The following is a 142,797-nucleotide window of genomic DNA, read 5'->3' on the forward strand; positions in this document are numbered from 1 at the left end:
TATGAGATCTTCCCCAAGGGTGCTCATTCCCATATAACGCCATCCACATCCTATCAATCTTCTGATGTGGGATCTTTGCTTTATCATGGAAACCCCAACACTAAGGGCCCGTTTGGATACCTCCCATTTTGTATTTGGATTTGGAATTGAGTTTTGAATACAAATTGAATAGATCTGGCAGCTCATGTTTTTTTTTTTTTTTTATTAGTAAGCGGGGTTAGGCAGACCCCAAGACCAGAGAACAGAGATGAAAAGATATTAAAATCTATAATAGAGGGTTCGTTCTTCATCCTCTTTGACATAGTCATTTAGAGGATGAGGGAGGGACACCCCTTGAATACAAGAACCTTTTATAGGGCAATCAGCGTTTGAAAGAAAATCTGCAAGTCGATTTGCTTCCTTCTAGATGTGGGTCACCTTCCAAGAATCGAATTTAGAGAGAGTGTTTTTCAGATGAGCTAATGATGGTCTTCTCTTCCACGGGCATGGGAATGAGCCTTTGATTACATTCACTACCAAAAGAGAGTATGATTCAATCCAAAGATGATCAATATTAAGGGAGGAGGCTAGGGAGGCTCCATGACATATCGCTTCAACTCCAATTCCTGGATGGTCATTTCAATCTTGTCCTGAGAATACATGGCTAGAACTGAACTATCAGAGGTACGCAAAAGACCCCCAATGAAAGCTGATGAGCTCACCAAAGATGCATCACAATTCAGCTTGACACATCCAGGTTCTGGGTGGACCCATTTACAGCTTTTGGCAAGTTTCTGGGACCTGGACAGGGGCAAATCGAAGGCCTTCGAAAATGCCAGATCTCTGCTACTATTGTGGCTATCTAGTCTAAGGAAGATACATCTGCTTCTGATAGTGTGGATGATATTACTCAGTATCACTTTCTTGTGTAAATTATCTACTCCATGTATCCTGCTCCATGTATCATGTTGATTCTTTCCAGCCAAATGAGATAGATTGAGGAAGTAAATGCTATACGGATAGCGGTAGGCAGTTGATTTGAACCAGGAAAAGTAGTTCTCATCCATTCATCTTCCTCTAGAAGCTTCCCTTTTGGTTTCCTTCTAATATTGAATCGTCATAGCATAGATCTACAGATCCAGGCTGAATACGAACACTGGAAAATAAATGATCTATACTTTCAAATTCGGCTGAGCACAATGGACATCTGGTATCACTATTTTGGCCAAGGAAGGTTAGCCTATCCCTAGTGCTGAGTTTTTGGTGAAGGGCTAACCAAGCCGTGAAGCTGAATTTGGGGATGTATCCTTTAAACCAGACGGAGGAAGCCCATGTTGTTTTTGGATGGTGCTCTCTGATGCCATTCCAAGCACTTTTCAGTGAGAAAGACCCATTAGTAGTATCATTCCATATTGCTTCATCTTCAGCACTTGAGATAATCAGTGCCTTCTCAAGGATCAGGTTGATGGAGGGAAGCCTTTGTAGCAGGATTGGGTCCCATATTCCTTCCCGAAGTACTTGATGGACCGAAGTTTAAGGGCGAATTGCATTTAAATATTCTCCATCAGGAGAATACTGATCTACAATAGGCCCATCCGGGTGCCATGGCTGAGTCCAGAAGTCAGTACCCTTTCCTTCTTCGATGATATAGCAGATGGACTTCTTTGCTTCTTCTCGGTAATTGAATATTGTTCTAGCTCCCCATGACGTTTTACTAGGCTTTTTTATGATCTAAAAGTTCTTCTTCCTTACATATTTGTGAAGAAACCAAGAGACCTAGAGGGGGTTCTTCTTCTTGATTATGTTCCAAATCTGCTTCATGTCAGCGGCCTTATTTAGGTCATTTAGCTTTTGTAAACCTAAACCTCCTTCGGCCTTTTGGGTGCAAATTTTATCCCAAGCAATAGGGTGAAAGGATTTCTGAAGAGATGGGCCTGCCTAAATGAAATCTTTGAAAAAAATTTCTATTTTGTCCAAAATGCCAGCAGGAAGGTGAAAAGAACCTACCCAGTAAGGGTGAAAAGAATTTAGAATGGACTTGGTGAGTTCCACCCTTCCAGCCTTTGACAGTAGTCTGTAGGAGCAAGAGGCAATTCTCTTATGGATATGAGTGGAGCACAATCTGCTGCTGAGAGCCTTGATATTATGAGAGGCCTAAATATTTGATGGGAAGGCTTCCTTGAGGAATGCTAAGAGTGTCTTTGATGGTCCCCTTACATCTGGAATCCCCTTCAAAGAAGAAAACCTCACTCTTGTTTAAATTTACTTCCATATCTGAGCACTGCATGAACCGGTTGAAGCAATCTTTGATACCCTTTGCCGAGCCCATAGAAGCTTCAGCAAATAAAAGGACAAGAAAAAGCAGATGAGTGATGGATAGGCTTCCTTTAGAGAAGGGAGTGATAATCTGGTTCAAGGAGGCAGCTTCATCAATAATGATTGATAGCATTTCCACACAAACACAAAATAAAAGAGGGGACAAGGGGTCCCCTCGCCTGATGTCGTTTGTAGAATTAAAAAACCCAAAGGGAGATCCATTCAGAAGAACCGAAAAAGAAGCAGTTGTAGTGCATTGCTCGATCCACCTACACCATGTTTGGTTGCAACCTATCTTTCTCATGAACTGGATAAGAGCTTGGTGATTGACATTATCAAAATCTTTTTTGATATCCATTTTAAGGCACATGACCGGGGTTTTTGATTTGAGATGAAAATTGTGAACCAGATCCTGAGCTAGGAGAAGGTTGTCTTGAATGGCTCGGTTCTTTATAAATGCTGATTGATGAGGGCTAATGATATCATCCATTACTCCTTTGAGCCTCGAAGCAAGAATCTTCGTGATAATTTTGTAAAGGTAGCTGGAGAGGGATATTGGGCGGAACATATCTGGTGAGGAAGCTTCATGGGACTTTGGAATTAAGGAGATGAATGTTGAATTCATACCATACGGAATTTTCCCACTGCTGAAAAAATAAGAGATAGCTTCAGATATTTCATTTCCTATCAGGTACCAAAAAGCCTTGTAAAAATTTCCGTTAAAACCATCAGGCCAAGGGGCCTTGCTGCCATCTGTGCAACGAATGTTCTCTTCAATTTCTTCCCCAGTGACATGCCAAGATAGATTTGTAGCTTGAGCTGATGTACGGATTTTTTTCAGATTAGGAGTGATGGGATCAGAATCTATTCTCTGCTTGTTTAGGAGGTTTTCATAATATTGAATTAAGGTGGTTTTGATATTATTCGAATTTGTGGAAATGGTACCTTCAGAATTGGCCAGAGCATGGATGCCATTATAATTTCTTCTTGATTTCATGGGTGAATGGAGAATGATGAATAATGGATTTTTTTTTACATTTTAAAGCCCAAGCTTTTTCCACCACTTCGTACAAAGAGAGGTCGTCTAGCCACATATCATGAAATTCGAAAGGTTTGCTTCCATGAACATTTGCTTCCAAGGATTGAATGATGATGGGGCAATGATCAGATAACCCCGAATTTTTAAAATTTGCTAATGAGTGGGGGTAACTGCATAACCATTCTTCATTATCCAAAGCACGATCTAACTTCCCGAGCTTCAGATTTTCTGGGAAGATTTATTTGACCAGGAAAAGGTGTGCCCCAAGGCCTTAAGATCCGAGAGATAGCAATCATAAATACATGAATTGAATTCTCTGATGTCTTCTTGAATCAGGCCGACCCCTCCATATTTTTCATCACAGAATTTGACAATATTAAAGTCACCCACTACCAGCCATGGTTTATTGATTGAGGGGGCGATAGTTCTAAGGTCATCCCAGAAAAGCCTTCTATCAATTCCGGAGTTCTTTGCATAAACGATGGTGATGGAGATCATGATGCCTGAATGAGTGTATTCGATGTCTCCATGAATATGCTGAAGGGAATCATTATGAACTATGAAATTTATCAGAGATGAATTCCACATAATCCATATGCGACCTCTATCAGTATGATGGTAATTTGCATACCTTGACCAACCTTTTGCAATTTCAGATGAGTATTCGTCAAAAATATCTTCAGAGGCTTTGGTTTCCAAGAGGCAGATGAATGGGAGTTTTCATCAATCATAAGACTTTTAATATCCTCTCTTCTTCTCTTTGAACAGATTTCTCTTACATTCCAGCATCCTACCTTAATCATTGGGAATGGCTGATGTTTGGGGGGCATTATGAGATACAAACAGCGGAGTCCTGCGCTTCAGTGATACTGACTTTCAGTTTCTGATCTTCAGCAGGAGTTCTTTGGGAGACAGAGAGGGAAGGGGGGTACTTCCTAGTGGAGGGGAAAGGTTGAGAAGCAAAGAGGGTGAAGGAAACTACCAGAGCTGTGGATTCCCAATTTCTCATTTCCACAACAAATTTAGAAATCTGATTTTTTTTACTGTCAGCTGTTGAATTAGAAATCCAAGAATTTGATCCAATCCAAATTACAATGCAAAAAGGGCTGCAAATGTGAGAAATCCAAATCAAAATCTTCTCGGCATCCAAACGGACCCTAATGGTATTAAGAGAATCTCCCTCGACTATTAGCCTGTACTAATAGAAAATTAAATTTCACTAACCTTGGATGCTTACAAAGAGAATCCATTGGTGCTTTTATAGAGCACTTTGATAATAAACATAGAAATAAATCAAGACAACTATGGAAAGAGATAACACTAGAATATTCTAATCTAACCTAATCAAATCTACTTTCCTAATCTCTCTTGCTTGCCTCTTCTAATCCACTTGGCTAATTTATCTAGTTGCTTCATTTAGCCAACTTACCCAATCTACCTCCAAGATGATCCAACGGTGAGATCTTAACCCAATCAAACCACTGGATCCCACATATTCTAACATGCCCCCCTCAAACGTATATGGATTGAAAATCGATATACGTTTGAAAATAATGAAAAAATTCCCAATACAATAGAATTCCCCAAATTACAAATGTAATCAAAATCAACCGATTTGATGCACACTTCTAGAAGTCGATGACGAAATCCTTTGTTGAAGACTGATGTTGCTGCCAATGATCATTGACGATGGTTGCCGAAGAAGATGTTGCTTGAGTTTTTGTCACGAAGAGGGCTTAAAAGCCAATAGATCATAGCCTCGATAGGGCTAGATAATACTCAAGCCTTGATGGGTGAGTAAATATGGGTCACTATGGACCAATGCAGGAATGGGCAAAAATTGGGTCACTATGGACCAATGCCAGAATTGGCAAGAAATGGGTCGCAATGGACCGATGCCGGAATGGGCAAGGATTGGCTCACAATGGACCAATGCCGGAATGGGCAAGAAATAGCCTCGTGGGCGAGAAAGGGCCACGATGGGCAAGAAATAATGGGTCTACAAGTACCGATCCTCTTGGAATTTGACTCTCAGGCACGAACCTCAAATAATTGAGGCCCCTCAACTGAGTAGAGAAATCAATTTCAGGCATTTGAGGTACCTTAACTGAAATAGGACAAGGAAAAGGGATGGAGAAGAAAAAAAGAAGAAGCGACAACAAACGACTACTGTAATGACGGTAACAACACAAAACTTTGAAAAAGTCGAGAAAAGTAGTGTGCACATATCAAATATGGGGGTAAGCATTTTTCAACAAGGATGAATGTAAGATGATTTGAAGGAAAGCTATGGGCATCTAATCTCCAAAAGAGAAACACTCAGGAATTTGGAATGAATAGTGGTGCCTTTAACAATGTTGGGATGAGTGTTTTGAAAAGGACAAAAGAATGCATTTGGTAAGAGGGTGGTGTCGAATGGGAAGATGAGAGAGATTTTCTCTCAAATCAGCAAAATAAGACTTGTCATAAGGCTTGGAAAGGGGGGGAATGCTTTGACTCGGATGGATATTGATGATTTTACGGACTACCTTTTATTGCTTACAATTTCTCTTCACTGTGCATAGAAACTGAGAAGGCCATGTGGCATGCAAGAAATTACAGATGGCTTTAGGACAAAAATTGCAGCCCACATGTGTTAAAGCCAAGAAGAAATTCTAGACAGAGCACTAAGAAGGAGTCGTGCAACAGCGGGTGCAAGTAGATTTTGCAAGTAGACGTTTAAAAAAATGGCGCAACTATGGCCGGATCGTATTTGCAGCGAATAGGAAGGAGAGTTAGTGGCCGGGTGAACGGTAAGATCGCCATTCGCCGGAAAGCGGAAGTGCTTGTTTTGTGGTCAGTGCCGGATCAATGGCTTTTATACCATAATAGAAAATTAAATTTCACTAACCTTGGATGCTTACAAAGAGAATCCATTGGTGTTTTTATAGAGCACTTTCACAATAAACATAGAAATAAATCAAGACAACTATGGAAAGAGATAACACTAGAATATTCTACTCTAACCTAATCAAATCTACTTTCCTAATCTCTCTTGCTTGCCTCTTCTAATCCACTTGGCTAATTTATGTAGTTGCTTCATTTAGCCAATCTACCCAATCTACCTCCAAGATGATCCAACGGTGAGATCTTAACCCAATCCAGCCGTTGGATCCCACATATTCTAACATGTACAAAGTACTAACATCGAGGATCCCGATACCCAAAAGCATTGCTACCCACAACTTGATTGGAATCTGTGACCCCAATGGTGCCAGAGAAAGCCCCTTTCAATTAACTATCAATCATTATGTTATTAACTTAGGCTCTGTTCACTTGTTTTCCCAGGAAAGGAAAAGAAAATGTTTCCCGAGAATCTGACGTGGTGTTAGGAAAAGAAATCCAGGGAATCTGTGCAGGAAAAGGTTTTCCTGGACTGTTCACTTGCACAGGAAAATGTTTCCAGGGAAACTGCTTGCCCTTCTTTTTGCACTAGTTTCCCAAGGAAATGAAATCCGTGTGTTTTTGGTCGGAAATGAAATCCCAAAAGGGGGGGGGGGAATGGGTTTTTCCATGTCATTTTTTGACTTATTGCAGAAATTCCACATGTGTAATTCTATTTTCACTGGAAAGCAAGTGACCACCAGAATTCTGTCTTGTTGGCTTCTCAAGGAAAAAATAGGCTGTTTTTCCGGGATTTGCTTTCCAGGGAACGCAAGTGAACAGAGCCTTAAGGCTAAACTAAAACATCCATATAGGATACTTCAGATGCACTGATTACCCATATACCTTTTATTGATCACTTAATCAATGGGTAAATTCAGTAATTTCACACTTAATATTACTCTTAAATTCAAACCGTTGATCTAAGATCTATGGTTGCATACCTAAGGTCTTATAAAGAGCTCCCAAAACAACTTTGCACAATTCCTTTTGGGAGATGATATTTTCACTTCCCCTGCATTACTTGGACGCTCCCCTTATAACTTGATTTGATGTCAAAAAGTGCCCACTTTCCTCGTCAAATCAAGTTATAAGGGGAGCGTGCAAGTAAGCAGAGGGAGTGAAAATACCATCGCCCTTTCTTTAGACAAAAAAAAAATGAAAAGAGGAATAATATGAAAGATAGAAAGGTTAGGGGGATACTTGGCAAAGGGGGAAAAATGAAAGGTTAGGTTTCCTCTCCAAGTTAGTATGGCAAAAGTGTAGTAAATTCCGACCCAATGTCTCTTGGGTTTGAGATGACACCCTGTGCAGAATTACATAGATTGTTCAATCCTCATCATTTGAAGGGAGGACTTGTGATTGTTTTACAAGGGCAAATGTCTGGACCTCACACTTTGCCATGCTTAAGTGGGGAGAAAAAAAAGGAAAGATCCTTTTCCCTTGGGAGTTGGGGAAGATTTGAAAGGAAATAACTGTACTAAACTCTAACCTCTATGAGTTCCACCTATTAAACCCATTCTTGTTATAAGCCTCTAGACACACAATCCACACCCAGGATGACAAGGGCACAACGGCCAAGAATTGCATAAGGGTCAAAGACCCATGTTTTAAGGGTTGAAATAAAGGTAAAAACAATTACAATAAGGCAAAAAGGAAAAAAGGTTCTCGTGAACCGTGTCCCTTATTTGCAGGGTATTCAATTACACTTCTCTACCTTTTTACAAGAAGACAACTTTCTCACTTTCTCCCTTCTATCCAGTCTCTACTTAAAACCCAAACCCCACTTCTCCAACAAAATCTAGAGCCCTCAAATATCTGTTTTTTCATTGAGGATTGCTTACAACTCTCTTTTTTTCTTCTGTTTGTAGATAAACCCAACTAAAGACAGAGCTGATCTCTTGTGAGAAACCATGCAATTCCAACTCTCCATACAAATGGGGTTACCAAAGCTAACAATCTTGTGCCTTCTCTTACTCATAGTGTCTGCAAAGGAGAACCCCACCACCATCAACAATGGCCAAGCAAAGCACTATTCTCCCGTGTTAGGACTCAAAGGTAGACAACTTCTTCATTACCCTTTTGAAGGTTTCTTCTCTAGTAAAAGGAGTGTTCCTAACACTTCAGACCCTCTTCATAATCGCTAACCCTTTAATCAATGGGTTTGTTTCTTCTTTTTTGGGGAGAAAAGGGTAGGAGCTACTTTTATGTGGTTGTATGATGGATTTTCAGGGAGAAAGTAGATACTTTTCTTCCTTTTGGGTCTTATTATTCCTTTATGCTCTGTTTTTTCTTCTCCTCGTGAATTGCGTCCTTGGTTTGAAACTTTGGTGCTTGTATCTATTTTCAGTAGTTTTTACTGTAAGGTAGTAAGATGTGCATAGAAGCTGTCCTTATATCATCATTTCTTTTGTCGGGTTTCTTTGTAGGTTCTTTTATCACTTCTTTATTTTGTTTAGGAAAAATTGCCAATGGGTGACATCCAAATACGAGAATTGCCAATGGGGTCATACTTTTAAAAAAATTGTTAAAGAGGGTTGATAGCCCCTTTTTGAGAGTTTGATAACCCCTTTTAGAGACTTGATAACCCCCTTTCGTCCGTCTCTGACAATTTTTCAAATGTGTGTACCCCGTTGGCAATTCTCGTAGTTCTTACGAGGGGTGCAACTTGGGTCGGGTAGGGTAAACTCTAAACCGTCAACCCAAACCCGACCCGACTCTCAACTTGAACGCTAACTTGACCCAACCAGAAAAATTAATGTCTCAACTTGAACCCAACTCGATTTCCCAATTCGGGGCTGACCCAATTATGTATAGTGATATCTTTCCCTTTTTATGTTCTAAAAAAACAAAACAGAAAAAATGGTTTTTTTCTAAATGTCGGGTTTTGATGCGGGCCGGGTCAAATCAACACCTCAATCCGAACCCGTATTGACTTGGATTCAACTTCCTCAGCTTGAACCCAACCTGACTCAAACACAACCCAACTCGTGATTTGTTCAGGTTGAGCCCGACAGATTTGGGTTTAACCTTTCCATTTGAGGAGGGAGGGATTGAGCCTCTAGTTCAAGCTGCGATTACCTCCTCATTAAGAATTTGGCAAGCCCTGGAAAGCTCATTTTCTATGGAAAAAATTTACCTCAAAATCCAAAAAGCCCTACCAATTTTAAGATTGATTTGGAAAGAGATATTAGTAAAAACACTCGGAAAGTCTAATGTTCTCTATTTTATACAAATGTAATACAAAGATACATTACATTTGTGTTCAGCCATTTACAAGAAAGAAAAGAAACCCTCCACCCCTAATAAAAGGGGTGACCTTATTAAAACAAGGGGAGTGCCAATATCAATTTCCACTCCCTCATTGCCTGGCAATCAAAGGCAAATCGACATCCTCACACCACTCTATACACCGTGTTTCACCATAACAAGTCTTAAATTGGTTTGGCCAATAGCTCAACCAAACCTTCCCTCCCAACTTCCACTTCAAAACCCTACCTTCCATCTCCTTCCCCACTCTCCATCTTACCCACTCTCCATACTCATCCCCAGCAAAAACTACACCCCCCTTCTTGCTAAAAGCCCTCCATGCCCCCGAATACCTCTTCTGAAACCCTATCTTGTTATCTTGAGCCCCCCATTTTGATACCTCCGCCCCACTCCCATTATCGCACAACACCCAGTCCATCACCGCCGTGTTCCCTTCCGCCTCCTGCTCCCACCTCCAATTCCTCACCTTCGCCCTCCCCCCACTCCTCGCGGTTGCCTTCACCGTTGGAAATTTTGAATCCCCGAAACTTCCCTTCACAACCTTCGTCGTCTCCACCTCCCTCTCCGGGTTCTCTGTCGACCGCCCCAAGCTCAGACTCGACACTATTCCCGACCCATATGGTCCCACCCAGACCTGTACCTGTTGATGTATAAATGATTAAATAACAACATCTCTAATCGCTTAAGCTTTTGGAGTAATTGGTTGTTTCACGTGGTATTAGAACTATTGCCTCATGTTGAGTTTCGGGTTCAAAACCTAATAACTATTGATATTAAAAATCCATGTGCATGGCCAACCAAAAAGCTGAAGAAAGAAGGGCCACAGGAGAGGAGGAGTATTAAAGTAAAAATGATTAAAGGGATTTTTGCAAAAGAAGTCTTCTACTTTGTTTGATTTGCAAAAAGGAGTCTTATAGTTTGACAATTTGCAAAGGCATATGATATCAACAGCAATGTTTTTAATTAAGATGCACGAAGCATCTTGTTGTTTAGTATTTAAAGGGCTTCTACAGTTCTCAAAAAGCTCTTACAAGCCCTTTAAATACTGAATGGCAAGAGGCTTCCGTGCATCTTATTAAAAGATTGTAGCACTGAATTCATTTTCCTTTGCACATAGAGTAATCACATTTGTGTGAATTTTGCAAATCAAGCCATGCCATCAATTTATGACCAAAATAACTCATAAGAAGACCAAAATGTCCTTATTGTGAAATGACAAAAAATTACCTCGTACAAATTACAAGATCAAAATACAGATGACAATCAATGATATGTTTTGAATCAAGGGTGAAATATCATTTCAATATATACTAGCATGCTTTGTCCATGTTCTGCATGGGTGTAAAAATGGCCCAGCAATTGAAACACGAGGTGGGGCAAAGTGGTTTGCCCCACCCATTGGTTTGAATTGAGTTGGTGGGTCCCTATCAAAACATGTTTTTTTGGGGGTAGGGAAGCTGGGATCGAGCCCGCGACCTCAGGGTTGAGAAATAAAGTCTCAACCATTGAGCTATAGGCATAACCCTACATCAAAACATATTACGGAGCATCACATGTATCTTGGACTTTAATTTTGATGAGTCTACTTGCAAATTGTCAAAGTAGAAGATAGTTTTTTTGTAAATAAAGAAAATTAGAAGACTTCTTTTGCAAAAACCCATTAAATAACGAGAAATACGAGATGGAAGGCGGTGATCGAAACCATTCATTTGTTTGGCCCTGATGTAGATAGGGTGTGCCCGAAAATCTTCTCCATACGATGATCCTAACCCTTCGATTTGTGGAGTTTTAAAATGGACAGCAAAATATAAAAGCCTCCACGGATTGGAGGACTAGGATCATCCTCTAGAGAAGATTTTTTGGACACACCTTATCTCTAAAACCCATTAAAAAATTTTCACATTACCCTTGACGGAAAATGCGTCTCCTCGGCATACTCTCCGGCACCGGCACCGGCCTCCTCTCCGGTCAATCCCAACCGAGTTACGTGGAGGCGTATATTGTCGACACGTGCACCCACATGGATAAAACCCTCGTGTAAAGAAACTGAATATTCAAGCTGGATAACGGTTTCTAGTTGCTGGTGCCCCAGGGCGTATCTTAGCACGGACTCCTTCGCCTCTAAAAACCCATAAACAGGGTCTTTCTGTTGCTGACTCGTACCGGTCCGAGTCATGGCTTGGACCGGGGCATAGCCCTTTAAGACCAAAAGGCCATGAGATTCTTTGGCATAAGAGAATACTAAATGTTGGTTTTGGGCTCGAGTAGATAAGGGTTGAATTCCACTAATATCTTTGAAAATAAGCCACTTTGCTAACATATACCCAATGGTGCGCATGAAATAAAGTTCCCCATCTGGGCCGAGTGAACTCAGGAATGATTTCATGACTCGGTTGCTTGAGAAGATTGACTCGTCTAGGTTTGGAGCTAGTGTTTGGAAATAGAGAGAGCCGAACTCGGTTGGCGAGTCGCAGACGCAGAGTAAGAATAGGCGGGAGAGCAAGACGAGGTGGAAGAGGTGGGAGATTGAGTCATCCGAGTCAACCGAGTTGAGGGTCAGAGAGACGACTTTCATGTCTAGATTTAATGGGATTGGTGCTCGTGAGTCAATGGTGGGGGAGCGAGTTATGAGTTCTCGGACGAGTTGGAGGAGGAGAGTGAGTTGGAGGAAGTGTTTTTGGGAAGAAATAGGACATGGGTCTGAAACCCATAAGGTTTTATGAGTATTGTTTGAAAGGTCTAAGGAGCCAAGGAGAGATATAGAGAAGGTGACTAGAGCTTCAGTGTTAGAGCCATATGTTCTCTCAGCTATGAAAAGTATGGATTTTGTAGTGTTGTCTTGGTTGTTTTTCGAGCTAGCGAGTTGGAGGACGAGTTGAGAGTCTGACTCGGGCCAGTTGTTGGGACTAGGAAGATTGTTTATCCATGACCAGACGTCCATGGCCAACTGAGATCACTGGTTTCTTGATTGAATTATAATTTTGGATTTTTTTTCTTCTACGTTTTTTTAAGGAGGAAATGAGTGATGGGCGAGTGGCCAACTTGGAGAGAGGCGTAGCCACTAAGGGGAAGGGTGGCCATGAGTGGGCCTCGTCTTAACCTTGGTTTAATGTATTTAATGAAAGAAGACTTGGTGGAGCTACAAGTTTGCATGGATCTCCACCCTTCCACGTTCATAATGTGATCGTGGGCTTATAAAATTGGTGGGGCCCATCTTGATGATTTCTTGTGGCCATGAAATCTGATCCAATGCTGCTATACTTTGTTGGAAAAAACTGAGGGTACTGTTGTTGATAGAATACAGAAACTTGTTGCTTGAAGGCGTGATATCACTTTCCTTAAGACAAGATTCGCCCCCACTAGTAGTGTGCAAAGGGGATCCGCGAATTGCCTCCAAGATACAATGAAGCCTAGTAGGGAAGTCCTACTAATGTTTGATGACGCGTAGCACTAGCGGAATCAAACCCGAAATGCCCTTCAGAAATTTCAAGCCTTAGAGAAATTCCTAGATACTGTTTCTGCAGAAAAACAGTATCTAGAAGAGTAAACAAAAGAAGAACAGTATGTAGAAATACTTGGGGATTTTGTAGGAGTGTAGAAGATAGTGTAAAGTCTGTCAGAATTGCCAATTCATTTTTCAATATTGAAATGACTGAATTCTGCACATTTTGTAGACCACATGGTGTCTTTTCAGTGTGAAAAACACCTCTACAGGGCACCTTTCCAGAATGTTTGAAATCTGACCGTTAGATCGCACCCATTGACATTGAACGGTCCTGATCGATCCTAGATGTGACTGTTGGTTTGAGTAAAACCTCTCTCCAACCCAGTCATCGTTAGATCAATCATCTATGGTGTGGATCGCACCCCTTGGCACTTGACCGTTGGGGGAAGGGACACAACCCATTTGATCACACTCTTTGACCGTTGGGGGAAGGGATACAACCCATTTGATCACACTCTTTGACCGTTGGAGTTATGGGCCCGTTGGGCCGACCATTAGGCCCGAACCGAACCATTCGGCTTGATGGGCCTACGAACCATTTGACCCACCCATCCGACCGGTCCACCTTCATCTTGATCCAACGGTGCAGATCAAATCTGAAAAAATTAAAGGCTCCAATCGCTCCTCGCGTACGTGCAAAGTGCAAAATGCAAAGTGCGCCTAAAAAAGCGCCACTATGCGCCCTATAGTCCATTGCCCACGCCGCGCGCGCGTGCGTTGCACCGTCCCGCGGGTCCAACCATGGGTTCAACCCAATGTGCAATTAAGAAGTATTAGAAAAGTGTAGTGCTTTATAAGCCTTTCTCTTTCCTTTCTCTCATCCGGTACGTGACTATCTTTTCAACTACACTTCTACATCCTTTAGTAAAAGCAAATCTTTTCAAGAAAACATTTTCTTTTTCCCAAACGCTTTTGATAAAATATTTTCCAAAATACTAAAACATGCAAAATACATGATTTTGAAAATCCAAAATCACCAACATACTTATCATCTGATAAGAAGTGTATGGAACGTTCTACAATGCTAACGACCATGGCATCCAAAAAAAAAGGGTCAGCCCAGTGCATGAGGCTCCCACCATTGCTGGGTCTGGAAAGAATTAGATGTATGCAGCCTTACTCCTGCTTTGCAAAGAGCCTGTATCCGTGGCTCAAACCCATGACCACCAGGTCACAATAGATAAACCTTACTGTTGCGCCAAGGCTCGCCATGGCGTCAAAAACATGATTAAAAAAGTCATTAGTCTCTTCCAAAAAGACACTTATCGATCCCCACTTCTGCCTAATGATCCATTGGTTCAAATGACGGCCATAATTCCACCTATTGCGTTTGAGAACACGTTGATCTAGTCTCGTGTAGAGTTTTGCCAAGAAAAGCTAAATCGCTGATTTTTATAGTCCTTTATCTTATGCGTGGGTGCCGTTAGCTTCTTTATTAGACCCAGCAAACGGGTAACCCGTGCTGGTATGGGCAAGGAATATCGGCACGGGTACGGGTAGCCTTTCATGAACCCGTACCTCACCCGGGTGGGTTGGGTATACCCGCGGGTAACCCGCCGAATTTAAATTTATATTTTCAACTTATTATTTTTTTTTCAACAAAAGCTCTCACGGACCGTGGGAAGATGTAGAAAGAAGTGTAGAGAGTGTAGAACATAGAGAGCTGCCACCATGTTGATAGAACAACAAACAACAATCATCATAATGATAATGCCACCCAAACTTCGTTTACAGGTATGAGGAAAACAAAAACCCATTTCGTATATTGCGTTTTCTTTTGATTTCTTTGCTTTTTCTGGGTCTAATTTGCTTTCGGGGAAGAACCCATTTGCCATTTTGATGGGTTTTGTTTATTTGGTGTTTGTTATGTAAAAGAGGGGGGAAGGGTATTTTTTGTTTATTTATTTGGTTTTTGTTTTTGTTTTGCAGGTTTTAAATACACAAACGATCAGATTAGGAAGATGGAAGAATCGATTCAGGTTCGGTTTTGGTAGATCTGATAGTTTGGTTTTGGGGATTTTGTTAGTTTGTTTTTTCCTTTGTTTTCCTTATGATGGTATTTTTTGGGGATTTAGCCATTTAGGTTTTAAGTTTTAACCAACTTCAAGTTTTACGGTACCCATGGGTCAACCCGCTACGGGTCATCAATTTTACAACCCGTAAGGGCCGGGTAAAAATAGAAAACGGGTTCTAATTTGTGACCCGGACCCTGCAATACCCGGACGGGCCGGGTAGACCCGCGGGTCCGGGTCACTTTTTGCCGGGTCTATTCTTTATGATAAAGTGTGAAGCACATCTCTACATTTTGTGCAACTATTGAATGGGTCATATCTGCTTGTAGCAGAAGTGGTTAGTGGGTGCGTTGTCATGTGTTAGTGGTTTAGTATTTGATTTGTAATGGGCATAAAAAAGAGTGGAAACTAACTCACATATTTGTAAGTTATTGTATTTGCTTTCTTTTTTAGCCAATAGTAAAAGTTCTCTCTGTTTGTTCTCTTTCTGTAGCAGAATACTACAAAATTTCTAACATTTTCTGGCATCAAAGCACGGTTTGGTTGAAGCTGGGCGTGTCGCTTTGTGGAGGTTGCTTGTTGTAGCAAAGTTCTTTGGGTGAGTTTCCCTTGCACAAAAACTGTTTGATAAAAGTTTTGTATGAGTTCCAATCATGTCAAATGATAAGAATACCCTCAATCTCTCTCAATCCTTGATTCCTATCTTTAGTGGAGAAAATTATGAGTTTTGGAGTATTAAAATGAAGACCCTTTTTATTACACAAGAATTATGGGAATTGGTTGAGAATGGTTCTGTAGTAACCGCGACAGATGTGAGGGAGCTTCGTAAAAAGGATGCGAAAAAGCTTTGCTTGTTTTGCAACAAGCTGTAGTGGACTCTATATTTTCCACAGATTGCCAGTGCCACAAGTTCAAAACAAGCTTGGACCATCTTGAGGCAAGAGTTTTATGGGGATTCCAGGGTAACTGAGGTAGAATTGTAAACACTCCGTAGAGAATTTGAAACAATTTTTATGAAAGCTAGTGAGTCCGTTCATGATTTCTCTTGTAGAATTTCTATTATCATAAATCAGATCAAAACTTTTGGAGAGAATGTCTTAGATCAGAAAGAAAGTTATAGAGAGTTTTAAGAAGCCTTCCAAATAAATTTGATCATGTTATTACAGCTATTGAAGAGTCTAAAGACTTATCAGTTTTTTCTCTTAATGGACTTATGTGTTCTCTTTTGGCACATGAAGAGAGAATGAACAGGTCGACGTAAAAGAATCTTGAGCATGCTTTTCAATCCAAAGTGGAGATTTTGAGCAAAGAAAAAAAAAGGGTGAAGGCTCTTCTGGTCAAAGGCAAGTAGAAAGAGGCCGAGGTAGAAGTCGCTATGGTAGAAGGGTTTACCGTGGTCGAGGAAGGACTAATATGGGACATCGAAGGCATGAGAATGGTGACAAAAGCAACTAAAGGCCGAACGACAGAGGGAAGCAATGATATTTTTGCAAGAACTATGGGCACATCGAAGCAAATTAATGGGAAAAAACAAAGCAACAAGCCAACTTTGCTGAAGAAAAGCAAGAGGAAGGTAGTTTGTTTCTTACTTATTTGAATCCTATTATAAGTAAGACTGATGTTTGGTTCTTAGATATTGGATGTAGCAACCATATGATTGGACATAAGGATATTTTTCGCACTATTGACAAGTCAATTCAATTGCAAGTTCGGCTTGGTGATGGCAGGTCACTAGAATGAAGGTAAAGGGACCATTGCAGTTAAGACTAAGTCAATTATTGAAAGAATAATCCATGATGTTTACTTTCTTCCTGGTTTGGCACATAACTTGCTTAGTGTGGGTCAGTTGATACAAAAATGATAATTGGTTTTTTTCATGATGATGTGTGTGAAAGTAAAAGTAGAAAATCTAAAAAGTCTATCATTAAGATCAAAATGGCTGAAAACAAAATGTTCCCTCTTGAGCTGTCATGTTTGGATGATTGTGCATTGGTTGCTAGCGTTAATAATTATATGGTGGAAGGTCATGCATGCACGTGCAGCCCCCAAAAGGGGTTATCAAGTACGTAAACAGGGATTAGACTTGATAACCCTGTTGAGAACTTGATATCCCTAGGTGAGATTTGATAACCCTGTTTGTGTTAGAGTTGTTAAATCATGTTTAGACCTGTTAACCAGTTGATAACCCCATTTTCGAGCCCCCTTTATAAATTTTCAAAAGAGTGTCCCTCGTTGGCAATTCTTTTATTTTGGTGTCCCCCATTGGCAATTTTTCCTTTATATATTTATCCACAAGGTGAGTCTTACATACATATGCTGCTGGGATATATTGTTGATGAGAGAGAGAGAGATCAAACATAATTAATGTTTTATATATGGGCGATGATATTTTCACTCCCCTTGCATTACGCGCACGCTTCCTTATAGCGTGATTTGCCGTGAAAATTGAGCAACTTCAACGCTTTTTTACGTCAAATTACGTTACAAGGGGAGCGTGCATGTAACGCAGGGGGAATGAAAATATCATCTCCCTTTATATATTTATCAGTAGAGGTGAGTCTTACTTATAATTCAGTTTTTCCAAAAGTAATGTATCCCATATATCTGGTACTCGAACTTCTAATAGAGGGAGAGCATATGTATAATTCCTTACAAATACAGAACATAGGCCCTAACTAATGAACCAAAAGTGTAAGAATCATAGAGAAAATAGATAAAACTCAAAGTCGACTTAGAACATCGAACATTGCTACTGTTGGCCGGTATATGGCCTCCAAGGGCTCAGCTTTGGGCATAGTAAGACAATCATAAAGACAAGATAGAACTCAAAGTCGATTAAGAACATCGAGCATTGCTACTCTCGGCCTGTACATGGTCTCCAAGGGCTCAGCTTTGGGCATAGTCACACCCAAATCTTCCTTCATATCCACCTCCTCTTCTCCAACCCTAGTCCACTCAAAGCATTGAACCAGAGTCCCCACCGCTAAGGCCACCATTCGCGTAGCCAATGCAGACCCCGGACATGACCTCCTTCCGCGCCCAAATGGCATCCAAGTAAACCCTTCTCGTTCTACATCTACACTCTCGAACCTCTCCGGCTTGAATTTTTCGGCCTCCGGCCATAGCTTAGGGTCTCTATGGATAGCCCATATGTTGGCCATCAGCATTGTGCCACGTGGCACATCGAAACCTTCGACAGTGCACTCGTCGGCCGACTCGTGTGGTATCAGAAGTGGGCCTGCGGGATAAAGTCGAAGAGACTCATTAATGCAATTTTGGAGGTATTTAAGATTGGGAAGATCTGACTCATCGATCATTCGGCCTTGTCCAACGTGGGTGTCTAGTTCATCTCTCAATTTATCCAATACATCTGGATGGTTAAGCAAAAGCGACATTGCCCATTCCATGCTCACCGCCGAAGCGTCTGTTCCCCCAACTTGGAGCGCCTGATAACAAGCCATTATAATGCTATAATTTCGTATGTTCTTCTATTCGAACTTTTGGTGCAGATTTAAAAACTCAACTTGAAAGTATGCTAATTCCACTCAACTCTAACCCCCTGTTTGGATACGTGGATTTCAGAATCCAGGTTTTGGTTTGAAAGCAATGTAAAATTCTGGATTTTACAATGGAAGTAAGTTGCAGATGAGATGAAGGGTTTAAGTAAGAAATCCAGGGTTTAGAAATCTCTCCCCCATCCCAACATTTCAAAAACCTAGGAAAAAAAAGGGGCGATCTACTCTCACTCGAAGAAAAAAAGGGTGAGAAATCAGAAAACGACGGACAGTCTCGTCTCGTCTTCCATCCACAATTTTAAGGAAATCCAAGATTCTAAAATCCGTGTATCCAAACGGCCACTAATTGATCACTACAGCCCTGTCGGATTGAAGGAAAAGCTTGGATTGAACATTATCTCCAAGTGAATTTTTTGGGAAGTCCTCGTGTTGCACCGCTGCCTCTTTTTGTCCAATTTGTTAGAGTAAAAAATTGAAAAATATTTCTACATTCTCTTACTAGCACATAGAAACAGATTACTTGTACCAAACCTATTCAATTTTTACTAGGTACCTTCAATTTATGATAACATCCTTCTGTATTAATCATAAACATATCATTTCTCCCTAATTTGTGGAAAGAAAATTTTCTATCATAAATATTTTCTATCATAAATATTTTCTATCATAGGACTACAGAAGTGGCTTTTGATGAAAATTTTTCCATGGTACTTTAGTTTATCATCAGGTGATGGGTGACAGGCATGGACCTATACGGGAAGGAGGGTGGGAGAGCGAGGGAATTCAAAGGCATGAGTGGAAGAGGGTGAGATGACCCTACAGTAAATGAGGGTGGGGACAAATAATTGTGATGATAGAGGGTCAGATCGCCTTGCACGTCGCGGTGGGGTCCACGCCACTGTTTTTGGTCATTTCAACTCTTGTCTTGACCTTTCACTAGGTGGAACTCGGCCGGGTTGAGTAGGGTTGGCCTCCCTAACCCAACCCAAGGAAGCATTACCTCAACCCTACCCTGTCCCGGACCCTGTTGAGGACAATCACCCCTAACCAAACCTGATGGGGTCCGAACTCAGCACTGATGGGTCCGAACTCAGCACTGATGAGGTCCGAACTCAGCAACCAATTGGCTGTTGACACGTGGCCCTCACAGGGACCGCTGGAAAGCCAACACCTGTCCCTGCTAGGTGTGACACCTGGACCAATCAGGGACTTCCACCTACCCTTCTTAGGTATGAGACCTGGTCCATACAGAGGCCACCACCTGTCCTGGACAGGTGGCTTAGAACTACCACCTGTCCTAGACAGGTGGCTCAGAATCACTATAAATAGCCTTCACTTGTGCTAAGGTGAGGGATCTGGAAATCAAAACCCTAAGCTTTTGCTCTGACATTGCTCTGCACTCCTGCTCATACTGACTTGAGTGTCGAAGCGCCCGTCCGGAGCACCACTCCGGGTTGGTCCTCTGACCCTTTGTCTTCTTGTCTGTGCCCTTGTACAGCGCAGAACTCTATCAGCCCTTCAGGCCCAGATCAGCCCTTCCGGCCCTACCATAACCTGTTACCAATTTTAGAAATAACAGATTTGGCGCCATCCGTGGGACCCCGCAACAAAAAACTGTTCGGAACCTCACTTAAGCAATGGTAGGAAAAAACGGAAAGCATGTGCCAACCTCCCGGACGACCCGGGCTACAGCCCCCCGCGAAGGAAGAAGCGAGCGATTGGCCTCGCAGATAGAGGTCGGGGCGCCAGGGGAGCACAGTCCGACTCGCTCGGACCGTTCAGACCCTACCCCGACCCCGAGGGAGATGCAGACCCTTTTCCAAGAAATGACTGCTGTGATTGCGCAGTTCAGGAATCCGGCCACCGCACTCCAGCAGCACCCAGCTGAAGCCTCTCAACCCGCCCAGGGGAGGGGAAGCTCCCGCAGAGAGCACACGCCTCCCCCCCGGGAGCAGACTCGTCACTCTACAAGACGAGATCACCTCTCCCGGGACAAGCATGTGCGCCCCGAGCCTCGCCTACATCACCGGTCACGATCTCCCTCCGTACAAAGGCATGACAGCAAGAGAGACGCCACGCACGGAGAGGGATCGCGGCACTGGCGAAGGAGTTCGGCCAGTCAGTCCGGATCGGCCATGAGCCCGCCAGCAAGGAGAGAGAGGCCCGTCCACCGGGCTGAGGAAAGAGAGGACCCGGTGTTGCGAAGGATCCAGCAGATCGACCACCGGATCGAAGAGCTCGCCAGAGAGCAGGGCCGGCCTGCCTCCCGGATCTTCACAAGTACTCAACCATTTTCGGACAGAGTGCTCAGCGCGGAGGCCCCCGCGGGCTGGAAGATGCCGCAGATTTCGCAGTATGACGGGACCACCGACCCCGTGGACCACTTGGAAACTTTCAGGACCACAATGCTCCTCCACAGGGCGTCGGATGGATTCCTTTGCCGGGCATTCCCCACCACGTTAACCGGAGCAGCGCGGGACTGGTACTCGCGGCTTAAGCCCAGGTCCGTGGACAATTTTGATGATTTTGGGGATGACCTGGCCCGCCATTTCATGAGCAGCAGAAGACCCAGGAAGACGACGGCTTCGCTGATGGCCCTCAGACAGGGAGATGATGAGGCCTTGAAAGTGTTCGTTGGTCGCTTTAATAGGGAAGCTCTTCAGGTTCCCAACCTGGATCCCTCCGCGGCCACGAATGCCCTTCTGGCCGGCGCCCGATCTAATGACTTCAAACGAGCAGTGGCCCGGCGCAATCCGCAGTCCCTCGCAGACCTGATGGCCGGGGCGGAGGAGTACATCTCGGTGGAGGAAACTCTCGCCGCCCTGGACTCTGCTAGCAAGAGAAGGCCTGAGGAGAAGAACCCTACCAAGCAGCGTAGGGATGATAAATCTCAGAAGAAGGAGAGAAGCCCCCACCCGAGAGAGCATTACACGCGGCTGACCGCGTCCAGAGCACGTATCCTGGCAGCCATTCGGGAAGAGGATTTCATCCGGTGGCCGGAGAGGCAGACCTCGTCGGCGAAAAGAAACATGTCCCAGTACTGCAGGTTCCACAAGGACCACGGTCACGACACCAATGCGTGCCTTCATTTGAAGGAGGAGATCGAGCAGCTGATCAGCAGAGGGTACCTCAGAAGGTACTTAAAAAATGATGACAACAGAAGAGAGCGCAAGGACAAGCCGAGGCCCAGAGGCAGAAGCCCCCAGGGCGCTCAACCTCTGGGCGACCTCAACCTCATGGTGTTATTGGTACCATTTCAGGAGGGCCGACCGCAGGAGGAACCTCTTCATCAGCCCGCAGGACTTATGCCCGGCAGGTCAACGCCGTCTATACCTGCAGCAATAAGGCCAGGCTAGAGAACGTGATATCCTTTTCAGATGCAGATCTCGACGGCCTGATCCTCCCGCATGATGATGCCCTGGTCATCACCATGCTGGTGGCGAACTTGGAAATGAAGAAGATCTTGGTTGACAACGGGAGCTCCGCAGACATCCTCTATTATCACGCCTTCGAGCGGATGCTGATCGGAACTGACCGTCTGAAGCCGGCCAACTCTGATCTGTTCGGGTTCTCTGGAGAAGTTGTCAAAGTTGAAGGGCAGATCGAGCTTCCAGTTCTTATCGGGGAGCCGCCCTGCCAGTCCTTCGCCATGGTGAACTTCTTGGTGGTAAGGACAAAGTCGGCCTACAATGCGATCCTGGGACGCCCCGGCCAGAATCTCCACCGAGCTGTTCCCTCCGCCTATCATCAGAAGATGAAGTTTACTACACCAGGAGGTATAGGGAAAATCAGAGGGGATCAGCCACAGTCGAGGCGGTGCTATGCAGCGCCACTGAAAGGGAAGAATGCGTCCGAGTCTCTGCCAATCGAACTGTTTGATCTAAGGGATGAAGCCCAGATCCCTTTCTACAGCGATGACGACCAGAGGCTTGTCCGGATCGGCTCTGCCTTGTCAGAGGCCGCGCAGCAGGATCTTGTTGAGTTCCTCAGAGCCAATGCTTGAAGGCCTGTAAAGAATCTCTGTAATGAAATTTCAAAAAGAAATAAAGTGGAGTTGTCACTAAACTGTGTCCCTCACTTTTGAGTCACTAATATATGCCAGCTCCTCCAATCAAACTCTAAGTGTTTGCAGACTTAGCTCTCAGCCTAAGTGTTTGCAGACTTAGAGAGCGGCAGTTGTGCACTCCGGCGCGTCCAATTTGGTGTGGAGATTAGTTCCAACCGTGGACCTGCCCTAGTGGAAAACCACCTCAAAGACTCTAAGTGTTTGCAGACTTAGCTCTCAGCCTAAGTGTTTGCAGACTTAGAGAGCGGTAGTGGTGCACTCCGGCGCGTCCAATTTGGTGTGGAGATCAATTCCAACCGTGGACCTGCCTTAGTGGAAAACCACCTCAAAGACTCTAAGTGTTTGCAGACTTAGCTCTCAGCCTAAGTGTTTGCAGACTTAGAGAGCGGCAGTGGTGCACTCCGGCGCGTCCAATTTGGTGTGGAGATCAGTTCCAACCGTGGACCTGCCCTAGTGGAAAACCACCTCAAAGACTCTAAGTGTTTGCAGACTTAGCTCTCAGCCTAAGTGTTTGCAGACTTAGAGAGCGGTAGTGGTGCACTCCGGCGCGTCCAATTTGGTGTGGAGATAAGTTCCAACCGTGGACCTGCCCTAGTGGAAAACCACCTCAAAGACTCTAAGTGTTTGCAGACTTAGCTCTCAGCCTAAGTGTTTGCAGACTTAGAGAGCGGCAGTGGTGCACTCCGGCACGTCCAATTTGGTGTGGAGATCAGTTCCAACCACATGGACCCGCCCTAGTGGAAAACCACCTCAAAGACCTGTCCGGCCTGGCCGTCCAACGTCTTCGCCGAAGCCGGACAGGATATGGAGCAATCGCTAGACGCCAAAAGACCTGCCAGACCTGGTCGTCCACAACCTAAGCCGGACAGGATATGGCGCAATCACTAGACGCCAAAAGACCTGCCCGGCCTGGCCGTCCACAGCCGAAGCCGGACAGGATATGGCGCAGTGGTGCACTCCGGCACGTCCGCAATGGCTTGGAGACCAGTTCCGGCCAAGGACACCCAGTGAAAAACCACCTTATAAAGCCCAAGTTCTGAAGACTTGGATCCAAGCAGTGGTTCACTCCGGTCCGTCCCGAAATGGCTTGGAACCCAATTCCGGCCAGGGACCACCCGTGGAAAACCACCTGAAATCCGAGTTCAGAAAAATGGGATCCTGCATTGGTGGTTCACCTCGGTTGGCCTCTAAATGGCTGTGAGCCAACTCCCGGCCAGGAGAGTACGGGGGCAAAAAACCACCCACAATGAAATCCAAGTTCTTAAACTGGGGTTAAGGAGCCGCTTGGTTCACTCCGGTCCAATGCTATGGCCGGACAGGATATTTTTCCTGGTCATCTCGGACCGACCAGAAAATGAGGTCATCTCAGGCCGACCAGAAAATGAGGTCATCTCAGGCCGACCAGAAACTGAGGTCATCACAGGCCGACCAGAAAATGAGGTCATCTTAGGCCGACCAGAAACTGAGGTCATCACAGGCCGACCAGAAAATGAGGTCATCTCAGGCCGACCAGAAAATCTGGTCATCTGTAAAAGACAAAAGACCTGTCCGGCCTGGCCGTCCAACGTCTTCGCCGAAGCCGGACTGGATATGGCGCAACCGCTACGCGAAGACAAAAGACCTGCCCGGCCTAGCCGCCCAGAAGGCTTAGCCGGACAGGATATGACGCGTTCGCCAGAAGACAAAAGACCTGTCCGGCCTGGCCGTCCAACGTCTTCGCCGAAGCCGGACAGGATATGGCGCAACCGCTACGCGACAAAAGACCTGCCCGGCCTAGCCGCCCAGAAGGCTTACCCGGACAGGATATAACGCGTTCGCTAGAAGACAAAAGATCTGTCCGGCCTGGCCGTCCAACGACTTAGCCGAAGCCGAACAGGATATGGCGCAACCGCTACGCGACAAAAGACCTGCCCGGCCTAGCCGCCCAGAAGGCTTACCCGGACAGGATATGACGCGTTCGCTAGAAGACAAAAGATATGTCCGGCCTGGCCGTCCAACGCCTTAGCCGAAGCCGAACAGGATATGGCGCGACCGCTACGCGACAAAAGACCTGCCCGGCCTAGCCGCCCAGAAGGCTTAGCCGGACAGGATATGACGCGTTCGCTAGAAGACAAAATTCTGCCCGGCAGAGCCGCCCAGAAGGGCTCGGACGGACAGATCTCCAGTGCAACTTCTGCACGGCCGAGCCGCCCAGAAGGCTTAGACGGACAGACCTCCAGTGCAAATTCTGCCCGGCCTAGCCGCCCAGAAGGCTTAGCCGAAGCCGGACAGGATACGGCGCACTCACTAGGCCACAGAGGACCTGACCTGCCTAGCCGCCCCGTCCAGGAGATCTGCCCGGACACGACGCCCAGGAAGTTTGGCCGGCCAGACTTCTGGTTCAAATTTCGGTCGAACTGGATTGCACAGGGGCTCCTGCCCGGCCGTGCTCCTTCAGACCAGGCCGCCCAGAGGCCCCTGGCCACCACGGTTTTTTTTCTGGCCCATGCCTGAGGCCGGCCTCAGCTGCCCAGAGGCCTCAAGGCCGGCCAGACGCTGCTTTAACCCTCTTTTTGCTTCCCCTAGCCGTTGTCAAGACTCGGAGAACCAGGGGGCAACTGATGGGGTCCGAACTCAGCACTGATGGGTCTGAACTCAGCACTGATGAGGTCCGAACTCAGCAACCAATTGGCTGTTGACACGTGGCCCTCACAGGGACCGCTGGAAAGCCAACACCTGTCCCTGCTAGGTGTGACACCTGGACCAATCAGGGACTTCCACCTACCCTTCCTAGGTATGAGACCTGGTCCATACAGAGGCCACCACCTGTCCTGGACAGGTGGCTTAGAACTACCACCTGTCCTAGACCTGTCCTAGACAGGTGGCTCAGAATCACTATAAATAGCCTTCACTTGTGCTAAGGTGAGGGATCTGAAAATCAAAACCCTAAGCTTTTGCTCTGACATTGCTCTGCACTCCTGCTCATACTGACTTGAGTGTCGAAGCGCCCGTCCGGAGCACCACTCCGGGTTGGTCCTCTGACCCTTTGTCTTCTTGTCTGTGCCCTTGTGCAGCGCAGGACTCCATCAGCCCTTCAGGCCCAGATCAGCCCTTCAGGCCCAGATCAGCCATTCAGGTACAGATCAGCCCTTCAGGCCCAGATCAGCCCTTCAGGCCCAGATCAGCCCTTCAAGCCCAGATCAGCCCTTCCGGCCCTACCATAACCTGTTACCAATTTTAGACCTAACAAAACCCAACCCAACCAGCCTTTAAATTTCTCGACCCTAATCCAATTCGTTTAGGGAGATGATATATCAGCACCCTCTATAGGATAATTTGCACTCCTTTACCATGAATTGACATCAAAAAGCATAAAAAAAGGAGGTTATGTTGTATACTTTTAATGCTTTTCTTTACGTCAATTCACTTTAAAGGGGTGCGGATTATCCTACAGCGGGTGCGTGCGACTTTATCATCTCCCTTTGTTTACCCCACTAGAAAAAGAGCAAAAAAGAAGAAAAAAACGGAAATTGGGTTCGGGTTGGTTCACAATAAAATAGGGGGGCAATTATCCAGTTCAGGTTGGGTCGAGTTACCCAAGCCACAACACTAACTCAACCCGAACCTGGGTGAAATCGGGTTAAACCCATGGGTACGGCGATACGGGTCGGGCCCAACCCAGGTTGCACCCCTAACAAAGTATTTAGGAACTGTGAGAACTAACGAAAGAGCTTGAAAGGAATTTGGAAATTCAAATAAAAGGAGGCCAGGGAGAAGGGAGTTTTTACCACTACAAGCCCTTTGATGATTTCGTCAGTGCAGTAATCGGGCTCCGATTGTTGCAAAGAAAGCAAAACATCGATCATCGTCTTCTTCCTTCCCTCTCCTTCCTCCTTATCCGCCATCAATCTCCGACGTTCATCAACCAAACCCTGTAAAAACACATCCCTTTCCTTATTCAACTTCACCATCCTCTTCTCCACACCCTGCAAATCCACCCACTTAAAAATCGGAAAATAATCCCCCAAATTTGAAGCCCCATTCAATGCCAAAGTCTCCATAATTATCCCCTTAAACCTCCTCGCCTCTTCCCAATCCACAGCCACACCCTCCCCAAAATACCTCTTCCCCGCAATCATCCCCATCATCATGTTGAATGTCAATCCAGTAAACTTCGATTTCATCTCGACCTTTCAATATGAAAAGACATTTGAGTATATTGGTAAGTAATTTGTTTTTCTATATTAAAAGGAATTGAGCCTCTAGCTCGGCTCAATGATCAAAGGCTTTGTTACTCAACCTTGAGGCCGGAGGTTCAATTCCAACTTAGGTACTAAAAATAAATAAATAATAAATATCAATTCATATTGACCTTTCAATATGAAAAGACATGAGTATATTGGTAAGTAATTTGATTTTCTATATTAAAAGGGATTGAGCCTCTAGCTTCATGGTCAAAGGCTCTGTTCTTCAACCTCGAGGCCGGAGGTTCAATTCCAACTTAGGTAAATAAATAAGTAAAATCTCGACCTATCAATGTCGAATGACATTGGATATATTGGTAAGTAATTTATGTAGGGTGCTGATACCCCCCCTCCCCCCTAACGTTAAACGCTAGGATTTAACGTATATGTCACTTTCCCACCATTTGACCTCTCTCTCTCTCTCTCCACACACACACACACACATCATGAACATTTGGTGGGCCCAACAGAAACCGTTGGTGGAATGGCGGGCCCATCTTTGAACAACGTAGGCCCCGCCCATACCACACCATAGGATAATCCAAACCGTTCATTTGATGGGCCATAAAGTTAAATAGGTTGCGTCCCAAAATATCATTTCCATAGGCTGATCCTATCCATCCGATCTAAATAGAAACTACATCTTATGCAACCTCTATAGATTGTAGGGTTGTGATCATCCTATGGAAATGAATTTTGGGGCACAACCTATTTACATTGTGGCCCATCAAATGAATGGTTTGGATCATTCTATGGAGTTTGTCGTAAAGTAACATTAAGGCCCGTCCACAACATAGGACGATACAAGCCGTCCATGGTTTGGATAATCCTATGGAGTTGGTCGTATATTAACATTAAGGCCCAATCGTAGGCCCCACTAATATTTTTCAAATTGAAGCATACCGTCCACAACATAGGATGATCGAAGCCGTCCATGGTTTGGATCATCCTATGGTGTGGTTCGTGCCAATTTAGGCCCCACCCATATTTTTGAAAATGAAGTGTACCGTCCAGACCATAGGATGATCTGAGCCCTCTATGGGCCAGCCGTCCGCGCGCGCGCCGGGAGGTAACTATCTCTTATTTTGTATCTTATTTGATCCAATTCGAAGCCCCTAGGATGAAAAGAGGTTATTTTGAGGTCCTTACACTCGCTATGCCTATAGACTGGGTATTCACCTTATCAATTATCAAATCAATGATGGGTTCCGTTTGGCACATAAATTGGTGCTCGAACCCGACGACCAAACTTTTAAAAATATCGAAAAATTTAACCGGAATTTGGCGAAATTCCCACATATTTCAATTTGGTGGCCGAAACCCAAATTTTAAACCTACCCAAAAAAACAAAAAAAATCTATACCTTTCGAAATTGGGTCCAATCGGAGTTTGATTTAAACAGTTGCAGGACAAGATGTCGGATCTCACCGGCGCGGAGGCCGGAGAAGAGATTGATGCGTTGGGTGGAGAATATCTCGAGGGAGGCGATACGGCGGAGATTGCGCCAGTGTGGGCCATATTGGGCCCACGCGAGGGTGGTGTGGTTGTTACCTAGGTGTTTTCCGGGGAGTAGTTTCGGGCGATTGGCGAAGATAATGTCATTTTTGGTGAAGCATTCTTCGGCGGCAGAAGCCGAGGAGACGACGAGGACGGGGCGGAACCCGAATCGGAGGTAGAGGACGGGACCGTATCGGACGGAGAGATTGGTTAGGGTTCGATGTAGGGGTTTTTTTAGGAGGTGGAGATGACCTATTAGGGGGCGAGATGGAGGGGAAGGGGGTGGATTTTTTGGGAGGTTTAGTTTTGGGAATATGAGTTTGAAGAGGAAGAAGAGAAGGGGGAGGGTGGCTGTGGCTAAAATGATGTGGGAGATTTCCATCTGTGTTTTTTTTTGGAGAGGATTTTGAGAATGGGAGAGGAAGGAGAGGGGTTAAAAATGGGGTTTTTGGTTGTGAGGTTTCCCATATTTTTTCTTCAAGTCAAACTGGGTCTTTCTGTCGTTGATATCGACACACCCCTGCTGTCTTTTGTCTTTCAAGTGTATTTTATGTGTCTACTTTTAGACTTTTGACTTCTCAGGCGAGAAAGAGGAGGAAGAAGATGATAGAAAAGGGGGAAGAAAGAAAGGTCTAATAAAGAAAGAAACGTCTTTCAAGTGTGAATTTGCAATATGGCTCTCTGGGTCCCACGTTGACGGGTAGGAACTACGGCATTGTGGGTCCCACGCTAAATTGATCATAGCCACACATTTCATTGGTCTCCTTCGTATGTCTTTCTAAACCAAACGTAACGTCTGACTGAAGACTTAGAAAAGTCTAACATCTAGAAGATCGTCACCATGGTTGAATGCTAGGGTTGCAACCCGACTAAACCGTCCATTAGATGGACTGTATAGGTTGATCCTAACCCCTCCAATCTATAGAGGGTTAGGAGGGTTAGGATCAACCCTCTAATATTCAGTCCCTCTATAGATCGGATGGTTAGGATCAACCTATGGAAATGACTTTTGGGGAACAAGCTACTCAGGGTGTGGGCCATCTAATGGATGGTTTGGATCATCCTATGGTGCAGGCCATATGGAACTTTTTAATAAAGTGAAGAGTGCGATCATCAAAATATAACTTTTCCTTTTTGTTTTCTAATCTTAAAATCTCGAATTCAGTCGGGTTGAACTCGTGTCGAACCTCGTCGGGTTGGAACTCGGGTTGAGTCGGGTTCAGGTTGGCCTCAGCTCCACCCAACCACACCTGAGTTGCACCCCTAAGAGTAGGGGTGCAACTTGGCTCAGGTTGGGTTGAGCTTTTGTTAAAAAAATGAATTGGAATCAACACGAACCCGACCTGATTTTAAGGTAAAAGCTCAACCCGAATTCCCAAAAATCAACCCGAGTTGCACCTAAGGGTGGCAAAATTGGCTGAACCGAACTGAACCGAGCAGAAACAGAACCGAAAATTCGGTTTCAATTTGGTTAAACCAAACCGATTCAAATTTCGGTTGTTCGGTTTGGGGATCAAACCGAACCGAAACCGAATATTTCCAATGATTATGACTAAGGGTGGCAAAATTGGCGGAACCGAACCGAAAATTCGGTTTCGGTTTGGTAAAACCAAACCGATTCAAATTTCGGTTCGGTTCGGTTTGGTTTGGGGGTCAAACCGAACCGAAACCAAACCATTGCCACCCCTAGTTGCATCCTTACCTATGAGAGAGCAGCCACCTCAGATGAATTAAATGAATAAGACAATATCAGCCTATGTGGCTGCTCTCACATGCAACAGTCGGTCCGCAAAATGCCTTCTGTGATGGTCTCTACTCCCTAGCAAATCCCTCTGAGGGGGGGCTGTGACAGTACTCGTGGGTAAATACTGTTGTGGTGGAAGCTAGGCGAAGATCACTGTCTCCATCCTTTGGAAAAAGTATCCTTGAATCCACAAGGACAATAAAAAAGAGAGAAGAACTTGTATTCAATTTTTTATATAAAAAAGATGACTTTATTAATAAAATGATTGCATGTACTTGTATTCAAATTTTCATTCAACAGAAAACTGCTTTCATACACCAAAGGAAAAACAATTCAAAGACAAAAAGTGGAGAGAACAGATACTTCCCCGACTTGGAATATCATCAAACACTTGAGGGGCAATGCGAAATGTTGTAATTAGCTCCCGCATATCTCCTTCAGTGTAGCTGCGGCTGCTTGGTCGACCGAATACTGCAACATCCCAAAAGAGAGAAGATATGGAATTTGTATGAAAATTCGTAAAAATGGGGAGGAGGGATTAAGAAACTGAGGTTGGAGAGACCTTTTTGAGAACCCAAGTGGCATGATCATAGGCTCTTATGAAGAGCACTTCGAGGTTAGCGTTGTCCACTTCTCTGTAATTGACAAAGTTCTCCCTCGCGTACTTGGGAGTAATAACTGTCTTTGGGCAAACGCCTCATCAACCTTAATGATGGGGCACAAATACGACTACGCTCTCAGATATCGCCACGTGTCATCCATGCACGAGCAGAGCCCAACCATCATGAAGAATGGCGTTGGAAAACGGCAAAGACCACACATTCATGACACGTGTCGCACTCTCGCCGCCCAGGCCTCATCATCACAAATTATGGAAGGAAATGGCCACGCGCGCCGGCAAGACAGGGTGACGGCCCAATCCTGCAAAGGAAGGTTTTTCCTCCATAATGATGAAAAAGAGCCGCACACCTCCCTTTAAAAAGGGAGGAAAAGGAAGAACAAGGAGGACCTTTTTTTCGCGGAAAAGAGGACTTTACCCATTCTCCATTCCGGACACCGGAAAAAGAGGCGAGGCAACAACAGAGGAGGCTAGGACCCCAATCCTACTCTCCCTGCTAGTCCCCTCCGACCCACTCACTCACACACCCAGAAAAGAGCCCGCGTGCTGCCCCTGGTAACCCTGATCGAAACTCCCTTCCCTCTCTCGCTGTTCTTTATATTGACTGGTCGAAGGATCTGACTTGGGTGTCGAAATGGTCGTCCGGGACCCACCCCGGACCCCCCTGACCCCCTTTGTTTGTGATTGCAGACCCCGCGGAAGCCCTCTACCGACCGCGCGATCGCAGACCCGGATTCAGACGCCATCACTTAACACTGCCCCATACGCCCTCAAAGCTCTCTCCATTCCTCACCAACTTCAAAATCTCTCTCTCTCTCTCAGGGAACTAGCAAATCAAGAGAGGGGTATTTCTGACATTTTCTCAACACTCTTAAATTAAACAAATAAAAATTGCAAATTCCATTTTCAAGCCCCCTCTATAATTTTTCAAAAGAGTATCCCACATTGGCAATATTCGTATTTTGGTGACCCCATTGACAAATTTTCCTTTAAATATTTATCCACAAGGTGAGTCTTACATACACATGCCCCTTGGATCTATTGTTGATGAGAAAGAGAGAGAGAGTCACACATCAAACATAATTAATGTTTCTCAGTTCTCACACATCAAACATAATTAATCTTTTATATATTTACTAGTAAAAACGCACGTGCGAACAATCAATTTATCTTGTGGCCCATTAAATGGACGGTTTGGATCATCCTATGGTGTAGCCCGTAAAATATTCAGTACAATTTTTTTCTTTTTTGATAGGTCAGTTGGGGTTTTGTAGGGATCCTACCAGCTTATTAAAAAATACTTCACTACATGGGCTTGCACCATATATATTCTAACAAGAATTTTGTGACAAAGCCTGTAAACCAAAAACATATTTCTTACACTCCCTATTAAAAAAAATAGTACTTTTAACTTACACCAGAGGATGATCCAAACCGTCCAATTGATGGGTCACATCGTAAATAGGGTGTTTCCAAAACAAACATTTCCATGCGATGATCCTAGCCCTGCAGTCTATAGAGGAATGGCATATTTAGGAAACATTTATTAGTTGGAGGGTTGTAATTATGCTATGGAAATGAATTTTGGCACACAACCTACTTACATTGTAGCCCATGAAATGGACGGTTTGAATCATCCTACGATGTAAGCCATATAGTACTTTTTCAAAAAAAATACTCACTATCAGGACTTACACTATATAAAAACTCTCATAATCACATCATTTCCCTCTAAATCATAGGGAAATGGGTCAAATGGGCCGGGTAAAAATCACCCAGAAATGGACTGTTTGGACCATTAAATGGACGGTTTGGATCATCCTATGGTGTAGGACGTAAAATATTCAGTACAATTTTTTCTTTTTTATAGGTAAGTTGGGATTTTGCGGGGACCCCTACCGGCTTATTAAAAAATGCTTCACTACATGGGCTTACACCATATATATTCTAAGAAGAATTTTGTGACAAAGCCTGCAAACCAAAAACATATTTCTTACACTCCCTATTAAAAAAAAACCGTACTGTATAACTTACACCATATGATGATCCAAACCGTCCAATTGATGGGCCACATCGTACATAGGCTGTTCCCAAAAAATACATTTCCATGCGATGATCCTAGCCCTGCAGTCTATAGAGGAACGACATATTTAGGAAACATTTATTGGTTGGAGGGTTGTAAAGGAAATGAATTTTGGCACACAACATACTTACATTGTGGCCCATGAAATGGACGGCTTGGATCATTCTACGATGTAAGCCATACAGTACTTTTTGAAAAAAATACTCACTATCAAGACTTACACTATATAAAAACTCTCATAATCACATCATTGCCCCCTAAATCATGGGGAAATGGGTCAAACGGGCCGGGTCAAAATTACCGGAGAAATTTTATGGGTCATCGGGCTTGGACCCGCACCTAGGAAAAAAACAAATAAAATGGGTTGGTAATGCTGAGAAGGGGAGGGGGGGAAATATCTCTGCCTATGATCTTATATTATCCTAAAAGATAAAATGTTAACCACTCTTCCCTGCAAATGTATTCAATAAGATAGAAATGTATGTGGCATTTTATATAAGAGGAATTAGAAGTCAGCAGATCGGAGGGTGAGGATCAGCCTATGGAGAAGATTTTCAAGGCACAGCCTATTTACTCCAGGGCCCAACAAATGAACGGTTTAGATCAGCCAAACAATGTAGGCGCCACTGTTTTTGTGGGGCTGCATGGGTCACCATTGACATAGGTTGTGCCGCAGAAATCATTTCCCTAAGATGATCCCAACCGTCCGGTCTGTAGAAATTTTCATAATGATTAAAATATTGTGGTGCTAATGTCATTTCCCTTTAAATATAAAAGAGAAGACGGGTCCGGGTCAAACGGGCGGGGTGAAAATGACCCATTTTTTGCGTTTTTGTTAAGATTTTTTTTTCTGTGGAGGGATTTTTGCTAGCCACCTTCTACAAGGCTACTTCTCGGCTTTGTAGCAGATCCTTTGCTGCAAAGATCGGCAGAAGTGGTGGAAAGGTGGCCAGCAATAAATAATAATCATGCGGGTACTAAGTTTGAAATGAAAAATTACAAAAATGTAAGCAGAGTGGAGAAATTACAAAAATATACGAAAAGAATGTAATAAAATATGACAATTAAGGAAAAAAGTACAAAGCAAAATTCAAGAATTATGACAATTACAGACAAAAAGGCATGAAAAGGAGACAGCTGGCCTTTTTATATCTGGTACAAGAACTTCAAATAGAGGGAGAGACCGAGAGAATATGCTTAATTCCTTACAAATACAGAAGGCCCTATCTAATGAACCAAAAGTGTAAGACAATCATAGAGAAAATAGATAGAACTCAAGGTCGACTTAGAACATCGAACATTGCTACTGTTGGCCGGTATATGGCCTCCAAGGGCTCTGCTTTAGGCATAGTAAGACAATCATAAAGACAAGATAGAACTCAAAGTCGATTAAGAACATCGAGCATTGCTACTCTTGGCCTGTACATGGTCTCCAAGGGCTCAGCTTTGGGCATAGTCAGACCCAAATCTTCCTTCATATCCACTTCCTCTTCTCCAACCCTGGTCCACTCAAAGCACTGAACCAGAGTCCCCACTGCTAAGGCCACCATTCGCCTAGCCAATGCAGACCCCGGACATGACCTCCTTCCGCGCCCAAATGGCATCCAAGTAAACCCTTCTCGTTCTACATCTACACTCTCGAACCTCTCTGGCTTGAATTTTTCGGCCTCCGGCCATAGCTTAGGGTCTCTATGGATAGCCCATATGTTGGCCATCAGCATTGTGCCACGTGGCACATCGAAACCTTCGACAGTGCACTCTTCGGCCGACTCGTGGGGTATTAGAAGTGGGCCGGCAGGATAGAGTCGGAGAGTCTCGGTAATGCAATTTTGGAGGTACTTAAGATTGGGAAGATCTGATTCGTCGATCATTCGGCCTTGTCCGACGTGGGTATCTAGTTCATCTCTCAATTTATCCAACACATCTGGATGGTTAAGCAAAAGCGACATTGCCCATTCCATGCTCACCGCTGAAGTGTCTGTTCCCGCGACTTGTAGCGCCTGATCACAAGCCATTATAATGCTATCATTTCATATGTTCTTCTATTCAAACTACTGGTGCAAATTTAAAAACTCTACTTGAAAGTATGCTAAATCCACTCAACTCTAACCCCCTGTTTGGATACATGGATTTCAGAATCCAGGTTTTGGTTTGAAAGCTGTGTAAAATTCTGGATTTTACACTGGAAGTAGGTTGCAGATGAAGGGTTTAAATAAGAAATCCAGATTTTAGAAATCTCTCTCCCATCCTGACATTTCAAAAACATGGGAAAATGGGCGATCTACTCTCTCACTCAACAAAAAGAAGGGTGAGAAATCAGAAAACGACGGACAGTCTCCTTCGGCCCCTAATTGATCACTACAGCTTTGTCAAATTGACGGAAAAGTTTGGATTGAAAATTATCTCCAAGTAGGTGAATTTTTGGGAAGTCCTCGTGTTGCACCTCTGCCTCTTTTTGTCCAATTTGTTAGAGTAAAAAATTGAAAAATATTTCTGCATTCTCTTACTAGCACATAGAAAGAGATTACTTGTACCAAACCTATTCAATTTTTACTAGGTACCTTCAATTTATGATAACATCCTTCGGTATTAATCATAATCATATCATTTCTCCCTAATTTGTGGAAAGAAAATTTTCTATCATAAATATTTTCTATCATAGGACTACAGAAGTGGCTTTTGATGAAAATTTTTCCATGGTATTTTAGTTTATCATCAGGTGATGGGCGACAGGCATGGACCTATACGGGCAAGGAGGGTGGGAGAGCGAGGGAATTCAAAGGCACGAGTGGAAGAGGGTGAGATGACCCTACAGTAAATGAGGGTGGGGACAAATAATTGTGATGATAGAGGGTCAGATCGCCTTGCACGTCGCGGTGGGGTCCATGCCACTGTTTTTGGTCATTTCAACTCTTGTCTTGACCTTTCACTAGGTGGAACTCGGCCGGGGTTGCGTAGGGTTGGCCTCCCTAACCCAACCCAAGGTAGCATTACCTCAACCCTAACCTGTCCCGGACCCTGTTGAGGACAGTCACCCCTAACCCAACCCGCCTTTAAATTTCTCGTTTAGGGAGATGATATATCCGCACCCCCTGTAGGATGATTTGCACCCCTTTACCATGAATTGGCGTCAAAAGGCTTCTAAAAAGGAGGTTATGTGGCAGACTTTAAAGCTTTTTTGACGTCAATTCACTTTAAAGGGGTGCGAATTTATCATCTCTCTTCGTTTATCCGGTTAGGGTGGGGTCGAGTTATCCAAGCCCCAACACTAACCCAATCCGAAAACCGAGGTGAAATTGGGTTAAACCCATGGGTAATGGTCACTAACCCAATCCGAAAACCGAGGTGAAACTGGGTTAAACCCATGGGTAATGGTTGGGCCCAACCCAAGTAACACCCCTAACAAAGTATTTAGGAACTGTGAGAACTGATGAAAGAGCTTGAAAGGAATTTGGAAATTTGAAAAAAAAAGGCCAGGGAGAAGAGAGTTTTTACCAGTGCAAGCCCTTTGATGATTTCGTCGGTGTAGTAATCGGGCTCCGATTGCTGCAGAGAAAGCAAAACATCGATCATCGTCTTCTTCCGCCCCTCTCCTTCCTCCTTATCCGCCATCAATCTCCGACGTTCATCAACCAAACCCTGAAAAAACACATCCCTTTCCTTCTTCAACTTCACCATCCTCTTCTCCACCCCGTGCAAATCCACCCACTTAAAAATCGGAAAATAATCCCCCAAATTTGAAGCCCCACTCAATGCCAAAGTCTCCATAATTATCTCCTTAAACCTCTTCGCCTCTTCCCAATCCACTGCCACACCCTCCCCAAAATACCTCTTCCCCGCAATCATCCCCATCATCACGTTGAACGTCAGCTCAGTAAGCTTCGATTGCATCTCGACCTATATATATGAAAAGACATTTGAGTATATTGGTAAGTAATTTGATTTTTGGGATTGAGCCTCTAGCTCAATGGTCAAAGCCTTTGTTCTTCAACCTCGAGGCCGTAGGTTCAATTCCAACTTAGGTACCAAAATAAATAAATAAAAACTCGATCTTTCAATATGGAAAGACATTGGATACATTGGATATATTGGTAAGTAATTTTGTAATGAAAAGTATAGGGTCTTGTCAACTCTCCAACTATCTCTCCATTAGGTAGTATTTTGTTAGCCTAACCACTTATTTAACCATCTCTCCATTAGGTAGTATTTTGTTAGCCTAAGCACTTATTTGTTGAGGAGAAAGATCCAATTCGAAGCTCATAGGACGAAAACAGGTTATTTTGAGGTCCCTATACTCATTATGCTTAGCATTAAATAGACCGGGCATTCACCTTATCAATTATCAAATCAAAGATGGGTTCCGTTTGGCACATAAATTTAAACAATATAAAAAAATTTAACCTAATTTTACATGATTTCGCCGAAATTACCTTGGTTCAATCCTACTCCAAAAAAAAAAGAAAAAAATATCTACCTTTCCAAAATTGGGTCTAATCGGAGTTTTACATGGTTTGGCTTGTTCTCATTTTAATTATGGGCGGGCTTTCACCAGGCCGAACGGGCGGGCTTCGCTTGCCCATCCCGATTGACAGTCCTAGAAAAGAGGTTATTTTGAGGTCCTTACACTCATTATGCCTATAGAGTGGGTATTCACCTTATCAATTATCAAATCAATGATGGGTTCGTTTGGCACATAAATTCGTGACTTTTAAAAATATCGAAAAATTTAACCGAATTTTGGCGAAATTACCACATATTTCAATTTGGTGGCCGAAACTCAAATTTTAAACCTAGCCAAAAAAAAAAAAAAAAAAATCTATACCTTTCGAAATTGGGTCGAATCGGAGTTTGATTTAAACAGTTGCAGGACAAGAGATCGGATCTCACCGGCGCGGAGGCCGGAGTAGAGATTGATTCGTTGGGTAGAGAGGATCTCGAGGGTGGCGATACGGCGGAGATTGCGCCAGTGTGTGCCATATGGGGCCCACGCGATGGTGGTGTGGTTGTAACCTAAGTGTTTTCCAGGGAGTAGTTTGGGGCGATTGGCGAAGATGATGTCGTTTTTCGTGAAGCATTCTTCTGCGGCGGAAGCCGAGGAGACGACGAGGACGGGGCGGAACCCGAATCGGAGGTAGAGTACGGGACCATATTGGAGGGAGAGATTGGTTAGGGTTCGGTGGAGGGGTTTTTTTAGGAGGTGGAGATGACCTATTAGGGGGCGAGATGGAGGGGATGGGGGTGGATTTTTTGGGAGGTTTTGTTTGGAGAATATGATTTTGAAGAGGAAGAAGAGCAGGGGGAGGGTGGCTGTGGCTAAAATGATGTGGGAGATTTCCATTTGTGTTTTTTTTTTTTTTTGGAGAGGATTTTGAGAATGGGAGAGGAAGGAGAGGGGTTAAAAATGGGGTTTTTGGTTGGGTTTTTGTTGGGAAGTTTCCGATATTTTTTCCTATTAGTCAAACAGGGTCTTTCTGTCTTACGATTCTTATCTACCGGGAATTGCGTAGTTGATATCGACACCCCCGTAGTCTTTGTCTTTCACTGGTGCTTTCTTCGTCTACTTTTAGACTTTTGAGTTTGAGGCGAGACAGAGGAGGAAGAAGATGACAGATAAGAGGGAAGAAAGGCCTAATAAAGTAAAAGAAAGGTCTTTGAAGTGTGAATCTGCAATACGGCACTGTGAGTCCCACACTCTCACGTTGACGCGTGGGAACTACGGCATTGTGGGTCCCACGTTAAATTGATCATAGCCACGTATTTGATTGGGGGTGATGATTATCCCCCTCTCGTTAGTCGTTAAGTTTTAAAGGCAAAGAAAAACGTTATCCCATGTTTGGTTGACCCACGTTTGTTTGGTTGCTTGAATTGTTGGGAAGAGAAAAAAAATCTTCTACAAGCTTATTTTTGTTCCTGGGATTATTTTTTCCCCTTCCTGGGATTTCGTGCAGGGTTATTTTGGTTCCTGGGATTATTTTGGGCTCACCAACCAAACGTGGGTGAAACTGTAAAAATTCCACAAAAGTCCCAAGAACCAAAAAATTCCGGCAACCAAGCAGGGAACTATTCTCACAGAATCTGTTAAAGGGGGGGATTTGATGTGTTTAAGGGAGGGAAAATATCATTTCCCTTGGTTGGTCTTCTTTGTATCTCTTATAAACCAAAGGTCCTTACAATGTCTAACATCTAGAAGATCGTCACTATCACTATCGTTGAATACTAAGGTTGCAACCCGACCCTGCTCGAGACTACCAAAAACACAGTGGGCCCACATTGTTTGGATGATCCAAAGTGTTCATTTGATGGGCCCTGACATAGATAGGGTGTGCCCAAAAAATCAGCTCCATAGGATCATCTTAATCCTTCAATCTGAGGGGGTCTACCTTACACAAATTGAAAACTAGGCTGGCGACAGGGTGGGGCGTGGCGTGGCCGGATGTTGCATTCCCCGTCCCGCCTCCGCTTTGGGGATGGCGGGAATCCCGTCCCCGCACAAAAAATCCTCACCTCGAAAAAGCTTTTAAACACGACAAGCCGTGTTTGTGCACTTATCAAAATATGGTAGTGCCAATATCACTAGCCTAAAAGAAATATTTACTCTTAACAAAAAATACTAAAACATTAATAAAATAAGTAGATATTTATAATGGCTTGCATATTAAAACGGGGTGGGGCGGGGTGGGCGGGTCCATCCCCATCCCCGCGTCGGGGAATTTTTTAAGTCCCCGTCCCGTCCCCACTCCAAGTCGGGGAATCCCCGCCCCTCACGTGAGGCGGATCCCCGTTTTCACGGGTGAAATTGCCAGCCCTAATTGAAACCATATGCTCTGTTTGGTTGCATGTTTTGGGAGGATTGTAGGAGTTTCAAATGCATGAGATCTCCCAGAGATCTCCCCAAAGCATGTTTGGTTGTCATTTACACCTTTGACCTCTAGACAACTTTTAGACAGCATTATTGGTTTTTATCTTAGGTGGTGCCTACGTGGCCGAGATGTTCCCTCCATAATCTTCTCCCATTTTTTCACCAAAATAGAAAAATTTGTTGAGAGAAGTAGGAGAAATTCTTGTCTTATTATTTTTTTCTCTCTCTTCCACCTATATTTTGATAATGACACCCTACATTTTCCGCTAATTTTCTCGCGCAACCAAAGACTACTCACAAATCTCCATCCTAATATTCTCCCCCATCTTCCATTCTTTCCCATTCTTGTCTAATTCTCTTTGATTTATTTTTCTCCTCTTCTCCCAGCCATCTACGAGCAACCAGAGCAGGGGTCTATTTGTAACTTTTTAAACATTAGGGGGTTAAGTTGAATATGTCAGAAACCACAGGGAGTGTAAGTGTATTTTTTAAGAAAGATTATGGTATGTTTCTTCCATTGACCATCAGATTTGATTGGGATCAAGATATGTGTAGAAGCCAGTGGTCGAGCGTTGATCATCAGCCGAATCAGAATCTAAGGAGGCGGCAAGGTTGCAAATGGAGTCGCGAGTGAAACGAAATGCCCATGCCCAAATTGCCTTTGAGATTTCCATTTGTGTTTTTTTTTGGAGAGGATTTTGAGAATGGTAGAGGAAGGAGAGGGGTTAAAAATGGGGGTTTAGGTTGGGGAGTTTTACGATATCTTTTCCTTCGAGTCAAACTGGGTCTTTCTGTCTTATCCACTGGGAATTGAATAGTTGATATCGACACACCCCCCGTGGTCTTTGTCTTTCACGTGTATTTTATGTGTCTTACTTTTAGACTTTTGACTTCTGAGGCGAGAAAGAGGAGGAAGAAGATAATAGAAAAGGGAGAAGAAAGAAAAGCCTTATAAAGAAAAAAAGGTCTTTGACGTGTGAATTTGCAATATGGCTCTGTGGGTCCCACGTAGACGCGTGCACTACGGCATTGTGGGTCCCACGCTAAATTGATCATAGCCACCCATTTGATTGGTCTTCTTCGTATGTCTTTATAAACCACAGGTAAGTAGGTAACGTCTGACTGAAGACTTAAAAAGTCCAACATCTAGAAGATCGTCACCATCGTTGAGTACAATGGTTGCAACCCGATCAAACCGTCCATTAGATGGCCACAGCCTAAATAGGTTGTACCCCAAAAATCATTTCCATAGGTTGATCCTAGCCCCTCCAATCTATAGAGGGTTAGGATCAACCCTCTAATATTCAATCCCTGTATAGATAGAATGGTTTGGATCAACCTATGGAAATGACTTTTGGGGAACAAGCTATTTAGGGTGTGGCCCATCTAATGGAAGGTTTGGATCATCCTATGGTGCAGGCCATATGGAACTTTTTAATAAAGTGAGGAGTGCGATCATCAAAATATAACTTTTCCTTTTTGTTTTCTAAGCTTAAAATCTCGGGTTCAGTCGGGTTGAACTCGTGTCGAACCTCGTCGGGTTGGAACTCGGGTTGGGTCGGGTTCAGGTTGGCCTCAGCTCCACCCAACCACACCTGAGTTGCACCCTTAAGAGTAGGGGTGCAACTTGGCTCGGGTTGGGTTGAACTTTTGGTAAAAAAATTAATTGGAATCAACCCGAAACCGACCTGATTTTAAGGTAAAAGCTCAACCCGAGTTCCCAAAATTCAACCCGAGTTGCACCTAGGGGTGGCAAAATTGGCCGAATCTAACTGGAACCGAGCCGAAACAGAACCGAAAATTCGGTTTCGGTTTGGTTAAACCAAACTTAATCAAATTTCGGTTTGCCGAAACCAAATATTTCCAATGACTATGAGTAAGGGGTGGCAAAATTGGCGGAACCGAACCGAAACCGAACCAAAAATTCGGTTTCGGTTTGGTAAAATCAAACTGATTCAAATTTCGGTTTGGTTCGGTTTGGGGGTTGAACCAAACCGAAACCGAACCATTGCCACCCCTAGTTGCACCCTTACCTATGAGAGAGCAGTCACCTCAGATGAATTAAATGAATAAGACAATATCAGCCTATGTGGCTGCTCTCACATGCAACAGCCGGTCTGCAAAATGCCTTCTGTGATGGTCCCTACTCCCTAGCAAATCCCTCCAAGGGGGGGCTGTGACAGTACTCATGGGCAAATACTGTTGCGGTGGAAGCTGGGCGAAGATCACTGTCTTCATCCTTTGGAAAAAGTATCCTTGAATCTACAAGGACAATAAAAAAAGAAAGAAGAACTTGTATTCAAATTTTTTTTATAAAGATGACTTTATTAATAAAACGATTGCATGTACTTGTATTCAAACTTTCATTCAACAGAAAACTGCTTTCACACACCAAACACCCCATACTTAACAGAGTTTTATCTCCTTTCCTAACTCCATTCAAACTCTTCTTCAAATTCTACCCTGAAATGCATAGAGTGTGGGGTCGAGAAGGAGGAGACACCCAACATCAATGAAGGAAGTTTGGGAACCACAACCATAGTGGCACTCTCGTGAAGCGAATTATCTGATCTAACTACCATTTCATATAATTCCATATAGTGTTCAAGCAATGCCCTAATATGGTTTCATCGTTTGCAGCAGATAATTTACCTCTGAATTCAGTCCTACTCTTAGGCTTCATGTAAAAAATTTGCAAAAACAAAATTTTGCAAGAACCTTTTCTGATAACACCATTAAAAAAAAAACATTTTCTGATAACTATTAATGCAATACTGAATCTACTAAATGGCATAGGAACAAATAATATCTAGGAAATGCAGCTCCATAAGACTGCTAAGTCCAAAAACTTTGATGCAAGAAAGAAATCCCAGAAACTTTATAATTCCAAACCACAAAAAGAAACAGCTGAGGAATTGATTTCATCAATGTCGAGAAACAAGATCCTATGAATAACAATTTCCAGCAATTTCTGCAAAAATTTACTCGAAATCTAATTCTGTTTTCACTCATATGAGATCTCTTTGAGCAATAGAAGAAACTCTGCCGAAATAAAGTGAGAAAAAGAGAAGAAGGCCCCAAAATACAAAACAAGTGCCAAATACAAAAAATAACTTCTAAATAAGTGCTAAAGTCAGAAAAAAGAAAGAAAAAGAGAAGAAAACGAAAAACTACAAGAGAGGTAACCCATCCCTCGCTACAAGTTGAGCTTCACCAACGCCTTCAAAGCTATCTTGACCATTCAGTCATTTTCACTGTAGTATGAGCTAGAGAATCAGCGAAAAACTGCATAGATCAACAATCTCCAAAATAAAATTTAACTTTCACCAAGACCCATGCTCTATTGAGATGCCCATGCAATTAAATTCATCGAGCCATACCTTTTCCCGGCTTAAAAAAACAAAAGCATATGGGCCTCCTATCGTCTCTGGTTGTCAAACCCAAGAACTCTTTTTTTGTACCGAGCCCACTACTGATAGATACTTTGATACCAACAAGGATTCTTCCATGTCCAAAGAGTCACGATCCTGAAATGTCCGCTCATATTCTTTAGGAACATAACCGGGCAGAACTCACCCCTAAACGCTAGCCGTTAGAGGGAGGGTTCCATTCCCCAACAATCTCCCCCTCCACGCGGCAGCAACGTGGGAACCACGAGATACTACACCGGGGTTTCCGAGATCTTCCCCGAGGGACATTTCCCCGCCCTCGGAGGCAAACCGAGGTTACCACGCCCTGAGCTCTGATACCATTTGTTAAGAAGAGCAACGTATAACTCACCCCTAAAAGCTAGCCGTTAGAGGGAGGGTGCCCATTCCCTTATAATCCATCCCCATCCATTTCACTAATCCAATGTGGGACTATTTGCTTTTGCATGGAACCCCAACACTATCAGTCGACAATCCTCATAGAATCACATATAGTGTCATCCACCTAATTGTCTTTAACCTCAGATAAAGCCCAACCACAGAAGAGGTTGATCATATAAGCGGAAAATACTCAATAGGTGCCACAGCACTTGAGGATGGTCACCCAACGCTCAAAAGCGACCCTACAATAAAGCAAAAGGTGGTTTGTTGGTTCTTTGCTGAAAGAAAAGTGACACACACTTAAGCTAGAGATGAAGATGACATATTAGAAGAAAGGCGAGAGAAGTAGGGTTTTACCAAAAATGTTCCCGTTAGGTTCTAAAGGCCAAATCCTCATATCCAACAATTTAGGGAGACATACGTGCTATCTGATGCACCTCACAATGCAAAAACACACTAGTACGTCTCCCACTTCAAGTTTCTTCTAAAAATCCACTTTCACACTACCTTCCACCCCACTCTAGTGTAACACTAATGCCTAGTAGCCTATATATGCTGGGGTAGACGAAGCATAAACAGATTGAGACCAAATCAAATGTCCTCCAAAATGTAAAAATATAAACTTGAGTACTTGTTGGGCAAAGAACTTAATCAGGAATAAGAATGGGTAGAATAGAAAACAAGGTAAGAAATTCCTCTGTTTTTCAGGCACTCACTAAGTGATAACTAATGCCTCCTAATAAAAAGAAATTGATCCAAGGTTTTATAAAAAAACATATAAATTAAAGGAAATGATATATCCGCCCCTTTTGATCACCAGGAACACCCCCTGTCAGTGTTTGTGGCAATCAAGGGCATTGAATTCTCTTGACATAAGTACAACAGCCCCTCTTGAGTCATTGATACGCGGACAGGGGGTGTTCCTGGTGATCAAAAGGGGCGGATATATCACTTCCCTAAATTAATGCTAGATCAAGCTCACAATGTCAAACTAGGGATTCAAGAGGCCTACTAAATCATAACTTTTAGCCAATTCTCGTCAATAAATCATTCCCTGAGTCCCAAACGGACAAATAATGACAAGACCGTAGAGATTCAAAGAATCTGAAGATTGCAATTCCATTCAACACAACGTTCATCTCAATGATGACCCAAAACTGGTGATTCTCTACTCACTTTCTAGGAATGGATTAAAAAACATTTCAGATCCCAGTTCACAAATTCTGTTTTTTGGATCACAAACAAGACCCAAGGGTGAAACAACTAATTACTCTAAAAGCTTAAGCTATTAGAATTAGTGTTATTTAATCATTTATATTTCAACACTTCCCCTCATGTTTTTTTTTGGGTTGGCTGTGCACGTGGGTGTTTAATATAAAGGAGTTGTTGGGTTTTGAACATAGGACCTGCTGCTCTGTTACCATATGAAACGACCAATTACCCGAAAAGCTTAAGCTGTTAGAGTTGGTCTCATTTAATCATTTATACGTCAACACCAAGTAGGATTGGTGTTCGATCACCAACAAGAACATAAATACTAATCAGTTTAACAGATTAGAATCAGAAGATTACCTGGCTCTGCTAGAAATTGAAGTGAACGAGAAGCAAATATGAAGCAATTTACCGCAAGGGGCTATTACTCTCTTGATACTCAAATGTATAGAAGATGTAATTCAAGAGTGTATTCAAGCAATAGCATTATTAAAGTTCTTGTATATTCTTATTATATATCCTCTGAGCAGAAAGACTACTACATGTTGTTCTATCAAACAAAAGGAAAAACAATTCAAAGACAAAAAGTGGAGGGAACAGATACTTCCCTGACTTGGGAATATCGTCAAACACTTGAGGGGCAATGCGAAATGCTGTAATTAGCTCCTGCATATCTCCTTCAGTGTCGCTGTGGCTGCTTGGTCGACCGAATACTGCAACCCAAAAGGGAGAAGATATGGAATTAGTATGAAATTCGTATAAATGGGGAGGAGAGATTAAGAGAGTGAGGTTGGAGAGACCTTTTTGAGAACCCAAGTGGCATGATCATAGGTTCTTCGGAAGAGCTCTTCGAGGTTAACGTTGTCCACTTCTCTGTAATTGACGAAGTTCTCCCTCGCGTACTTAGAGTAATAAGGCCTGCTGTCTTTGGGCAAACATCTCACCAACCTTAACACTGCCCGATACGCCCTCAAAGCTCTCTGCATTCCTCACCAACTTCAAAATCTCTCTCTCTCTCTCTCTCGCTCGGTCTCTCTGTCTCTATGACTGAGGGAACTAGCAAATCAAGAGAGGGGTATTTGTGACATTTTCTCAACTCTTAAATTAAACAAATAAAAATACCCTTAGGCCACGTTTTGATACCCACAAGATTTAGATTTGGATTTCTCACATTTGCAGTTGAGATTTTGAACTGGATCAAATCCTTAGATTTCCAAATCAGCTGCAACAGTGAAAAAAAATATAAAATCCAATTTTCAGATCTGTTCTGAAAGACATTATTTGGAAATCAATATTTGTTTTAGTTACCTTCGCCCTCGACCTTGCTGCTGCATCAGCCAGAAGTCTCTCCCTCTCTCCCTCTCATGTTGAATCCAAAACTCAAATCCAAATCCAAATACATGAGGTATCCAATCGTGGCCTTAGGTAGAGCTGGTAAACTGGTGGGTCTGGCCGGGTTTCATCCGACCCGTACGGGTCCGGGTCAAACGGGCCAGGTAAAAAATGACCTTGAAATTTACGGGTCACTAATTGGTTGACTCGGACCCCACCCGGTACCGACCGAGTGGATCTGCAGGTTACCTGTTTTTTATAATGAATTTTTGTTTCTTTTCTGTTTTTTTTTTAAATTTTTGTTGTTTTTATAGGAAATTGTTAGCCACATTCGCCAAAGACTACTTCGCGTCCATCCTTTACAATTGCATGTGATCATGTAATATAGCCATTTATGTTTACTTTTTTGGCAGATTTGTCTTATTCATTGACGTGGTGCAAACTACAAAGGATGAGGAAGTCGTACATTTTTGCAAACGTAGCTAGCAATAATAATCATGAGGAGTTTTAGAGAAAAATTATGGAAAAAACAACGAAAAAAAGCATTGAATTATGAAAACTACGGGGAATAACTACGAAAAAATGCATGAAATTATAAAAACTACGGGGAATAAAATGTTGTTTCACTCTTGTACGGGCACCAGCGGGTACACCCGGACCGGCCCAGTTTTTACGGGCCGGGTGGACCCGCGGGTCATTTTCAAACGGGTCACAAATGAGTGACCCGGACTCGAAAAATACGGGCAGGCCGGGTCGACCCACAGGACGGGGTCACTTCTTGCCGGGTCTAGCCTTAGGGCATGTTTGGATCTGGGTATTTTTCTTTCTTGGATAGAACTTTCCTTAAAAAACAAGTTTTCTATGTTTTGGGAATGTCATTTGACATGGATTTTTTCTTTCACGAATTAAACTTTCCACAAAAAAAGTAAGGAAAGAATAAAAAACCTAGCTAACCCTGTAATATTCATTTCCAAGGAATGTTAAATTCTCATTTATCGAGCTGGGATTACCAAGAGAGTTGCATTATCTTCTTCCCTTTTCCCACCCGGAGAGTTGCAGCACAAAAAACCTCTCTCTCTCTCTCTCCCTTGCCTGGATGGGGTTTGGGGATATTTGCAGATGGGGTCAGGGGATTTGCCTGGATGGAGAGGATGTTGTAGATGGGGACTGGGGATTTATCTGGATGGGATTTAGGGATTTTCTTGGATGGTGAGAATGTTGTTAATGGGGTTTGGGTATGTGCTTGGATGGTGTGGATGTTGTTAATGGGATTTGGGGATTTGCTTGGATTGTGAAGATGTTGTTAATGAATGGGATTTGGGGATTTGCTTGGATGAGCTACCATCTGTTGTTAATGGGGGTTTGATGAGCTACCATCTGTTTTGACATACAGCAGAGGTCGAAATCTTGAAGACAACGGAAGCTGTTGAAAATGGCAGGTGATTTCTGCCAAAAATTTTCTCTTGTTAGCCATGGAACCCCTTGTGTTCTCTTCCCTCTAAACCCAAACCAGAGACTTTGAAATCCAAGAAAGTTAATCAATTTTACCAAAATATAGAAAAAGAAAATCTAGAAAGAAAAAAACCAATAAAAAAGTTTCCAGGAAAATTCCACTTTACATCATTTTCTATTTCCTAGATCCAAACACGCCCTTAGTAAATGCACAAAAGCAGATTGCCTTTTCCTTTTTAATTGGTTTGTTAAGAGCTCTTTGGGAACTGTAATGCCTTGAACAAAAAGAAATTGCTCCAATATTTTATTTAAGACAAAAATTACATATAATTTACTGTTTGATGAAGCTCACAATCTCGAACCAGTGATTCAAGAACCCTACCTAATCAGAACATTCAGCCAATTCTCAGTAACTCATTCTTTTGAATACAGTCATTTCAAAGCAGAGTATAGATCAATGTAAAGGAAGTTCTGAAATCTTGGAGATCAGTGTTGTGAGAAGCATTAAATTCTACAAAGATAAAACTCGTCTAATGTATCCTTCTACACCAAGGGACCGAAAAAAAAACATTGAATGTAGAGATTCATAGAATTTGAAGAATGTAATATCGATTCAACACAACAGTCGTCACAATGAGGACCCCAAAATTGGTGATTCATCGATTCACTTTCCAGGAAACGAATAAAAGCAATTCAGATTTCAGTCCATAAATTGTGCAAGATTTTTGGATCACCCACACAAAACCCAAGTAGGACGGTTCTTAGAATCATGGTTTTAAATTTTGGCTGAAACGAAATATTTTGGTTTTTGGTTTCGGCACAAACCGAAACGAAATTCACATGAAGTCGTTTCTTTATAAGATTTCGTCGAGATACGGAAATTTCACCGAAATGTCACCATTTTTGGACTTTTTTTTACAAAATTTCCACAGAAATTTTAAAAATGTAAACCGAAATGTTATGAAATTTCCACCGAAATAGCGGAAATTTCAACAAAAATCGCCGAAATTGACACCGAAATTTTAGACATTTCGGTCGAAATTTTAAAAAATAACGTTTCAGTTTCGGCCGACACCAAAACCGAAATTTAAAACCTTGCTTAGAATACTATTAGCACTGTAGCATCAGAAAATTACCCGGCTCAGTGAGAAATTGAAGTGAACCAGAAGAAAATTTGAATCAATTTACTCCAAGGGGCTATTTCTCTCTTGATGCTCAAAAGTATATGAGAATGAAATCCGACATTTTATTAGAGCAATAGCATTATTCAAGTTCTTGTATACTTTATTACATATCCAGAGATCAGAAAGACTACTACATTTTATTCTATCTAACAAAAGAAAACCAATTAAAGGACAAAAAGTGGAGGCAACAGATACTTCCCTGACTTGGGAATATCATCAAACACTTAAGGGGCAATGCAAAATGCTGTTGATTAGCTACCGCATATCTCCTTGAGTGTAGCCGCGGCTGATTTGTCTACCGAATACTGCAACCCAATAGTGAAATATAGAGAGAGAGGAGATTGAATTAGTGTGAAAATTCGTATAAAGAAGGGAGGAGAGATGATGAGAGGGAGGTTGGAGAGACCTTTTTGAGAACCCAAGTGGAATGATCGTAGGTTCTTCGTAATAGCTCGTCGAGGGCCTTGGGGTCGTCCAATTCTCTGTAATTGACGAAGTTCTCTCTCGCATACTTTGAGTAGTAAGGCCTACTGTCTTTGGGTAAATGTCTCACCAACCTTAACACTGCCCCGTATGCCCTCAAAGCTCTCTCCATTCCTCAACTTCCAAGCTAAAAAAAAAGGCCTTCTAACAGAAAAACACTAAGAAGGTAAGAGTCAATTTTAGGCTCTTTCCTATAAGACTCTTATTGGGCCCTACTTCTACCTCATGTGATCAGATCCGTTGATCCAACATTGGATGATCTACGCAATTGATTCATCAAGCCTCATTAGGGGGTCCCCCAAGAAAATCTAGACCATTGATTCATCAAGCCTCATTGGCTGTTTGGATACGCGGATTTTAGAATCTAGTTTTTTAGTTTGAAAACCGTGTTAAAGAGGGTTCATGATCAAGCTGTAGCCGCTGTCCTGGCATCGTTTCTTGGATTTTAAATAAGAAAACCAGGTTTTAGAAATGTCTCATGCATCCCAAGATTTCAAAAACCTGAAAAAATTGGAGGATCTGCTACTCTCTTGCTGTCTGAATGAAGGGCGAGAAGTAAAAAACGAATAAAAAACGACGGCTGGTCCGCTTCTTCTCTTGTCTCTTAGCTACAATTTTGAAGAAATCCCGTATTCTAAAATCTGTGTATCCAAACGGCCCCTTATTGTATGTGTCTGGTGCTCTCTAGGATAGGATCAAAACTTGTGGGTTACCTATGGTGTTATACAAGATCGACGGTCTTGATTTCACATACATGCCCCTCAAATAGGACCCAAATATTTCATTTTACCATTGCTTTTGTTATTTTTAATTTCAGGCATTTTATGTTTTGGCTAATATCTTGCCATTCTAATGGCTCGTAATTCAGTTGAATGGTTTTTGAGATCCTAACCCTCCTATCCATAGAGGAAGCATCCCCTCTACAGATCAGATGGTCTGGATCATCCTATGGAGATGATCAACATGGTACAACCTATTTGCTTTATGACATAGCAAATGAAGGGTTTGGACCATCCTGTGAAGTGGGGCTAGGGTAATATCTGAAAAATAATGGACTTCAAGCGCACTCACTTAAGGGCAGTGCATCAAGTGACTCTCTCTCTCTCTCTCTCTCTCTCTCTATATATATATATATATATATATATATATATATATATATATATATATATATATATATATATATATATATATATATATATATTTAGGGAGGAGAATAGTGATAAGTAGTGTTTGGTTGTTAACCTTACTAGTTGCAGACCCGTGCATGCACGGGCGAGGAAAAAAATATGTTTTAAAACTGGTTTTTTTGGAAATCGAAGAGTTATAAGTAGCAATGGTTTCTTTGGGAAGTTATTAAAGAAGATGGAGTAATTGTGAGAATCATATATTTAGGTAGGATGGTGTAACGAAAAAATAGGTAGAATCACCGATTTATTGCTATTAAAAGAAACTGTTTCTCTCGCCGTATTAAGTAGGTGAGAATGAGAAGCGTCGCCCAAGACGCCCCTAATTACGCATTAACTGCATTTTAGAAAACTTGGTAATAATATATATACATGATAGAGGGGGTGACACGTGGCACCACCACAGCTTAGAAGATTCCGCTAGAATAGGGTAGTTGGAGGGGGTGTCATTACCAAAATAGAGAGGGATTTGCTAGGCAATTTTACGAAAAGCCATTTCTTGGCTGGCTTTTGCATGTGAACAGCCACATAGGCTGACTTTAAGGCAGATTTTGTCTTATGCATTTGATTCATTCAGATGTGGCTCTACTCACATGCAAAAGCCAGCCGAGAAATGGCTTTCTAGAAAATTGCCTAGCAAATCTCTATTGAGAGAGAGAGAGCATCATTCTCCAAGCCAAATTTCAGGTATAACGAGGGCACATGGATGTCATGTCACTAAACAAGCAATAATTACCTATGAACCTTGTCTGGTAGTCTCCAAGGATTTCGATGTTATATTGGCAATCAAATAAGAGATTTTGTTGATGTGGCACCCACATGCAAACCAAAGACTCTTAAACTAAACAGATAAAGAATAAGGAAATGATACTAGTAAAAAAAGGGGCGTCTATTTCACTTCCCATAAATTAAACAGAAAAAGAATTAAAAAATGGTCATTGTTTGGGTAAAATTTCTTCTCAGACTCATTTATAAGTTAGGCAGCGAGGCAGGCATTACCCAGCACATCTGGTCACAAATATTTTATATAGGTCAGGAAAACGATATTCCCACCCCATTCTGTCCCATTTATCCCACGTAACATGATTGACCATTCACCAATTCAGTCTAGGATACTTAACATAGGAGAGGAATTCTAGACTGGAATTCTAGACTGAAGGGAGCCCTTGCAAAAAAAGGTGAAAGGGCTCCCTATTGGCTACACATCACCGTCATGCTTTAATAATTGTATTAAAGCATGATGGTGATTCATACGGCAGGAATAACCAATTCAACACCCACCCCCGCTCCCCCACCCCCACCCCCACGCTCCTTACATGCCATGGATTTCTTCCTCTACTACTTTCCCCTCTTCCTTTCCCTTCTCTTCCTAATCAAACACTTCCTCTCCCGCCAAGAAAATCACCCACCAAGCCCTCTCCAACTTCCAATCATAGGTCATCTCCACCTCCTAAAAAACCCGCTCCATAGATCCCTAGCAAATCTCTCCCTTCAATATGGCCCCGTCCTCCTCCTCCGATTTGGGTCCCGCCCCGTCCTCATCATCTCCTCCCCCTCCGCCGCCGAAGAATGCTTCACCAAAAACGACATCATATTCGCCAACCGCCCTTCTTTCACCGTCCTAAAACACCTCACCTACAACAACACCACCCTCGCTACCGCCCCATATGGCCCACACTGGCGTAACCTCCGCCGTATCACCTCCGTCGAAATCTTCTCCGCGGCCCGCATCCTCATCTCTTCTGCCGTCCGATCAGAAGAGATCCGATCTCTAACTCAACACCTGTTCAAATATTCGAATCAGATTAATTTTCGAAAAATTGAGCTCAAGTCGAGATTCGCAGAATTAACCTTTAATGTTATGATGCAGATGATAACGGGGAAAAGTTATTATGGGGAGAAGGTGGTGGATTTGGAAGGGGCGAGGGAGTTTTGTGAGATTATTAAGGAAGGTTTTTATCTTGTTGGAGCTTTGAATTTGGGTGATTTTTTGCCGGTTTTGAGGTGGGTTGATTTGCAAGGATTGCAGAAGAGAGGGGTGAGATTGATGAAGAAAAGGGACGCTTTCTTACAGGGTCTAGTGGATGAGAGAAGGAGGAAGAGGAGATGTAAAGGAGAGGAAGGTGAGAGTAAGAAGACTATGATTGATATTCTTCTCTCGTTGCAAGAATCAGAGCCGGATTACTACACGGATGAAATTATCAAAGGTGTCATAGTGGTAAGAATCACTTTCTTTAACCTTTTTATGAGAAATTATTACACCATAAGATGATCGAACCCGGCCGACAATGTAAATAGGTTGTGCCCCAAAAATCATTTGCATAGGATGATTCTAGCCCTCCCATCTATAGACAAACCGCACGGAAACGTCTATAGATCAAACTGCATAGAAACCTCAAGAGATCGGAGGGTTGGGATCATCCTATGGAAATGATTTTTGGGGCACAACCTCTTTAGCTTACACCATCAACAACCCCCTATTGCACTGCTGTATTTTGATAATGGCACTACTCACATGCAACAGCCGGGCCATGGTACAGACATTTAATGAATAAGACAATATCTGAGCCTGTCTGGCTGCTCTCACATGCAACAGCCGGGCCACGAAATGCCTTCTGAGATGTTCCCTAGCAAATCCCCCACTTCATTTAGCTTGTAGCACTACTCGCATTCTTTTACCATTGTAATTAACTTGTAGCTTTTGGGGACAATACACACGTGGTAGTGGATCCATCTTTAATTACATGATCGTTTTCCTCCACAAAATGCCTTAGGAGATGGTCCCTACCCTTATTCCTATATCCAAGTCAACTTTGACGGCATAAAAAATATGGATAGTATTAGAAGATTCATATAAACACTAACATAGAGAAAACAAACATAAATGTTAAAGAAGATTCAACACGCAAGATATTTTTTTTTTGAGGATTAAGCTGGGGTTAGGCAGGACTTTTGTGTTAAAATATAAAAGATTAAATACTGCCTTTCTCCAACAGCTTGAGCTATTGGAGAAGTTGGTAAGTTAACATGGTATCAGAGCAAATGCCTGGGTTCAAAAACCCGGTCCGGCCCGACCTGACCCGAGAAACTATCTCTGGTAGGGCCGGGTTTAAGAATCCCGGGTTTTCCAAAACAAACCCGAGCCGACCCAAGATAGTTTCTCAGGTAGGGTAGGGTTTTAGAAAACCCGACCCGAGTTGCAACCCTAACCTTGAGGTCAGAGGTTCTATCACGCTTACCTTCCAAAAAACAGAAAGAAAGAAACTATGTTGGAATATTTGTGATTGAGGACTTTACAATTTGAGTTCATATCATTCTTCTTGTAAAGTCATTTCCATCATAGTACATGTTTTTCTATGGATAACTTAACACCCTTTGAAGTTTTGTTTGTGTGAAGAGATTTCAAAACTTCTCACACATGCTTGTTTCTCACTGACCATTTTCTTTACCTTTACTACTCTAAAAGTGATATGTTTTCCTTCTCTACCATTAAATGCATAGGCTACCATGTCTTCAAAATCAAATATAACAGGTGACTTATCTCTTGGGTTTACTGTACCTAGTTATTGCACACATATGACACACTAAGTGTGGGTCCACCAACTATTTTATTTAACAAACGCTCCACACCAAGGTTAGGCCCACCATATGAATTTCACAGTTATTTTTCTTTTCTTTTTTTTCTACAATTGTGGCACACTATTGGTAAGCCCCTTTCCTTTTTTTCAATCTTCTAAACACTTTATCATAGCTCATTTTTTAATTTAAAATTACAAGAAATATAAAAAAATTCTAGACCAAGATATCCGACCCATTCTGATTTCCGAGATGGCCGAGATATTGTCCCCTAGAAACCTTCTATACATCATCTTATTGAAAATAAATGAAGCCTACATGCATCACTACAATATGTAATTATGTTTAAATTTGATCAGGCGATGCTATCGGCGGGAACAGATACTTCAGCATTAACGATAGAATGGGTAATGTCACTTCTCCTCAACCATCCAGATGCGTTGGATAAATCAAAGGCTGAGATAGATATCCAAGTGGGACAAGGCCGTCTGATCGACGAATCAGATCTTCCGAACCTTCCATATCTCCATTGTGTCATCAACGAGACGCTCCGACTTTATCCTGTGGGCCCACTTCTAGTACCCCATGAGTCATCTGAAGAGTGCACCGTTGGAGGTTTCAACGTGCCACGTGGCACAATCCTGATGGTGAACATGTGGGCCATTCAGAGGGACCCAACGTTTTGGGTGGATCCCATGAGTTTTAAGCCTGAGAGATTTGAAGGTGTGGAAGGAGAAAAGGAAGGGTTCAAGTTTATGCCATTTGGGCATGGAAGGAGGGCATGTCCGGGTGCAAACTTGGCCATGAGGATGGTGGGGTTGACATTGGGTACTCTGATTCAGTGCTTCGAGTGGGAAAGGGTTGGGGAAGAGAAATTGGACATGAGCGAAGGGAGGGGCCTAACCATGCCCAAGGCCGAGCCCTTGGAGGCAATGTACAGACCTCGCCAAAACATGTTCAATGTTCTATGTCAACTTTGATCACCAATTTTAATATTGTTTCCCCTCCGAAAAACACATGTAATTTATGCATTTTCTTCTTCCCACAACTATACTGCTTAACCACTCTCAAGGTATTTGGTACTCAGATGAAATTTATGGGAGTAATCTCCCTAAAGCTCCCATCCACCTAATGATTCACCCACAAGAAGTCGAGTTTTTTATATTGGTGAGTACTTTTCTTCTCATTTATGCAGGGTCAGACAAAAATGTGTGATGTGAATATACAATAACTAATTCATGCATGTATTGTGTGTTGAAGGGGATTTTTTTTTTTGTTGGGGTAGAGGTTCTCAAATCAATGACCATGATTTACTCATTCCATCGTTGCTAATCCACGATTGAGGGATGATGGCCAAACAATCCAACATTTTCCACTCAGGCATCGAGTCCTCGATGTTTCAATATAGTCACATGTACTGGCCATTTTAGTGAGGGGTCCATTATTTTAAGGCCTTCCGGTAGGATGTATACAAGGTTTAAAATTTCAGTTACGGAAACCGTTTCGGACCCCACCAAAAACCGAAATTTGGTAATTTGGTTCCAAATTCTTGACCGAAATTTTATAACACTTTTAAAAAAAATAAAAAAAATAATGTCATTAAACAGAAATTTCGGTCCGAAATTTGGTTAAGGGCGAAAAATGGAATTTCGAAAAATTCCTGTTTCGGTCCCCACCGGTATCCGAAATTTCGGATTTCAGTCAAAATTTTAAACCATGGATGTATAAGGGGGTATCTTCTGTCGGTCCCACAATAGGTGTTTGGAAGCTCTCGTGCGGGGCCCACTTTAATTGAGTGCCCATCATTTCAGGCCGCACTACGGTATGATGTTAACTTTTGTGTATTTGGGAGTTATATCAGGTAAACTTTGAATGGTCCGAAGATAGACCTGTTGGGGATTTGAGTACACAAACTAAATACTGGGGTGCTTGCAGGTATTCCCCGACTTATTTGCCATAGCATCGAATAAGGAATCCTGGGATAAAGAGTGTTTTGAAAGGAGGGATAATGAAGTTTCAGGGAAAGTGGAGTTAAGAAGGAACTTCTAGTTGCACACATACTTAGTCAACATATGCACCAGCCAAGGGAGCCTCATCTTGCAACTGCATATCGAGTTCTTAGATATCTAAAAGGATTGCCTATTCAAGGTCTTGTCCTATCATCAAACAACTCCTTCCAAAGTCCAGCTTATTGCAACTTTGAATGAGCAAGCTGCCCCACTTCACAGCGCTCTACAACTGGTTACATCACTTATCTTAGTACCGGTCCAGTTTCTTGGCAAACAATAAAACAAACTACAATTTTTTGGTCATCCACAGAGGCCGAATATGGATCAATGGCAACAACTAAGCATATCAACAACAAAGCCTAATGTTTTCTTAACTCCTTAAAAACTCTCAACGACTCAAAGTTAGCAGTAAAACAGGGCGACAAAAATTCAAGTTTAATGCGGTTTTGGTTTAAAAAAAAAACAGTAAATAAACAGAAACACAAATTCTCAAAAAAATGTGTTTTTTATCTGAGATTCTCAAAAAAGGGTGGAGTTGGCTAATTTCTCAAAAAGGGGTCAAACGCATCCCAATGAGTGTTTGAGGACAAAAATGCCCTTGTGTTGGTTTTTCCTCCAACAAAGTAAGCAACGGATCCCATTGCATTTCACCTAACATTTTTACCTTTTTACCTTCTTCTTTCCCACGCCAAAATGAAACTCCATTCTCTGTTGTAAAAATCCATTGAAAATCCATTGCAGAGATTTGAAACTCCCCTCTGTTAAAATCTAGACTTATTTATTTAACTATTACTCCATATCTGGTGCAGTAATAGTTAAATAAATAAGTCTACTAATGAGGCGACGATATACTGTGGGGTCAGGTAATAATACCCATCAGTAGAATTAAGCTTATGATTTTGTTCCATAGGAAAATCGGATGTGCGGCCTCCTAAAATACCAGAATCTTTTAAAATGTCAAGCGTATATGTGGACCCCGATCTGAGAGGACTGGTACCGAGGGACGCGAGACCTCTGAGATCTCCACAATGAAAGAGAGCTCTACCAAGGAACTCTCGAAACGGTGCCACCCTCATAGGATAGCACGAGTGGCGATATAAATGAATGAAAGAGATACGTCTCGATCCGGAGCTAGGGCTAGAAAGACGTACCTGAAATAACTCAGAGTCGCCATCCATGGATACGCCATGGAACCAAAACAAATGCTATGTTTGCAATGGATACCCAGAGTTACAAAAGGTGTGTGCCTGGTGACGAATGGAGAAGGTCCGAAGAGCACCCCAATTCGCCCGAATGCGAACACTTGGTCTCTTATTTATTAACTTTAGAGAATTTTGGGTGAAAATCATGTGAAATGGAAACGAATATCCCCGAGGAAAACGTCTACCTAAACATGCATGACCCGGGGATAATAAGCACATACAAAATAAATAAAAGAAGTGTGTCACCTAAGCATTGCTAAGTTATGAGTGACATGCCTAATGGGTGTCTAAGTTCTGGTGGACGAACACATGCGTACTACAGCTAAAGGTATGAGTTTGTACAGGAAAAGAAATCTAAAATTAGCAGTTAATCATAAAATGAGTTAACAAATAGTAAATGAAATGAGGAATAAACAAAATGCCAGGCAAATAAAAGAATAATGAAATAAAAACCTACGGCGAACACATAGCGCCTATCTACATTGGGGCGAATACATAGCGCCTAATATAAAATCCTAACACATCCCATCTAGAAAGCAGTAAATGACAGATAGAAAAAGCAGTAATGAAAACCTATGGCGGACTCATAGCGCCTATCTATATTGGGGCATAGTGCCTAATATAAAATAAAATTCTAACACATCTCATCTAGAAAACATTAAATGACAGATAGAATAAGCAGTAAAGCAGTAAAGTGCTACAGCTAAGAAGGTAAACCTGCGCAATGAGCAAACGTCAGTAGATGATAGTAAAGGATAATAATCAGTAACCTAATAAAGATAGAGAATTACAGCTAAGCATGTGAGAACTACCGCTAAACATGTGAGACTACAGCTAAGCAGGTAAAAGCTACGACTAAGCCAGTAGGTAAAACACATAAGCAGGTAAATGTTATAGGTAAGCATGTAAATAGGCAAGGAAATGAACACACGCTATCGTGATCCTATGCGAAAATCATCATCAATATGCAAACATAAGCCCTAAAGTGCTACCAACAGACCCTAAGACTCTAATCCTTAAGCTCGAGCCTTTAGATGATCTGATGTTCATCCAAAGAAGCCTACGTATCCCACCTCCACAAGAATCAAGGCAACGTAGTTCTTCGCACCTATTCTAAGCTATGATGCCTAAGACATCTAAACCTCTATCCTAGACTCGACCTAAAAGACCAGACTAGTTATTAAAGCTTCTAGTGCGATTATTTAAATTCCAGTGGATTGTGAATTTTTAGGACACCCTATATGCCCTAACTAAATGCAGGTTAGCCCTAAGCTAATGCAGGTGGTTCCTACAACCTATGTGTAACTAGGCTGTGTGTCCTAAGGAAAACAAAGGGATCACTAACGCATCCTAGACCTAGTCATCAGTCGGCAATGTGAATCGCCAACTGATCGGACGGAGGCGCTCCTAGCCAGGACAAACTCCTAACTCTAACATAACACACACATCAAGCACACAACAAACAACATATCAAGGAGAAACTCCTAACTCTAGAGGAAGAGCTTTTTGAAAACAAGATTTTAAAGTTGTTTATTAACAAAAAAAGATTTAAAACACTATTTACAAAAGTTTGGTTGGAGTTGGGATAAAGATCCCAAGCTGCACTACGTACCTCGTGAAAGAGGATCAAGCCAACGTAGTTCAAAAACGAACTCTTCTAACTACGCTCTTAAAAAAACTTTAAACTGCAGATGATTTTGAATTTTCTGGTTTTCCAATGCTTTTGAATTTTAAGATATTTCAATGCTTTTGATGTTTTTTAAAATTTTTAAGTGCTTTTACATTTTAGGCGTCTAAAGCGAGTTAACACCCTTCAGATAAAGGCAATCCGATAGAAGAGCCTCTATACCCACCATATCACGGTAGGGTATTAAAGAGGGAAACATGATCCTTAAAGCTTAGGGGGAGAAAACAAATGAGGGAACTAAAATTCCGATACGAGCAAACAATCTCAAAAAGACGACTAAAAGCTGACGAGACTTAGCCAGTCTCCACATGAAGGGATATCTTACCCATGGAGTAAAACCCCTAGACAAAAGACAAATGAAAAGCTTCTAACCCTAAGGGCAGACTTCTAACCAAAAGAGACAGACAAAAACCTTATAAGAAGAACTACTAAACAATAAGTCGCTACGGAAGGATCCTAACTAGTTAAACACTATATGAGGAGGGAATCCCTTAACCCGCGAAAACTCTAAGGCAGGAAGGGAAGAGATTGGCTCAAGAAACGTTCCATCGTCACCAAACCCGACAAAGTGTTCTCAAGATTGATGAAACTCCGGAACTCGAAGAGGATCCCAAGGAACGCACGAAAAACAACCCTGGAAGCGAAGGAACTTTTGAACCCTAAGAAGAAGTGAGGCCTTCAAAGAAAAGAAAACCCCTAAGCCCTATAAGAAGCGATGGGATGAGAGAGTGACATAAAGGGCCAAGGGCTGGCTCAAGAGGTTGTCGTCCGTCATAGCCTGACGAGAGGAAATCACAAAAAATCAAGGCAGATATCAAATGTTGGTATCCGACCCGAACCTCGATGAGAATCCCAAAGACAGTAAGGAACCCAAGAAGTTAAAAAAAAAAAAAAAAAAAATTATCTATATTGCTCGGTGTATGCATCCAAGACCAAAAATCACAGAAAGAATGAGACTAAATGTCCAGCCCTTCGTTAGTTTAGTTCGAATAAACAGACAAGGGACTGCGGAATTAAGGCCAGACTAAAATTGGAAACCAAGCCCCTCCTTGGCCATTCAAATATATGCTCGAGAACCAAAAGAAAAACAAAGAGAAACTATAACTGAGCATAAGACCCCATCTTTGTCTCTTTCTGAGAACCGACCTTAGAGAACAAACACAATACATCTCTGACCCCTTTTCAAATGCCAACTCTAAAAATTGAAAACTAATAAGAGTTGAACTTAGAAAGGTGGAAATGAGGAATCAGGCCTTGAGGTGCTCATGCTGGAATATCATACCATTGATGGAATATAGTGCCATTAATAACACCCCTGTCGGAATTTAGCGGTACAAGTATCAGCCCTCATTGTCTTTGACCATTGAAAGAGTCACCTAAGTCATCTCGAGTCTCCAAATTAAGGCCATGACCTAGTCCACTAAGGGTAGGAATAGTAAACAACATTTCGTGAATCTAATTGTGAGAAACGTGCCAACCTGATGCTTGTACTACTGCATTTTAACAATGGTATTACTACAGGCACTACATTTCAACAACAGTACACATCTTACTAAAATTGAAATGAATGAAGATGGATCGAATCAAGCTTGAATATGAGCAGCCATCTAACCCAAGGAAATGCACTGGATGGATACCATTGAAAACATTCAGCAATGTGAACATCACTTCCCACCAGAAGAAATGAACAGAGGGTAAGTGAAACAATATGGGAAAGCAATGCAATAATCCTACCTGCCTAGGAATGCAAATTGGGCATATGGAAGACAAAGTGACCGAGGAAACATCGATGTAATTGCCGAGGAAATATAATGAAAAGAAATCGAATCATTCTTTGCCAATTCGCGCTATACTATGCTATCAACAACCCTGAATTTTTCATATGATGCTCATTGTGTTCATAACACCAAAACAAAATAATTTCAATAGCACAAGACAAACAGTACCATCATCAATGAATAATGAAGCTTATGCTAGCTTTCTCTGAGAGCCCCAAAACTTAACCAATTAAGCAGTGAAATCACAGGGTTTATGCCATTATATAGACACAGTAGTGTCAGCATCAGTTTATGAAGACACCGGTACATGCATTACTATGTCTTGATAATAGCCAAGCCCACTTTCTTCCTCTGATTGGTGGCACCCAATTCTTCAAGTATTTTAGTAATTAAGCCACCCCACATACTCATGTCTGTAATCAACTTGGGTGTTAAAAGGAAATCTTGGAACATTTTGCTCTCAATATGCTTTGAACAGACCCAAAATTATGGGGGAATCAAAGTTTAAAATTGATAACAATTACAAGTGACTTCCGATTAGCAAAACCAAATAATCTCATATTTTCAGGGCACCCAGATGAGGAATATAGATAATCCAATAGAATTTTTCATGTCTACTATCATTCCCACTAGGAATCCAAAGAACAGGTTAGTAATATGGGCCTAATTCATGCAATCTAAGAAGAAAACAAGATGAAATCGATGAAATTTACCAATGACATAAGAGGCAAGAAAACGGAAATTACCTGTAGAATGGTTGAAATTCAACTCGTGTCGATTGAATCCTCAAAATTGCTGGAGATCAGATCAGCTATGGTCGGATCTCGACATTGACGGAAGAAAATCGCTACAAGAGCTTGCCGGAAAAGGGGTCTGAGAGCTATGGATAGGATGGTGGAAACGATGAAGGGTGGGAGAAGATGGAGTTGATGGCGGTCTGCCTCTCTCAATTTTTCCTTCTACTCAAAGCTCTCTCTCTCTCTCTCTCTCTCTCTCTCTCTCAGCCAGTTCTCCCAAAAAAAATGAAGAGCCTCCCTATGCTGCTAATGTTGATTTCTCTGCAACCTTCTTTTTTTCTTTTCCTTGGAAGTGAATTAGAAAGGGTTTGAATGGAGGCCATTGGAGGGGGATTTCAATGAGGGTTAAATAACAAAGGTTTGAGGGTAGGGGTAATGGTAGAAGGAGAAGGAGGATGATGGTGCTAGGCTTGAGCTAGGGTTTTAATGGATAAGGGTTTGGGTTTAATGGTTGTAGGGGTAGTTTGGGTGATTTTAATGGAAAAGAGGAAAATAGTGGCCAAGTGAAGAAAAAGGGGGTTTCGGTGGTCAAGATGGTGACAGAGAAGGTGAAGATGGGGGACGAAGGGTCTGTTGGTGGAGGAGATGAAGGTAGTAATAATGGGTTTTGGTTTGAGGGTTAGGGTTTGATGGTAGGCTGAGAGGGAGGTTTGATGGTGGTGATTGGCAGGAGATGGGGAAAAGAAGGAGAAAATGGTGGCTAGCCACCAAAACCCTAAGCCCTCTCTCTCTCTCTCTCTCTCTCTCTCTCTCTCTCTCTCTCTCTCTCTCTCTCTCTCTCTCTCTCTCTCTCTCTCTCTCTCTCTCTCTCTCTCTCTCTCTCTCTCTCTCTCTGTGTGTGTGTGTGTGTCGCCTCTACCTCTCTTCCTCTGTTTCAACGAATTTTTTTTATTTATTAAAGCCCTAAGTCATTGGTATATATAGATAAGAGGTATGTTGATTTTGGCATACCCTTGCCTTGGTAAATACACCCTGCCTATTTGACTTCTTCTCCATAATCATTTGTACTTAGAGATTCATATTAGCACACCCTTACCTCAATAATTCACTCCCCCTTCTACTTTTTTTTTTATAAGGTTAATGACATACTCAGCCCCCCCTTGCATTGCATTGGACAACCCTTGGTAGTGCATTATGATTACTCTTTTATGCCATTAGGGAGTGGCCTTGGCAAATGAATGGAAAGGGAATCAATTTTTGTTTTCTTTTATATATATGGGAACTGGTATTGGCACTCTCTTGCATGATAGTTTTTTCCTTCTTTAGTTGTGCACACACAGTAATTGGTATTGGAACCTCTTTGATCTGATAAATCAACTCCCTCTTTTAAACTATACCATGTTACACTACGCTATCTACTTCGCTCGTTCACTAAGCAAACCTTTACGAATTTCGACAGAATTTTGAAGGGACCTACTTGGGATCCTAACATATTCTAAGAAGAAATTTTAGACTCTAAAACATTACTTTACTAGGGTTTCTACTCGAACCAAGCTATAGGGGTTCGGTCAAAATGGGGTGTCTACAGTATATTTACGCTGTGATAAAGAAATGCCAGTATTATTACGAGCAACTTCAATTCCTAAAAAATATTTGAGGATGCCAAGATCCTTAATATGAAATTTATTATTGAGAAATTTTTTGAAAGCCATGATGGCATGTTCATCATTACCAGTGATAATGATATCATCCACGTAAACTAAGACAGCTGTGAAAGAAGAAGAAGAATTTTTAGTGAAAAGAGAATAATCTGCTCGAGATTGAACAAAACCATGGGAAAGGAGGGCACCTGATAATTTAGCAAACCATTGACGGGATGCTTGTTTTAAACCATAAAGGGATTTATTAAGCACGCAAACTCTTGTCTCCCCCTTACCAGAAAATCCGGGCGGAATGGCCATATACACTTCTTCATGAAGATCGCCATGAAGAAATGCATTATTTACATCAAGTTGGTGGAGTGACCATTTCTTGATGGAAGCAATTGCAAGTTGTAGACACCCCATTTTGACCTGACCCAAATTTCCCAAAAATTGAATAAATCCTGAAATTCGAGTCCCGGAACCGAATTCAAAGTCCCTAGAATCAAGCTTCAAGTTCCCGAAACCGGTTCCAGCATGTCCGAAATCAATCTTGAAATTCTCGAAACCGAGCCTAGAGTGCGAAAGAACCTGAAAGACCCAAGAGTGCACATTTGCTATCCATTTCCGAAATACTCTGAAAGCCCCAGTATACCTAAACCGCATTGATATCCTTCGTTTAATCGCCCCGACATTCCCTTTCATTTTTTCGGAATTTACAAAAAAAGTGCAAAATACCCCTAAGTTTTTTGTATTGGCACTCCTCTATTTGAACCCCCAAGCTCCAATGTATATCGGCACAGTCATATTTTGATATTTTCACTAACCCAGCTTGTTTTGGGATTTAAAGAATTATCAAATGGTTTTTACATTTTTCCAGAGTACTCCACAAGTGAGAAAAGACAAGCAGGGAGAGTGAAATTATCAAAATACGGTTGCGTCAATATCATTTCCCTAGAAAAAATATATGCAAGAAAAAATAATTCTCTCTTCCCCTGTTCTGGCATAGACCACCCCCTCTAGCGTAGAAAGTACGCTAAAAAGGGTTGTCCATGGAAGAAAGAGAAGGCAAATATATGATTTTTCTTTGTAAAAGGGAGTAGAGTACCCAAGCATGGGTGCCCAATAAAGCAAAAAAGGGGTAATAGGGATGTTGATAAAAGTGTAGAATCCTCCTCTCAGAAGGGCATTTTTGGAAGCTTGCATTTCTTCCTTTACAAGCCACATACATAGACCATTGGATTAAAAAAGATGAGGTGTAGGGTCTAGATTAGTTGAACATTCTAGGTTTTTAGGGTTTCTACAATGGAATTAGGGTTGGGGAAGTAAATCAAGGGCTGGGAGCAATCAAGAGGAAAATATACCAAATTAAGGGTTGAGATCAACTGTGGAAATAACCCTAGCTATTTAACCCAAAATGGAGCTCGTGACAGAGGGGGAGGGATTTTCTCAATTTTTTTTTTAGCACACAGCAAAAGAGGGTTTTCTCATTTTGCAGAGAAATACAAGAAAAAGAGGGAGGGAGAATCGGGGAGCCGCAATCTTCGTCTCCTCTGGCCGAAATCCGGCAAACCCATTTTCCCCACCTCCGGCAAGCCATCATCATCTCCGGCCACATCTCAGTCACATCACCACCACCTTCAACCGATCTCTACCGAGACCACCATCTCCCTCAAACCCATTTAGCTAGGCCCCATTCCACCGACCCAACCGCCATAATCTTCTCCAGCCATCCAAGCCGGAATCCGGCAAGATTCCGGCCCTAGCTACCCTCTCTACCTCCGCCATCACCTTCGCCATCTCTCCACCATCATTAAACTCATTTCACCCTCACCTCTGCAATTTTCCCCCAACCGCCATCCATCTCCGACCAAACGGCCATGAATCCGACCCCAATCCAGAATCTGTGAAACCCACTTCACCTCTAAACCATTCTCATCTCCGGTCATCTCTTCACCACCATCAAACCCTCCATTTTTAACCACATCTCCACCATCTCTGCAACTTCTCCATCACCGGAACTCCGGTCGTGCCACCTCCAACTCCACCCTCACCATCACCCCTTCGTCTTCTCCGATTGGAATCGACGGAGCTCCGGCCAACATCACTATCTTCTTCTTCTTCCACCACAGCCACCACCATCCCTACCATCCATCATCACCAATCTAACCCATCTCTATCTACCAAACCCATTTCCTGCCCATTAAAACCTAAACCAGTTTTCATAAACCCACCTCCATTACTCCCAACCTCCATCACTTCCTCATTCTCTGTTAAAGAAAAAGGGTTTCGGCAAACGGGGTTTCACCTGCACAAGGGAGTAAACAAAAGGAGAAAAATTCAAAAAAGGAGACCCCATTTACAACTGTGAGAGAGAGAGGGGGGGGGGGGGGGGGGGCGTCGGAAACCGGTTTTTCCGACAACTTCGCCGGAATCCGGCATTTCTTCTTACCCAATACGTACTCATAAGTCTATTCCCACTTTATTTCCACTCATCTCTCCATCCCAAACCCCTTATCCCTCCACTATCCATTACCCTGTTTCTCCGACCACCACTACTTTCGACACAAGCAACCATTGATTTTTGGCGTCGTTTTTCTCTTGAGACTTCAACGTCTTCTGCACATTTTTTTAGTTGGGTGTCAACTCCATCTCCGATCCGAGCTCTGCCATCAATATTTCTTCCACCATTTCCGGTGCCGACACCGAAGCTCCGATGAACATTTGACGATTGCAATTTTGCCCAACACAGGTAATGATCTAACTTTATCTTATGATATTTTTATCGCAAAGATCTAAAAATTTCATGAAAAGTTAGCTTGTTCCTGTTGTGTTTTAATTGTTTTCTCATAGTAGTACTCAAATTCAGCAAAGATTTGTGGTTTTTCATTTTTCATTCACTGATAATAGAAATGGAATGAGTGTAGTGCATCTATCAAAGCAGAGTACTTGTAGGTATTGATATTAGCACTGTCATATTTCTTAGTTATAAAATTTAAGTTGTCTTTTCTGCTCCAATTGGCTTTCTAATTCCCTTTGAAAGTTCACATGATCATTGAAGAAAATTTTGACTAAAAGAGATAGGAGGGGCTGGGTATAACCGCTTGAACATGGAGGTGCTAATGTCTGTATTCGTTCGTGAGCATTATCATGTTCTGCTAATTGAACCAAATTAGCTTATTTTCTCCTCCTCGTAATTGACGTGTGCGAATTGTATGGATGATAAGAGCATTGAATGGTTGTTCGAGCAGTAAAGGACGAGGTAGAATAGTTCAATTAAAGAAATATAGTTTTGGTAGTATTTTTCCCCTTGACATTTGTACTACCATAATGTGAGGATAGCGCAGCTCCATCAATTTGACATTTGGTAATTGGATTTATTTCTTTATGGCAATTTCAAATGCTGCATGTCTCTAGCTTGGATCACACTCGAATTGGTTTGGGACTTAAAAGTTTGGAGCTTGGAAGAGGTAGAGATGGCTAAATATGTTAACCATGGTATTGAGCCAAGCGTGTTTGCACTATCTTATCTGATCTCCCATGGCTCCTAGATTGTCCAAAGGGCTCTAGATTCATACAATATAGATAAGCTTCCTTGAGGATGGTATTGTTACTTAGGGGTTTCACATCCTCTTTCCTTTCTTGGGATTCTTACAGGGTGAAGGGGTTTCCCTTCTTTCTGAGGTCATCATTTCTTATAGGATCCAGGGATTCTTCCTTGTTTTCTTTCGGGACCATTCTCTTCACGTCCCTCGGGATTCTCTCTGCATTTCGTGATCCCATCGATTTTGGGGAACAATTCGTCATTCTCCTCGGGTTTAGGCGACGACAGACGGAAATCTCCTAAGCCAAAACCCCCTTTTAATCAAAGGGATAAGCAAACACACATAAAAATCAAATAGTAAAAATCCAAAAACAACAAAAAACATCAAAAGCGCCAAAAATGTTTTTTGAAGAAGTTATTTCGAACTACGTTGGCTTGGTCCATTTTCACAGGGTACGTAGGTAGCTTGGGTCCACCCAAGTTCAGTCAAACACTTTCAATAAATATTTTCAAACATTTTCAAACAAAAACTAAAAACGGGCAAGGATGGTGATTGCCAGGTCACTTGGAGCCCTCTTTTCATTCTATTTTCGATTTTGATCTTTATTTTTCGGTTTTCATCGGTTTTCCGACGTTTTATCGGGTTTTGGGACTGGCGATGACGTAGCGTGGCCCCTTCACAAGGCCCTTCACAGGGATTGTCCTCGCTGAAGCCCAACGATAGGTCATGACGATCGCGAGACTTGTCCGATCTTCAGCAGATTAGGATCGCTGGGCTTGATTCCTTTTTTAATCGCCCTCTGAGCCTATCGTGTGTTCCATTTTCTTTTCCCTGGCATTTCTAGTCCTTGCATACCGTCGACTTTCTGATTCCTTTCTTTTCGTGCATCTCTTAGCGTGTTTGTCTTTAGTTTCTTTTATGTTACCTTTAGTTTGCTTATTTCTCTAGCGTGTGATTGATTGATATTTTTCAAACTTGTCCTCGCATAGGTTCGCATGCTAGTGTGTTTGCTTTACTGCTTTGATTGCTTAGCTATAACGTTTATTTATTCGTCTTATCCTGATTATCTGTCTAGATCTAGCTCTTTATTGCTTTCACTATCTCATTATATCTATCATTGTCTGTTTAGTTATAGCTCTGCATGCGGATGTTACTGTTTTCCTAGAATGTGATGAGTTAGGATTAGATGCGATGAGTTAAGATTTGGATGTTTATTTTCTTGTGCCCATCCCCGGGTCATGCATGCTAGATAGACGTTTTCTCGGGGGTGCTCGTTCCCATTTCACCTAATTTTCGCCCAAAACTCTTCAAAATTAATTAAAAATGGCATAAGAGACCAAGTGCTTGTACTTGGGCGAATTGGGGGTGCTCTTCGGATCTTCCTCATTCGTCACCAGGCACGGACCTTTGCATCTCTGGTTATCCGTTGTGACAGAGTACTTTATGGGGTTCCAGGGCCCATTTCCTTGGATGGCGACTCTAAGTTACTTTCAGGTGCGTCTTGGTTTCTAGGCTCCTGTCTCCGGATCAAGAGGTATCTCATACATATACATCGCCACCCATGCTGTGAGTGGCATCATTTTGAGAGTTCCTTGGTAGAGCTCTCCTTCCAATTGTGGAGGTCTCAGAGGATTGACGGGGGATCTCGTGTCCCTCGCTCACAGTCCTCGGGATCGGGGTCCACACAAGTAAACAACATACTGTAACGAGTTTAGCTACAGGTGCAAAAGTTTCATGATAATCAAGGCCTTCTCGTTGGGTGTAGACTTTGGCTACCAAACGAGCCTTGTATCTTTCTATAGAGCCATCGGAGTTGTATTTTATTTTATAAACCCATTTGCATCCTATTGCTTTAGCATAAGGAGGTAAAGAAGTTAAAGTCCATGTATTATTTTGCTCTAAAGCAGCAATCTCTTTAGCCATTGCTTCACGCCAAGGGGCATGTGGCATGGCTTCTTTGAAGGTAGATGGTTCAATATTTGAAGAAATAGAACTAAGAAATGCTTTGTGAGCATTGGATAATTTTTCATATGAGATATAGTTCGAAATGGGATATTTACTATTATTGTACTTTGTCGAAGAGCAAATGTAATCTTGCAATTTTGAAGGGGGTTGTCCTATATATGGAAATGATTTTTGGGGCACAACCTATTTAGGCTGTGGCCCATCCAATGGATGGTTTGGATCATCCTATGGTGCGGGCCATACCGTAGTTTTAATAAAGTGAGAAGTGCGATCATCAAAATACAGTAGTGCTGATAACATTTCCCAAAATCAATCATAACTTAAGCGTACTTTTTTTAAATGAGGCCCTCGGTACGAGGAATAAAGACTGATATTATTCAAATTTTATTTTACAGAATAAACCTAAATTAACATTGAACTAAACAATCAACGAAGCTAAATCCACTGAAGTACTACAATGAAAAAAGACAGACTATGCCAAGTGATGGACTCTATAGCATTCTCAAAAGGGAAATTTATATTTCAACCCCCTTCAGCAGCATTGTTTGTCTGTCTATTTCCTCAATATGGCTTTATTTTCAAGAACAAACAAAGAAGAGAGCTGGAATTTTCAAGAGAATACAAACAAATTAAATGGAGGTGAAAATCAATGTAAATGCATGACATAAACATCCTCGCATTAAAGTTCTACATCTCATTTTGAGGGTATGGGCAAATGTTTCCAACGATTCTTGTCATTGAACCATTCAACTTCAATCAATACCTTAGTTATTGCTAAGATAAGATGAACCCTCACGTAAAGTTGGCATCCTATTTTTCCGTTCTCGATGGATGCCAATTCCATGATATGAGTTTTTGATCACATGCAATTCTTTGACAACATCACCCATCTGCATTCGATCTCTTGGTGATTCTGCACAACAAGAGACACCGATTTTGAACATCAAGACCACACAGTCATGCATTCTATTTTTCATAATGGTATGATTTTCACTGTTGTTGTTGACAACTTGGACTTCTTCTGAGATCAATTGTGGGTCTGTAATCTCAATCACTTGATCTGGCACCGCCATCTTAGCGAACTGGTTGAGAGTTAAGCCATCTGTAAACAAGTTATTGGTAGGAGCTTTTCCTGTGAGCATCTCCAGCAACAAGATTCCATAACTATACACGTCACCATGCGTAGATCTCTTTCCACCCATACCATATTCTTTCCATTTAAACATGAATACAAAAATCAAACCTTTGTTCATGTTAGAAAGAAACTATGAGATGTTGCCAAATAAAACGTCATCTTATAATCAAGCTAATGAAAATTTTAAAATCTTATAAGATAATAATAAAGAATAAAAAATATTGATAAAGTCATTTACCTGGAGCAACATATCCAATAGATCCCTTTATTGTTTGCGAGCTACTTTTATTGTTAGAGTGATTAGAAGTGCCTTCAAAAATAAACCTTGCTAACCCAAAATCCCCCACATGGGCATTCATGTCATCATCAAGAAGAACATTGCTCGGTTTTAAATCACCATGAACAAGTAGTGTTTGTCCATGGTGATGAAGATAATCCAATGCAGATGCCACATCAAGGGCTACATTTAGCCTTTGAATAAGGGTCAAGTTCATCAATGGATGTTGCCCATCTCCCCTTTGATGCAACCACTTCTCTAAACTCCCATTAGGCATGTACTCAAAAACCAAAGCTTTAAAATCATTGCCTTGGTAATCAATACTTGAGCAAGAAGTTAAGATCTTAATGAGATTCCGATGCCGAATGTTTCTTAAGGCTTCACATTCAGCGTTGAAGCTCTTAGTAGCCCCGTGTTGTTGAAGGTTGAGTACCTTCACTGCAACAATCATTTCATTGTGGTCTAAATGTCCTTTATAAACAGAACCATAACTTCCTGCACCAATTAAATTTTCCAAAGAGAACCCATTAGTTGCTCTAAGTAACTCTGCATAAGAAAGCTTTAACCATTGATCCACCGAAGGCGACATAACTAAAGGGTTCTTTCGCGACTTTCTTTTCCAATAGAAGGTTGCAAAGAAACAAGATAGTATAATAAGGAATAAAACCACACTGACTGTTGAAATTATTATTCTCAGAGAATGAGTTATTCCACGTTTCTGATAAACTTGGGCAGGGCATGCTGGCAGTTGTAGTTCTAGGATACCCCCACAAAGCTTGTTGTTTCCATGAACTGAAACCGCACTTGCATTTCTAAAAATCCCTTCCTTTGGTACATCACCCTCAAGATCATTAAAAGACAGATTTAGATACTCGAGTAAGTGAAACTTTTCCATGTATTCTGGAATCTTTCCAAACAAGTTATTGTGTGAAAGATCTAGCTCTGTAATACCTTTTAAATTGACCAATGATGAAGGAATGGTTCCTTGAAAGAGGTTATGATCCATGTGTAAGTATTCCAAACTCTGACAATTTCCTAACGTACTGGGAATTTCACTTGATAAACTATTATAAGAAATGAATAAATTCCCAAGTTGTGTCAAGCTTCCAACTTCTGATGCAAGGGACCCTGTGAAAGAATTATGGGATAAGTCAAGGTATTTCGATAGAGAGGAAAGCTTAAGAATTTGTGTGGGTATGATACCACTAAGCTTATTTTGACTAAGGGTTAATTCATTTAAATATACACAATTTCCAAGACTTGATGGAATGCTTCCTTGTAATTTATTTGTAGATAAATCGAGTCCTAACAAATGAGTTATGTTGCCAAGGGAAGATGGAATTTGACCGAACAATCCATTTGTGTGCAAGGACAATAATTGCAGCTTGTTAAGCTTTCCAAGTCCAACAGGAATAGTACCTGTGAGAAAATTCCTCTCCACGCCTAGTGCTGTTAAGCCTACCAGATTTTCAATACCTGATGGGATGCTCCCAAATATCTGGTTTCTTCCTAATGCCAGGTATGTCAGTTGAGTTGAGAGATTAGCTAGAGAGTTGGGCAAGGCACCAGTTAAGTAATTGGCTTCCAGCTGTAGTTGTTGTAAACTAGTACAATTGGTTAAAGAAGTGAGAAAAATCATGTCGTTGGATTTGCCTCTACTTCCTAGCTGATTACTTGCTAAGCTAAGAATATAGAGACCTCGAAGGCTTCCCAAATTCATAGGCAGGAATCCACTAAAGCTATTCCCACCAAAATCAACCATTGAAAGTCGTGATGCATTACATAAAGTGACTGGAATGGGTCCCGTGAATAGATTATCAGCCATGAAAAGCTCAACTAAATTAGGGAGAGAGCGGCCCAGGTCGGGTGGAATGCTTCCATGCAACTTATTACCTTGCAGAGAGAGAGCAAAAATAGACGAGAGATTGTAAATTGGTTGAGGAATCATACCAGACAAATTATTTGCATCGAGTTGAAGGACTTTTAAGCTGGTTAGTCGTCCGAGCTCGTGCGGGATGCTTCCTTCCAAACTATTATATTGTAGATCTAAATAGATGAGAGATGAAAGGTTCCCAAGGAAAGTTGGGATGTTTCCTATGAGATTATTTTTCCAAAGGTTTAAGTAAGCGAGCTGAGAGAACGAGTGGAACTTGTTGGGAACCCCCCCAACAAAATTATTGTAACTTAAATTCATGGACGTGAGTTTTGGGCAATGGGCAGTCAGATTGGCTGGTATTTCTCCTTCATATGAATTGAGGCTCAGATTGAGATGACGCAAACGGAATAGACGACTCATGTCTGGGGGGAGTTGGCCGTAGAATCCATTGTTTCCGAGTTTGATTTTATGGAGGAAGGTGAGATTTGCTATGTGAGGCGACATGGGTCCGACCAAGCCTTGATCGCCAAGGTTCAAGGCAATGACCCTTTCAGGATGACGATGACCGCATGTGACTCCCAGCCATTGGCAGAAATGGAGAGATTTGTTCCATGAGGTTAAAGCCCCATTAGGGTCATGGGTTATTTCATGTTTGAAGGCGAGCAAAGCTAGTCGATCGGTTTCATTTCCTAGAGTGGTAGATTCTACTGATAAGAATAGGAGCGAGACAAGGGTGACATGAAAGAGAAATGATGAAGGCAATAACCTACAACTCAGTTTACTTGGAAGCTCCATGGAAAGGGAAGAGAAACTCTAAAACCCTAAGAAAACAAGCCTGGGTTGAAGATGCAGAATCACCTTCAGACCCTTCTATTTATAGGGGAGGGAGAGAGAGACAGAGAGATGACTGGTAGTTGGGCATTATTATCATATATATATATATGTCCGATTGCCCCCCCCACACCATTGTTCTAGGGGAAATGATATATCCATCCCCTTTTCTTCCCTGAGTCACCCCCTTTTAGAGTAAAATGAGCTGTCATAAATACACTAAAGGGGGTGGCCCGGGGAAGAAATGGCCTGAATGCTGAATATGATCCTTGATTTCTGCCCATTACTGCCTAATTTTTCTAACCTGTTCTATTTGGATTTTGGACTAAAAAATAAACTCAATTCTCAGTCAAATAATCAGTTTAGCCACCCATATAGGAATCTACTAGCTGATCGGAACGATCCTAGCCATCTGTATTGTACTTCTACCATACATCAATGGAGGGGTATTTTTAAGAGGTGGAGATGGCCTATTAGGGGGCGAGATGGAGGGGATGGGGGTGGATTTTTTGGGAGCTTTTGTTTGGGGAATATGAGTTTGAAGAGGAAGAAGAGAAGGGGGAGGGTGGCTGTGGCTAAAATGATGTGGGAGATTTCCATTTTGCGCTCTTTTTGGAGAGGAAGGGGAGTGAGAATGGGAGAGGAAGGAGGGGTTAAGAATGGGGAGTTTCCGATATTTTTTCCTTCCAGTCAAACTGGGTCTTTCTGTCTTATCTACCGGGAATTGCGTAGTTGATATCGACACACCCCTCCGTGGTCTTTGTCTTTCACATGTATTTATGTGTCTTACTTTAAGACTTTTGACTTCTGAGGCGAGAAAGAGGAGGAAGAAGATAATAGAAAAGGGAGAAGAAAGAAAAAGGTCTTTGAAGTGTGAATTTGCAATATGCCTCTGTGGGTCCCACGTAGACGCGTGCACTACGGCATTGTGGGTCCCACGCTAAATTGATCATAGCCACCCATTTGATTGGTCTTCTTCGTATGTCTTTTCTTCGTATGTCTTTATAAAACAAAGGTAACGTCTGACTGAAGACTTAAAAACTCCAACATCTAGAAGATCGTCACCATCGTTGAGTACTAGGGTTGCAACCCGACCAAACCGTCCATTAGATGGCCACACAGCCTAAATAGGTTGTACCCCAAAAATCATTTCCATAGGTTGATCCTAACCCCTCCAATCTATAGAGGGTTAGGTTCAACCCTCTAATATTCAATCCCTCTATAGATCGGATGGTTAGGATCAACCTATGAAAATGAATTTTGGGGAACAAGCTATTTAGGGTGTGGCCCATCTGATGGAAGGAGTGCGATCATCAAAATACAACTTTTCCTTTTTGTTTTCTAAGCTTAAGATCTCGGGTTCAGTCGGGTTGAACTCGTGTCGAACCTCGTCGGGTTGGAACTCGGGTTGGGTCGGGTTAAGGTTGGCCTCACATGCAACAGCCGGGCCATGGTAGACGAATTAAATGAATAAGACAATATCTGAGCCTGTGTGGGCTGCTCTCACATGCAACAGCCGGGCCACGAAATGCCTTATGCGAGAAATCCCCCACTTCTTGTAGCTTGTAGCACTACTCGCATTCTTTTACATGATCGTTTTCCTCCGCAAAATGCCTTATGAGATGGTCCCTAACAAATCCCTTATCCCTATATTCAATTCAACTTTGCAAGAAGATTCATATAAAAACTAACATAGAGAAAATTAACACAAATGTAACATAAATGTCAAAGAAGATTCAATACGCAAGAGATTTCAAGGCGGATAAGGATTTAATAAAACCTGAGGACTTTTGTAGGCGGATAAGGATTTAATAGTCCAAGTTGCAACACGTCTCTCTTGCATGACGTTGGTTGCAATAATTGGGTCCTATTATCAATTGTTCTCTAATGCGTGTTAGGTTCTATCACGCTTACCTTTCAAAAAACAGAAAGAAAGAAACTATGTTGGAATATTTGTGATTGAGGACTTTACAATTTGAGTTCATATCATTCTTCTTGTAAAGTCATTTCCATCATATTACATGTTTTTCTTTGGATGACTTAACACCCTTTGAAGTATTGTTTGTGTGAAGAGATTTCAAAACTTCTCACACATGCCTGCTTCTCACTGACCATTTTCTTTACCTTTACTACTCTAAGGCACTGTTCACTTGTTTTCCCGGGAAAGGAAAAGAAAAGGTTTTCTGGGAATCCGACGTGGCATTAGGAAAAGAAATCCAGGGAAATTGTGTAGGAAAAGGTTTCCCGTGCCTGTTCACGTGCGCAGGAACTGTGCAGGAAAAGGTTTCCCGAGAAACTGCTTGCCCACCTTTTTTCACTAGTTTTCCCGAGAAAGCAAATCCAACAATTTCCCACACTTGTGAGAAAAGAGACATTTCAACATCATTTTTGGCAATTTCCATGTCATTATTTGACATTTTCCACCTAGGCTTGTTACTTTCTCAGGAAAGCAAGTGAACACCAGAATTCTGTCTTTTCAAGGTCTTTTCAAGGAAAAAAGAGGCTGTTTTCCAGGGATTTGCTTTCCTGGGAACGCAAGTGAACAGAGCCTAAAAGTGATATGTTTTCCTTCTCTATCATTAAATGCATAGGCTACCATGTCTTCAAACGCGCCACACCAAGGTTAGGCCCACCATATGAATTACACAGTATTTTTCTTTTCTTTTCTTTTCTACAATTGTGGCACACTATTGGTAAGCCCCTTCCCTTTTTTCAATCTTCTAAACACTTTATCCTCATTATAATTTTAAGTATTTATCGATCTTCCAATATCTCAAACTCCAATGTATGGACAATATTCTGATCTCTCAAATTTGGACATATCAGCCAATATCAAAGATATATCATCGCTCATTTTTTAAGGGGCTAGATATTGGCCCCTAGAAACCTTCTATACATCGTCTTATTGAAAATAAATGAAGCCTACATGCATAACTACAATATCTTATTATGTTTAAATTTGATCAGACGATGCCATCGGCAGGAACAGATACTTCAGCATTAACGATAGAATGGGTAATGTCACTTCTCCTCAACCATCCAGATGCGTTGGATAAATCAAAGGCTGAGATAGATATCCAAGTGGGACAAGGCCGTCTGATCGACGAATCAGATCTTCCGAACCTTCCATATCTCCATTGTGTCATCAACGAGACGCTCCGACTTTATCCTGTGGGCCCACTTCTAGTACCCCATGAGTCATCTGAAGAGTGCACCGTTGGAGGTTTCAGCGTGCCACGTGGCACAATCTTGATGGTGAACATGTGGGCCATTCGGAGGGACCCAAAGTTTTGGGTGGATCCCATGAGTTTTAAGCCTGAGAGATTTGAAGGTGTGGAAGGAGAAAAGGAAGGGTTCAAGTTTATGCCATTTGGGCATGGAAGGAGGGCATGTCCGGGTGCAAACTTGGCCGTGAGGATGGTGGGGTTGACATTGGGTACTCTGATTCAGTGCTTCGAGTGGGAAAGGGTTGGGGAAGAGAAATTGGACATGAGCGAAGGGAGAGGCCTAACCATGCCCAAGGCCGAGCCCTTGGAGGCAATGTACAGACCTCGCCAAAACATGTTCACTGTTCTATGTCAACTTTGATCACCAATTTTAATATTGTTTCCCCACCGAAAAACACATGTAATTTATGCATTTTCTTCTTCCCACAACTATACTGCTTAACCACTCTCAAGGTATTTGGTGCCCAGATGAAATTTATGCGAGTAATCTCCCTAAAGCTCCCATCCACCTAATGATTCACGCACAACAAGTCGAGTGCTTGATTGTGAGTACTTTTCTTCTCATTTATGCAGGGTCAGACAAAAATGTGTGATGTGAATATACAATAACTAATTCATGCATGTATTGTGTTAAAGGGGATTTTTTTTTTTTTTTTTGGGTAGAGGTTCTTAAATCAATGACCATGATTTACTCATTCCATCGTTGCTAATCCACGATTGAGGGATGATGGCCACACAATCCAACATTTTCCACTCAGGCATCAAGTCCTCGATGTTCAATATAGTCACATGTACTAGCCATTTTAGTGAGGGGTCCATTATTTTAAGGCCGTCCGGTAGGATGTATAATGGGGTATCTTCTGTCTGTCCCACGCTAGGTGTTTGGAATCTCTCATGTGCGAGGGCCACCCTAGGGTATGATGTTAACCTTTGTGTATTTGGGAGTTTCATCAGTGACACTTTGAATGGTCCGAAGATACGACCTGTTGGGGATTTGTGTACACAAAATAAAAACTTGGGTGCTTGCAGGTATTCCCTGACTTATTTGTCATAGCATCGAATAAGGAATCCTGGGATAAAGAGTGTTTTGAAAGGAGAGATAATGAAGTTTCATGGAAAGTGGAGTTAAGAAGGAACTTCTAGTTGTGCACATACTTAGTCAACATATGCACCAGCCAAGGGAGCCTCATCTTGCAACTGCATATCGAGTTCTCAAATCAATGACCATGATTTACTCATTCCATTATTGCTAATCCACGATTGAGGGATGATGGCCACACAATCCAACATTTTCCACTCAGGCATTGAGTCCTCGACGTTTCAATATAGTCACTTGTACTGGCTATTTTAGTGAGGGGTCCATTATTTTAAGGCCTTCAGGTAGGATGTATACAAGGTTTAAAATTTCGGTTTCGGTAACCGTTTCGGACCCCACCAAAAACCAAAATTTCGGACCGAAATCGTAAAGGGCTAAAAATGGAATTTCAGAAAATTCCGGTTTCGGTCCCCACCGATATCCGATATTTCGGATTTCAGTCGACATTTTAAACCATGGATGTATAAGGGGGTATCTTCTGTCGGTCCCACAATAGGTATTTGGAAGCTCTCGTGCGGGGCCCACTTTAATTGAGTGCCCATCATTTCAGGCCGCACTACGGTATGATGTTAACTTTTGTGTATTTGGGAGTTATATCAGGTAAACTTTGAATGGTCCGAAGATAGACCTGCTGGGGATTTGTGTACACAAACTAAATACTGGGGTGCTCGCAGGTATTCCCCGACTTATTTGCCATAGCATCGAATAAGGAATCCCGGGATAAAGGGTGTTTTGAAAGGAGGGATAATGAAGTTTCAGGGAAAGTGGAGTTAAGAAGGAACTTCTAGTTGCGCACATACTTAGTCAACATATGCACCAGCCAAGGGAGCCTCATCTTGCAACTGCATATCTAGTTCTTAGATATCTAAAAGGATTGCCTATTCAAGGTCTTGTCCTATCATCAAACAACTCCTTCCAAAGTCCAGCTTATTGCAACTTTGAATGAGCAAGCTGCCCCACTTCACAGCGCTCTACAACTGGTTACATCACTTATCTTAGCACCGGTCCAGTTTCTTGGCGAACAATAAAACAAACTACATTTTTTTGGTCATCCACAGAGGCCGAATATGGATCAATGGCAACAACTACGCATATCAACAACAAAGCCTAATGTTTTCTTAACTCCTTAAAAACTCTCAACGACTCAAAGTTAGCATAACGTGATTCTGCAGTAAAACAGGGAGACAAAAATTCAAGTTTAATGCGGTTTTGGTTTAAAAAAAAACAGTAAATAAACATAAACACAAAAAAGGATTAAAAATTTTGCAATTTACAAAATAGGAAAAATTCTCAAAAAAATGTGTTTTTTTTATCTGAAATTCTCAAAAAAGGGTGGAGTTGGCTAATTTCTCAAAAAGGGGTCAAACGCATCCCAATGAGTGTTTGAGGACAAAAATGCCCTTGTGTTGGTTTTTCCTCCAACAAAGTAAGCAATGGATCCCATTGCATTTCACCTAACATTTTTACCTTTTTACCTTCTTCTTTCCTACGCCAAAATGAAACTCCATTCTGTGTTGTAAAAATCCATTGAAAATCCATTGCAGAGATTTGAAACTCCCCTCTCTTAAAATCTAGACTTATTTATTTAACTATTACTCCATATCTGGTGTAGTAATAGTTAAATAAATAAGTCTACTAATGAGGCGACGATATACTGTGGGGTCAGGTAATAATATCCCATCAGTAGAATTAAGCTTATGGTTTTGTTCCATAGGAAAATCGGATGTGCGGCCTCCTAAAATACCATAATCTTTTAAAATGTCAAGCGTATATGTGGACCCCGATCTGAGAGGACTGGTACCGAGGGACGCAAGATCCCCCATCAATCCTCTGAGATCTCCACAATGAAAGAGAGCTCTATAAAGGAACTCTCAAAATGGTGCTACCCTCATAGCATAGCACGAGTGGCGATATAATGAATGAAAGAGATACGTCTCGATCCGGAGCTAGGGCTAGAAACCAAGACGTACCTGAAATAACTCAGAGTCGTCATCCATGAATACGCCATGGAACCAAAACAAATGCTCTGTTTGCAATGGATAACCAGAGATACAAAAGGTGTGTGCCTGGTGACGAATGGAGAAGGTCCGAAGAGCACCCCCCAATTCGCCTGAGTGCGAACACTTGGTCTCTTATTTATTAACTTTAGAGAATTTTGGGTGAAAATCATGTGAAATGGAAACGAATATCCCAGAGGAAAACGTCTACCTAAACATGCATGACCCGGGGATAATAAGCACATACAAAATAAATAAAAGAAGTGTGTCACCTAAGCATTGCTAGGTTATGAGTGACATGCCTAATGGGTGTCTAAGTTCTGGTGGACGAATACATGCGTACTACAGCTAAATGTATGAGTCTGTACAGGAAAAGAAATCTAAAATTAGCAGTTAATCATAAAATGAGTTAAGAAATAGTAAATGAAATGAGGAATAAACAAAATGCCAGGCAAATAAAAGAATAAGGAAATAAAAACCTACGGCGAACACATAGCGTCTATCTACATTGGGGCGAATACATAGCGCCTAATATAAAATCCTAACACATCCCATCTAGAAAGCAGTAAATGACAGAAAGAAAAAGTAGTAATGAAAATTATGGCGGACTCATAGCGCCTATCTACATTGGGGCGAATACATAGCGCCTAATATAAAATAAAATTCTAACACATCTCATCTAAAAAGCAGTAAATGACAGATAGAATAAGCAGTAAAGCAGTAAAGTGCTACAGCTAAGAAGGTAAACCTACGCAATGAGCAAACGTCAGTAGATGATAGTAAAGGATAATAATCAGTAACCTAATAAAGATAGAGAATTACAGCTAAGCATGTGAGAATTACCGCTAAACATATGAGACTACAGTTAAGCAGGTAAAAGCTACGACTAAGCCAGTAGGTAAAACACATAAGCAGGTAAATGTTATAGCTAAGCACGTAAATAAGCAAGGAAATAAACACACGCTATCGTGATCCTATGTGAAAATCATCATCAATATGCAAACACAAGCCCTAAAGTGCTACCAACAGACTCTAAGACACTAATGCTTAAACCCGAGCCTTTAGATGATCTGATGTTCATCCAAAGAAGCCTACGTATCCCCACCTTCATGAGAATCAAGGCAACGTAGTTCTTCGCACCTATTCTAAGCTATGATGCCTAAGACATCTAGACCTCTATCCTAGACTCGACCTAAAAGACCGGACTAGTTATTAAAGCTTCTAGTGCGATTATTTAAATTCCAGTGGATTGTGAATTTTTAGGACATCCTATATGCCCTAACTAAATGCAGGTTAGCCCTAAGCTAATGCAGGTGGTTCCTACAACCTATGTGTAACTAGGCTGTGTGTCATAAGAAAAACAAACAGATCACTAACGCATCTTAGACCTAGTCATCAGTCGGCAATGTGAATCGCCAACTGACCAGACGGAGGCGCTCCTAGCTAGGATAAACTCCTAACTCTAACATAAACACACATCAAGCACACAACAAACAACATATCAAGGAGAAACTCCTAACTTTAGAACAAACTCATAACTCTAGAGGAAGAGCTTTTTGAAAATAAGATTTTAAAGTTGTTTATTAAAAAAAAAGATTTAAAACACTATTTACAAAAGTTTGGTTGGACTTGGGATAAAGATCCCAAGCTGCACTACGTACCTCGTGAAAGAGGATCAAGCCAACGTAGTTCAAAAACGAACTCTTCTAACTACGCTCTTAAAAAAACTTTAAACTGCAGATGATTTTGAATTTTCTAGTTTTCCAATGCTTTTGAATTTTAAGATATTTCAATGCTTTTGATGTTTTTTAAAATTTTCAAGTGCTTTTACATTTTAGGCGTCTAAAGCGAGTTAACACCCCTTCAGATAAAGGCAATCCGATAGAAGAGTCTTTATACCCACCATATCACGGTAGGATATTAAAGAGGGAAACAGGATCCCTAAAGCCTAGGGGGAGAAAACAAATGAGGGAACTAAAATTCCGATACGAGCAAACAATCTCAAAGAGACGACTAAAAGCTGACGAGACTTAGCCAGTCTCCACATGAAGGGATATCTTACCCATGGAGTAAAACGCCTAGACAAAAGACAAATAAAAAGCTTCTAACCCTAAGGGCAGACTTCTAACCAAAAGAGACAGACAAAAACCTTATAAGAAGAACTACTAAACAATAAGTCGCTACGGAAGGATCCTAACTAGTTAAACACTCTAAGAGGAGGGAATCCCTTAACCCGCGAAAACTCTAAGGCAGGAAGGGAAGAGATTGGCTCAAGAAATGTTCCATCGTCACCAAACCCGACAAAGTGTTCTCAAGATTGATGGAACTCCGGAACTCGAAGAGGATCCCAAGGAACGCACGAAGAACAACCCTGGAAGCGAAGGAACTTTTGAACCCTAAGAAGAAGTGAGGCCTTCAAAGAAAAGAAAACCCCTAAGCCCTATAAGAAACGATGGGATGAGAGAGTGACATAAAGGGCCAAGGGCTGGCTCAAGAGGTTGCCGTCCTTCATAGCCTGACGAGAGCAAATCACGAAAAATCAAGGCAGATATCAAATGTTAGTATCCGACCCGAACCTAGATGAGAATCCCAAAGACAGTAAGGAACCCAAGAAGTTAAAAAAAAAAAAAAAATATCTATATTGCTCTGTGTATGCATCCAAGACCAAAAATCACAGAAAGAATGAGACTAAATGTCCAGCCCTTCATTAGTTTAGTCGAATAAACAGATAAGGGACTGCGGAATTAAAGGCAGACTAAAATTGGAAACCAAGCCCCTCCTTGGCCATTCAAATATATGCTCGAGAACCAAAAGAAAAACAAAGAGAAACTATAACTGAGCATAAGACCCCATCTTTGTCTCTTTCTGTGAACCGACCTTAGAGAACAAACACAATACATCTCTGACCCCTTTTCAAATGCCAACTCTAAAAATTGAAGACAAATAAGAGTTGAACTTAGAAAGGTGGAAATGAGGAATCAGGCCTTGAGGTGCTCATGCTGGAATATCATACCATTGATGGAATATAGTGCCATTAATAACACCCCTGTCGGAATTTAGCGGTACAAGTATCAGCCCTCATTGTCTTTGACCATTGAAAGAGTCACCTAAGTCATCTCGAGTCTCCAAATTAAGGCCATGACCTAGTCCACTAAGGGTAGGAATAGTAAACAACATTTCGTGAATCTAATTGTGAGAAACGTGCCAACCTGATGCTTGTACTACTGCATTTTAACAATGGTATTACTACAGGCACTACATTTCAACAACAGTACACATCTTAATAAAATTGAAATGAATGAAGATGGATCGAATCAAGCTTGAATATGAGCAGCCATCTAACCCAAGGAAATGCACTGGATGGATACCATTGAAAACATTCAGCAATGTGAACATCACTTCCCACCAGAAGAAATGAACAGAGGGTAAGTGAAACAATATGGGAAAGCAATGCAATAATCCTACCTGCCTAGGAATGCAAATTGGGCATATGGAAGACAAAGTGACCGAGGAAACATCGATGTAATTGCCGAGGAAATATAATGAAAAGAAATCGAATCATTCTTTGCCAATTCGCGCTATACTATGCTATCAACAACCCTGAATTTTTCATATGATGCTCATTGTGTTCATAACACCAAAACAAAATAATTTCAATAGCACAAGACAAACAGTACCATCATCAACGAATAATGAAGCTTATGCTAGTTTTCTCTGAGAGCCCCACAACTTAACCAATTAAGCAGTGAAATCACAGGGTTTATGCCATTATAAAGACACAATAGTGTCAGCATCAGTTTATGAAGACAGTGGTACATGCATTAGTAATTTAGTAATTAAGCCACCCCACATACTCATGTCTGTAATCAACTTGGGTGTTAAAAGGAAATCTTGGAACATTTTGCTCTCAATATGCTTTGAACAGACCCAAAATTATGGGGGAATCAAAGTTTAAAATTGATAACAATTACAAGTGACTTCCGATTAGCAAAACCAAATAATCTCATATTTTCAGGGCACCCAGGTGAGGAATATAGATAATCCAATAGAATTTTTCATGTCTACTATCATTCCCACTAGGAATCCAAAAAACAGGTTAGTAATATGGGCCTAATTCATGCAATCTAAGAAGAAAACAAGATGAAATCGATGAAATTTACCAATGACATAAGAGGCAAGAAAACGGAAATTACCTGTAGAATGGTTGAAATTCAACTCGTGTCGATTGAATCCTCAAAATTGCTGGAGATCAGATCAGCTATGGTCGGATCTCGACATTGACGGAAGAAAATCGCTACAAGAGCTTGCCGGAAAAGGGGTCTGAGAGCTATGGATAGGATGGTGGAAACGATGAAGGGTGGGAGAAGATGGAGTTGATGGCGGTCTGCCTCTCTCAATTTTTCCTTCTACTCAAAGCTCTCTCTCTCTCTCTCTCTCTCTCTCTCTCTCTCTCAGCCAGTTCTCCCAAAAAAAATGAAGAGCCTCCCTATGCTGCTAATGTTGATTTCTCTGCAACCTTCTTTTTTTCTTTTCCTTGGAAGTGAATTAGAAAGGGTTTGAATGGAGGCCATTGGAGGGGGATTTCAATGAGGGTTAAATAACAAAGGTTTGAGGGTAGGGGTAATGGTAGAAGGAGAAGGAGGATGATGGTGCTAGGCTTGAGCTAGGGTTTTAATGGATAAGGGTTTGGGTTTAATGGTTGTAGGGGTAGTTTGGGTGATTTTAATGGAAAAGAGGAAAATAGTGGCCAAATGAAGAAAAAGGGGGTTTCGGTGGTCAAGATGGTGACAGAGAAGGTGAAGATGGGGGACGAAGGGTCTGTTGGTGGAGGAGATGAAGGTAGTAATAATCGGTTTTGGTTTGAGGGTTAGGGTTTGATGGTGGGCTGAGAGGGAGGTTTGATGGTGGTGATTGGCAGGAGGTGGAGAGAAGAAGGTGGTCGGTGGTGGAGATGGTGTTGGCGGCGGGATGTAGCCGTGGGGGAGAAAATGGTGGCTAGCCACCAAAACCCTAATCTCTCTCTCTCTCTCTCTCTCTCTCTCTCTCTCTCGCCTCTACCTCTTCCTCTGTTTCAACGATTTTTTTTATTTATTAAAGCCCTAAGTCATTGGTATATATAGATAGGGATAATTACATTTACACCCCCTCTAGTTTCTGACACATCCACTTCAACCCCTATAGTTTAAAAAGTGACAAAGACATTCCCCTGTAGTTTCAATTTGTTTAAGGTTTGCCCCCTCAGCTGAAGGTTCGTCCATAGATTGAAGGGTTAGGATGATCCGATGGAGCTGATTTTTTGGGCACACCCTATCTATGTCAGGACCCATCAAATGAACGCTTTGGATCATCCAAATAATGTGGGCCCATACCCGAATCCAAAGCGTTTGGTAGTGTTTGGATTCAGGTATGGGCCCACATTATTTGGATGATCCAAAGCGTTCATTTGATGGGTCCTGACATAGATAGGGTGTGCCCAAAAAATCAGCTCCATCGGATCATCCTAACCCTTCAATCTATGGACGAACCTTCAGCTGAGGGGGCAAACCTTAAACAAATTGAAACTAGAGGGGATGTCTTTGTCACTTTTTAAACTATAGGGGTTGAAGTGGATGTGTCAGAAACTAGAGGGGGTGTAAATGTAATTATCCCATATAGATAAGAGGTATGTTGATTTTGGCATACCCTTGCCTTGGTAAATACACCCTGCCCATTTGACTTCTTCTCCATAATCATTTGTACTTAGAGATTCATATTAGCACACCCTTACTTCAATAATTCACTCCCCCTTCTACTTTTTTTTTTATAAGGTTAATGACATACTCAGCCCCCCCTTGCATTGCCTTGGACAACCCTTGGTAGTGCATTATGATTACTCTTTTATGCCACTAGGGAGTGGCCTTGGCAAATGAAAGGAAAGGGAATAAATTTTTGTTTTCTTTTATATATATGGGAACTGGTATTGGCACTCTCTTGCATGATAGTTTTTTCCTTCTTTAGTTGTGCACACACAGTAATTGGTATTGGAACCTCTTTGATCTGATAAATCAACTCCCTCTTTTAAACTATACCATGTTACACTACGCTATCTACTTCGCTCGTTCACTAAGCAAACCTTTACGAATTTCGACAGAATTTTGAAGGGACCTACTTGGGATCCTAACCTATTCTAAGAAGAAATTTTGGACTCTAAAACATTACTTTACTAGGGTTTCTACTCGAACCAAGTTATAGGGGTTCGGTCAAAATGGGGTGTCTACAGTATATTTACGCTGTGATAAAGAAATGCCAGTATTATTACGAGCAACTTCAATTCCTAAAAAATATTTGAGGATGCCAAGATCCTTAATATGAAATTTATTATTGAGAAATTTTTTGAAAGCCATGATGGCATGTTCATCATTACCAGTGATAATGATATCATCCACGTAAACTAAGACAGCTGTGAAAGAAGAAGAAGAATTTTTAGTGAAAAGAGAATAATCTGCTCGAGATTGAACAAAACCATGGGAAAGGAGGGCACCTGATAATTTAGCAAACCATTGACGGGATGCTTGTTTTAAACCATAAAGGAATTTATTAAGCTTGCAAACTCTTGTCTCCCCCTTACCAGAAAATCTGGGCGGAATGGCCATATACACTTCTTCATGAAGATCGCCATGAAGAAATGCATTATTTACATCAAGTTGGTGGAGTGACCATTTCTTGATGGAAGCAATTGCAAGTTGTAGACACCCCATTTTTCTTTTTTTTCTACAATTGTGGCACACTATTGGTAAGCCCCTTTCCTTTTTTCAATCTTCTAAACACTTTATCATAGCTCATTTTTTAATTTAAAATTACAAGAAATATAAAAAAATTCTAGACCAAGATATCCGACCCATTCTGATTTCCGAGATGGCCGAGATATTGTCCCCTAGTAACCTTCTATACATCATCTTATTGAAAATAAATGAAGCCTACATGCATCACTACAATACGTAATTATGTTTAAATTTGATCAGGCGATGCTATCGGCGGGAACAGATACTTCAGCATTAACGATAGAATGGGTAATGTCACTTCTCCTCAACCATCCAGATGCGTTGGATAAATCAAAGGCTGAGATAGATATCCAAGTGGGACAAGGCCGTCTGATCGATGAATCAGATCTTCCGAACCTTCCATATCTCCATTGTGTCATCAACGAGACGCTCCGACTTTATCCTGTGGGCCCACTTCTAGTACCCCATGAGTCATCTGAAGAGTGCACCGTTGGAGGTTTCAACGTGCCACGTGGCACAATCCTGATGGTGAACATGTGGGCCATTCAGAGGGACCCAACGTTTTGGGTGGATCCCATGAGTTTTAAGCCTGAGAGATTTGAAGGTGTGGAAGGAGAAAAGGAAGGGTTCAAGTTTATGCCATTTGGGCATGGAAGGAGGGCATGTCCGGGTGCAAACTTGGCCATGAGGATGGTGGGGTTGACATTGGGTACTCTGATTCAGTGCTTCGAGTGGGAAAGGGTTGGGGAAGAGAAATTGGACATGAGCGAAGGGAGGGGCCTAACCATGCCCAAGGCTGAGCCCTTGGAGGCAATGTACAGACCTCGCCAAAACTTGTTCAATGTTCTATGTCAACTTTGATCACCAATTTTAATATTGTTTCCCCTCCGAAAAACACATGTAATTTATGCATTTTCTTCTTCCCACAACTATACTGCTTAACCACTCTCAAGGTATTTGGTACTCAGATGAAATTTATGGGAGTAATCTCCCTAAAGCTCCCATCCACCTAATGATTCACCCACAAGAAGTCGAGTTTTTTATATTGGTGAGTACTTTTCTTCTCATTTATGCAGGGTCAGACAAAAATGTGTGATGTGAATATACAATAACTAATTCATGCATGTATTGTGTGTTAAAAGGGATTTTTTTTTTGTTGGGGTACAGGTTCTCAAGTCAATGACCATGATCTACTCATTCCATCGTTGCTAATCCACGATTGAGGGATGATGGCCACACAATCCAACATTTTCCACTCAGGCATCGAGTCCTCGAATGTTTCAATATAGTCACATGTACTGGCCATTTTAGTGAGGGGTCCATTATTTTAAGGCCTTCCTGTAGGATGTATACAAGGTTTAAAATTTCGGTTTCGGTAACCATTTAGAACCCCACCAAAAACCGAAATTTCGGTCCAAAATTTGGTAATTTGGTTCCAAATTTCGGTCGAAATTTTGTAAAACTTTAAAAAAAAAAAAAAAAAAATGTCATTAAACTGAAATTTCGGACCGAAATCCAAAAAAGGGCGAAAAATGGGATTTCGGAAAATTCCGGTTTCGGTCCCCACCGGTATCCGAAATTTCGGATTAGTCGAAATTTTAAACCATGGATGTATAACGGGGTATTTTCTGTCGGTCCCACAATAGGTGTTTGGAAGCTCTCGTGCGGGGCCCACTTTAATTGAGTGCCCATCATTTCAGGCCGCACTACGGTATGATGTTAACTTTTGTGTATTTGGGAGTTATATCAGGTAAACTTTGAATGGTCCGAAGATAGACCTACTGGGGATTTGAGTACACAAACTAAATACTGGGGTGCTTGGAGGTATTCCCCGACTTATTTGCCATAACATCGAATAAGGAATCCTGGGATAAAGAGTGTTTTGAAAGGAGGGATAATGAAGTTTCAGGGAAAGTGGAGTTAAGAAGGAACTTCTAGTTGCACACATACTTAGTCAACATATGCACCAGCCAAGGGAGCCTCATCTTGCAACTGCATATCGAGTTCTTAGATATCTAAAAGGATTGCCTATTCAAGGTCTTGTCCTATCATCAAACAACTCCTTCCAAAGTCCAGCTTATTGCAACTTTGAATGAGCAAGCTGCCCCACTTCACAGCGCTCTACAACTGGTTACATCACTTATCTTAGTACCGGTCCAGTTTCTTGGCAAACAATAAAACAAACTACAATTTTTTGGTCATCCACAGAGGCCGAATATGGATCAATGGCAACAACTAAGCATATCAACAACAAAGCCTAATGTTTTCTTAACTCCTTAAAAACTCTCAACGACTCAAAGTTAGCAGTAAAACAGGGCGACAAAAATTCAAGTTTAATGCGGTTTTGGTTTAAAAAAAAAAACAGTAAATAAACAGAAACACAAAAAAGGATTAAAAATTTTGCAATTTACAAAATAGGGAAAATTCTCAAAAAAATTTGTTTTTTATCTGAAATTCTCAAAAAAGGGTGGAGTTGGCTAATTTCTCAAAAAGGGGTCAAACGCATCCCAATGAGTGTTTGAGGACAAAAATGCCCTTGTGTTGGTTTTTCCTCCAACAAAGTAAGCAACGGGGATCCCATTGCATTTCACCTAACATTTTTACCTTTTTACCTTCTTCTTTCCCACGCCAAAATGAAACTCTATTCTCTGTTGTAAAAATCCATTGAAAATCCATTGCAGAGATTTGAAACTCCCCTCTCTTAAAATCTAGACTTATTTATTTAACTATTACTCCATATCTGGTGCAGTAATAGTTAAATAAATAAGTCTACTAATGAGGCGACGATATACTGTGGGGTCAGGTAATCATACCCATCAGTAGAATTAAGCTTATGATTTTGTTCCATAGGAAAATCGGATGTGCGGCCTCCTAAAATACCAGAATCTTTTAAAATGTCAAGCGTATATGTGGACCCCGATCTGAGAGGACTGGTACCGAGGGACGCGAGATCCCCCTGCAATCCTCTGAGATCTCCACAATGAAAGAGAGCTCTACCAAGGAACTCTCGAAACGGTGCCACCCTCATAGGATAGCACGAGTGGCAATATAAATGAATGAAAGAGATACGTCTCGATCCGGAGCTAGGGCTAGAAAGACGTACCTGAAATAACTCAGAGTCGCCATCCATGGATACGCCATGGAACCAAAACAAATGCTATGTTTGCAATGGATACCCAGAGTTACAAAAGGTGTGTGCCTGGTGACGAATGGAGAAGATCCGAAGAGCACCCCCAATTCGCCCGAGTGTGAACACTTGGTCTCTTATTTATTAACTTTAGAGAATTTTGGGTGAAAATCATGTGAAATGGAAACGAATATCCCCGAGGCAAACGTCTACCTAAACATGCATGACCCGGGGATAATAAGCACATACTAAATAAATAAAAGAAGTGTGTCACCTAAGCATTGCTAAGTTATGAGTGACATGCCTAATGGGTGTCTAAGTTCTGGTGGACGAACACATGCGTACTACAGCTAAAGGTATGAGTCTGTACAGGAAAAAAAATCTAAAATTAGCAGTTAATCATAAAATGAGTTAACAAATAGTAAATGAAATGAGGAATAAACAAAATACCAGGCAAATAAAAGAGTAATGAAATAAAAACCTACGGCGAACACATAGCGCCTATCTACATTGGGGCGAATACATAGCGCCTAATATAAAATCCTAACACATCCCATCTAGAAAGCAGTAAATGACAGATAGAAAAAGCAGTAATGAAAACCTATGGCGGACTCATAGCGCCTATCTATATTGGGGCATATCGCCTAATATAAAATAAAATTCTAACACATCTCATCTAGAAAACATTAAATGACAGATAGAATAAGCAGTAAAGCAGTAAAGTGCTACAGCTAAGAAGGTAAACCTGCGCAATGAGCAAACGTCAGTAGATGATAGTAAAGGATAATAATCAGTAACCTAATAAAGATAGAGAATTACAGCTAAGCATGTGAGAACTACCGCTAAACATGTGAGACTACAGCTAAGCAGGTAAAAGCTACGACTAAGCCAGTAGGTAAAACACATAAGCAGGTAAATGTTATAGGTAAGCATGTAAATAAGCAAGGAAATGAACACACGCTGTCGTGATCCTATCCGAAAATCATCATCAATATGCAAACATAAGCCCTAAAGTGCTACCAACAGACCCTAAGACTCTAATGCTTAAGCTCGAGCCTTTAGATGATCTGATGTTCATCCAAAGAAGCCTACGTATCCCACCTCCACGAGAATCAACGTAACGTAGTTCTTCGCACCTATTCTAAGCTATGATGCCTAAGACATCTAAACCTCTATCCTAGACTCGACCTAAAAGACCAGACTAGTTATTAAAGCTTCTAGTGCGATTATTTAAATTCCAGTGGATTGTGAATTTTTAGGACACCCTATATGCCCTAACTAAATGCAGGTTAGCCCTAAGCTAATGCAGGTGGTTCCTACAACCTATGTGTAACTAAGCTGTGTGTCCTAAGGAAAACAAAGGGATCACTAACGCATCCTAGACCTAGTCATCAGTCGGCAATGTGAATCGCCAACTGATCGGACGGAGGCGCTCCTAGCCAGGACAAACTCCTAACTCTAACATAACACACACATCAAGCACACAACAAACAACATATCAAGGAGAAACTCCTAACTCTAGAGGAAGAGCTTTTTGAAAACAAGATTTTAAAGTTGTTTATTAACAAAAAAAGATTTAAAACACTATTTACAAAAGTTTGGTTGGAGTTGGGATAAAGATCCCAAGCTGCACTACGTACCTCGTGAAAGAGGATCAAGCCAACGTAGTTCAAAAACGAACTCTTCTAACTACGCTCTTAAAAAAACTTTAAACTGCAGATGATTTTGAATTTTCTGGTTTTCCAATGCTTTTGAATTTTAAGATATTTCAATGCTTTTGATGTTTTTTAAAATTTTCAAGTGCTTTTACATTTTAGGCGTCTAAAGCGAGTTAACACCCTTCAGATAAAGGCAATCTGATAGAAGAGCCTCTATACCCACCATATCACGGTAGGGTATTAAAGAGGGAAACATGATCCTTAAAGCTTAGGGGGAGAAAACAAATGAGGGAACTAAAATTCCGATACGAGCAAACAATCTCAAAAAGACGACTAAAAGCTGACGAGACTTAGCCAGTCTCCACATGAAGGGATATCTTACCCATGGAGTAAAACCCCTAGACAAAAGACAAATGAAAAGCTTCTAACCCTAAGGGCAGACTTCTAACCAAAAGAGACGGACAAAAACCTTATAAGAAGAACAACTAAACAATAAGTCGCTACGGAAGGATCCTAACTAGTTAAACACTCTATGAGGAGGGAATCCCTTAACCCGCGAAAACTCTAAGCAGGAAGGGAAGAGATTGGCTCAAGAAACGTTCCATCGTCACCAAACCCGACAAAGTGTTCTCAAGATTGATGGAACTCCGGAACTCGAAGAGGATCCCAAGGAACGCACGAAGAACAACCCTGGAAGCGAAGGAACTTTTGAACCCTAAGAAGAAGTGAGGCCTTCAAAGAAAAGAAAACCCCTAAGCCCTATAAGAAGCGATGGGATGAGAGAGTGACATAAAGGGCCAAGGGCTGGCTCAAGAGGTTGTCGTCCGTCATAGCCTGACGAGAGGAAATCACAAAAAATCAAGGCAGATATCAAATGTTGGTATCCGACCCGAACCTCGATGAGAATCCCAAAGACAGTAAGGAACCCAAGAAGTTAAAAAAAAAAAAAAAAAAAAAAAAACTATCTATATTGCTCGGTGTATGCATCCAAGACCAAAAATCACAGAAAGAATGAGACTAAATGTCCAGCCCTTCGTTAGTTTAGTTCGAATAAACAGACAAGGGACTGCAGAATTAAGGCCAGACTAAAATTGGAAACCAAGCCCCTCCTTGGCCATTCAAATATATGCTCGAGAACCAAAAGAAAAACAAAGAGAAACTATAACTGAGCATAACACCCCATCTTTGTCTCTTTCTGAGAACCGACCTTAGAGAACAAACACAATACATCTCTGACCCCTTTTCAAATGCCAACTCTAAAAATTGAAAACTAATAAGAGTTGAACTTAGAAAGGTGGAAATGAGGAATCAGGCCTTGAGGTGCTCATGCTGGAATATCATACCATTGATGGAATATAGTGCCATTAATAACACCCCTGTCGGAATTTAGCGGTACAAGTATCAGCCCTCATTGTCTTTGACCATTGAAAGAGTCACCTAAGTCATCTCGAGTCTCCAAATTAAGGCCATGACCTAGTCCACTAAGGGTAGGAATAGTAAACAACATTTCGTGAATCTAATTGTGAGAAACGTGCCAACCTGATGCTTGTACTACTGCATTTTAACAATGGTATTACTACAAGCACTACATTTCAACAACAGTACACATCTTACTAAAATTGAAATGAATGAAGATGGATCGAATCAAGCTTGAATATGAGCAGCCATCTAACCCAAGGAAATGCACTGAATGGATACCATTGAAAACATTCAGCAATGTGAACATCACTTCCCACCAGAAGAAATGAACAGAGGGTAAGTGAAACAATATGGGAAAGCAATGCAATAATCCTACCTGCCTAGGAATGCAAATTGGGCATATGGAAGACAAAGTGACCGAGGAAACATCGACGTAATTGCCGAGGAAATATAATGAAAAGAAATCGAATCATTCTTTGCCAATTCACGCTATACTACGCTATCAACAACCCTGAATTTTTCATATGATGCTCATTGTGTTCATAACACCAAAACAAAATAATTTCAATAGCACAAGACAAACAGTACCATCATCAATGAATAATGAAGCTTATGCTAGCTTTCTCTGAGAGCCCCAAAACTTAACCAATTAAGCAGTGAAATCACAGGGTTTATGCCATTATATAGACACAGTAGTGTCAGCATCAGTTTATGAAGACACTGGTACATGCATTACTATGTCTTGATAATAGCCAAGCCCACTTTCTTCCTCTGATTGGTGGCACCCAATTCTTCAAGTATTTTAGTAATTAAGCCACCCCACATACTCATGTCTGTAATCAACTTGGGTGTTAAAAGGAAATCTTGGAACATTTTGCTCTCAATATGCTTTGAACAGACCCAAAATTATGGGGGAATCAAAGTTTAAAATTGATAACAATTACAAGTGACTTCCAATTAGCAAAACCAAATAATCTCATATTTTCAGGGCACCCAGATGAGGAATATAGATAATCCAATAGAATTTTTCATGTCTACTATCATTCCCACTAGGAATCCAAAGAACAGGTTAGTAATATGGGCCTAATTCATGCAATCTAAGAAGAAAACAAGATGAAATCGATGAAATTTACCAATGACATAAGAGGCAAGAAAACGGAAATTACCTGTAGAATGGTTGAAATTCAACTCGTGTCGATTGAATCCTCAAAATTGCTGGAGATCAGATCAGCTATGGTCGGATCTCGACATTGACGGAAGAAAATCGCTACAAGAGCTTGCCGGAAAAGGGGGCTGAGAGCTATGGATATGATGGTGGAAACGATGAAGGGTGGGAGAAGATGGAGTTGATGGCGGTCTGCCTCTCTCAATTTTTCCTTCTACTCAAAGCTCTCTCTCTCTCTCTCTCTCTCTCTCTCTCTCAGCCAGTTCTCCCAAAAAAAATGAAGAGCCTCCCTATGCTGCTAATGTTGATTTCTCTGCAACCTTCTTTTTTCTTTTCCTTGGAAGTGAATTAGAAAGGGTTTGAATGGAGGCCATTGGAGGGGGATTTCAATGAGGGTTAAATAACAAAGGTTTGAGGGTAGGGGTAATGGTAGAAGGAGAAGGAGGATGATGGTGCTAGGCTTGAGCTAGGGTTTTAATGGATAAGGGTTTGGGTTTAATGGTTGTAGGGGTAGATTGGGTGATTTTAATGGAAAAGAGGAAAATAGTGGCCAAGTGAAGAAAAAGGGGGTTTCGGTGGTCAAGATGGTGACAGAGAAGGTGAAGATGGGGGACGAAGGGTCTGATGGTGGAGGAGATGAAGGTAGTAATAATGGGTTTTGGTTTGAGGGTTAGGGTTTGATGGTAGGCTGAGAGGGAGGTTTGATGGTGGTGATTGGCAGGAGATGGGGAAAAGAAGGAGAAAATGGTGGCTAGCCACCAAAACCCTAAGCCCTCTCTCTCTCCCTCTCTCTCTCTCTCTCTCTCTCTCTCTCTCTCTCTCTCTGTGTCGCCTCTACCTCTCTTCCTCTGTTTCAACGAATTTTTTTTATTTATTAAAGCCCTAAGTCATTGGTATATATAGATACTAGTAAAAAACCCGTGCGATGCACGGGCCGACAAAGAACGGTACAGACCACGTGATAGGTTGATCCAAACCGTCCATGTGATGGAACACAACATAAATAGGTTGTGCCCCAAAAATCATTTCCATAGGCTGATCCTAGCCTCCAATCTATAGATGTTTCCATAATTCCTCTTATCTTAAATCGGATGGTCAAGATCACCCTATAGTTTTTTAATTAAAAAATCATAAAGGAGGGGGGTAAGATCGAAATTATACGGCTCTAATGGGTGCCTTTGTTAAAAGCATAAAGGAGGGGGGTAGGATTGCAATTATATGACTTGAATGGGGGCATTTGTTCAAAAAAGTAAAAAAATGTGAGGTGTAATTCTCACGGATTTTTCAAAAAAATCGAAAAACTCTCTCTTTTCATCCCGGCTTATTATAGTAGAAGAGGTATGTTGATTTTGGCATACCCTTGCCTTGGTAAATACACCCTGCCTATTTGACTTCTTCTCCATAATCATTTGTACTTAGAGATTCATATTAGCACACCCTTACCTCAATAATTCACTCCCCCTTCTACTTTTTTTTTTATAAGGTTAATGACATACTCAGCCCCCCCTTGCATTGCATTGGACAACCCTTGGTCGTGCATTATGATTACTCTTTTATGCCATTAGGGAGTGGCCTTGGCAAATGAAAGGAAAGGGAATAAATTTTTGTTTTCTTTTATATATATGGGAACTGGTATTGGCACTCTCTTGCATGATAGTTTTTTCCTTCTTTAGTTGTGCACACACAGTAATTGGTATTGGAACCTCTTTGATCTGATAAATCAACTCCCTCTTTTAAACTATACCATGTTACACTACGCTATCTACTTCGCTCGTTCACTAAGCAAACCTTTACGAATTTCGACAGAATTTTGAAGGGACCTACTTGGGATCCTAACATATTCTAAGAAGAAATTTTGGACTCTAAAACATTACTTTACTAGGGTTTCTACTCGAACCAAGCTATAGGGGTTCGGTCAAAATGGGGTGTCTACAGTATATTTACGCTGTGATAAAGAAATGCCAGTATTATTACGAGCAACTTCAATTCCTAAAAAATATTTGAGGATGCCAAGATCCTTAATATGAAATTTATTATTGAGAAAATTTTTGAAAGCCATGATGGCATGTTCATCATTACCAGTGATAATGATATCATCCACGTAAACTAAGACAGCTGTGAAAGAAGAAGAAGAATTTTTAGTGAAAAGAGAATAATCTGCTCGAGATTGAACAAAACCATGGGAAAGGAGGGCACCTGATAATTTAGCAAACCATTGACGGGATGCTTGTTTTAAACCATAAAGGGATTTATTAAGCTTGCAAACTCTTGTCTCCCCCTTACCAGAAAATCCAGGCGGAATGGCCATATACACTTCTTCATGAAGATCGCCATGAAGAAATGCATTATTTACATCAAGTTGGTGGAGTGACCATTTCTTGATGGAAGCAATTGCAAGTTGTAGACACCCCATTTTGACCTGACCCAAATTTCCCAAAAATTGAATAAATCCTGAAATTCGAGTCCCAGAACCGAATTCAAAGTCCCTAGAATCAAGCTTCAAGTTCCCGAAACCGGTTCCAGCATGTCCGAAATCAATCTTGAAATTCTCGAAACCGAGCCTAGAGTGCGAAAGAACCTGAAAGACCCAAGAGTGCACATTTGCTATCCATTTCCGAAATACTCTGAAAGCCCCAGTATACCTAAACCCCATTGATATCCTTCGTTTAATCGCCCCGACATTCCCTTTCATTTTTTCGGAATTTACAAAAAAAGTGCAAAATACCCCTGAGTTTTTTGTATTGGCACTCCTCTATTTGAACCCCCAAGCTCCAATGTATATCGGCACAGTCATATTTTGATATTTTCGCTAACCCAGCTTGTTTTGGGATTTAAAGAATTATCAAATGGTTTTTACATTTTTCCAGAGTACTCCACAAGTGAGAAAAGACAAGCAGGGAGAGTGTAATTATCAAAATACGGTTGCGTCAATATCATTTCCCTAGAAAAAATATATGCAAGAAAAAATAATTCGCTCTTCCCCTGTTCTGGCATAGACCACCCTCTCTAGCGTAGAAAGTACGCTAAAAAGGGTTGTCCATGGAAGAAAGAGAAGGCAAATATATGATTTTTCTTTGTAAAAGGGAGTAGAGTACCCAAGCATGGGTGCCCAATAAAGCAAAAAAGGGGTAATAGGGATGTTGATAAAAGTGTAGAATCCTCCTCTCAGAAGGGCATTTTTGGAAGCTTGCATTTCTTCCTTTACAAGCCACATACATAGACCATTGGATTAAAAAAGATGAGGTGTAGGGTCTAGATTAGTTGAACATTCTAGGTTTTTAGGGTTTCTAAAATGGAATTAGGGTTGGGGAAGTAAATCAAGGGTTGGGAGCAATCAAGAGGAAAATATACCAAATTAAGGGTTGAGATCAACTGTGGAAATAACCCTAGCTATTTAACCCAAAATGGAGCTCGTGACAGAGGGGGAGGGATTTTCTCAATTTTATTTTTAGCACACAGCAAAAGAGGGTTTTCTCATTTTGCAGAGAAATACAAGAAAAAGAGGGAGGGAGAATCGGGGAGCCGCAATCTTCGTCTCCTCTGGCCGGAATCCGGCAAACCCATTTTCCCCACCTCCGGCAAGCCATCATCATCTCTGGCCACATCTCAGTCACATCACCACCACCTTCAACCGATCTCTACCGAGACCACCATCTCCCTCAAACCCATTTAGCTAGGCCCCATTCCACCGACCCAACCGCCATCATCTTCTCCAGCCATCCGAGCCGGAATCCGGCAAGATTCCGGCCCTAGCTACCCTCTCTACCTCCGCCATCACCTTCGCCATCTCTCCACCATCATTAAACTCATTTCACCCTCACCTCTGCAATTTTCCCCCAACCGCCATCCATCTCCGACCAAACGGCCATGAATCCGACCCCAATCCAGAATCTGTGAAACCCACTTCACCTCTACACCATTCTCATCTCCGGTCATCTCTTCACCACCATCAAACCCTCCATTTTTAACCACATCTCCACCATCTCTGCAACTTCTCCATCACCGGAACTCCGGTCGTGCCACCTCCAACTCCACCCTCACCATCACCCCTTCGTTTTCTCCGATTGGAATCGACGGAGCTCCGGCCAACATCACTATCTTCTTCTTCTTCCACCTCAGCCACCACCATCCCTACCATCCATCATCACCAATCTAACCCATCTCTATCTACCAAACCCATTTCCTGCCCATTAAAACCTAAACCAGTTTTCATAAACCCACCTCCATTACTCCCAACCTCCATCACTTTCTCATTCTCTGTTAAAGAAAAAGGGTTTCGGCAAACGGGGTTTCACCTGCACAAGGGAGTAAACAAAAGGAGAAAAATTCAAAAAAGGAGACCCCATTTACAACTGTGAGAGAGAGAGAGAGAGGGGGGGCGTCGGAAACCGGTTTTTCCGACAACTTCGCCGGAATCCGGCATTTCTTCTTACCCAATACGTACTCATAAGTCCATTCCCACTTTATTTCCACTCATCTCTCCATCCCAAACCCCTTATCCCTCCACTATCCATTACCCTGTTTCTCCGACCACCACTACTTTCGACACAAGCAACCATTGATTTTTTGGCGTCGTTTTTCTCCTGAGACTTCAACGTCTTCTGCACATTTTTTTAGTTGGGTGTCAACTCCATCTCCGATCCGAGCTCTGCCATCAATATTTCTTCCACCATTTCCGGTGCCGACACCGAAGCTCCGATGAACATTTGACGATTGCAATTTTGCCCAACACAGGTAATGATCTAACTTTATCTTATGATATTTTTATCGCAAAGATCTAAAAATTTCATGAAAAGTTAGCTTGTTCCTGTTGTGTTTTAATTGTTTTCTCATAGTAGTACTCAAATTCAGCAAAGATTTGTGGTTTTTCATTTTTCATTCACTGATAATAGAAATGGAATGAGTGTAGTGCATCTATCAAAGCAGAGTACTTGTAGGTATTGATATTAGCACTGTCATATTTCTTAGTTATAAAATTTAAGTTGTCTTTTCTGCTCCAATTGGCTTTCTAATTCCCTTTGAAAGTTCTCATGATCATTGAAGAAAATTTTGACAAAAAGAGATAGGAGGGGCTGGGTATAACCGCTTGAACATGGAGGTGCTAATGTCTGTATTCGTTCGTGAGCATTATCATGTTCTGCTAATTGAACCAAATTAGCTTATTTTCTCCTCCTCGTAATTGACGTGTGCGAATTGTATGGATGATAAGAGCATTGAATGGTTGTTCGAGCAGTAAAGGACGAGGTAGAATAGTTCAATTAAAGAAATATAGTTTTGGTAGTATTTTTCCCCTTGACATTTGTACTACCATAATGTGAGGATAGCGCAGCTCCATCAATTTGACATCTGGTAATTGGATTTATTTCTTTATGGCAATTTCAAATGCTACATGTCTCTAGCTTGGATCACACTCGAATTGGTTTGGGACTTAGAAGTTTGGAGCTTGGAAGAGGTAGAGATGGCTAAATATGTTAACAATGGTATTGAGCCAAGTGTGTTTGCACTATCTTATCTGATCTCCCATGGCTCCTAGATTGTCCAAAGGGCTCTAGATTCATACAATATAGATAAGCTTCCTTGAGGATGGTATTGTTACTTAGGGGTTTCACATCCTCTTTCCTTTCTTGGGATTCTTACAGGGTGAAGGGGTTTCCCTTCTTTCTGAGGTCATCATTTCTTATAGGATTCAGGGATTCTTCCTTGTTTTCTTTCGGGACCATTCTCTTCACGTCCCTTGGGATTCTCTCTGCATTTCGTGATCCCATCGATTTTGGGGAACAATTCGTCATTCTCCTCGGGTTTAGGCGACGACGGACGGAAATCTCCTGAGCCAAAACCCCCTTTTAATCAAAGGGATAAGCAAACACACATAAAAATCAAATAGTAAAAATTCAAAAACAACAAAAAACATCAAAAGCGCCAAAAATGTTTTTCGAAGAAGTTATTTCGAACTACGTTGGCTTGGTCCATTTTCACCGGGTACGTAGGTAGCTTGGGTCCACCCAAGTTCAGTCAAACACTTTCAATAAATATTTTCAAACATTTTCAAACAAAAACTAAAAACGGGCAAGGATGGTGATTGCCAGGTCACTTGGAGCCCTCTTTTCATTCTATTTTCGATTTTGATCTTTATTTTTCGGTTTTCATCGGTTTTCCGACGTTTTATCAGGTTTTGGGACTGGCGATGACGTAGCGTGGCCCCTTCACAAGGCCCTTCACAGGGATTGTCCTCGCTGAAGCCCAACGATAGGTCATGACGATCTCGAGACTTGTCCGATCTTCAGCAGATTAGGATCGCTGGGCTTGATTCCTTTTTTAATCGCCCTCTGAGCCTATCGTGTGTTCCATTTTCTTTTCCCTGGCATTTCTAGTCCTTGCATACCGTCGACTTTCTGATTCATTTCTTTTCGTGCATCTCTTAGCGTGCTTGTCTTTAGTTTCTTTTATGTTACCTTTAGTTTGCTTATTTCTCTAGCGTGTGATTGATTGATATTTTTCAAACTTGTCATCGCATAGGTTCGCATGCTAGTGTGTTTGCTTTACTGCTTAGCTATAACGTTTATTTATTCGTCTTATCCTGATTATCTGTCTAGATCTAGCTCTTTATTGCTTTCACTATCTCATTATATCTATCATTGTCTGTTTAGTTATAGCTCTGCATGCGGATGTTACTGTTTTCCTAGAATGTGATGAGTTAGGATTAGATGCGATGAGTTAAGATTTGGATGTTTATTTTCTTGTGCCCATCCCCGGGTCATGCATGCTAGATAGACGTTTTCTCAGGGGTGCTCGTTCGCATTTCACCTGATTTTCACCCAAAACTCTTCAAAATTAATTAAAAATGGCATAAGAGACCAAGTGCTTGTACTTGGGCGAATTGGGGGTGCTCTTCGGATCTTCCTCATTCGTCACCAGGCACGGACCTTTGCATATCTGGTTATCCGTTGCGACAGAGTACTTTATGGGGTTCCAGGGCCCATTTCCTTGGATGGCGACTCTAAGTTACTTTCAGGTGCGTCTTGGTTTCTAGGCTCCTGTCTCCGGATCAAGAGGTATCTCATACATATACATCGCCACCCATGCTGTGAGTGGCATCATTTTGAGAGTTCCTTGGTAGAGCTCTCCTTCACATTGTGGAGGTCTCAGAGGATTGACGGGGGATCTCGCGTTCCTCGCTAACAGTCCTCGGGATCGGGGTCCACACAAGTAAACAACATACTGTAACGAGTTTAGCTACAGGTGCAAAAGTTTCATGATAATCAAGGCCTTCTCGTTGGGTGTAGACTTTGGCTACCAAACGAGCCTTGTATCTTTCTATAGAGCCATCGGAGTTGTATTTTATTTTATAAACCCATTTGCATCCTATTGCTTTAGCATAAGGAGGTAAAGAAGTTAAAGTCCATGTATTATTTTGCTCTAAAGCAGCAATCTCTTTAGCCATTGCTTCACGCCAAGGGGCATGTGGCATGGCTTGTTTGAAGGTAGATGGTTCAATATTTGAAGAAATAGAACTAAGAAATGCTTTGTGAGCATTGGATAATTTTTCATATGAGATATAGTTCGAAATGGGATATTTACTATTATTGTACTTTGTCGAAGAGCAAATGTAATCTTGCAATTTTGAAGGGGGTTGTCCTATATATGGAAATGATTTTTGGGGCACAACCTATTTAGGCTGTGGCCCATCCAATGGATGGTTTGGATCATCCTATGGTGCGGGCCATACCGTAGTTTTAATAAAGTGAGAAGTGCGATCATCAAAATACAGTAGTGCTGATAACATTTCCCAAAATCAATCATAACTTAAGCGTACTTTTTTGAAATGAGGCCCTCGGTACGAGGAATAAAGACTGATATTATTCAAATTTTATTTTACAGAATAAACCTAAATTAACATTGAACTAAACAATCAACGAAGCTAAATCCACTGAAGTACTACAATGAAAAAAGACAGACTATGCCAAGTGATGGACTCTATAGCATTCTCAAAAGGGAAATTTATATTTCAACCCCCTTCAGCAGCATTGTTTGTCTGTCTATTTCCTCAATATGGCTTTATTTTCAAGAACAAACAAAGAAGAGAGCTGGAATTTTCAAGAGAATACAAACAAATTAAATGGAGGTGAAAATCAATGTAAATGCATGACATAAACATCCTCGCATTAAAGTTCTACATCTCATTTTGAGGGTATGGGCAAATGTTTCCAACGATTCTTGTCATTGAACCATTCAACTTCAATCAATACCTTAGTTATTGCTAAGATAAGATGAACCCTCACGTAAAGTTGGCATCCTATTTTTCCGTTCTCGATGGATGCCAATTCCATGATATGAGTTTTTGATCACATGCAATTCTTCGACAACATCACCCATCTGCATTCGATCTCTTGGTGATTCTGCACAACAAGAGACACCGATTTTGAACATCAAGACCACACAGTCATGCATTCTATTTTTCATAATGGTATGATTTTCACTGTTGTTGTTGACAACTTGGACTTCTTCTGAGATCAATTGTGGGTATGTAATCTCAATCACTTGATCTGGCACCGCCATCTTAGCGAACTGGTTGAGAGTTAAGCCATCTGTAAACAAGTTATTGGTAGGAGCTTTTCCTGTGAGCATCTCCAGCAACAAGATTCCATAACTATACACGTCACCATGCGTAGATCTCTTTCCACCCATACCATATTCTTTCCATTTAAACATGAATACAAAAATCAAACCTTTGTTCATGTTAGAAAGAAACTATGAGATGTTGCCAAATAAAACTTCATCTTATAATCAAGCTAATGAAAATTTTAAAATCTTATAAGATAATAATAAAGAATAAAAAATATTGATAAAGTCATTTACCTGGAGCAACATATCCAATAGATCCCTTTATTGTTTGCGAGCTACTTTTATTGTTAGAGTGATTAGAAGTGCCTTCAAAAATAAACCTTGCTAACCCAAAATCCCCCACATGGGCATTCATGTCATCATCAAGAAGAACATTGCTCGGTTTTAAATCACCATGAACAAGTAGTGTTTGTCCATGGTGATGAAGATAATCCAATGCAGACGCCACATCAAGGGCTACATTTAGCCTTTGAATAAGGGTCAAGTTCATCAATGGATGTTGCCCATCTCCCCTTTGATGCAACCACTTCTCTAAACTCCCATTAGGCATGTACTCAAAAACCAAAGCTTTAAAATCATTGCCTTGGTAATCAATACTTGAGCAAGAAGTTAAGATCTTAATGAGATTCCGATGCCGAATGTTTCTTAAGGCTTCACATTCAGCGTTGAAGCTCTTAGTAGCCCCGTGTTGTTGAAGGTTGAGTACCTTCACTGCAACAATCATTTCATTGTGGTCTAAATGTCCTTTATAAACAGAACCATAACTTCCTGCACCAATTAAATTTTCCAAAGAGAACCCATTAGTTGCTCTAAGTAACTCTGCATAAGAAAGCTTTAACCATTGATCCACCGAAGGCGACATAACTAAAGGGTTCTTTCGCGACTTTCTTTTCCAATAGAAGGTTGCAAAGAAACAAGATAGTATAATAAGGAATAAAACCACACTGACTGTTGAAATTATTATTCTCAGAGAATGAGTTATTCCACGTTTCTGATAAACTTGGGCAGGGCATGCTGGCAGTTGTAGTTCTAGGATACCCCCACAAAGCTTGTTGTTTCCATGAACTGAAACCGCACTTGCATTTCTAAAAATCCCTTCCTTTGGTACATCACCCTCAAGATCATTAAAAGACAGATTTAGATACTCGAGTAAGTGAAACTTTTCCATGTATTCTGGAATCTTTCCAAACAAGTTATTGTGTGAAAGATCTAGGTCTCTAATACCTTTTAAATTGACCAATGATGAAGGAATGGTTCCTTGAAAGAGGTTATGATCCATGTGTAAGTTTTCCAAACTCTGACAATTTCCTAACGTACTAGGAATTTCACTTGATAAACTATTATAAGAAATGTATAAATTCCCAAGTTGTGTCAAGCTTCCAACTTCTGATGCAAGGGACCCTGTGAAAGAATTATGGGATAAGTCAAGGTATTTCGATAGAGAGGAAAGCTTAAGAATTTGTGTGGGTATGATACCACTAAGCTTATTTTGACTAAGGGTTAATTCATTTAAATATACACAATTTCCAAGACTTGATGGAATGCTTCCTTGTAATTTATTTTCAGATAAATCGAGTCCTAACAAATGAGTTATGTTGCCAAGGGAAGATGGAATTTGACCGAACAATCCATTTGTGTGCAAGGACAATAATTGCAGCTTGTTAAGCTTTCCAAGTCCAACAGGAATAGTACTTGTGAGAAAATTCCTCTCCACGCCTAGTGCTGTTAAACCTACCAGATTTTCAATACCTGATGGGATGCTCCCAAATATCTGGTTTCTTCCTAATGTCAGGTATGTCAGTTGAGTTGAGAGATTAGCTATAGAGTTCGGCAGTGCACCACTTAAGTAATTGACTGCCAGTTGTAATGAATTTAGACTAGAGCAATTAGTTAAAGAAGTGAGAAAGATCATGTCGTTGGATTGGCCTCTGCTTCCTAGCTGATTTTCTCCGAAGCTAAGAATGTAGAGATCTTGAAGGCTTCCTAAATTCATAGGTAGGAATCCACTAAAGCTATTCCCACCAAAATCAAGGACTGAAAGTCGTGACGCATTAGATAATGAGACTGGAATGGATCCCGTGAATAGATTATGAGACATGAAAAGCCCAGCTAAATTAGGGAGAGAGCGGCCCAGGTCGGGTGGAATGCTTCCATGCAACTTATTACCTGGCAGAGAGAGATCAAAAATGGACGAGAGATTGTAAATTGGTTGAGGAATCATACCAGACAAATTATTTAGTGAGAGTCGAAGAACTTTTAAGGCTGCTAGTCGTCCGATCTCATACGGGATGCTTCCTTCCAAACTATTATATCCTAGATCTAAATAGATGAGAGATGAAAGGTTCCCAAGGGAAGTTGGGATGTTTCCTATGAGATTATTTTTCCAAAGGTTTAAGTAAGCGAGCTGAGAGAATGAGTGGAACTTGTTGGGAACCCCCCCAACAAAATTATTGTAACTTAAATTCATGGACGTGAGTTTTGGGCAATAGGCAGTCAGATTGGCTGGTATTTCTCCTTCATATGAATTGAGGCTCAGATTGAGAGAACGCAAACGGAATAGACGACTCATGTCTGGGGGGAGTTGGCCGTAGAATCCATTGTTTCCGAGTTTGATTTTATGGAGGAAGGTGAGATTTGCTATGTGAGGCGACATGGGTCCGACCAAGCCTTGATCGCCAAGGTTCAAGGCAATGACCCTTTGAGGATGACGATGACCGCATGTGACTCCCAGCCATTGGCAGAAATGGAGAGAATTGTTCCATGAGGTTAAAGCCCCATTAGGGTCATGGGTTATTTCATGTTTGAAGGCGAGCAAAGCTAGTCGATCGGTTTCATTTCCTAGAGTGGTAGATTCTACTGATAAGAATAGGAACGAGACAAGGGTGACATGAAAGAGAAATGATGAAGGCAATAACCTACAACTCAGTTTACTTGGAAGCTCCATGGAAAGGGAAGAGAAACTCTAAAACCCTAAGAAAACAAGCCTGGGTTGAAGATGCAGAATCACCTTCAGAGCCTTCTATTTATAGGGGAGGGAGAGAGAGACAGAGAGATGACTGGTAGTTGGGCATTATTATCATATATATATATATATATGTCCGATTGCCCACCACACCATTGTTCTAGGGGAAATGATATATTCATCCCCTTTTCTTCCCTGAGTCACCCCCTTTTAGAGTAAAATGAGCTGTCATAAATACACTAAAGGGGGTGGCCCGGGGAAGAAATGGCCTGAATGCTGAATATGATCCTTGATTTCTGCCCATTACTGCCTAATTTTTCTAACCTGTTCTATTTGGATTTTGGACTAAAAAATAAACTCAATTCTCAGTCAAATAATCAGTTTAGCCACCCATATAGGAATCTACTAGCTGATCGGAACGATCCTAGCCATCTGTATTGTACTTCTACCATACATCAATGGAGGGGTATTTTTAAGAGGTGGAGATGGCCTATTAGGGGGCGAGATGGAGGGGATGGGGGTGGATTTTTTGGGAGCTTTTGTTTGGGGAATATGAGTTTGAAGAGGAAGAAGAGAAGGGGGAGGGTGGCTGTGGCTAAAATGATGTGGGAGATTTCCATTTTGCGCTCTTTTTGGAGAGGAAGGAGAGTGAGAATGGGAGAGGAAGGAGGAGTTAAGAATGGGGAGTTTCCGATATTTTTTCCTTCCAGTCAAACTAGGTCTTTCTGTCTTATCTACCGGGAATTGCGTAGTTGATATCGACACACCCCTCCGTGGTCTTTGTCTTTCACATGTATTTATGTGTCTTACTTTAAGACTTTTGACTTCTGAGGCGAGAAAGAGGAGGAAGAAGATAATAGAAAAGGGAGAAGAAAGAAAAAGGTCTTTGAAGTGTGAATTTGCAATATGGCTCTGTGGGTCCCACGTAGACGCGTGCACTACGGCATTGTGGGTCCCACGCTAAATTGATCATAGCCACCCATTTGATTGGTCTTCTTCGTATGTCTTTATAAAACAAAGGTAACGTCTGACTGAAGACTTTAAAACTCCAACATCTAGAAGATCGTCATCATCGTTGAGTACTAGGGTTGCAACCCGACCAAACCGTCCATTAGATGACCACAGCCTAAATAGGTTGTACCCCAAAAATCATGTCCATAGGCCTAACCCCTCCAATCTATAGAGGGTTAGGATCAACCCTCTAATATTCAATCCCTCTATAGATCGGATGGTTAGGATCAACCTATGAAAATGAATTTTGGGGAACAAGCTATCTAGGGTGTGGCCCATATGATGGAAGGAGTGCGATCATCAAAATATAACTTTTCCTTTTTGTTTTCTAAGCTTAAGATCTCGGGTTCAGTCAGGTTGAACTCGTGTCGAACCTCGTCGGGTTGGAACTTGGGTTGAGTTGGGTTAAGGTTGGCCTCAGCTTGACTCAACCACACCTGAGTTGCACCCCTATCAGTAAGGGTGCAACTTGGCTCAGGTTGGGTTGAGCTTTTGTTAAAAAATGAATTGGAATCAACCCGACCCGTTTCTAAGACAAAAGCTTAGCCCGAATTCCCAAAAATCAACCAGAGTTGCACCCTTACTTATAAGAGAGCAGCCAACTCAGATGAATTAAATGAATAAGACAAAATCAGCCTATGTGGCTGCTCTCACATGCAACAGCTGTGATGGTCCCTAGCAAATCCCTCCAAGGGGGCTGTGACAGTACTGGTGGGCAAATACTGTTGAGGTGGAAGCCGGGCGAAGATCACTGTCTTCATCCTTTGGAATAAGTATCTTGAATCCACAAAAGGACAATAAAAAAGAAAGAAGAACTTGTATTCAATTTTTTTTAAGGCCGGCTCGTAACTTTTAATATCATAGTTTTAATATTATAAAAGAAAGAAAGAAGAACTTTGAGTCTCGACTCGTAACTTTTAATATTATAGTTTGTAGTGTTTCAACAAAAAGCCACGTCTACAATACGTCATGCAGAATAAATTAGGGCACGGTTTTCCCCATGTATACACTCACATGCCTCTCCCTTCATTCCACATGGACCAAAACAACCCACCTTAACCATAGCACACCCCCCACTGGTAAAATTTAGTGCAAACCACCAAATGTAAAATTCTTCTTCTTTGGTTCTAGTCTTCAAGTACCCTAAGTGTCCTATTGTAAACTTTGCTCATGTGTATATTGATCAACATCATTGATTCTAGCATAGGTCGAAAATCATGGTCTTTAGATGATCCTAATTCCTCAATGAATCTATTTTTCGCATGCTTAGTGTAAGAACTTTATTTTTTTCTTGAGCTTACTAGTCAAAATGGGGGCCCGTCGGATCAATTAGGCCACCAAACCTACAGTAGTCTAAATACCATTTGTTAGTTCACAAACCCTTACAATTGTTTTTTGAGAGGTAGGTATTTTATTAAGAATAGATGAAAAATAGCCTAATCAAGGAGGTCGAGGCTGAAGTAAAAATGAGAAGGTACAAATTCAAAGTGAGAAAAGAGTGGGGAGGAGAGGAAGTTGTTAATCTCCAACCTTTGTTGATGGACCCTATCCCTAGCTAGTCGATCTACCAAGTACACTATATGCTAACCTCCTAATGTGTTGGATTTTAATTTGAGCTCCTGCAATCCGATCCTAAATCTCATCAATAGTACCACTTCAAGAAACAGAGCGTATAGTGACTCGATGTTCAATATAGTCACATGTACTAGCCATTTTAGTGAGGGGTCCATTATTTTAAGGCCGTCCGGTAGGATGTATAATTGGGTATCTTCTGTCTGTCCCGCACTAGGTGTTTGGAATCTGTCATGTGCGAGGGCAACCCTAGGGTATGATGTTAACCTTTGTGTATTTGGGAGTTTCATCAGTGACACTTTGAATGGTCCGAAGATACGACCTGTTGGGGATTTGTGTACACAAAATAAAAACTTGGGTGCTTGCAGGTATTCCCTGACTTATTTGTCATATCATCGAATAAGGAATCCTGGGATAAAGAGTGTTTTGAAAGGAGAGATAATGAAGTTTCATGGAAAGTGGAGTTAAGAAGGAACTTCTAGTTGCGCACATACTTAGTCAACATATGCACCAGCCAAGGGAGCCTCATCTTGCAACTGCATATCGAGTTCTTAGATATCTAAAAGGATTGCCTATTCAAGGTCTTGTCCTATCATCAAACAACTCCTTCCAAAGTCCAGCTTATTGCAAATTTGAATGAGCAAGCTGCCCCACTTCACGGCGCTCCACAACTGGTTACATCACTTCTTAGTACCGGTCCAGTTTCTTGGCCAGCAAGAAAACAAACTACAATTTTTTGGTCATCCACAGAGGCCGAATATCGATCAATGGCAACAACTAAGCTAAATGGCAACAACTAAGCTAGACCTGGCAAACGGGTAACCCGCGCGGGTACGGGTACAGACCCGTGCGGGTAGAGACCCAGCGGGTACAGGTAAAAAATACCCGCGATTCTGCGGGTAGCCATTTCATGTACCCAGACCCCACCCGAGCGGGTACAGGTAAACCCGCGGGTAACCCGGCAAATTTTGGAATACTACACATCGTTTTTCTTTTTATCTCAAAAACCCTTTCTTTAATTTATAAACTCTACAACAGAAAATATTTATACAAAACCCACGAAGTAGGGAGTCCGAATTATCAGCTCCATTTAAAAAAAACAAGAGATTAGAAAATAATCTCTTAAAACCCTAACATTTCATCAAACAAGAGATTAGAAAATATCATAGCCCCTAAGGCCCTAACCCTATTAAGAGAGAGAGAGAGAGAGAGAGAGAGAGAGAGTAAATTACTGAAAACTAGGGTTCCCTAAAATCTTAAAGCTAAATACTGTAAAAAACTAGGGTTTTCCACAATCTATTGTATGTAAAGAGAGAGAGAGAGAGGGAGAGGGAGAGAGAGTTCGAAATACCCTTTCCACAATCTTTCGCTGCTGCAAAAACAAGGGTTATGCAAAAACCCTACACACTGAGGGAGAATATAAAAGTCTGATGCTTTTCATTTTTTGGGAGAATATATATCGTGGGCATTTTGATCTCTAAAAGCCCTTTGGCTTAAAAGTTAAAACCTCTAAAAACCTGATGTTTTTCATTTTTTGTTTTTTGACTTTCTTGATGCTACAGGCACCTGAGGATTTACCCGGCCCGGCCCAGTTTTGACGGGCCGGGTGGACCCGCGGGTCCACTTCAAACGGGTCACTAGTTAGAGACCCACACCCGCAATTTGCGGGCGGGCCGGGTGGACCCGCGGGTGCGGGTCACTTTTTGCCAGGTCTAAACTAAGCATATCAACAACAAAGCCTAATGTTTTCTTAACTCCTTAAAAACTCTCAATGACTCAAAGTTAGCATAACGTGATTCTGCGATAAAACAGGGCGACAAAAATTCAAGTTTAATACTGTTTTGGTTAAAAAAAAAACAGTAAATAAATAGAAATACAAAAAAGGATTTAAAAATTTGCAATTTACAAAAAATAGTGGGGGGAAAGTTGGCCAAAAAAAAACATGTTTAATACGTTTAAAACGTGTATAAAACATTTTCCTCAAAAAAAAAGGAGGAGAAATTACATTTACACCCCCTCTAGTTTCTGACACATACACTTCTACCCCTGTGGTTCTAAACGTGACAACTACAACCCCTGTGGTTTCATTGGGCTTTTTTATCTAGACGGACCAGACGACGAGGCGGAAATGACCAAAATGCCCTTGTCTTCCCCAACTAAAAATTAGGGTTTCAGAGTTGAAAACTAAAAATTAGGGTTTGATTCAAACCCTTGTTTATTTACCAACATAAACCCTCGATTTATGAGTTTTATTTTTCTTCATTCACACCATTATCATGATTTGAACATAAACCCTAATATTTTAGGGCTTTTTTTTGTTTTTATCAATGTTTTTTTTCTTGAGATGTGGATTTGATGTAGCCATGGGGTGGGGTTTCATTGTCTGTGATGGAGGTGACGGCGGTGGCCGGAGATGGCGACGACAGTGGTGGCCGAAGGCGGCGAGGTGACGGTGGCCAGATGTACGACGGCGGCGTTGGGAAATGGCATAACCCTAATCCCTCTGCAAATGAGGGTATTTTCGTCCTCAAAATATTAACCATGGTTAGTTTCAGTCTTTCCGTCAGGTTAAACCGACGGACCATTGACGAAGGGGGTGTACTTGTCACGTTTAGAACCACAAGGGTAGAAGTGTATGTGTCAGAAACTAGACGGGGTGTAAATGTAATTTTTCCAAAAAAAAAAAAAAACCATACCGTAAAAGTTTTGAACAACAAACCATTAAAACTAGTTTTAAAAATGCACCATTTTCTGAAAAAAAAAAAAGAAAAAAAAAGAAGCCAATTTTGCTAACTTTGATCCCAACTTTTCTTGTTCAAGATAAACCAACACCTCACTTTCATAAACCAGAAGTCCCCAAAAGAACCAGTACAGCTTGACATGAATGACCTATATATGAGTGCACATACACAGTTTAAAGTGTTTTATTTAAAAAAAAAAAAAAACTTACTTGGGCCTACCATATTAAAAGATCCAAACCGTTCATTAGGTGGGTCATTGTTAGGTCTAAAATTGGTAACAGGTTATGGTAGGGCCGGAAGGGCTGATCTGACACGCCACGGCTGAAGGGCTAGTGGAGTCCTGCGCTGCACAAAGGCACAGAGAAGAAAACAAAGGGTCAGAGGACCAACCCGGAGTGGTGCTCCGGACGGGCGCTTCGACACTCAAGTCAGTATGAGCAGGAGTGCAGAGCAATGTCAGAGCAAAAGCTTAGGGTTTTGATTTTCAGATCTCTCACCTTAGCACAAGTGAAGGCTATTTATAGTGGTTCTGAGCCACCTGTCCAGGACAGGTGGTAGTTCTGAGCCACCTGTTCAAGACAGGTGGTGGCCTCTGTATGGACCAGGTCTCATACCTAGGAGGGGCAGGTGGAAGTCCCTGATTGGTCCAGGTGTCACACCTAGCAGGGACAGGTGTTGGCTTTGCAGCGGTCCCTGTGAGGGCCACGTGTCAACAGCCAATTGGTTGCTGAGTTCGGACCTCATCAGTGCTGAGTTCGGACCCCATCAGTTGCCCCCTGGTTCTCCGAGTCGTGACAGCGGCTAGGGGAAGCAAAAAGAGGGTTAAAACAGCATCTGGCCGGCCTTAAGGCCTCTGGGCAGCTGAGGCCGGCCTCAGATAGGGGCTAGAAAAAACCGCGGTGGCCAGGGGCCTCTGGGTGACCTGGTCCGGCCTTGAGACTTGGTCTGAAGGAGCACGGCCGGGCAGGAGCTCCTGTGCAATCCAGTCCGGCCGGAATTTGAACCAGAAGTCTGGCCGGCCAAACCTCCTGGGCGTCGTGGCCGGGGCAGATCTCCTGGACGGGGCGGCTAGGCCGGACAGGTCCTCTGTCACCTAGTGAGCGCGCCGTATCCTGTCCGGCTCCGGCTAAGGCGCTGGACGGCCAAGCCGGCAGGTGTTTTGTCGTGTGGCGATTGCGCCATATCCTGTCCGGCTTCGGCTAAGGTGTTGGACGGCCAGGCCGGATAGATCTTTTGTCTTCTAGCGAACGCGTCATATCCTGTCCGGCTAAGCCTTCTGGGCGGCTAGGCCGGGCAGGTCTTTTGTCGCATAGCGATTGCGCCATATCCTGTCCGGCTTCGGCTAAGACACTGGACGGCCAGGCCGGGCAGGTCTTTTGTCTTCTAGCGAACGCGTCATATCCTGTCCGGCTAAGCCTTCTGGGCGGCTAGGCCGGGCAGGTCTTTTGTCGCGTAGCGATTGCGCCATATCCTGTCCGGCTTCGGCTAAGGCGTTGGACGGCCAGGCCGGACAGATCTTTTGTCTTCTAGCGAACGCGTCATATCCTGTCCGGCTAAGCCTTCTGGGCGGCTAGGCCAGGCAGGTCTTTTATCGCGTAGCGATTGCGCCATATCCTGTCCGGCTTCGGCTAAGGCGTTGGACGGCCAGGCCGGACAGATCTTTTGTCTTCTAGCGAACGCGTCATATCCTGTCCGGCTAAGCCTTCTGGGCGGCTAGGCCGGGCAGGTCTTTTGTCGCGTAGCGATTGCGCCATATCCTGTCCGGCTCCTGCAAGGCGCTGGACGGCCAGTCCGGGCAGAATTTTGTCTTCTGGCGTCATCACTTTGGAACTTGTACCTCGCATTTAATGCGGACGGTGCATTTAATGCGAGCGGCGCATTTAATGCGGTAGGTGACATGGTGCACTCCGGCTGGTGGGAAAAGGGCGGGATTTTTCTCGCTCTTCCAAGCCTATATATACCGGAGTTTTTACTCCTCATTTTTCACTTTTCACATTCTCCTCTCCTTCTCTGCTGCTCGGCTAGTCAAATTTCTGCCCGCCTCGGATCAGTGAGCCCGGAGATCTTCAGTCAGCACCTCAGTTCGGTAATTTCTTTTAGCTTTTCTTTTCTTCCTTTTTAATGTCTAGCACTAGTTCCGAGTCGGACTCTGGCTCAAAGGAGTCCGGTTCGACTAGTAGTACTGGGTCCGGGGTCTCGGAGAGGACGAGGCCGGCCTCTCCTGCGGAGGCCGGTGTTGAGGACGAGGAGATAATAATCGTAGTAGACGAGGAGAGCGGAGAGGAAGAGATTGTGGACTTAGACATAATCCCGGTCCGTGGGGACGGACCGCACCGGGTAGAAACCAGCGACGACGAAGAACACGCTGAAGTTCCTCGCTTGCCGCGCGCACCCGTCGAGGTGATAGCGAAGGCACGGATGGAGGCTAACCCATAGTACAACATCGGGGCCCTGTACGAGGCGAATCATCTAGGGCCGGGCAAACTTCAGGCCGTCAGGGACAAATACTGTATCCCTGATCGGTACCTTTTGAGGGCGGCCGTTGAAGGGGACCGGGCCAGCAACGATAGTGCAGATCTCTGCCTATACGAAGAAGCCTAATCAAGGAGGTCGAGGCTGAAGTAAAAATGAGAAGGTACAAATTCAAAGTGAGAAAAGAGGAGGGGAGGAGAGGAAGTTGTTAATCTCCAACCTTTGTTGATGGACCCTATCCCTAGCTAGTCGATCTACCAAGTACACTATATGCTAACCTCCTAATGTGTTGGATTTTAATTTGAGCTCCTGCAATCCGATCCTAAATCTCATCAATAGTACCACTTCAAGAAACAGAGCGTATAGTGACTCGATGTTCAATATAGTCACATGTACTAGCCATTTTAGTGAGGGGTCCATTATTTTAAGGCCGTCCGGTAGGATGTATAATTGGGTATCTTCTGTCTGTCCCGCACTAGGTGTTTGGAATCTGTCATGTGCGAGGGCAACCCTAGGGTATGATGTTAACCTTTGTGTATTTGGGAGTTTCATCAGTGACACTTTGAATGGTCCGAAGATACGACCTGTTGGGGATTTGTGTACACAAAATAAAAACTTGGGTGCTTGCAGGTATTCCCTGACTTATTTGTCATATCATCGAATAAGGAATCCTGGGATAAAGAGTGTTTTGAAAGGAGAGATAATGAAGTTTCATGGAAAGTGGAGCTAAGAAGGAACTTCTAGTTGCGCACATACTTAGTCAACATATGCACCAGCCAAGGGAGCCTCATCTTGCAACTGCATATCGAGTTCTTAGATATCTAAAAGGATTGCCTATTCAAGGTCTTGTCCTATCATCAAACAACTCCTTCCAAAGTCCAGCTTATTGCAAATTTGAATGAGCAAGCTGCCCCACTTCACGGCGCTCCACAACTGGTTACATCACTTCTTAGTACCGGTCCAGTTTCTTGGCCAGCAAGAAAACAAACTACAATTTTTTGGTCATCCACAGAGGCTGAATATCGATCAATGGCAACAACTAAGCTAAATGGCAACAACTAAGCTAGACCTGGCAAACGGGTAACCCGCGCGGGTACGGGTACAGACCCGTGCGGGTAGAGACCCAGCGGGTACAGGTAAAAAATACCCGCGATTCTGCGGGTAGCCATTTCATGTACCCAGACCCCACCCGAGCGGGTACAGGTAAACCCGCGGGTAACCCGGCAAATTTTGGAATACTGCACATCGTTTTTCTTTTTATCTCAAAAACCCTTTCTTTAATTTATAAACTCTACAACAGAAAATATTTATACAAAACCCACGAAGTAGGGAGTCCGAATTATCAGCTCCATTTAAAAAAAACAAGAGATTAGAAAATAATCTCTTAAAACCCTAACATTTCATCAAACAAGAGATTAGAAAATATCATAGCCCCTAAGGCCCTAACCCTATTAAGAGAGAGAGAGAGAGAGAGAGAGAGAGAGAGAGAGAGAGAGTAAATTACTGAAAACTAGGGTTCCCTAAAATCTTAAAGCTAAATACTGTAAAAAACTAGGGTTTTCCACAATCTATTGTATGTAGAGAGAGAGAGAGAGAGCGAGAGAGAGAGAGAGAGGGAGAGGGAGAGAGAGTTCGAAATACCCTTTCCACAATCTTTCGCTGCTGCAAAAACAAGGGTTATGCAAAAACCCTACACACTGAGGGAGAATATAAAAGTCTGATGCTTTTCATTTTTTGGGAGAATATATATCGTGGGCATTTTGATCTCTAAAAGCCCTTTGGCTTAAAAGTTAAAACCTCTAAAAACCTGATGTTTTTCATTTTTTGTTTTTTGACTTTCTTGATGCTACAGGCACCTGAGGATTTACCCGGCCCGGCCCAGTTTTGACGGGCCGGGTGGACCCGCGGGTCCACTTCAAACGGGTCACTAGTTAGAGACCCACACCCGCAAATTTGCGGGCGGGCCGGGTGGACCCGCGGGTGCAGGTCACTTTTTGCCAGGTCTAAACTAAGCATATCAACAACAAAGCCTAATGTTTTCTTAACTCCTTAAAAACTCTCAATGACTCAAAGTTAGCATAACGTGATTCTGCGATAAAACAGGGCGACAAAAATTCAAGTTTAATACTGTTTTGGTTAAAAAAAAACAGTAAATAAATAGAAATACAAAAAAGGATTTAAAAATTTGCAATTTACAAAAAATAGTGGGGGGAAAGTTGGCCAAAAAAAAACATGTTTAATACGTTTAAAACGTGTATAAAACATTTTCCTCAAAAAAAAAAGGAGGAGAAATTACATTTACACCCCCTCTAGTTTCTGACACATACACTTCTACCCCTGTGGTTCTAAACGTGACAACTACAACCCCTGTGGTTTCATTGGGCTTTTTTATCTAGACGGACCAGACGACGAGGCGGAAATGACCAAAATGCCCTTGTCTTCCCCAACTAAAAATTAGGGTTTCAGAGTTGAAAACTAAAAATTAGGGTTTGATTCAAACCCTTGTTTATTTACCAACATAAACCCTCGATTTATGAGTTTTATTTTTCTTCATTCACACCATTATCATGATTTGAACATAAACCCTAATATTTTAGGGCTGTTTTTTGTTTTTATCAATGTTTTTTTTCTTGAGATGTGGATTTGATGTAGCCATGGGGTGGGGTTTCATTGTCTGTGATGGAGGTGACGGCGGTGGCCGGAGATGGCGGCGACAGTGGTGGCCGAAGGCGGCGAGGTGACGGTGGCCAGATGTACGACGGCGGCGTTGGGAAATGGCATAACCCTAATCCCTCTGCAAATGAGGGTATTTTCGTCCTCAAAATATTAACCATGGTTAGTTTCAGTCTTTCCGTCAGGTTAAACCGACGGACCATTGACGAAGGGGGTGTACTTGTCACGTTTAGAACCACAAGGGTAGAAGTGTATGTGTCAGAAACTAGACGGGGTGTAAATGTAATTTTTCCAAAAAAAAAAAAAAACCCATACCGTAAAAGTTTTGAACAACAAACCATTAAAACTAGTTTTAAAAATGCACCATTTTTTGAAAAAAAAAAAAGAAAAAAAAGAAGCCAATTTTGCTAACTTTGATCCCAACTTTTCTTGTTCAAGATAAACCAACACCTCACTTTCATAAACCAGAAGTCCCCAAAAGAACCAGTACAGCTTGACATGAATGACCTATATATGAGTGCACATACACAGTTTAAAGTGTTTTATTTAAAAAAAAAACTTACTTGGGCCTACCATATTAAAAGATCCAAACCGTTCATTAGGTGGGTCATTGTTAGGTCTAAAATTGGTAACAGGTTATGGTAGGGCCGGAAGGGCTGATCTGACATGCCACGGCTGAAGGGCTAGTGGAGTCCTGCGCTGCACAAAGGCACAGAGAAGAAAACAAAGGGTCAGAGGACCAACCCGGAGTGGTGCTCCGGACGGGCGCTTCGACACTCAAGTCAGTATGAGCAGGAGTGCAGAGCAATGTTAGAGCAAAAGCTTAAGGTTTTGATTTTCAGATCCCTCACCTTAGCACAAGTGAAGGCTATTTATAGTGGTTCTGAGCCACCTGTCCAGGACAGGTGGTAGTTCTGAGCCACCTGTCCAAGACAGGTGGTGGCCTCTGTATGGACCAGGTCTCATACCTAGGAGGGGCAGGTGGAAGTCCCTGATTGATCCAGGTGTCACACCTAGCAGGGACAGGTGTTGGCTTTGCAGCGGTCCCTGTGAGGGCCACGTGTCAACAGCCAATTGGTTGCTGAGTTCGGACCTCATTAGTGCTGAGTTTGGACCCCATCAGTTGCCCCCTGGTTCTCCGAGTCGTGACAGCGGCCAGGGGAAGCAAAAAGAGGGTTAAAACAACATCTGGCCGGCCTTAAGGCCTCTGGGCAGCTGAGGCCGGCCTCAGATAGGGGCTAGAAAAAACCGCGGTGGCCAGGGGCCTCTGGGCGACCTGGTCCGGCCTTGAGACTTGGTCTGAAGGAGCACGGCCGGGCAGGAGCCCCTGTGCAATCCAGTCCGGCCGGAATTTGAACCAGAAGTCTGGCCGGCCAAACCTCCTGGGCGTCGTGGCCGGGGCAGATCTCCTGGACGGGGCGGCTAGGCCGGACAGGTCCTCTGTCGCCTAGTGAGCGCGCCGTATCCTGTCCGGCTCCGGCTAAGGCGCTGGACGGCCAAGCCGGCAGGTGTTTTGTCGTGTGGCGATTGCGCCATATCCTGTCCGGCTTTGGCTAAGGCGTTGGACGGCCAGGCCGGACAGATCTTTTGTCTTCTAGCGAACGCGTCATATCCTGTCCGGCTAAGCCTTCTGGGCGGCTAGGCCGGGCAGGTCTTTTGTCGCGTAGCGATTGCGCCATATCCTGTCCGGCTTCGGCTAAGACACTGGACGGCCAGGCCGGGCAGGTCTTTTGTCTTCTAGCGAACGCGTCATATCCTGTCCGGCTAAGCCTTCTGGGCGGCTAGGCCGGGCAGGTCTTTTGTCTCGTAGCGATTGCGCCATATCCTGTCCGGCTTCGGCTAAGGCGTTGGACGGCCAGGCCGGACAGATCTTTTGTCTTCTAGCGAACGCGTCATATCCTGTCCGGCTAAGCCTTCTGGGCGGCTAGGCCGGGCAGGTCTTTTATCGCGTAGCGATTGCACCATATCCTGTCCGGCTTCGGCTAAGGCGTTGGACGGCCAGGCCGGACAGATCTTTTGTCTTCTAGCGAACGCGTCATATCCTGTCCGGCTAAGCCTTCTGGGCGGCTAGGCCGGGCAGGTCTTTTGTCGCGTAGCGATTGCGCCATATCCTGTCCGGCTCCGGCTAAGGCGCTGGACGGCCAGTCCGGGCAGAATTTTGTCTTCTGGCGTCATCACTTTGGAACTTGTACCTCGCATTTAATGCGGACGGTGCATTTAATGCGAGCGGCGCATTTAATGCGGTAGGTGACATGGCGCACTCCGGCTGGTGGGAAAAGGGCGGGATTTTTCCCGCTCTTCCAAGCCTATATATACCGGAGTTTTTACTCCTCATTTTTCACTTTTCACATTCTCCTCTCCTTCTCTGCTGCTCGGCTAGTCAAATTTCTGCCCGCCTCGGATCAGTGAGCCCGGAGATCTTCAGTCAGCACCTCAGTTCGGTAATTTCTTTTAGCTTTTCTTTTCTTCCCTTTTAATGTCTAGCACTAGTTCCGACTCGGACTCTGGCTCAAAGGAGTCCGGTTCGACTAGTAGTACTGGGTCCGGGGTCTCGGAGAGGACGAGGCCGGCCTCTCCTGCGGAGGCCGGTGTTGAGGACGAGGAGATAATAATCGTAGTAGACGAGGAGAGCGGAGAGGAAGAGATTGTGGACTTAGACACAATCCCGGTCCGTGGGGACGGACCGCACCGGGTAGAAACCAGCGACGACGAAGAACACGCTGAAGTTCCTCGCTTGCCGCGCGCACCCGTCGAGGTGATAGCAGAGGCACGGATGGAGGCTAACCCATAGTACAACATCGGGGCCCTGTACGAGGCGAATCATCTAGGGCCGGGCAAACTTCAGGCCGTCAGGGACAAATACTGTATCCCTGATCGGTACCTTTTGAGGGCGGCCGTTGAAGGGGACCGGGCCAGCAACGATAGTGCAGATCTCTGCCTATACGAAGAAGCCTTACGGGCCGGGCTCAGGCTTCCCTTGCATCCATTTTTTGTCGACGTGCTGAATTATTACGGGCTGGCGGTTACACAGGTCGTGCCGAAGTCTTGGAGGACGCTGGTCGGCTTCCTGCACCTTTTGGGAGTTCGACTCCATAGGAACCCCACCCTGCCCGTCTTCAGGATGTGTGCGCACCTGAAGAGGCACAAGGACGGCGGTTGGATCTACATCAGCCAACGGCCCGAAGTAAAAATGATCACTGGCATACCTACTTCCATTCACACATGGAAGAACAGGTTTTTCTACGCTAGGGACACCGAGCAGGGCTCCCACTGGCCGTTCTCATTGGAGTGGAGAACGCCAGACACCAAGAACCTTAGTCGGAAGCCAGCCCTTAAGAGCTATGACTACATGACCTTCGTTTTGATCAAAGAAGAGCTGAAGCACGGTCAAATAAACTGCTCGGAGTTCTCCGAGGAGGCCGTCCTGGTAGAGCTCGGTATCAGCCGTGCGACGTCGGCACGTACGTAGACTTTTTTAGGCCAGCTCTTATTTTTTGAACTGTTCCTTTTTTTTTATATATAGTTCTAACTTTGTTCTGTTTTTACGTTCAGAAATGGTGAAGCAGATGTCCATGCTGGACAAAATCAGGCAGGGCTCCCAGGCGTCCCCAACGCATGAGCAGCCCCAACCCAAGGGCAAGAAAAGAAAGGTGCCGGAGTCAACTCCGGCAATGGTCGCACTGGCTGAGCCTCTCAAAAGCAGTCGGGCGACACATAAGCTTGCAGTTAAGCCGAGCCGGCCAAATCTCGTCGGGCAGAGCTCCGGGTCTGCACGGGTGCTAGAGCCCCAACAAAGCGGGCCAATCCTGGGCATCCCTGCCGCCACGGCGGCGAGAGGCGACAATGTCTTCCGCCCAAATTGGGCGGTGCAGAAAATGGACACCGGCCTGGGGGATAGCCGGGTGGCCACAGAATTGATGTACCAGGGTGTCCTCCCACGCGACCGACGGGAAGTCGAGAAAGAGGCGCCGGAGACCTGTGCAGAGGCGATCGCCTCCGCCCTCTATTAGCTCCAAGTGTACTCTAGGGATATGGCGAAGAAGAGTTATCTCTTCTCTGAGACGCTCACACAGATACAGTCCGAGAAGGGCGAGCTCCAAAAGGACAATGACAGGCTTAGTGAAGCTGTCCAGGTCAAAGAGGCCGAATGCAACAGCCTGAAGAACGAGGTGCAGAGGGTCAAGAACCAGGCCGTGCAGGATCTCCTAACTGCGAGGGAGAGAGCCGATCAGAGAGAGAAGGCGGCTATCAAGGCGGCCGTGAAAACGGCAGTGCGGGAGGCCGTGCAGAAGACCGAAGAGAGGAAGGACACACAGTTCTTCAACCTGGGCCTCCAAGCCTATAAGGCGGGGTTCCTTCTCTGCTCCGAGCAGGTTAAGAAGGCTCACCCCGACATCTCTCTGGACGGACTGGCCGTCCCGTATGCACCTCCAGAGGAGGAAGAGGACGAGGAGGAAGAAGGCGAACTGGACTCCTCCCAACCCATCGAGGTAGAACAGGAAGTCGTTCTGCCTTCCGAGGTCACCCCTCCAACTGCCGAGGCCGGCCAGGTTGCAGCCCTTACTGCAGAGGTAGTCACCGACGAGGTGGTCGACGGGGAGGCCTGAGTGGCAGCTCTCTTGCTCCTATCCTTAATTTTTGTTTGTAAATTTTTGTAATGGCCCAAGAGGCTCATTCTTTGTAAGCCAGCTCGGCGAAAAGAGCACTTTTGTAATATGAATACAAATTCAATTTTGTCTAACTGTCTGTACGGCTGCCTTGTTTTTTTGTATTTATGACGTCTGTGCTTCTTCCTTATCTTTCTGCCGAGCCGGAGTGGTTAACCGGATGTCATTGGCCGGAGTGAACCACTGCCGTTCTCTAAGTCTGCAAACACTTAAAATGAGAGCTAAGTCTGCAAACACTTAGAGTCTTTTTTTGGCGTCTAGCGATTGCGCCACATCCTGTCCGGCTTAGGCTGTGGACGGCCAGGCCGGGCAGGTCTTTTGGCGTCTAGCGATTGTGCCATATCCTGTCCGGCTAAGGCGCTGGGCGGCCAGGCCGGGCAGGTCTTTGAGGTGGTTCTCCACTAGGACGGGTCCGTGGTTGGAACTGATCTCCACACCAAATTGGACGCGCCGGAGTGCTCCACTGCCGTTCTCCAAGTCTGCAAACACTTAGAATGAGAGCTAAGTCTGCAAACACTTAGAGTCTTTTTGGGCGTCTAGCGATTGCGCCATATCCTGTCCGGCTAAGGCTCTGGACGGCCAGGCCGGGCAAGTCTTTTGGCGTTTAGCGATTGCGCCATATCCTGTCCGACTTCGGCTAAGGCACTGGACGGCCAGGCCGGACAGGTCTTTGAGGTGGTTCTCCACTAGGGCGGGTCCGTGGTTGGAACTGATCTCCACACCAAATTGGACGCGCCGGAGTGATCCACTGCCGTTCTCCAAGTCTGCAAACACTTAGAATGAGAGCTAAGTCTGCAAACACTTAGAGTCTTTTTGGGCGTCTAGCGATTGCGCCATATCCTGTCCGGCTAAGGCTCTGGACGGCCAGGCCGGGCAGGTCTTTTGGCGTTTAGCGATTGCGCCATATCCTGTCCGGCTTCGGCTAAGGCACTGGACGGCCAGGCCGGACAGGTCTTTGAGGTGGTTCTCCACTAGGGCGGGTCCGTGGTTGGAACTGATCTCCACACCAAATTGGACGCGCCGGAGTGATCCACTGCCGTTCTTTAAGTCTGCAAACACTTAGAATGAGAGCTAAGTCTGTAAACACTTAGAGTCTTTTGATGGGGGAGCTGGCATATACTAGTGACTCAAAAGTGAGGGACACAGTTCAGAGACAACTCCACTTTATTTCTCTTTGAAATTTAATTACAGAGATTCTTTAGAGGCCTTCAAAGGCAAAGGAAAAGACTATTGATAGTATATTCGAAGATTTCTGGAATTCCAGGCGTGCGGCAGCAGCTGCTCGTCAAGTGTCTCTAGGCGGTAGCTTCCTGGACGGATGACCTCTTTGACTCGGTACGGCCCTTCCCAAGTCGGGGAGAGTTTACCCACCCTTCTTGGCTGGGAGACGGCCGCTTTCCTCAAAACTAGGTCGCCTGTGCGGAACTCCCTTGGTCGGATCTTCGTGTCATGGTATCTAGACACCTTCTGCTTATACGCTGCGGCCCTGATCTGTGACTCCTCACGGACTTCTTCAAGCAAGTCGAGGTTGACACGGAGCCCGTCCCCATTAAGCTGTTCATTGAAGTGAACAATTCTTGGGGAAGGAATGCCGATGTCAACCGGGATCACAGCCTCTGTTCTGAAGGAGAGATTGAAAGGCGACTCACCCGTTGCAGTGCGTGGGGTAGTCCGATATGCCCAGAGCACATGGTACAGCTCGTCAGCCCAGCGTCCGGCCTTATCATCCAGTCTCTTCTTTATCCCCTGCAGCAGAGTCCTGTTCGTCACTTCGGTCTGTCCATTCGTCTGAGGGTGCGCCACGGAAGTGAACCTTTGCTCAATCTTCAGATCTGCACAAAACTTTCTGAAGTTCCTTGAGTCGAACTGTTTGCCATTGTCCGTTATGAGGACCCGGGGTATCCCGAATCTGCACACCACTGATTTCCAGAAAAAGTTCTGGACGTTATGCTCGGTGATCTTGACCAGAGGTTCAGCTTCTACCCACTTAGTAAAGTAGTCGATGGCGACAACGACGAACTCGCGGCCTCCGGAGGCCGGCGGGAAAGGACCTAAGATGTCCATTCCCCAAATAGCAAAAGGGAGAGGGCTGATGATTGGAGCCATTGGCACGGCAGGCTGGTGAACGGCGGGAGAAAATTTCTGACACTTCTCACACTTCTTCACAAGGCTCAGTGCATCTTGTCTCAATGTAGGCCAGTACAGGCCCCTTAGAAGGACTTTGATGGTGAGGGCCTTGCCCCCAAGATGTTCTCCGCAAATCCCTTCATGGGTCTCTCGCAGGGCATACAGGGCATCGGTTGGCCGGAGACACTTCAAGTACGGGATGGTGTAAGACCTCTTGTACAGAGTCTCGCCGTCAAGTGAAAACCTTGCTGCCCGCTGTACGACTTTACGGGCCTCTTGTTTCTCCCCGGGGAGTTCTCCGCTGCGCAGATATCTGATGATCTCATCCATCCAGCACGGCTCATCGTCGATCTGCATTACTACGACGAGCTGGTCATCAATACTGGAGGTCTTTAGGAACTCCATACGGATTTCTCTGAGAGCGGTGTAGCCTGATGCCGCTAGCTTTGAGAGCACATCAGCCTTTGTATTTTCAGTCCGGGGACTCTGATGACCTCAAAACTTCCGAACTTGCTGGCCAGGCCACAGACCCTTTGCAGATATTTTATCATTCGCTCTTCTCGGGCCTCATATACTCCGGATCTGACATACGACTAACTGTGAATCGCAGTACGCCTTCAGTCTCTGAGCGCGGGCCTGAATGGCGAGGCTCATTCCGGCGATGAGCGCTTCGTATTCTGCCTCATTGTTTGACGCACGGAATCCAAACCTCAGGGCATAATTCAGGACAAAGTCATCTGGTCCTGTGAGAACTAGTCCGGCACCGCTGCCACTTTTATTTGAAGACCCGTCGACATATACCTCCCAGAGCGGCTCTTCAGAACATGGAAGCGGACTGGTCGGTGGAGCTGCACTCTCAAGCCCGGGCAGCGGAACCGCTTCGGCTTCGATCTGCTGCTCGGATATAACCGGTTCTGCTTCTGAAGGAAGCGCTGCTTCTGACCCGGGGTCTGAATCTGGCATGGTACATTCAGCTATGAAGTCCGCGAGAACCTAAGCTTTGATTGCTGGCCTGGGCAGATATTTGATGTCAAACTCGCTGAGCTCCACGGCCCACTTCACAAGTTGGCCTGAAGTGTCTGGACGGTGGAGGATCTGCCTGAGGGGCTGTCCTGTCAGGACCTTGATCGTATGCGCCTGGAAATACGGCCTTAATTTTCTGGCCGCCATAACGAGGGCGTATACGAGCTTCTCGACTCGCTGATATCTTGTCTCTGCATCATGGAGGACCTTACTGACATAGTAGATCGGCTTTTGCTGGTGGTACTCATCTCTGATCAGTACTGCTGCAACTGCCAAAGGTCCCACTGAGAGATACAGAATCAGCTCTTCTCACGGTTCTGGCTTCGACAGCAACGGTGGAGAGGATAAGTACTGCTTCAGGACTTCGGAATGCCGCTTGGCACTCCGAAGTCCAGGGCGCGGTTTTTATACCCTTGACTGCGTTGAAGAACGGAAGACATCTTTCTGCGGACTTAGAGATGAACCGCCCCAGAGCAGCTACTAATCCGGTCAGGCGTTGTACTTCTCTGATAGTTCTGGGCGGAGTCAGCTCCATCACCGCCTTGATTTTCTCAGGATTTGCCTCTATCCCTCTCTGGCTTACCATGAAGCCCAGAAACTTGCCTGCTCCGACGCCGAACGTACACTTGGTCGAATTGAGCTTTATGTTGTGCTCCCTCAAGACTTGAAACGCTTCTTTGAGGTCGGCAACATGATTGCAGGCAGCTCTGCTCTTGACCAGCATATCGTCCACATATACTTCCATATTGCGGCCGATCTGCTCTTTGAACAGCCTGTTGACGAGCCGCTGGTAGGTGGCTCCTGCGTTCTTCAGGCCAAAAGGCATAACTCGATAGCAATAAGTCCCCTGATCGGTTACAAATGATGTCTTCGGAATGTCGGACTCATGCATTCTGATCTGATTATATCCTGAGAAGGCGTCCATGAAGCTTAGCAGCTCGTGACCTGCAGTAGCGTCGATGAGCTGATCGATCTTTGGGAGCGGGTAGCTGTCTTTCGGGCATGCCTTATTCAGGTCTGTAAAATATATGCATGTCCTCCACTTCCCATTAGATTTCTTCACCATCACAACATTCGCGAGCCAGTCCGGGTACTGGATCTCGCGGATGAAGTCGGCCTTAAGAAGCCTTTCCACCTCTTCTCTGATGGCCCTTCGTCTCTCTGGTGCAAAGTGCCTCCTCTTCTGTTTCACGGGCTTGCAGGTCTGTGGACCCCGATCCGAGAGAGGCGGCGGTGAGGGACGAGCCCCACGCGCTAAGGTCTCTATGGATCATCCACGTGAATGGAGAGCTCTACCAAGGAACTCTCGAAAGAAGAATGCCCCTCACAGCATGAGTGGCGATAAAAAGGTGAGATACCTCTCGATTCGGGGACTAGCCCAGATTCGACGCGTACCTTAAACAAAGAAGAGTCGTCATCCAAGGAAAAAGGCAAATGGGCCCTGGATCCCATACTATTCTCTGTTGCAACGGATAACCAGAGATATAAAATAAGGTTCGTGCCTGGTTACGAATTCGGAAGGTCTAAAGAGCACCTCATCCGCCCAAGTGCAAACACCTGGTCTCTTATGCCATTTACTTAATAATTTTGAAGAGTTTTGGGCGAAAATCATATGAAATGGGAACACAAATCTCCGAGAAGACGTCTATATAATCATGCATGTCTCGGAAGAATAATAAACACACATAAAAGAAATAAAAGTGTCACCTGAGAATAACTAGGTTATGAATGTCAAACCTAAATTGGTGTCTAAGTTCTGGTGTGCAAACACATGCATGCTACAGCTAAAAGCATAAGGTCTGCGCAATAAAGTAAGAAAACACTGCAAAACATAGAAAATGACTCGATATCTGTGGACCCCGATCCGAGGACGAGTGCCGAGGGGACGCGAGACCCCCACAACAATCCTCTAAGATCTCCACAACGTGAAGGAGAGCTCTACCAAGGAACTCTCGAAACAGGTGCCACCCTCACAGCATAGCATGAGTGGCGATACAAAACGAATGGGATACATCCTGATCAGGAGCCAGGGCTCGAAACCGAGATGTACCTAAAAATAACTCAGAGTCGCCATCCATGGACACGCCATGGAACCAAAAACAAATGCTCTGTTTGCAATGGATAACCAGAGATACAGAAGGTCCGTGCCTGATGACGAATGGAGAAGGTCCGAAGAGCGCCCCCAATTCGCCCGAGTGCGAACACTTGGTCTCTTATGCCATTTACTATTAACCTTGAAGAGTTTCAAGAGAAAATCATATGAAATGGGAACACGCATCTCCGAGAAAACGTCTATCTAATCATGCATGTCTCGGAGAGGAAAATGAGCACACACAAAAGAATCAAAATAAATGGCACCTAATGATATCTAGGTTCTGAGTGACATACCTAACTGGTGTCTAAGTTCTGATGCACGAACACATGCATGCTACAGCTAAAGGTATAGGTCTGCACAAGAAAGTAAGAAAACACAACAAAACAAACGATGACTACACAACAAATCCTAAGACTCTAAACGATTTAGCCCGAGTCCTCGGATGGTCTGGTATTCATCCAAAGAAGCCTACGTATCCCCGCCTCCACGAGAATCAAGGCAACGTAGTTCTTCGCGCCTATTCTAAACTAGGATGCCTGAGACACCTAGACCTCTATCCTAGACTCGATCTAAAAGACCGGACCAGTTCTTAAAGCTTCTTGTACGATTATTTAAATTTCAGTAAATTGTAGATTTTAGGACACCCTATATGCCCTAACTAAATGCAGGTTAGCCCTAAGCTAATGCAGGTGGTTCCTACAACCTATGTGTAACTAGGCTGTATGCCCTAAGGAAAACAATAGGATTGCTAACGTATCCAAGACCCAGTCATCAGTCGGCGATGTGAATCGCCAACTGACCAAACGGAGGCGCTCCTAGCTAGGACAAACTCCTAACTCTAACACAAACACACAACAAGCACAAAACAAAAGACAAACTCCTAACTCTAAAACAACACAAACAAGCACACAACAAATAAAAGACAAACTCCTAACTCTAAAACTCTCTATCTAGGACAAACTCCTAACTCTAGAGGAAGATCTTGTTGAAAACAAGGTTTTAAAGAAAAAAAAGGTTAAAACATTTATTTACAAAGTTTGGCTGGACTTGGGATATAAATCCCAAGCTGCACTACGTACCTCGTGGAAGAGGATCAAGCCAATGTAGTTCGAAACGAACTCTCAAACTACGCTATAAACTCAACACTTTAGATTTTTTAAAGGTTTTTGATGTTTTCGCCCTTTTGGTCAAAAGACCGGAGGGAAAATACAAAGCAACATCCTAGGGACGAACCCTAGAGTTAAAAAGAGAAACTAGGCTCTAATAATACCATTATAAGAGCAAATGAGTCCAAGACTCTAATGGCAGCAACTGACGAATAAATGAGTCAAAGACTCTCTAATAAGAGCAACTGAAGGATAAAAGAGTCAAAGACTCTTCAAAAGAGGGCAAATGAGGGATACAAGAGTCAAAGACTCTTCAAAGAGAGCAACTGGGAGATACAAGAGTCAAAGACTCTTCAAAAAGAGCAAACGAGAGATACAAGAGTCAAAGACTCTTCAAAAGAGATGGAAACATGAGTCAAAGACTCCACTGACAACAACACAAGTCAAAGACTCCACTGATAACAACATCACACAAACAAATGAGTCAAAGACTCTCTTAAACAAAAGGAAACACGAGTCAAAGACTCCACTAACACCAACTAAAGAATAGACGAGTCAAAGACTCTAAAAAAAAGGAAACACGAGTCAAAGACTCCACTAACACCAACTAAAGGATAGATGAGTCAATGACTCTCTAAAAGAAATGAAAACACGAGTCAAAGACTCCACTAACACCAACTAAAGAATAGACGAGTCAAAGACTCTCTAAAAGAGAATGAAACACGAGTCAAAGACTCCACTAATACCAACTAAAGGATAGACGAGTCAAAGACTCTCTAAAAGAGAATGAAACACGAGTCAAAGACTCCACTAATACCAACTAAAGGATAGATGAGTCAAAGACTCTCTAAAAGAAAAGGAAACACGAGTCAAAGACTCCACTAATACCAACTAAAGGATAGATGAGTCAAAGACTCTCTAAAAGAAAAGGAAACACGAGTCAAAGACTCCATTAACACCAACTAAAGGATAGATGAGTCAAAAACTCTCTAAAAGAAAAGGAACATGAGTCAAAGACTCCACTATCACCAACTAAAAGATAAATGAGTCAAAGACTCTCTAGAGAAACCAATAAGAGAAAGATTGAGTCAAAAACTCTTTAATAACACTACCTGAAAGACAAATGAGTCAAAGACTCTCCTATAACACCACCGAAAAGGCGAATGAGTCAAAGACTCTCTAATAACACTATCTAAAGGATGAATGAGTCAAAGACTCTCTAATCAAAGGCTGACTCCTATGCGAATGGACTATCGACTAAGGAGAAGCTTACAAGCAAAAGGAATAAGAAACCTTGTGCATATTTGGCAAAGGTAAAACACCCAGCCGGGCCGGACAGCTACCTAGCCCTAGGGTGCAACAAATGTGCGCCCAGTACCCCATAAGGGTTGGGGTATGAAGCCAAGCCGAGTAGGGTGTTCTCCCAAAACCAAACGATGCACAAAGAGGAGGTTTAGCAAGAGAATGAGACCGGGCGGGTCTCCTAAACACACACAAAGATGGGCTCCAAGTAACCTTATCATTGCCCTCGCAAGGGAGAAGCAAGGCTAAGACAACTAATTGACCAAATTGGTCTCTAATTAACAGAGGAACAAATTGAGGTGCAACCTCAGAGAGGATTCTACAAATGAGGCTTGCCTCCAAAGGAGAATTGCCTAACGAGACAGAGTATGTCTCCTAGTACAGGCTCTGCTATCTAAAGAAGTCTAGAAGACTGCGCTAGTCTATCCAAAGAGAGAGGAAAAAGGATACCAGATAATCTCAAATTTTCAATCAATTACTATAAAAACAAAACAAATATCCGCAAAGTATGATTTACAACTAAAGAGTGCACAATCTGTAAGAATATCAATCATAAATGGTAAACAACATTAATTAGTCCAGACCAGCCGCTGGATAGCCTAATAAAGCAAGAAACAACATTAAACACTTCTATGCCCAACCACAAGTACCACTGCCCCAATATGGGGGTGAAATCAGATGATGCTAAAGTAATCATCTGATTTCACAAATACACAGGATAATATTTCTAAGCCCGCCTTGAGATCAGACAGTACTCATGTCGATAATATCGAATAGAGTAGTCATCTGATCTCCTTCTTTCCTAAAACAATTTATTTAAATAAAAGACAAGTTTATGAACCTCAAGAGAGTCTCACCTGAGCAGTCCATTTATTATCATCTTCAAAACCTAACTCAAAGATTAGTACAAGAGAAGAATATAAAAAATATCAAAAGATTATGATAATTCCAATTTATTAAAAATTTCAGTGCATACAGGGGACATCAACTTGTGCAGATCCAAGTGTGAAGCGGTGAGCCATAAAACATAAAGACGGGCTCCAAGTAACCTTATCATTGCCCAGATAAGGGTTCTTTTTAAAAAAAAAGGTTAAAAGAAATCCAAAAGGTTGGGTAGGCCTACTAAACAAAAGAGGGGAGCGCTACTTAGATTGAGCGAGCCCCCTAAAGATGGGCTTGGGCTATCGCCTTCATGGCCCTTTTCAAGAGAAAGAGCCATCTAAGATTTAAAGGTACCTGAAAGGAGAAGAAGAGAGAAAAAGATACTACCACAACCAGGTAAGTCCCTCTAATGATGGGCTTGGGCTAACGCCTTCATCGCCCCTGCCTTGCAATGACAGGGAATCTAACGCCTAAAAGAGATGTCTAAAAGACTTAGAGAGTCTCCTAAAATGAAGAAAGAGAAATGGGTAAAGGTTAAGATCCAGGTGAGGAATGACACATTGCTCCTATCTTCCCAAGTTGTAAGATATTTGCATCTAATATTCATCAAGTGTGATGCGCTTGATCAACAATAAGTTGCCAAATAAAATCCAATTTGGGTTTGGGGTCTAGGGAAATCAAGTACACAGTTGGAAAATTCAGAAACCTATTTAATTCACAAAACAAGTACAAAGCTTTTGGGTAAATAACAGGTCCGGTATGTCATCTGAACCAGTCATGGGTAATACCAAATCAAAGGTGCTTAAAGCTAGAGGAATTGCTCATGCACCACAAAATTATCTTGACTGTGAATTTACACCAACTAGGCATTTTACATGTCTTGGCATTAGTGAGAAGAACACGGGGACCATATGCCCACACAGCACAAGGAGGATTCCTAGATTAAAGATATTGCCTGGACCTGCTCCTGGACGACCCGAACTGCAATTTTGCCTTGGTTTGGGGTGGTTCGGGATTAATCCTCATCCATTTTAATAAACCCAACCTAGATTAATTCAACAGCAACCCTTCCATAAAAATACATTTTTATTGATTGGTTTTAAAGCAAGAAAACCATGAAGATCACTGTCACCTATCCCCAATAAAAACCAACCTCTTTGTTTATCAAAAATCAATAAAAAATGCACAATCATACAAGCACATAATTCATTAAGAGCAAACCATTATGACCAAATCCCTCTTTGGAGATAAAATGAATCGCGGACCAATAGATTAGCAAAGGAAGCCATAAGAGACCTCAATGTTACCTGCATCTGTCGATGAGGGCAGACAGCTTTTGTAGTGGTGATTGGAAATGGTTGTCGGGCAGAGAAGATTATAGAGGTGATGGGGATTGTTGGCTGCAAGTAGAATAAAGTGGAGGTAGAGCTTGAGATGGGTTTGTAGGGAGGGTGAGTAAAATGAAGTGGGTTTGGTCGAGCGGTGGCTGGCCGGAGTTAGGGCGAGGTTGCCGCGGTGGTGGAGATGGTAGCTGGCGGTATGGAGAGGGTTTTGGATTAGAGGGGGATAAATCTGGGTGGGAAGGAGTTGGTCGGCACCTATGGCCGTAGGCTTGTCGGATTTGGGGGGGTTTAATGGATAGGGTTTTGAAAAGGGAGTCGACGGTGGAGGCGAATGGTAAGGAGGTGGTGGTGGTTTACAGAAATGGTGGGAAAATGAAGGGGGTTTGGGTGATGGTAGAAAAGGGAGATGGAGGTCGGAAGTGATGATGCTTGCCGGATTCCGACGAGGATCGTCGGGGAAGATGAATGAAATGGGTTTGAGAGTGGTGGCTTCAGAAATGGAGATGGTTGAGGATGGTGGCGTAGAGAGGGTGGAGAAGAAAGGAAGAAGGGTTTGGGAAGAGGGTTTGGCAGGTAGATGGTGGTCGGAGAAGGTGGGAGTGGCCGGATTCCGGTGGGGTTTGCCGGAGATTGGGTTTTGGGTAAGGGCTCGAAGTGGGTTTGGCGGTGGTTCGGATGGGGATGGTTTTGGAGATTCGGCAAGGGCGAAGGTGATGGTGGAGGTGTGTGGAGATAGAGGTGGCGGCGGCAATGGAGCTGTAAATCCCTCCCTTCTCCCTCGATCTCTCTTTCTCTCTCTGTCATTTCTCTCCCTCTGTTTCTCCCTCTATTTCTCTCTTGGTCATCTCTTTCCCTCTGTTTCTCCCTCTATTTCTCTCTTGGTGGCTGCAAGGTGAGGTCCCCTGTTGGGGAGAACGAAAATGAAGAAGAACCTCCCTCTTGCCCTAATTCGGTTTTGGGTTTTAAATACGAGAATGATAAAATTCGCCCCCCCTACTTCTCCCTTGCACAGCCCATACATAGTATATTGGTAACTATATATTTATTTTTTTCAACATAGGGGGCGGCTTAGGAAAGAACATGGATCAGCATTTGGGCCCTGCTTCATTGTATACGATGTTAATAATGGCACACCCTAGCCGGGCAATTCACCTCTCTTTTGCATTTCTTTGTATTATGGACAACTTGAACCCAATACATGGGTTGGGGTGCGACCTGAGTCAATTTACGGGGTTCGGATCCTTCAGAAATTTGGGCTTCGATTCATGGATTTTCACAGTCAGGGCACAGTTTCAGGGTTCAAGAATTGATTTCGGGACTTTGACTCAACTTTGGGGACTATGCTCAATTTCAAAAATTTATTCGATTTCGCGGAAAAGGGGCCGGTCAAAATGGGGTGTCTACAATATCATACAACCCTAAGACTCTAATCTATACCTAGGCCCGAGTCTTTAGATGATCTGATGTTCAGCCAAAGAAGCCTACGTATCCCCGCCTCCACGAGAATCAAGGCAACGTAGTTCTTCGCACCCATTCTAAGCTATGATGCCTAAGACATCTAGACCTCTATCCTAGACTCGATCTAAAAGACCGGACTAGTTCTTAAAGCTTCTTGTGTGATTATTTAAATTCCAATGGATTGTAGATTTTAGGACACCCTATATGCCCTAACTAAATGCAGGTTAGCCCTAAGCTAATGCAGGTGGTTCCTATAATCTATGTGTAGCTAGGCTGTATATCCTAAGAAAAACAGTAGGATCTATCGCATCTTAGACCTAGTCATCAATTGGCGATGTGGATCGCCAACTGACCGGACGGAGGTGTAAAACTCCTAGCTAGGACTCACTCCTAACTCTAACACAAACAAATAAAACACACAACAAACAAACAACGAACGAGGGAGCAACTCCCGACTCAAAAACTCTCTAACTAAGACAACCTCCTAACTCTAGAGGAAGATCCTTTCGAAAAAACAATATTTTGAAAGATTTTTGTAATTTTGAAAGATTTAAAATGCTTATTTTTTAAAGGTTTGGCTGGACTTGGGATGTGGATCCCAAGCTGCACTACGTACCCTGTTGAAAGGGATCAAGCCAACGTAGTTCGGAAACGATTTTCCTAACTACTCCTAAATGACTCAAGATTTTTGAGATTTTTGGTTTTTCAGATGTTTTTGATATTTTGGTTGTTTTATAGTATTTTTTTGAGTTTTTGACACAAGAGGATAGAATCCTATCATCATAAGGGTAGGGTAGACTTCTGGAATCCCGCAAAGGTCGGACAGCATCCTATGCTTTGCGGGGAATGAACAGAATAACAACTCTGCAAGGGTCGGACAGCATCCTATACCCTGCGAGAGCGGATAGAAAAACACATGATCTGATGAGAGGTTGGATAGAATCCTAACCCCTATGATGATAGGACCGACTCCTGAAACTGAAGGACTGACTCTCTAACTAAGGACAGACATCCTATGCTAATGACTCTGAGAAGGATTCTAATGAGACATGACATGTCTCCTAAAACAAAAGGATAAGTAGGGCCAATGAGACAAAGCCTATCTCCAAAAAGGACAGAACATTTCTCTGTATGAGACATAGCCTGTCTCCCTAAAAAGTAAATTTTCTATGAGACAAAGCATGTCTCTCTAAAAGGTGTGACTTTCTATGAGACAAAGCATGTCTCTCTAAAAGGATGGGCTCTCTAATGAGACACAGTCTGTCTCTAAAGGATTTGAATTTTATGCTGAGACATAGCTTGTCTCCCTAAAAAGGCTCTAGATAACTCTTTCATTACCTATGCAATGAAGAACTAAAAGTTTTAGGGTATCTAAAAGACTGAGGATTCTTTACCTAAATAAGAGGAAAGAAAAGGGGAGAGGGTATTATCATGATCCAATAAATCCCTCTAAGGATGGGCTTGGGCTATCACCTTCATCGCCCTTGCAATGAATGGGTTTCTAATGTCTAGCGGATACACACCATAAAGACTGGACAAGTCTAAAAATAAATGAGGGGAGTGCTACTTGGACTAAGCGAGTCCCCTAAGGATGGGCTTAGGCTAGCGCCTTCATCGCCCTTGCAAAGAGAGGGGATTCTAATATCTAAAGAAAATTAACAGAAATCTATAAGACTGTGTTAGTCTATCAAATAAAGAAGAAAAAACTATCAAATAATCGCAAATTCCATTCTATTCTTTATAAAAATAAATCAAGCGCTGAGCAAAGAATAATTTTCAATAAAAAAATACACAATCTATAGCAATCATAAAATGATAAACAACATTAATTAGTCCAGACCATGCCGCTGGATAGCCTAATAAAGTAAAAGAAAACAATATCAAACACTTCTATGCCCAACCACAAACACCACCCCAATATGGGGATGAAATCAGATGATGCTAAAGTAATCATCTGATATCATAATACACATGATAATATTTCTAATCCCGCCTTGAGATCAGACAGTACTCATGTCGATAATATCGAATAGAGTAGTCATCTGATCTCCTTCTTCCTATTAAATAATTTATTTAAATAAAAAGGAATGAGTATAATAAGCTTTGAGATAATCTCACCTGAACAATCCATTTATCTTCAGAATCTAACTCAAAACTTAAGATAAAAGAAAAGTAATAAATTCTCAATATTTTACACAAATTTTTCCAATGATATTTCTAATCTATACAAAGTATAAATTAAAAGAGGCATTTATTTAATATATGTGAGCAGCGAAGTATAATTAAATCTAAAAAAAAATGATATTTGCTATTGTCAAGGTGAAATAAGGCTGTTAATATCAAAATGGAAATGGCTACCACTATTAAGGTGCGAGAGGGAAAATTCTAAGACTTACTAAAGGCTGGATAAGCCTAAAAATGAAAAGGGGAGCGCTATTCAGACTATGTAAGTCTTCTAATAATGGGCTTGGGATGACTCCTTCATTGCCCAAGAAATCAACCTCCCTTTCTGAATCAGAGACTGACATTTCGTTGTCCAATACTGAGTGCTCAAGATCAATATGATCCATCAACGTTTTAGACAGTCAAAATGGTAACTGAAAGCTCCTCCTATTATCCTCCATAAGCAAGGATTTTATAACTTACTCGGCAAGAAGGATAAAAATAAAATAATAAAAAAAATAAAAATGGACAAAATTAGAAGTATTGAAAGCCAAAAGGCCCAGTTTAAAAATAAATCTTGCACTCGAAGCAATCTATATAAACCCTAAGATGAAGGCAAACTGTATAATGGATAAAGAAAAAAAATAAGAAAAACCAATCTTAGGAGTGATTTGTGGAATACACTATCTGAAGATCAAGGATAAGAGATTAAAACTCTAAAAAATGTCAGAGAAGAAGCAGAACACCGATTTACAATTCGAATCTACAAATTCGAGCTCAATTTCACTAGAAGAAGAATCTGAATACTAATCAACATTGCAGTAGCCATTAAAAAAAAAAAAAAAAACTCGAATCTATAAAATCCAGAAGTAAATCAACCGGAAAAACAAGTTTCCTATCCTAAAATTGACTAATCAGAAATGTATTGGATCAGATCCAGAAAGATCTAACCGCTGAATCATCAAAAAGTAACAAGAAACTGTTCTTTCTCACTCGCTCTATATATTCATAAGCGAGATATCTCACAAACTAAAATCGAAAGAAAAAGTGTAAATCTCAGATCAAAAAAATAAAAAATAAAAAACCTAGAGAGTGAAGAAGCTAGAAATCGGTCGATCTCCGTAGCTCAAACTAATGGCAGAGACAAATCTAGTACTAAAATCACCTTCAGTTCATGAAAAATGCAAATTCGAGCTGAAAATCTCTAGAAAAAGTAGCAGAAACTATTTCTTCTAGATTTAAGAACAGATATAGAAAACTGAGATAAAAAGAAGCAGAAAAACAGAGACGAAGAAAAAAAACCTGAAAGATCGAAGAGCTTGAAATCCGTTGATCTCGTCTCTCTGTCTTGGCGGTTCGGATCTCCGGTGAAATGGAAAGGAACTAGTCAATCGGGACATAGCCGGAATCCGGCAATGGTGCGCTCGGAGAAGATGAAGATGGGAAAGTGAAAATAGCAAGGGTTTGAAAGTTTAAGAGGAAGAAAATCTGAGATTTTAGGCTTGAATCAAAGGAAGTAAGATGATGATTAGGATTCTAAACACTATGGCACCGGATTCCAGTGAACTTCCGACGGGATTACCGGAGAAGGTGACCGAACCTCTCTCTCTTTCTCAGATCTGCTTTTTGCGAAAATCCCTCCCTCCTCTGCTAGGGTTTAGGAAAAATGGAGAACTAGAAGAGAAAAGAAAGAGAAAAAAGTAAAAATCTCTTGATCGGAGAGGCGATCGGAGAAGATCGGAGGAAATGGGGAAAACTCTCTCTCTCTCTTTCTCAGATCCATTCTTGCGAAAATCCAAGAGAGATTCAAATGAGAAGATAAATCTCATTTAAAGGCATTTTTGGGTTGATACTCGCACTTCAAGTGGATGAAGCGCGCGGATTTGCGCAAAAAGTGATGGGTGCACGCCCGAATCATGTCTTATTCGGCCATTCACGATTTTTCCATACAAATTCAACCCCTTCTCAGGATAAATTCAACCCCCTTTTATGAACTTGCACTACGACACCATCTCAGCTTGTTCGCTAAGCAAACGCGCTCGGAATTCGATGAAATTTTACGGGGAGCTAGATGGGATCCTAACCTAGCTAAGGATGCAGTTTGGGACCTTAGCTGATTGATTTGGTTGGGTTATTCATTTTCACAGAGAGGTTTAGGACACGGTCAAAATGGGGTGTCTACAAGGTCTGATCAACCCCGAGCTCATGGGTGCTGATTGCAAGGTCGATGCCGGGCATGTCTGAAGGAGCCCAGGCAAAGACATCTGCATTGGCTCTGAGGAACTGAGCAAGATCCTGCTTCGCGGCCTCTGGCAGGGCAGAGCCGATCTGAACAACCCTCTGGTCATCATCGCTATACAGCGGGATAGATATAATGTCCTCGGCCGGCTCGTTTACTGTGATCTGGGCTTCGTCCCTTAGATCAAACAGCTCGATCGGCAGAGACTCGGACGCATTCTTCCCTTTCAGCGCCGCTGCATAGCACTGCCTCGACTGGGGCTGGTCCCCTCTGACCTCCACTACGCCCCCTGGTGTACTGAACTTCATCTTCTGATGATAGGCGGAGGGAACGGCTCGGAGGAGATTCTGGCCGAGGCGACCCAGGATAGCATTGTAGGCCGACTTGGTCCTTACCACCAAGAAATTCACCATGGCGACGGACTGGCAGGGCGGCTCCCCGATAAGAACCGGAAGCTCGATCTGCCTTTCAACTTTGACAACTTCTCCGGAGAACCCGAACAGATCAGAGTTGGCCGGCTTCAGACGGTCGGTTCCGATCAGCATCCGCTCGAAGGCGTGATAATAGAGGATGTCTGCGGAGCTCCCGTTGTCGACCAAGATCTTCTTCATTTCCCAGTTCGCCACCAGCATGGTGATGACCAAGGCATCATCATGCGGAAGGATCAGGCCGTCGAGATCTGCATCTGAAAAGGATATCTCGTTCTCTAGCCTGGCCTTCTTGCTGCAGGTATGGACGGCGTTGACCTGCCGGGCATAAGTCCTGCGGGCTGATGAAGAGGTTCCTCCTGCGGTCGGCCCTCCTGAAATGGTACCAATAACACCATGAGGTTGAGGTTGAGGTACCTGAGGAGGGGGGCTGGCCGGGGCCGGAGCTTGAATGCGGTCGCCTAGAGGTTGAGCGCCCCGGGGGCTTCTGCCTCTGGGCTTCGGCTTGTCCTTGCGCTCTCTTTTGTTGTCATCATTTTTCAAGTACCTTCCGAGGTACCCTCGGCTGATCAACTGCTCGATCTCCTCCTTCAGATGAAGGCACGCGTTGGTATCGTGACCGTGGTCCTTGTGGAACCTGCAGTATTGGGACATGTTTCTTTTTGCCAAGGAGGTCTGTCTCTCCGGCCACCGGATGAAGTCCTCTTCCCGAATGGCTGGCAGGATTTGCGCTCTGGACGCGGTCAGCCACGTGTAGTGCTCTTTCGGGTGGGGGCTTCTCTCCTTTCGAGAAGGGCTTCTCTCCCTGCGGGAAGGGCTTCTCTCCTTCTTCTGAGACTTATCATCCCTACGCTGCTTGGTAGGGTTCTTCTCCTCAGGCCTTCTCTTGCCCGCAGAGTCCAGGGCGGCGAGAGTTTCCTCCACCGAGATGTACTCCTCCGCCCCGGCCATCAGGTCTGCGAGGGACTGCGGATTGCGCCGGGCCACTGCTCGCCTGAAGTCAATTGATCGGGCGCCGGCCAGAAGGGCGTTCGTGGCCGCGGAGGGATCCAGGTTGGGAACCTGAAGAGCTTCCCTATTAAAGCGACCAACGAACACTTTCAAGGCCTCATCATCTCCCTGCCTGAGGACCATCAGCGAAGCGGTCGTCTTCCTGAGTCTTCTGCTGCTCATGAAATGGCGGGCCAGGTCATCCCCAAAGTCATCAAAATTGTCCACTGACCTGGGTTTAAGCCGCGAGTACCAGTCCCGCACTGCTCCAGTCAACGTGGTGGGGAATGCCCGGCAAAGGAATCCATCCGACGCCCCGTGGAGGAGCATTGTGGTCCTGAAAGTCTCCAAGTGGTCCACGGGGTCGGTGGTCCCGTCATACTGCGAAATCTGCGGCATCTTCCAGCCCGCGGGGGCCTCCGCGCTGAGCACTCTGTCCGAAAATGGTTGAGCGCTTGTGAAGATCCGGGAGGCAGGCCGGCCCTGCTCTCTAGCGAGCTCTTCGATCCGGTGGTCGATCTGCTGGATCCTTCGCAACACCGGGTCCTCTCTTTCCTCAGCCCGGTGGACGGGCCTCTCTCTCCTTGCTGGCGGGCTCATAGCCGATCCGGACTGACTGGCCGGACTCCTTCGCCGGTGCCGCGATCCCTCTCCGTACGTGGCGTCTCTCTTGCTGCCATGCCTTTGTACGGAGGGAGATCGTGACCGGTGATGTAGGCGAGGCTCGGGGCGCACATGCTTGTCCCGGGAGAGGTGATCTCGTCTTGTAGAATGACGAGTCTGCTCCCGGGGCGGAGGCGTGTGCTCTCTGCGGGAGCTTCCCCTCCTCTGGGCGGGCTGAGAGGCCTCAGCTGGGTGCTGCTGGAGTGCGGTGGCCGGATTCCTGAACTGCGCAATGACAGCAGTCATTTCTTGGAAAAGGGCCCGCATCTCCCTTGGGGTCGGGGTAGGGTCTGAACGGTCCGAGCGAGTCGGACTGTGCTCCCCTGCCGCCCCGACCTCTATCTGCGAGGCCAATCGCTCGCTTCTTCCTTCGCGGGGGGCTGTAGCCCGGGTCGTCCGGGAGGTTGGCACATGCTTTCCGTTTTTTCCTACCATTGCTTAAGTGAGGTTCCGAACAGCTTTTTGTTGCGGGGTCCCACAGATGGCGCCAAATCTGTTAGGTCTAAAATTGGTAACAGGTTATGGTAGGGCTGAAAGGGCTGATCTGACACGCCACGGCTGAAGGGCTAATGGAGTCCTGCGCTGCACAAAGGCACAGAGAAGAAAACAAAGGGTCAGAGGACCAACCCGGAGTGGTGCTCCGGACGGGCGCTTCGACACTCAAGTCAGTATGAGCAGGAGTGCAGAGCAATGTCAGAGCAAAAGCTTAGGGTTTTGATTTTCAGATCCCTCACCTTAGCACAAGTGAAGGCTATTTATAGTGGTTCTGAGCCACCTGTCCAGGACAGGTGGTGGCCTCTGTATGGACCAGGTCTCATACCTAGGAGGGGCAGGTGGAAGTCCCTGATTGGTCCAGGTGTCACACCTAGCAGGGACAGGTGTTGGCTTTGCAGCGGTCCCTGTGAGGGCCACGTGTCAACAGCCAATTGGTTGCTGAGTTCGGACCTCATCAGTGCTGAGTTCGGACCTTATCAGTGCTGAGTTCGGACCCCATCAGTCATTATAGTGGGCGACTATATAATATATTTGCCCTAGTTCATAAGCCTCTAACCGCTTGCAATTTTGCCCTTATTCACAGGAGAGAGAGAGAGAGAGAGAGAGAGAGAGAGAGAGAGAGAGAGAGAGAGAGAGAGAGGAGAATGCAAGGGTTAGGTCTGTTGAGAATGCAAGGGTTAGGTCTCTCCTTTGATTTCCGTCAAAATCACCCTCACTTTTCTTGTTTGAAGAAGATGCGTTGGGGAAGATTAAACAGGCATTCGAAATCAATTTGGAATAGTTTTCATTCCAGGCCAGTATCTCCGTCTGGTCATAAATCTGTACGTTTTCTTCTTCATCTTCATCTTTTATTCTTCTTCTTCAACAATGTGTTTCCAGCAGTTTTCAGCAGTTTTCTCCTTCTTTACTTCATTTTCTTCATCTTTCTCTTAGAAATCTTATTTTCTCCTCCCTCTTTTTGCTGTTTCCAGCAGTTTTCACTGCAACTGCCCTACCTTTTTCTATCTCCTTCACTTCTTATTGCTCCTATCACTCTTCTACTTCTCCTTTGGATATCCTTGTTGAAATTTGAGCGGTGGAAGAACAACTTTTGTTCAATATAAAAGCTCAAAAGTACACAACTTGATTAAACTTAATGCACTAAGGAGTTTCTCACCCACAATCACTTTGCTCTCATCACACACACTCAATTACTCCTTTGCACACTCTAAGGAGAAGCTTTGAACTCTACATACCCAAATGGAAGGGGATGCCTCCTTTTTATACTTGCTAGAGATGCTTCCCCATTATTCTAGAATGGTGGCTACACTCTTCTAGCATTAGATATTTCTAGAAAGAAACATCTAGAACAATGTTTTAAAAGAAAGGAAAATGGAAGAGTGGAGAAATCTCTAGAAAGATAATTGTCTAAAAAGAAGAGAATTCTAGAGAGAGGATTCTAGAAAGAGAGAGAGAGAGAGAGAGAGAGAGAGAGAGAAAGAGAGAGTCGGTGCTCTCTTAACACTCCCCCTCAATGACAACTCTCTCTTTACCGGCTACTCTCCCTTATTTCCGATCTAGTGACTATGCCAAGTTGTCTTCTGAACTCCTCAAACTTTGTGCACTTAGTCCTTTAGTAAATATGTCTGCAACCTGACCTCCAGTCTTGATGTGCTTCATTTTAATTTGTCCTTTGTAGCACCTTCTCTCGAATAAAGTAATAGTGTACTTCCACATGGTTAGTCCTTGCGTGAAAACTGTCCCAACTGACTTAGGGAAAGAAGCCACCAATATCACAATGTATGACCGCTATTTCTGTCTTTTGAGCTTCATGTTGTGGTTATTGACCTCTTGATGTTGGGGTTTTAGTTATATTTCATGTTAGTTATTGACATCTTACATTATTGTATTTTCTTTTCGCAGGTCGCTCAGGTTCTCTGTGGAATTTTTTGGGCTTCCAGTTTCAGCAAATAAATGGAAGAGGAGTTTAAATTTCCCTCAGATTATAGCAAACATCAATCTGCTATAATCTATAAAACCAATCTAGAACTTGTAGCTCGTGATTCTTGGCTCTCTGATCATGGACCTTTTGACATTGTTTTACATCAGTAGTCTGGCAATGATGCACAGATATCATTTCAACAGAAAGTCAGCTGTCTTGAGCCAGATGCAAGACATTTCTTTCAGGCCTGAGTGCAAACTTTATATCCGCAAAGGGCTTGAAGCCAAGGCTGGCTCTGTAAGGACTTCAATCTGTTTCTGTTTGATGATGGGAAGGCACTAGAAAATAGAGGTTTGGGTAGGCTTGCATCATGCTTTCTGGATTCCATGGCTACATTAAATTTGCCAACATGGACTTGTTTATCCTTTGGACAGTAAAAGATCGAATTCCTAACAGACAAAAGCAGTGATTAAATTAATCTCTTCAAAGCATTTGGACTTGTTTGAAGCAATTGTGTTAGAAATCATCGGATCAATTTGATGTAGACCCATGCACAATTGCAACTTCTTACTGGGACGAGCAGAAGGGTTGTGTAAATCGTCCATATCTGTACCTTAATCCATAACCCCATACAGCTTCTACCTTTCGATTGGGCCTGGTATCCATTGGCAAGTGGTTCTTAGTGTTACAGCATTTTAGGTTTTTTAAGATGGCTGGCACTATGAGCAACAAATGGGACTGAAGTTCAGAAATTCTGCAGTTTCACTAAGTGGAATGGTGGTCAGTTTGGGTGGTCTTCAAATGAGAGGGCATATACTAGCTTGATTTCATATATGTTCGTAACAGTGAGCTTATATTTCACACATACAATTATTCAAAATACTTGCTCATAAATTTAAAGAATACAAAGAAGAATCCATTTATAGTTGATCAATGAAAAGCATCATGGTCATCATCAAGCCAATCCCGCGAAGTTGGGTCTTTAATGGCTGACACAGTTCGATTTCTATCTAAACTAAGTAACATAATTTATTTAAAGAAATATAAAGAAGAACCCATTTATAGCGGATCAGTGAAAAGCCTCATGGTCATCATCATGACAAACGTGCAAACTTGGGTATTTTTAATGGCTGATACACTTAGATTTCCATCTAAGCACATTAACATAATTTTAATGGAAAGGAATTATCTAATAGTAGAGAAAAGGATAAAGCTTAATTACTTCCGGTAGGAAAGGATAATATTGGTAATAGATACACGGTGTTGGGTTTAACACCCATTGTGCTTTTCAAAAGCTTTTCAAAAGCTAGACTTCCTACGGACATTCGAGGGGATCAGATATGCCACGCGTATACCGTTCTCTTCTGGATTTTTCTCCCACTTTCTCACCGTTGCAATTAAAAACAAGAGAGGATGTGTATATCTGTTTTGTCTTTTTCAAAAAGTGCCTGCATCCCATGTAGTACTATTGTGAAAACTGTCCCAACTGACTTAGGGAAACAAGCCACCAATATCACAATGTATGACCGCTATTTCTGTCTTTTGAGCTTCATGTTGTGGTTATTGACCTCTTGATGTTGGGGTTTTAGTGATATTTCATGTTAGTTATTGACCTCTTACATTATTGTATTTTCTTTTCGCAGGTCGCTCAGGTTCTCTGTGGAATTTTTTGGGCTTCCAGTTTCAGCAAATAAATGAAAGACGAGTTTAAATTTCCCTCACATACCTATCTTGATAAAAGATAATAATTTAACTGCTCTTAACTTTCCATCTCTGATTGGCATGACCTCCAACTCGTCAAGTACAAAACTAGCTGACTGATTTAAATAATAAAAGCGTTGGTTTTCAATTTTATATTAGTTCTTTATGTAAATTTTAATTTAATTTTTATTTTGCTAATTGAATTTTTTTTACCAATAGCTATTTTTCTGGTTCATCTCAACAAAACTCAGATGGGATTCTCTACCTTTGCCTATGAAGATATGGACCATCTTGACAATCCAGTATTGCTTCGCTGCTCGGCTTCACCTCCCAGGCTGCTACATTTTCTACAAAAATTCCTATGTCGATTCATATGGGTTATTTATGTTCTGTCCGATTTCTTTTGCATTTTATTTAATGGGTTTTTTCTTCTTTTAATCGGGCTCCTATGGCATAAACTTGATTGGATGATTTATGTTTTCTCCAAAATGCGTAGTCATACTTCATCTGTATCTATTGGTCTTCTAATGAAGGCTGTATGCAAAATACTAGAGACTGTTTCTAATGCATTAGGTACATAATTCCATTGAGAATTCTATTTTAGATTTGCAGCTGTTTTTCGGATATACATGGGATTGGCAGTTGTTTTCGCAAGGGTTTATTTTCCACAAAGGTGCTTCATCTTACGAGGTGAGTATTTTTTATTCTATTTTTCCCCTTTCATATGTTTAGTTAGATATTTGAAAGACCATTGCAACATATTATTTTATAATGTGCAAAAATTTCCTTCTTCTTGCTATATTTGTAGCTTGGTTATCTTAAATTCACACATCACATTACATGTCTCTGACATTAGTAGGGCATCTTCAAAGAAGCTTCTTTTTTGAACGAAGTATATTATTTTACGTTAGCTTTTTACATTTGAAACTATACACATATCCCATCAATTTACATGTAGTACGATTTACCAATATATTATTTTATGTTATGTTAGCTTTTTACATTTGAAACTATACACATATCCTTTGAACATCGATTTCCATGTAGTACGATTTACCAATTATACTTATTTTTTATGCACGTCTTTTTACTAATCATTTATGTTGTTTTTGTCGCCCCTTGCATCAC

At 42.7% G+C, this 142,797-nt stretch overlaps 9 protein-coding genes, 2 long non-coding RNA genes and 1 pseudogene across 13 annotated transcripts; 5 read left to right on the top strand and 7 right to left on the bottom strand.

The window, feature by feature from the left end:
* The first annotated feature begins 6,016 nt into the window (after positions 1–6,016).
* On the top strand, positions 6,017–8,684 carry LOC143864095 (uncharacterized). Its single transcript, XR_013241085.1, has 2 exons — positions 6,017–6,169; positions 8,128–8,684. It is a non-coding gene; the product is annotated as an uncharacterized LOC143864095 (long non-coding RNA).
* Positions 8,685–9,462: 778 nt separating this feature from the next.
* On the bottom strand, positions 9,463–12,606 carry LOC143858242 (uncharacterized). The gene is made up of 2 exons (XM_077368901.1): positions 11,433–12,606; positions 9,463–10,166 (listed from the first exon to the last, which is right to left on the bottom strand). The coding sequence occupies exons 1-2, from the start codon at positions 12,465–12,467 to the stop codon at positions 9,618–9,620; spliced, it is 1,584 nt and encodes a 527-aa protein (XP_077225016.1). The 5' UTR covers positions 12,468–12,606; the 3' UTR covers positions 9,463–9,617.
* A 1,739-nt stretch (positions 12,607–14,345) lies between these two features.
* On the top strand, positions 14,346–16,923 carry LOC143864096 (uncharacterized). Of its 3 annotated transcripts, none has more exons than XR_013241087.1 (3): positions 14,346–14,765; positions 14,961–15,010; positions 15,540–16,923. It is a non-coding gene; the product is annotated as an uncharacterized LOC143864096 (long non-coding RNA). The 3 variants fall into 3 exon arrangements; XR_013241086.1 differs by having other exon boundaries at positions 14,347–14,765; positions 15,537–16,923; XR_013241088.1 differs by lacking the exons at positions 14,346–14,765; positions 14,961–15,010 and adding an exon at positions 15,017–15,388 and having other exon boundaries at positions 15,537–16,923.
* Positions 16,924–17,660: 737 nt separating this feature from the next.
* On the bottom strand, positions 17,661–28,844 carry LOC143858250 (cytochrome P450 81Q32-like). Its single transcript, XM_077368908.1, has 3 exons — positions 28,211–28,844; positions 26,392–26,793; positions 17,661–18,489 (listed from the first exon to the last, which is right to left on the bottom strand). The coding sequence occupies exons 1-3, from the start codon at positions 28,724–28,726 to the stop codon at positions 17,869–17,871; spliced, it is 1,539 nt and encodes a 512-aa protein (XP_077225023.1). The 5' UTR covers positions 28,727–28,844; the 3' UTR covers positions 17,661–17,868.
* Positions 28,845–33,838: 4,994 nt separating this feature from the next.
* LOC143858255 (cytochrome P450 81Q32-like) lies at positions 33,839–38,373 on the bottom strand. The gene is made up of 3 exons (XM_077368914.1): positions 37,613–38,373; positions 36,286–36,687; positions 33,839–34,790 (listed from the first exon to the last, which is right to left on the bottom strand). The coding sequence occupies exons 1-3, from the start codon at positions 38,126–38,128 to the stop codon at positions 34,170–34,172; spliced, it is 1,539 nt and encodes a 512-aa protein (XP_077225029.1). The 5' UTR covers positions 38,129–38,373; the 3' UTR covers positions 33,839–34,169.
* A 6,727-nt stretch (positions 38,374–45,100) lies between these two features.
* LOC143864107 (LYR motif-containing protein At3g19508-like) lies at positions 45,101–45,850 on the bottom strand. The gene is made up of 2 exons (XM_077374905.1): positions 45,471–45,850; positions 45,101–45,383 (listed from the first exon to the last, which is right to left on the bottom strand). Exons 1-2 carry the CDS (start codon positions 45,654–45,656, stop codon positions 45,330–45,332), a joined length of 240 nt encoding a protein of 79 aa, XP_077231020.1. The 5' UTR covers positions 45,657–45,850; the 3' UTR covers positions 45,101–45,329.
* A 2,828-nt stretch (positions 45,851–48,678) lies between these two features.
* On the bottom strand, positions 48,679–49,445 carry LOC143864115 (LYR motif-containing protein At3g19508-like). The gene is made up of 2 exons (XM_077374919.1): positions 49,045–49,445; positions 48,679–48,943 (listed from the first exon to the last, which is right to left on the bottom strand). Exons 1-2 carry the CDS (start codon positions 49,231–49,233, stop codon positions 48,890–48,892), a joined length of 243 nt encoding a protein of 80 aa, XP_077231034.1. The 5' UTR covers positions 49,234–49,445; the 3' UTR covers positions 48,679–48,889.
* Positions 49,446–51,603: 2,158 nt separating this feature from the next.
* LOC143858262 (cytochrome P450 81Q32-like) lies at positions 51,604–55,012 on the top strand. The gene is made up of 2 exons (XM_077368921.1): positions 51,604–52,523; positions 54,241–55,012. Exons 1-2 carry the CDS (start codon positions 51,627–51,629, stop codon positions 54,859–54,861), a joined length of 1,518 nt encoding a protein of 505 aa, XP_077225036.1. The 5' UTR covers positions 51,604–51,626; the 3' UTR covers positions 54,862–55,012.
* Positions 55,013–68,804: 13,792 nt separating this feature from the next.
* On the bottom strand, positions 68,805–72,651 carry LOC143858271 (uncharacterized). Its single transcript, XM_077368924.1, has 2 exons — positions 69,818–72,651; positions 68,805–69,654 (listed from the first exon to the last, which is right to left on the bottom strand). The coding sequence occupies exons 1-2, from the start codon at positions 72,525–72,527 to the stop codon at positions 69,209–69,211; spliced, it is 3,156 nt and encodes a 1,051-aa protein (XP_077225039.1). The 5' UTR covers positions 72,528–72,651; the 3' UTR covers positions 68,805–69,208.
* A 2,882-nt stretch (positions 72,652–75,533) lies between these two features.
* On the top strand, positions 75,534–76,237 carry LOC143870001 (cytochrome P450 81Q32 pseudogene; annotated as a pseudogene).
* Positions 76,238–85,869: 9,632 nt separating this feature from the next.
* Positions 85,870–86,646, top strand: LOC143864116 (cytochrome P450 81Q32-like). Its single transcript, XM_077374929.1, has one exon. It carries the CDS (start codon positions 85,888–85,890, stop codon positions 86,503–86,505), a length of 618 nt encoding a protein of 205 aa, XP_077231044.1. The 5' UTR covers positions 85,870–85,887; the 3' UTR covers positions 86,506–86,646.
* A 14,210-nt stretch (positions 86,647–100,856) lies between these two features.
* On the bottom strand, positions 100,857–104,665 carry LOC143864123 (receptor kinase-like protein Xa21). The gene is made up of 2 exons (XM_077374941.1): positions 101,870–104,665; positions 100,857–101,706 (listed from the first exon to the last, which is right to left on the bottom strand). Exons 1-2 carry the CDS (start codon positions 104,577–104,579, stop codon positions 101,261–101,263), a joined length of 3,156 nt encoding a protein of 1,051 aa, XP_077231056.1. The 5' UTR covers positions 104,580–104,665; the 3' UTR covers positions 100,857–101,260.
* Between the last annotated feature and the right edge of the window lie 38,132 nt (positions 104,666–142,797).

The sequence above is a fragment of the Tasmannia lanceolata genome, unplaced genomic scaffold, assembly GCF_043159265.1.
Source record: "Tasmannia lanceolata isolate RefF3 unplaced genomic scaffold, GAP_Taslan_0.1 ptg000003l, whole genome shotgun sequence".
In the NCBI taxonomy this organism is placed as follows: Eukaryota; Viridiplantae; Streptophyta; class Magnoliopsida; order Canellales; family Winteraceae; genus Tasmannia; species Tasmannia lanceolata.

Bases quoted from the DNA above. Each gene is read 5' to 3' on its own strand.
- LOC143864116 (XM_077374929.1), top strand. From the start codon at position 85,888: ATGCTATCGGCGGGAACAGATACTTCAGCATTAACGATAGAATGGGTA.
- LOC143858262 (XM_077368921.1), top strand. From the start codon at position 51,627: ATGGATTTCTTCCTCTACTACTTTCCCCTCTTCCTTTCCCTTCTCTTC. The intron at 52,524-54,240 runs GTAAGAATCACT...AAATTTGATCAG, and splicing joins TTATCAAAGGTGTCATAGTG to GCGATGCTATCGGCGGGAAC.
- LOC143858255 (XM_077368914.1), bottom strand. From the start codon at position 38,128: ATGGAAATCTCCCACATCATTTTAGCCACAGCCACCCTCCCCCTGCTC. The intron at 36,688-37,612 runs GTATAGATTTTT...TCATATATATAG, and splicing joins ATTCGACCCAATTTCGAAAG to GTCGAGATGCAATCGAAGCT. The intron at 34,791-36,285 runs GTAAAAACTCTC...GCTTGTGATCAG, and splicing joins TCATCAAAGGGCTTGCACTG to GCGCTACAAGTCGCGGGAAC.
- LOC143864123 (XM_077374941.1), bottom strand. From the start codon at position 104,579: ATGGAGCTTCCAAGTAAACTGAGTTGTAGGTTATTGCCTTCATCATTT. The intron at 101,707-101,869 runs GTAAATGACTTT...TTAAATGGAAAG, and splicing joins TATTGGATATGTTGCTCCAG to AATATGGTATGGGTGGAAAG.
- LOC143864107 (XM_077374905.1), bottom strand. From the start codon at position 45,656: ATGCAGAGAGCTTTGAGGGCGTATCGGGCAGTGTTAAGGTTGGTGAGA. The intron at 45,384-45,470 runs GTCTCTCCAACC...TTTGGGTTGCAG, and splicing joins CCACTTGGGTTCTCAAAAAG to TATTCGGTCGACCAAGCAGC.
- LOC143858250 (XM_077368908.1), bottom strand. From the start codon at position 28,726: ATGGAAATCTCCCACATCATTTTAGCCACAGCCACCCTCCCCCTTCTC. The intron at 26,794-28,210 runs GTATAGATTTTT...TCATATTGAAAG, and splicing joins ATTGGACCCAATTTCGAAAG to GTCGAGATGAAATCGAAGTT. The intron at 18,490-26,391 runs GTAAAAACTCCC...GCTTGTTATCAG, and splicing joins TCATCAAAGGGCTTGTAGTG to GCGCTCCAAGTTGGGGGAAC.
- LOC143858242 (XM_077368901.1), bottom strand. From the start codon at position 12,467: ATGGACGTCTGGTCATGGATAAACAATCTTCCTAGTCCCAACAACTGG. The intron at 10,167-11,432 runs GTAATGTGAAAA...ATACATCAACAG, and splicing joins AGACGCATTTTCCGTCAAGG to GTACAGGTCTGGGTGGGACC.
- LOC143858271 (XM_077368924.1), bottom strand. From the start codon at position 72,527: ATGGAGCTTCCAAGTAAACTGAGTTGTAGGTTATTGCCTTCATCATTT. The intron at 69,655-69,817 runs GTAAATGACTTT...TTAAATGGAAAG, and splicing joins TATTGGATATGTTGCTCCAG to AATATGGTATGGGTGGAAAG.
- LOC143864115 (XM_077374919.1), bottom strand. From the start codon at position 49,233: ATGGAGAGAGCTTTGAGGGCATACGGGGCAGTGTTAAGGTTGGTGAGA. The intron at 48,944-49,044 runs GTCTCTCCAACC...ATTGGGTTGCAG, and splicing joins CCACTTGGGTTCTCAAAAAG to TATTCGGTAGACAAATCAGC.